The sequence below is a fragment of the Ursus maritimus genome, unplaced genomic scaffold, assembly GCF_017311325.1.
Source record: "Ursus maritimus isolate PB19 unplaced genomic scaffold, ASM1731132v1 scaffold_16, whole genome shotgun sequence".
Lineage (NCBI taxonomy): Eukaryota > Metazoa > Chordata > Mammalia > Carnivora > Ursidae > Ursus > Ursus maritimus.
In genome coordinates this window covers 306,583-419,757 of record NW_024424008.1, presented here as the reverse complement: position 1 = coordinate 419,757, position 113,175 = coordinate 306,583, and the positions used below count along the sequence as shown (strand labels likewise).

Sequence of the window (113,175 nt, the reverse complement as noted above, 5' to 3'; positions counted from 1 at the left end):
CATCCTCATGTTTTGTTTTTGCTGGAGATTTTCTCATATGTTCACATTGAATCAAAGGCCTTTATATGTACTTTGACAACCTCCCCCCAAAAAAGAATACATGGGTCTCAGGGAATGCTGTGCCTTCTGTTCTCACAACTGTGGATTCTGCAGGATTAGAGGTAATGATTCCCAAAGGTGATGTAGTCTTTGTTACAACAATTGCATGGAATTCAACTTCTCTGCCCACTAGTTCTAGTTCATACTATCCCCACAGGTCTTTAACCTCAGAGCACTCTCCAAATACACTGCACACAAATGCTTACCTTAGTGAGAACCCAACTGTGATACCATCACTAGCAAAGACAAGTACAAGTGACCTAAGAGTAAAAATAATTTGCATACATATCACAATAGAAGGCTATATTCTTTAATATAAAAAGCACTCCCACAACGTAATAAAATTTTGACTGGTCCCTAAAAATAAAATAAAATGCTCATGAGCAAGAAAAGAAGACTAACATCATTTCTTTTATAATGTACAAATTCCATTTATCAGCAGTAGCAAAACTGAATATGAAAACCCAAGTATAGGCACAAACATAAGGACCTTGGAAAACAAAATGTGACACTCCTCCAGAAAAGCCACATACAAACTCTCTGCAAGGGCAGGTGACAGAGGAACCAATTCTGCTTTATGCAATGGGTGAGGCCTCTTGGGCAGGTCTCCTAGGGCATTAAACTTAAATGGCTAATTCATATGCAGAATGGCAATTCAGCTGAGCACTGCTTGAATTAATTCATTTAAAGACTTGTGGGCCTTTTATTCCTTCTGGAGATTTTCCTGAGTTCTTATCCCCAGAGCCCTTTGTTATGCTAAAAGGGCATCCAGGTAGAAGACTAGAATCAGACTGTCCTGAACAACCTTGTGCCTAACAACTAGGATTGGGGTGGCTTCACCCTGCATTCATTTCCTTTTTAACCTTAAAGTGTAAATGCCATGGCCAACACCTTGGTAAGTACCTGAAAACCTGCATGATCTTATCAGTCAATAACATTAAGATGCCTACCTTTTCCCCTGGCAAGCTAGCACACCTTTCCTGCTGAACACCTGCTTCAGTTTCAGGATATGCTCAGCACCTGAAGCTGTCTGGATGACACCATTCCGACTACATTAAACATCACTCTACCTTTAACTTAAAGAACATGATAAACAACCTTATTTAACAACTTCCATATAAATAGTAAACTTTATTTAAACTCCATCCTTTAAGGACATTCTGTGTCTGCTACTTAAACTGCATTTTTTACGTTTTTGCAAAGTACAGAATTGGGTTGGGTAGGCCCTTCTGAGATGGAAACAACATACTGGAAGTGTTTCTGTACAGTGTTTTACTTTACTGTAGACTCTCAAAAAATGGCACACTTTATATATAATCTCATTGAATTCTTTTTTTTAAATAAAGATTTTATTTATTCATTTAGTTGACAGAGAGAGAGAGAACACAAGCAGGGGAGCGGGAGAGGGAGAAGTTGGCTCCCCCCTAAGCAGGGAGCCCAATGCGGGGCTCGATCCCAGGACCCTGGGGTCAAGACCCGAGCCAAAGGTAGTTGTTTAACCAACTCAGCCACCCAGGTGCCCTGGTATAGCATTTTTCCAAAGAGAGATATGTATCTATATAGATTAGATAGATAGATAGATAGATAGATAGATAGATAGATAGATGATATAGATAGATATATTAGTTTTGGAGAAGTAGAGGTTGATAGTGAAGAATAAATAATGTGCTCATTGAAAATGTTATTACTCCTTTTTTCTTGATTTATCAATAAACAAATTGTTTTATTATATTAAGAGAACTATATGTCAAAAAACAATGCCAAGTTATCTACAACCTATGAAGTTTGGGAGAAATATAATATCATTTATTATATAAGCCAAAACTTCGTAGGCATTTCTCTAATTGTCTCCTAAACATCTCATTTTTGAGGGGAATAAATGTCACTAAAATGTTTACAGACGACCCAGAGATGGAAGTGGTTTGGGCGGAGGAAAATATATATAAGAATTTGGAGGTGGGGTTTAGTCTAGAAAATCCCTTCAGAAGGCAAGGAAAGTTTAAGAAGCAACAACAACCTAGAAAGAACTGAGGGTGGATAACAGTAATTGGAGTTTGAGATTGTAGTATAGACAAATCACAGAAAAGAAACAATTAAGGAAAAAAGGGAACATGAGTTTTTAGGAATTGTACATCATGACAACAGAATTGTTGTGACAAAGTGGTTGAAGGTGTATGTAAAGATAAGAATGGAACTACTAAGAAATGGCCTAAATAGTTCAGATCTGAGAGTTATTATCAAATTCCTCATGACAAAGATTGATGAAGAAACCTGCAATTAGTTTTAGTGTATTATAGACTAAAATAGTACATTAACTCATTCTTTTCCCAAAAGCACATGATCAAACAATTCTCAAAAAAATCAACTATTCCTGAACATAAGCTCTAACAGGTTACATTTTAAAATTGTATCTAAGTTTTGATGGAGAATTTTATTCAACATGGTGTGGTAAGCTGAATCAGGTATGTTAATTTGTACTCTATGCCAAACATTTAGTAATAATAAATAATTTTTAAAGATAATGAAAAGACATTGACATGCTCCTTAGATAGACAAATAGAAAATACATGATAGATTAGATAGATAGATAGATAGATAGATAGATAGATAGATAGATGATAGATAGATGATAGATAGATAGATTATGATAGATGATAGATAGATGATTAGATAGATAGATAGATAGATAGATAGATAGATAGATAGATATGAGATACCATGTAAAAACATATAATGGTGTGTTGAAGTTGAATCCACAGACCCATGTGGCTGCTGGTCTAGAGGCATATTGGTGATTGGCAGCTCAGCACCTGCCTGGGACTCAGCATGTTAGTGCTCCATATTTGACAAGGGACCAATATGTTACCCTGCTTGGTACATGAAGCTGTTAATCCATGTGGAGAGTGGAAATAGGTGTTGTCACAGCCCAAGTCTACTCCCCATAACAAGCCAGGTCTTGAGATAGTTGGTGGGTGGGGGGAATGGGAAGGGCAAAACTGTACTCAGCTCTCATTTGAAACAATATCCTTTTACCATCATAAAAAGACTTAGTACAGTTGACAAATGAGGAAGGAAGGAAGAGTCAACTGCTACATCTAATCATGGGGCATAAACAAAATAAATCATCAAACAGACAAGGAAATTTTCACTCAAGGTGAAATTACAAGTAAAATTCTAAAACATATATGCAGACTAACACTGACAAAGAAACTCTACAATCCCCCTGATGAAAAAAGAAAAACTAAACAATTTAAAAGAAGTTTTGAAGCAGGCATGCTTAAGATCCTCAAAACCTGAAGACAGCATAATAACAATAAAATCAATGAAAAATTGTGGGGGGATAGGTAGATATAAATTGAAAATAAAAATATAAATTGGAAAAGAAAAATAGAGTCATGAACTAAAACTCAATAGTTGGAATACATTTCAGACCAGCTACAAATGAAAACAGAATTAGTGAATAAGAAAGTAGTGCTGACCGGTGATGGGTAGTAAGGAGGGCACATATTGCATGGTGCACTGGGTGTTATACACAACTAATGAATCATCGAGCCTTACATCGAAAACCGGGGATGTACTGTATGGTGACTAACATAATATAATAAAAAATCATTATAAAAAAAAAAAAAGAAAGTAGTGCTGAAGAATGCACCAAAATGCAACAAAAACCAATGAAGTGTTGGAATATATGAAGCAATCTGACTAGGAAGTTAGACTGAGAAGTTTCAACATGCTCCAGCTAGATATATTGTTAGTAGGCAATGTTGAAAGTTATAATAGCAGAAGACATTCAAAATTGAAAAAAAAATAAAGACTTTTCAGTTTGAAAATACTAAGTTACGAGCAAAATAAGTGAATTGTAAATCTCCACCTGTGTATTGCATGTTGCACTGCAGAACATCAGTGATAATGCGAACAGCCTAAAGACTAGAAGAGGAGAAGAAAATCTTAAGTGAAAAGTATGAAAGACCATGTGCCAGCAAGAAACAGATGCACATGAGGAAGTCAAGTGAGCAGTGTCTAGTGAAGGATTTCATTACAGAAGTGCATACATGGTTAAGGGGACAACAGAAGGGAGGATACAAAAAGAGAACGGCCAGCATAGACAGGTTTATAATGGGCTTCTACAATAAAAATCTGCAGTATTCCTATACATGACCAGTAATCATTACGAAAAATAGAAAAATTAGAGAGAATAAATGATCCTTTAAATAATGGCAAAAATTGCATAAGGATTCTAAAAAATTTTTACAAAACATGTATAATCTCTGTAGAGAAAATAACCAAATGTGTTGGAGAGACATAGAAGATTTGAAGAAAGGAAAAAACCCATGTCTACATTAGAAGACATTATGTAAAAATATATTACTTTGTCTCTGAATTTTATGTAAATTAATTGAAATTTTAAGAGTATGTAAGTTATAATATTTACATTAAAAAGTGAAAGCATCAAATTCTCAAATTGGAAAAGAGACACCTGTATAATTATCCTAGTTGACCAATCAGTCCTTGTATAGAACTTATACCTATTATAACTTGTATCTGTTGTAAGATTCAATTTTGATAGAAATCTATTTTCCTTTTCTCTCAGTTATTGTTTTCAGTTGGATATTGATGACTCCTCTTCCTATCTTTCTCCATTTGGGTTTATATCTAAGAATTCTGTGCATATCACGTGAATTCACAAGATCTCTATGATTGCAATTGGATAGAGTCAGGCATCTGCCAGTCTATTTGCAGCATTGCAGGAAGCCTCTCCCAAGCTTCTCATCTTGTTTCCCTCATTTACCCAGCATGTCTACCTTCAACACATCTGAAAATGAAATCTCTATCTTCTTCTTGACTGGGATCCCAGGGATGGAGCATGCCAACATTTGGGACTCCATCCCTATTTGCCTCATGTACCTTGTTGCCATCCTGGGGAACTGTACCATTCTGTTTTTCATAAAATCGGAACCATCTCTGCATGAACCCATGTACTATTTTCTCTCCATGTTGGCTCTCTCTGACCTAGGACTGTCCCTTTCTTCTCTCCCTACTATGATAAGGATATTCTTGTTCAATGCTCCAGGAATTTCCCCTGATGCCTGCTTTGTCCAAGAGTTTTTCATTCATGGCTTCTCAGCTATGGAATCATCAGTTCTTCTCATCATGTCTTTGGATCGTTTTATTGCCATCTGCCACCCTCTGAGATACACCTCCATCCTGACCAGTGCCAGAGTCATCAACATCAGGCTTGCTTTTTCTCTGAAAAATGTTTTGTTGATCCTCCCTTTCCCTTTCACTCTAAAACATCTAAGATACTGTAAGAAGAGCCTCCTTTCCCATTCCTACTGCCTCCATCAGGATGTCATGAAGCTGGCCTGCTCTGACAACAAGGTCAATGTCATCTATGGCTTATTTGTGGCTGTCACAGGCATCCTAGACTTAACATTTATTTTCATGTCCTACATGATGATATTGAAAGCGGTTTTGAGTATAGCATCACAGAAGCAAAGGCTCAAGGTCCTCAACACCTGCGTTTCCCACATCTGCGCTGTGCTCATTTTCTATGTCCCCATTATCTCCCTAGCTGTTATCTACCGGTTTGCCAAACACAGCCCCGCACTCATTAGGATCCTCATGGCTGATGGTTTCCTCTTGGTACCTCCACTGATGAACCCCATTGTATACTGCGTGAAAAGCCAACAGATAAGAAATAGGATTTTAGGGAAGCTGGGTCAGAAACACAACTGACAGGGATGCTTAACCGCACTGCAAACCCGATCAGAACATGACACAGAACAAGCAGAACAACTCAGTAAGGACTCACACCACATATTAACTGCTTTACAATATCATCTTTCAACACATTATTTAAGACTGAAGAATCAGCCTTGCAAATATGTTGGTTTAGGATTTCGGATTAGGGCTCAGACATAAACATAAAATGTATTCTAAGGTTCCGTTTTCACCCAGCTTGCTTTAACTAGCCTTAAGAGCACAGTATATGCTTGCCATTATCGTACTTAAAGTAATATTCTATACATTCATTTGAGAATTAACAGTATACATTTATATGGGTAGTGATCAGAAGTGACAGAGGATTGTCTCTGCATTTAAAATAGTCTTCTTAGTCCTCTTCAACTTATAGTTTCCACTTTTATGAAATATGCTTATGTGCTCGGGAACTAAAATTGTAATGGGCAGGGATACGTGCATACATGAAACCAATAAAACGACAAATATACACACATGCAGAGTTTACGAAAATATAAGAATTTAAGTCATTCACTCATTTCATTTATTTCAGTATTTCCTTCCTGAGCATTAAAATATCACTGTCTACGTTATGCAAAATAGAAAGTTTCCTGTCTTCTAGGTTTCTATGGGAGTTCTACCTAATCCCAGAACTCATTATACTGTATAAGATTTGCCTCTCTCCCATGGAAGAATGTAAACCCTGATTAGACTAATTTTCAAAAAAGGTAAAACTACAGCTCTCGCAAAGACATAAAATGAACATCCACTAGAGATCTAATGTAATTCATCTTTTTTGTAGACTCGACATCCAGCATGGAGCCCAAAGTGGGGCTTGAACTCACAACCCTGAGATCAAGACCTGAACTGAGATCAAGGGTCAGATGCTCAACCAACTGAGCCACCCAGGTGGCCCAAATTTAACTCACTTTTAATGAAAGAACCAGGCAAATGATACAACCAGTTCAAAGGAGACCCCATAGAAAGGATACATTTATGGATAGGAATATTAGTATTAATTTGCAAATGAATTTTACAAACAGCCTCTTCCACTTCGTGGGACACATGCCTATTGACTTTCTACCAGACAGAATTTATTTGCAGGTCTACCTACACGAGATACTTTGCTGCTATTAGTATCTACAACTTAGAGTTGGAAAAGAGCTCAAAGGCATTGAAAACACCAAGTTCACATGCTCAGAATCAGATAACCCATAACAATGTGTTCTCAGCAATGCAGTTTTCCACCGAAGCACCTGCTCCTCTGTAATCTGCCCCATTTTAAACACATTCTAAGTTCAAAGGAAGATTTTTTTTCCTGATCACAAAATAAGGCTTTCCTTTGATTTTACCTCGTTATTTACACAGATGCAGAAAGAATGGTAATATACCAAATGGGCATTCTTAAGTTTTCAGTGCTGGAGATTTCTATACAGAATCAGAGTAGATGTTCAAAAGCTGCTATCACATGCTGTATCCAGGATAGGGAGTTACAACCAAGAAATTGTCTCTGTCAAACTACTCCTTCACGTATCTATACATTTGGGCAATATTTTCTTTTCTCACACTCCCCAAAACATCCCAGGATCCTAGTCTGCCATGGAAGTGACCTCCTTTAACAGCTTTAAGAGCTACGCCTTTGAGTCAAGTAACAGGCTACTTTACTTGAGAGAGCTTTGTCAGCACAGAGTTTATACAATTGGAGCTCCCTAAAAGTCACTAGTCATACTTGATTAAATGAGCAACATTTCCAAGTATGACATTGTAGGAAAGGACTTGGTTGCATAACCAATTCTTCAAATTATATCTTAAGTAAAAAGAGGACAGGTTCTTATTGCACCCAGGCAAGTACACATTGTCATGAAAAGAAACACACTTGGGGCACCCGGGTGGCTCAATCAGTTGAGCATCTGCCTTCAGCTCAGGTCATGATCCCAGGATCCTGGGATCAAGCCCCACGTCAGGCTCTCCACTCAGCGGGGAGTCTGCTTCTCCCTCTCCTTCTGCCTGTCGCTCCCCTTGCTTGTGCTCTCTCTCTCTCTCTCTCTCTCTCTGTCAAATGAATCAATAAAATATTTTTTTAAAAAAGAAACACACTCAAGTTTCTGAACTCTGAGGAGTCAATGACAATTGGCTATAACCTCAAAATGTTTCATTTCATTTAACAAAAGCAGAATCCACTGGATTATTATTGGTGAAAAAAGCTTAAGAAAAGGAAAAAAAATCCTCCTTATATATTCAGAAAATAGAACATAAGATGACATCAACAATATTCCAAACAAACATAATAGGATGTTACCCATCAGTTCATTCAGTCCTGTGCAATTAATTCTTGTTCTCCTGGATCTTAGGTTAACAGTCTCATAAAGCTATCATCTATTGACTGAAAAGAGTCCTGGAAATCACCACTCAACCCACTGGAATAGTCTGAAATTTACCCGAGTCTATTCTTTGCAGTTTGAAGTACTTGGTGCAGGACTTTCCCACAAGCTCTGGTTGGGTCTTTTTCTACTGAGGACAAAATTCTGGTCTGTTGCTAATTGCAGAGCTTTCATGAATCTATCAAATAAAAACGGTCATTGCTTTAAGATACTTAAGCTAATGTAAAAGTGTTACATTAATCTTAAAATGGCCATTGTGAATTTTACTTACACCATTCAAATATAAAAAGTCTAAAGAGAGCTCATAATACATATAATACAACTGATAAGTAAATTCAGTTGTTTCCATTACAAGCAAAACAAGATAATAAAACTATTACCAAAAAAAAGTTTTAAAAATGTCTCTAAGGATGATGATATATCCTATACATAAGTACAGTGAATGTTACATCTGTTGTATACAAATCAGTAAGCATGATTTTTACAGTGAAAACAATACTGATATAGAACATATTAATCATGGAAAATAATTTACATAACATACCAAGAACACACCAACACTATACCATGAATATCAAGGAAAGAGATTCAGTGAATCTGGGGTAGGCCTAGAAATCTCTACGTTTATAAAATTCCACAGCAAAGCCTGAGTGCAGTTGAAAACTACCATCTTTCCGCCGCCCTCAGTTTGTCGAGGAAAAGGAAGTGGGTGGGGGAATGGGGAACTCTGCAATGGGCACTGAGGAGGGCACATGATGTGATGAGCACTGGGTGTAATACACAACTAATGAATCATTGAACATTATATCAAAAACTAATGAGGTACTCCACGTTGGCTAATTGAATTTAAATAAAAATAAATAAATAAATGAATGAATGAATGAATAAATAAATAAATAAATAAATAAATAAATAAAACGCATTTCCATGTTCTTAAAAAAAAAACTTCCATCTTTGCAAATGCTGGATGAAAATTAAATTTTCAAAACCTTGTCAATTTGCAGAAGGAAACACGTATCAGTTTATGGCAGTAAAGTTCACTGGAGGAGACACACACACAAAGGCATAGGTATCATACACCATGAAACTGTTCTGATTATTCACATAATTCTCTTGATCTTTGAAGACAGGAGCATATTCTGCCAGAGGAAGCATGGGAGGCTTAAGGGGTGTTTTGCTCAAAGGATTAATTCTCATTTTCAGGGGTTGGATGACTCTCCAGGGCTCCAGTCCCCTTTGAGGTTTCACCTACAGGGAGTTTCTTTTTCTCTGGGTCCAGCCTGCTGAGTTAGAACCCTGGACATTTTCTGGGCCAACAGAAAAGCAGCAGGGAGGCAGGACTAGACTCTGCAGGTCAGGATAGACTGTTGTGCCTACAGAGCAGTGAAATTCTGGTGACTGCATGCCACCTCCATTTCCTCTTTACTCTGACATGTGAGTCCAACGACTTACCAACTTACTGGTAAGCTTTCTGATGTTCTTAGCTACCACTTGCCTTTGCACCAGCTCAAGCAAAAAATTCACGTAGTATCTGCCTGGCTGTAGTTGCTGAGTGGTTAGGATGGATGCCATTACCCTAACTCTCTAAAAAGTCCAACAATTCCATAAATGCATGGTAGAAGTCCAGAGTCCTGCTAAATTATAGCAGTCACCCAAGTGCTAGGCCAGAGTCAGGGACCAAGCAGAGAGAGAAATTCAAAGCCAGGTGCTTGAACCTGGCTGGCCCTAGGGTGGCATGTTTGCTGAATGGTGGAGTTATTGTTGTGCAGATATAAGAGACCTCTGAGTGTGCAGAGGGCATCCATGGGAGGCAGTACAGACTACATGGAGTTACTTTCTCCATAGTCTGTCCTATGTCCACACCCTTCTTCCTGTAGTTGCTGAGTGGTTAGGATGGATGCCATTACCCTAACTCTCTAAAAAGTCCAACAATTCCATAAATTCATGGTAGAAGTCCAGAGTCCTGCTAAATTATAGCAGTCACCCAAGTGCTAGGCCAGAGTCAGGGACCATGGTATCTTGCTGTCTTCGACTTGCATTTTCCCAATGATGAATGATGTGGAAGATCATTTACATCTGCATTATTGAATTATAAAGATTTTCCCTAAATTCTGGATGCGTGTCCAAATATAGGATTTGCTAATATATTCTCTTATTCTGTGGGTTGCTCTGTGGACTTTCTTGATGGTGTACTTTGAATCACAAACTTTAAAAAAAGGTTAAGTCCAATTAATGTATATTTAATGTATTTTTTGTGTCATTTTACTGTTACAGCTCTTGTATAGAAGTCTTTTATTGTGAAATAATTTGCATATAGTGTGAGGTAAGGATCTAAATTCATTCTTTTGCATGTCAATATGCAATTGTCTTACCATCATGTTTCAAAACAATACAATTTCTTAAAGGTTAAATATTAAATAATTGCACATGTATCTGTAGTGTGATGTTTCGATCTGAACCTATGTTAATGCGTATAATTTCCAAGTTCATAGAGTGTCACTATCCTAACAAAATATGTATAAGAAATAGAGGCTGATAAATTTTCTGTTTCCTTCTTATGTGCTGAGTCTAGGGAAAACATCTAGAATATTTATATCCATCTACTGATGAATATATGAGGAATAGGTATATTTTCATGTTCCTGTATCCTACTTACATGTATTATGATATTATTCCTGTCCACACCTTACAAAATGTTTTATTTTAATCCGAAGAATTTTTGCAGAATAGGTGGAATCACAAGATTCCATTGACCCAAACAACTAGACAAATGGCTACACAAATACACATTTAAGGAAACTAGTTTTTGCCATTGCAGGAAGGCTCTTCTGAGACCCACATCCTCATCTCCCTTTCCTGCAATGTCAGTCTTTAACACCTCGGAGGTGGCAATCTCTACCTTCTTCCTCGTTGGGATCCCAGGCATGGAGCATGCTCACATTTGGGTCTCCATCCCCATTTGCTTCGTGTACCTCCTTGCCATCTTGGGGAACTGCACCATCCTCTTTTTCATAAAAACAGAGACCTCTCTGCATGAGCCTATGTATTATTTCCTCTCCATGCTGGCCTTTTCTGACCTGGGACTGTCCATCTCCTCCCTTCCAACCATGCTGAGAATCTTCTTGTTCAATGCCACTGGAATTTCTCCCGATGCCTGCTTTGCCCAAGAGTTCTTCATTCATGGATTCTCAGCTATGGAGGCATCAGTACTTTTAATCATGTCCATCGATCGCTTGATAGCCATCTACAGTCCTCTCAGATATACCTCCATCCTGACCAGTGCCAGAGTCATTAAAGTTGGCCTCGTATTTGCTGCATTATGTATTATGTTGGTTCTCCCTTTCCCCTTTATTCTAAAGAGACTGAAATTCTGTAGGAAAAGCCTTCTATCCCACTCCTACTGCCTCCACCAGGATGTCATGAAGCTGGCCTGTTCTGACAACAAGGTCAATGTCATCTATGGACTATTTGTGGCTCTTACATCTTTATTGTACTTGGTGTGCATTTCTGTGTCTTACATGTTGATCTTGAAGATTGTTCTGGGCATTGCCTCACACAAGGGCCGCCTCAAGGTTCTCAACACTTGCATCTCCCACATCTGTGCTGTGTTCATCTTCTATGTGCCCATTGTCACCTTGGCCGCCCTTCACCGCTTTGCCAAAAATGCTTCCCCAGTTATTAGGGTCATCATAGCTGATACCTTCCTTCTGGTTCCCCCTCTAATGAATCCCATTGTGTACTCTGTGAAGAGTCAGCAGATTAGAAATCGGATCCAGGCAAAACTATGTGAGAAACAAGGTTGAGGAGCAATTTCTGCCACGATGAAAGCTCAACTCAGCAATTTCTGAACAGCTATAGAAACCTGAAGATGGTAATGACAGAATAGAGACTGAGCACAAAGAGACACATTGCCTGTACTCAGTGGGCCCATCAAATGTCTAGTTATGGATTTAATTAAGCAACAACATAATCTAGATTAGATGTTTTAGGAGTCAGGATTGGGGTTCTTGTCTTCTTATAGCTAAGTGTCCCATCTCCTTTCTGATTCTTATCTCTCTGTGCACCCAGGTATCTTTCAATCTTAGCCATAGTAGTGCAGTCCTAATTAGATTTAAAAGATTTTTAAAATATCATTCTAAACAAAAATAGAAAAGAGTAAAATAACATGTTCATAGCTTTTTTAAAAAAATATTTTTTATTTATTTATTTGACAGAGAGAGAGACAGCCAGCGAGAGAGGGAACACAAGCAGGGGGAGTGGGAAAGGAAGAAGCAGGCTCATAGCGGAGGAGCCTGATGTGGGGCTCGATCCCACAACACTGGGATCACGCCCTGAGAAGGAGGCAGACGCTTAACCACTGTGCCACCCAGGAGCCCCATGTTCATAGCTTTTATTATGTTAGGCATGATCAGCGGTGACTAAAAGGTGCTGATTTAAGCACACATACTCACCTACACAGACTCAGCATCTCCTGAACATGTAGCGTGTATATGTGTGTGTGTCTGTTACCAGCAATTCCTATAAATTATTATTACAAATTCCTCTGTCTTATAGTAGTGTGAGATGTGTTTGGAGATAAAAGGTTCACATACATAAAATGATTTAAATTAAATGCAAAAAAATAGATACACAAATATTTCACTCATTTATATTTTTAATTGTTTGCAATAGACTCCATAAATTAGCTCCTTTAAATGTATTTTAGGTTAGCTATTTTTCATCCAAATCTGTATAACATTCTCTACTGACTACTGCTATGATGTTAAGTAATAGTATTTTTTTTCTTATCTTTATCCTTAATCAACACGCAAGTGATTTAAAAAGCAGTTCACTTCTGTCTTTTTCAGTACCCAGCAAAGTACCTGGAATATCCTCGTTATTTATTGTGCCTTTATTAAAAATTTCATGATTATGAACAGATTTTCTATTTGACAAACCCCTGGTGTGGGATCTAGATGATTCATCTGTCCCAGATTGTTCTTGTACAAATATATATGGTAGAAAAATGTGCCCACATTTCCAAGGAGAAGAGGGAGATGGTTTTTAGCCTTAGAATCACTTTAATAAGAGATGTGTGATAAATCATTAAAATGCAAACGTAGATATTTTTTATGTCTATCAGTGTTCTTATTTGGAAGTGTGCTTTCACCATTTTCGTTGTTTAAGATAATAAAACGGTTCTAAGCACTTATGAAGGATATGCATGCTTGCTCTAGAAGTTCTAGTTCCAACCACATCATTGCAAATAACAAGATTTCATTCTTTGTGATGGCTGGGTAATATTCCATTGTGCACATATGCCACAACTTCTAACAGACACATGAAAATATGCTCAACATCACTCAGCATCAGGGAAATACAAATCAAAACTACAATGAGATATTACCTCATGCTAGTCAGAATGCCTAAAATTAACAACTCAGGAAACAATAGATTTTGGTGAGAATGGGGAGGAAGGGGAATCCTCTTACACTGTTGGTGGGAATGAAAACTGGCACATCTATTCTGGAAAACAATATGGAGGTTCCTCAAAATGTTGAAAATAGAGCTACCTTACAACCCAGCAATTGCACTACTCGGTATTTACCCAAAGGATACAAATAGAGTGATTTGAAGGGGCACGTGCTCCCCAATGTTTATAGCAGCAATGTCCACAATAGCCATACTATGGAAAAAGCCCAGATGTCCACAGATGAATGGAAAAAGATGTGGTATATATATGCAATCTGTTTTTCATAACCTTTGTAAGTATATAAAAATATTCCATGATTTTAATCAGCTTTGAAGATATGAATAAAATGTATGATAGTAAAGCCAAAGAATCAATTAAACTATGTCTGGGGAACCAAACTAATGTAGAGCTCACTTATTCTACAAATTAATTAACTGGGGCAGAAAAGAAGATAAAAGCAAAGTAAATAGCACTTGGAAATCATCTTAAAAATGGAGTAATGTGGGTATCACAATCCTAGATTTTAAGATATACTACAAAGCTGTAGTAATCAAAACAGTATGGTACTGGCACAAAAACAGACACATAGGTTAATGGAATGGAATAAAGAGCCCAGAAAGAAACCCATGCTTTTACAGTCAATTAATACCATAACGGAGGCAAGAATATACGATGAGAAAAAGATAGTCTCTTCAACAAATGGATGCTGGGAAAACCAAACAGTGACATGCAAAAGAATGAAATTGGGCCACTTTCTTACACCAGACACAAAAATAAACTCAAAATGCATTAAGGACCTAAATATGAGATGTGAAATCAAAAAATTCCTACAAGAAAACTTAGGTTGTAACTTCTTTGATATCAGCTATAGAATCATTTTTCTAGATATGTCTTCTAGCAAGGGAAACAAAAGCAAAATTAAAATATTAGATCCTACTCCAAAATAAAAAGAGTTTGCACAGTGAAAGAAAATATCAATAAAATAAAAAGAAAATGTACTGAATAGGAAAAGATATTTGCAAATGATACACATTATAAGGGTTTAATAGACAAAATCTATAAAGAACTTATACACCACAACACCTAAAAAACAAATAACCCAATTAAAAATGGCCAGAAGACCCGAAGAGACATTTTTCCAAAGAAGGCATACAAATTGTCAAGAGACATGTGAAAAGATGCTCAACATTACTAATCATCAGGGAAATGCAAATCAAAACCACCATCAGACAGCACCTTACATCCACCAGAATAGCCAAAATCAAAAAGACAAGTAAGGACAAGTGTTGACGAGGATGTAGAGAAAAAGGAACCCTCAGGCACTGTTAGTGGGAATGCAAATTGATGCAGCCACTGTGGAAAACAGTACAAAAGTTCCTCAAAAAATTAAAAATACATTTACTGTATGACCCAGTAATTCCACTGCTGGATATTTACCCAAAGTAAACAAAACACCAATGTGAAAAGATATATGTAACCCTATGTTGATTGCAGCATCATTTACAATAGCCAAGATAGGGAAGCAACCCAAGTGTCCATCAAAAGATGAAAGGTAAGCCAGATGTAGTGTGTACATAGATTTGCAACAAGGTACAATGCTAAGGGAAATAAATCAGAGAAAGAAATGCCATATGATTCCACTATAAGTGAAATTTAGGAAACAAAACAAATGAACAAATATTAAAAAAGAGATAAAAAAAAAAAAAACAACAACAACCACCCAGATTCTTAAACACACAGAACAAACTGGTCATTACTAGAGGGGAGGTGGGTAGGGGGATGGGTAAAATAAAGGGTATTAAGAATACATTTATCTTGATGAGCACTTTTTTTAGAATTTAATTGTAAAAAAGGGAGTAATCTCAGGTGTATATGGGATCTCAACAGGTCTACGGGATCTCACTAAAAGTTCCCTACTGAATATAAACATAATTCTAATACCAATACCATTACTCCACACTCGACTCCAAAAATCAAAAAGTTTACTTTAGTGAAAGACACACTCCATTACAAGTGACAGCAAACCAAATGATATTATCTTAAAACATTCTTAGATAAGTTATTATAATGGCCTACGGATATGGGGTGAAATCTGTAGGACTCTGGGAGCTACAGCATACTTCAGTACAGGAAAGAGGTCATGTACACCACCATCTCTCACTTATGGACAGAATAGATTCATCCTGGCTGCAATCTCCCCAGGGTTCAACACCCGTTGGGATATAGAGACAAGCCTTTGTATATAAGGAGGCACCTTTGGTGACAGACTAGTCATTGACTTCTAGGATCCTTCAGCTACTGTCAGAAGTACTCTCCAGAATGTCCACTCTCTGGTGAGTGCTCAGATATCCTCCTCTCTTTTGCTTTCATTCTCTTTTTTTGAAACCAACCACATACTTCATATAGAGAAGGAAAAAGCTTCCAAAGTCCACATCTCTAGGAAAATTTTTCCTTTCAGAGACTTGTAAATGGACTATTTACCTTTTCGGGAATCAATCTTCAACGGAATTCGGTTTCTCTTAAATTGTGATACTATTTCATTATTATTAGTCTCTTGTCAACACCGCACAAGGGGTCACAAATTCCAGGCCAGGAAAACAGGAGACATTATCTGTCAGTAATTTGTGTGTACGCGATGAATCACTCAATTTTGCTGAACCTAGTATTACACTATATGTTAACTAACTAGAATTTAAATAAAAACTTGACACATTTTTTAAAAGGGGGGAATTGATGACTGCTTACTAAAACTTTACAGAAAAAAATGAATTCAGACCTGTATCTGAATGCAAAATAAAGGTCCAGATTCTCTATAGGGAAAATATGGCCAGCAGTAATTTTTCCAAGCTAGGATAACTGAAGATTCAAGTTCAAAGTGACATGTATTTTTCAGTATATGGTAGCCACATAAATTCTTTGTCCTGTCAAAAGAAGCTCTTCAAAAACTATTTTTTGGTGATTTTCCAGATATTCATATTTTACTAACGTAGCATCTCTCTCTCTCATTGTAGAGCCCTCTAAATGTGTCATGTCCATTATCAACATATCATATGTTGAAATCACCACCTTCTTCTTGGTTGGGATGCCAGGGCTGGAATATGCACACATCTGGATCTCCATCCCCATCGGCAGCATGTATCTTTCTGCTATTCTGGGAAACTGCACCATCCTTTTTGTCATCAAGACAGAGCCCTCTTTACATGAGCCCATGTACTACTTCCTTTCCATGTTGGCCATGTCTGACATGGGCTTGTCCTTCTCTTCTCTACCCACCATGGGGAGGATCTTCTTATTCGATGCCCCTGAAATTTCTGCCAATGCCTGCTTTGCCCAGGAATTCTTCATCCATGGATGCACAGCAGCGGAATCCTCAGTGCTCCTGATCATGTCATTTGACCGCTTCCTAGCCATCCACAGCCCTCTGAGATACAGCTCCATTCTGACTCCTGTCAGAGTTGCCAAAATAGGGATAGTATTATTCCTTAAGAGTATCCTCCTAGTGCTGCCCTTCCCCTTCACTCTGAGAAGTTTGAAATATTGTAATAAAAGCCAGTTATCCCATTCCTACTGTCTCCACCAGGATGTCATGAAGTTGGCCTGCTCTGACAACCGAATTGATGTCATCTATGGCTTTTTTGGAGCGCTCTGCCTGATGGTAGACTTTATGCTCATTGCTGTGTCTTACATCCTGATCCTCAAGATTGTGCTGGGAATTGCATCCCAAAAGGAGCAGCTCAAGGCCCTCAATACTTGTGTTTCACACATCTGTGCAGTGATCATCTTCTATCTGCCCATCATCAACCTGGCCATTGTCCATCGCTTTGCCCAACATGTCTCACCTCTCTTCAATGTTCTCATGGCAAATGTTCTTTTACTTGTGCCTCCAATGATGAATCCCATTGTGTACTGTGTGAAAACCAGGCAAATTAGAGTGAGAGTTCTGGCAAAATTATGTCAGAAGCAAATATAATAGTCATATATTGTAGAAAACATATCTTGGGAATGTCTTGGGTAAGAGTTTAAAGGTGAGTTGAGAAAACCTAGTATTTGCCGCAAATAATTATCAATACATTTTTTCTTGTTTTGATCATCAGATTTATTTTATTCAAACTGGATACTGAACAAGGACATAAAACAAGAAACAGGTCTCCATCCCAGTTAAAAAAAAATGAAAATAGATGTTTTATGATGTCATCTCTGATAAAAGCAATAAATTCCAATCAAGATAGTGAGATGGTAGCTCATCTTCCTACCAGAAATGTATTTCTGAATCCCATATTCAATCTATCTATACTAAATTCTTTTGATTCTAGACCCAAATTATATCATAATTCATCTCCTCATTATCTCCTTTTTAGTCCCCCTAGTGTGTCACCAGCATTTCTTTAGTGAATCATTGCAATAACCTCCATAGTTTCCAAATGTCTCCTTTCGCTGCTTTCTAACTGATTTTCTATGTAAGATGAAAGTTCTCTTTTTAAAAGAAAAATTGAATGATATGCTGTCTCTTTTAAAATACATACTCTAACTTTTCTGGGATTGGAATTAAAACTGTGAATACATACTAAAAATCTACACATGTCCTTGGCCCTCTCTATCTCTCCAATATTATCAGATAAACTACAGCTACAGTGGCTTTCTGAAATTTTGTTGAATTTACAAATATTTGGGGGTTTTTTTTTAGCTTTTCACATCTGACCCTTATTCTTAGATGCTCTTGTCCTCAATTTCATTTAATTCTTTATTCACTTTTTAAAAGTTTCAACATAATTTCATAATAGATTACCCGAGCTCTCAGTTCAAAGTATGACACTCCTTTTAAAAAACCTTTCTATTGCTTGTTTTTTCTTTATTCTTCATGATACTTATGATTTGCAATTATAGATACAGCTTATGGGTTTTTTATTTCTACTTTCTAAATAGAGTGTGCTATTAATGGGGGGGGGGAAGACTGTGTTTATTTTCTTTATGTCTTTGTCCCTAGTATCTAGGATAATTCTGGCACAGAATAGATTTCCAATAAATAACCATAAACGAATGTGTAAATTAGGTCATGTGTTATAAAGCAATTGTTTGTTGAAGAGCTCAAAAATACTCCATTCAGATGAGATATAACTCTCTTAAATTGTTTATTTCAAAAGTAGACATAGCACAGATGCTCACAGATTTTGAAAGTAGGAAAAAATATTATGGGATTAGGGAGGAATTTTTTGTCTTAGTTTTGATGGGTGACTAATAGTCCAAATTCTCCTCCTAATGTGATTTAAAAACCTTGTGGATCATATAAAAAGTTTCTTACATTTTCTTATGCCCACTCTTTCACCCAAGTCCTCTCTACCAACCACACCAGTTCTATTCTGCACTTTTATCCTCAGGTAAATAAAGAGACAACTTCCAGCAGTGACAAACACTTAAGAATAATAATCAGCCTGTAACGGGATAGCATCTCACAATTAATGAAAAACTTTCAGACATAAGCACTGCATTTGAAATACTAATATATGCAAAATACACTTCTAGTCATTTTCAGGCACACATTCTATTTTGATTCTCACAATACCTAATTTTATAAATCATCCTTCCTATTTTTTCCATTGAAGAGATTGAGGCTCTGAGAGATTGTCTTACGGAATTCCACACACACAGGAAACCAAACACTGGGAGTCACACCTTATCATTTACACCCCAGGATGGCTACATTTTAGCTTTCACATTCAGTTTTGCATTGTTTCCACAACTCTATCATCAGATCAGGGAACTAAGTGCTTCTGTGTCTGAGGTGCATAACTTTCCATAACCTCACAATGTAGCCACGGGCACTGAGGGCTATAGCACAGCAAAGCACATGTTGATATACTTTATTAATTGTAAGAAATGGTAGTTCGTATTTTCCCAGTGTGAAGATAGGCAGGACAAAGTGAAGGCTTCGACAGTGTCTGTTAATGAGAGGAGGGGTAATAAAATGGATTTGAAGGTTATTAAATTCTCGTGGTTTACTGTACAGGCATGTAACACTTAGCACAATTTATGTTTCAGATTGTTTCTGACCTCCTTAATAAAATAAGACAGAAGCAAGATGAAGCTACAAAAATGCCAGTAGCGATGGGGGACTTTATGATCACCCTGATTATTTCCACATGTTCCTAGAGGAATAAAAGCCTAACTCTGGGCCTCCTAAAACAATGGTTCTCAACTGGGAACAATTTGGCCACCAAAAGACGTTTAGCAATATCTGGAAACATTTTTGGTTGTTGCAGCCTGGGAGGTGAGGTGTGTTTTCAACATTTACTGGGTAAAGATTAGGGATGCTGCCAACCTATTCGACAGGATGCACCCCACAATGTACACGGTACAGTGGCTACCAAAGATAACTATCCAGCCCAGATACCACAGTGTCAAAGCTTACAAACCCTGGTCTAAGTGTAACTGTCAAATAAGAAATGGTTGCCCCCATGGTTCCCCAGATGGCCCTGAGCTAGACTACACAGCACTCGGGCATAATCTGCTGTCAGGGAAGTCCTGCAGACAGACACCCAGTGGGAGACTGAGAAAACTTCTGGACAAGCAAAAGAACCCACTTTGAAGATGCTAAAAACACTCTTCCTTTACAAGAAGAAACAGCAAAGACATACAGAATGCATATAAACCCTACCAGGGGACAATAGTTTAAAGATTTTTTTAAAATCATGGTACTGCATTTTTTGTTGTTTTTATTTTATCTGTCTATTGGATATTGGCCAATTATGAGAGATTTGGGAAAAACATTGCAAGGGTTGGTATACTGTATAAAATTAAAAGGACAAAAAGGGCCATTATTTCCTGATGGATTATGCCTGAGAATCAGACAGAAAGAATATGCCTTTGTGATCCTGGAGGTATCTGAGCACATTAATGTAATTTTCAAAATAGATGACTATTTGCCTGTGTGGCCTAAACATCTTAGTGTTATTAGGGCCCTTTCTTTAGCATATTTTCCTCAAAGATGACCTTATAAATTAAAACCTCAAGGAAGTTGGAAGTCTACTCCTTTCTAGACTTCAATTCTGATGTGCAGAAGTGAGAGCCCAGGGGCGCCTGGGTGGCGCAGTCGTTAAGCGTCTGCCTTTGGCTCAGGGCGTGATCCTGGAGTCCTGGGATGGAGCCCCACATCAGGCTCCCCTTCTGGGAGCCTGCTTCTCCCTCTCCCACTCCCCCTGCCTGTGTTCCCTCTCTCGCTGGCTGTCTCTCTCTCTGTCAAATAAATAAATAAAATCTTTAAAAAAAAAAAAAAAAGAAGTGAGAGCCCAGTTGCATCAAATCAAAGACACCATTGATTGTAAACTGCATTCCAATTTCAGAGATCTTAAAATGTGAAGAATGTGCATCTTAGAATACGTAAGATATAGTATTATTTATAATCAGAAGTTGTTCCTGGTCATTTTATTTGAGGACATTTTCAGAATTATGCAGTTTCCATAAATCTTAAATTCATCAATGGCAAGAGACTCAGAAATAAATGCCTCCATGTCTCGTACATGTTTAGAAAATAATTTCTTTGCAGTGTTCTCTTTCTCTTTCTCCCTGTCTCACAGGCACTCTGTTTCTATTTCTGCATGACCATTCACCAACCAGTTGTTTTTTTTCCCCTGAGATTCTTCAATTTCAATTAAAGATGTTCTACATTTCCCTTTTGCCATCTCAAGCTGTTTGATAAGTTATTGATCAAAGAAACGGTCCAAGATTCTCATTATGACTGCATACTGGAGTGCTCAGTGAAGACACACGTTTAATTATGTGCCATTATTTTATTCAAAAGCCATTTGTTAAATACCTACTTTGTTTCAGTGACTTTACTACATGCTTATGAAAAAATGATTAATGTGATGAGAAAATATTCTATAATACATTTCAATTCATTAAATATAATCAACCTAGTGAATTTAATTGTAGTATAAGCACTGTCAGTTGGTTTTCTTTTTTTCAATGAGACTCACTTAAGTTTGGTTGCCAAGGCAACCACTTCAAAGAGACAGTCCACTTTAAAGATAAATGCATTGACAGCAGCTGAACTAAATAAATGCCAAGCTACCCCTCCACCCCAGCCCTCTCAGCTACCCATCAGGCTTCTTTGTTTTAGAGATCTTGATTGATTTCCGTAAGTGACCATTTGGGCCACTTGTTTTTTCTCTACCTGCAATGTGCATTCTGGCTCTTATGTTTTAAATTCACAAATAAAGAGTGAGCACATAAAACCCTGAGCCCCAACAAGAGCAGAACCCCAGTCCTGTGCCATGTGCTGGCAAATGAACCAAGAGCAAAGTTGGTAAATAGCTGTTGAATCTCAATATGACCTCCAAGCTCTTATCATGCTCAGTTTTCTCTATCGGAGCCTGCACTAGGAGCTCAGGCCTAGATCCACGTCCCCTGAGTCAACCCCTTCGAAGATTTTCCATGACGTATGTGGTATTATTCTCCAAACAGCTCTTGCTTATAGCCAACCCCAAGGACTCTCTTGGCTTCATAAGATAGTTTACAAAGCACAAAGAAGAGTCTATAAATTCTTCCCTGATTCTAATTTCTTCCTTTCCATTGACTTTGGGGTGGAGTGTTACAGTGCTTTAAAAAAAAAAAAAATCACAAAGGAGGTAAGATATAAATCTACTCCCATCCCGTTTCATTTTTTCCCTCTCTTCCCCTATGATCCTCTGCCTTGTTTCTCAAATTCCACATATCAGCAGATCATAACCAAAGAGGGAGATAAACCGTAAGAGACTCTTAATTTCAGGAAACAAACTGAGGGTTGCCGGAGTGGAGGAGGGTGGGAAGGATGGGTGGCTGGGTGATGGACATTGGGGAGGGTATGTGGTATGGTGAGTGCTGTGAATTGTGTAAGACTGATGAATAACAGACCTGTACTCCTGAAACAGATAATACATTGTATGTTAATTAAAAAAAAACAGGGGCGCCTGGGTGGCACAGTCCTTAAGCGTCTGCCTTCGGCTCGGGGCGTGATTCCGGCGTTACGGGATCGAGCCCCACATCAGGCTCCTCCGCTAGGAGCCTGCTTCTTCCTCTCCCACTCCCCCTGCTTGTGTTCCCTCTCTCGCTGGCTGTCTCTCTCTGTCACATAAATAAATAAATAAATCTTTAAAAAAAAAAAAACTAAAATTGGGGTGCCTGGGTGACTCAGTTGGTTAAGCAACCGCCTTCGGGTCAGGTCATGGTCCTGAGGTCCTGGGCTTGAGTCCACTCATGCTCTCACTGTCTCTCTGTCTCTCAAATAAATAAATATTTTTTAAAAAGATATAAATCTACTCTTTCAGAATATTTGACATCATTTGCATTCCATTTTCTAACTCTTTGGATCCTGAAAAGATGGGCTGGATGTTAAAACAAAAGCAAATCAGGGGGTGCCTGTGTAGCTCAGTCAGTTAAGTTTCTGACTCTTGGTTTCAGCTCAGGTCATGATCTCAGGATCGTGAGATCGAGCCCCAATTTGGGCTCTGCACTCAGCATAGAGTCTGCTTGGGATAACTCTCCCTCCCGCTCTCCTCCTCCCCCTGCTCTCTCTTTCTTTCTCCCTCAAATAAGTACATACATACATACATAATACATACGTACATACATAAAATCTTTTTTAAAAAAAGCAAATCAGAAGATTTGCTCATGGAAATTGAGAATCTTTCAGAATTACCAAAGAGAGATAGAATATACATGCCGATGGGAGTCTGTCCAGGGAAATTACAGAAATCCCCACTCTGAATGAGATGTGTGAGAAGGGTCTATATCTCAAATATTGCATGATTCTTTTTCTTTATGTCCCAGTGGCAGAGAGATACAAGACCTTGGACAAATTATTATACCTCTCTAAGATTTTTTAAATCTGTAAAACAGAGAAAATTATAGCATAACAACATAAATGAGAAAATCTACTTAAATTGTTTAGGATGGTGTTATATTACTATATAAAAGTTTCAAAATAATAAATATATGATAAAATAATTACATTTATGGATGCTCGTTATATACACTTAAATTAAATCTCAATAATACCTAGTTCTAAAAAAATATTCTTCAAGACAATGGTGAGACCAATGCCGGAATACAAATAGTCAGTCTGTCAGTCTATTGTCATACGATAATTTTGGCCAGATCTAGGAGTCAGAAAAGCAAGTAAGTTCTACGGCTCACACGAGTTTCAGAAAATGGGCAAACTCTAAGATGGTGGATATTGTCTACTTACTCGCAGCCTTGGCCTTTCTCTTGTGTCCTAAACACTCATCCTTAATAAGATACAGGTCCCCAAGGAAACCAGGTCCTTGGACAATACTATAGGTTTGCACCCATTTGGAGGTTGGGAAGAAGAGCAAAATCCAGGAAAAAAGCAGCCAGTATGATACTGAAACACTAAGAGCTTAAACTTTCTTAAAAACCAAGGTTCTCCCATATTCTCAACATTCTTGGAAAACTCTAAGAGTCAACTCTGACAGGTAATTAAAAATGAGGGAGGTTATGTGGAGAGTCAATAATGACTGATCATTAAGAAAATGGGGGGCGAAACCTGATAAAGTTAATGACTTTGGAAAAGACAAACACTCCTTTGGACAAACAGCCAAGGAATTGTGTTTTCTTATGTTAACAAGCCCAAATATTTGTTGGTCATAGGCACCAAATGAGGAATCTGAAGGAAAACAAAAGATCAAAATTCACATATACCTTGTTTCACAAATAAATGAAGTTTAGTCTAAAAAGAGACAGCTAATGGAAAAAAGCATTACTGTCTTCAACTTTGGGGAATTACATTCAATTAAAGAAACAATTATGAAGCTGCAACTGTGTTTCACTAGTAAAAATGCTAGGCACTGGAAATGCAGTAGTGAACAATGTACCCATGACTCCCTACCCTTATATTCTAGCAGTAGGAGAAGACAGATATCAATTAGGAACTAATGGAGGAAATAATAAAGAAGTTATTTTGTGTAAATGGAATTAGATTCTGTACCTACAGAGGAAAAAAAAATGAATTACACACAACACTTTGTGATACAATGAAAAATATGGGACAGATTCCAAACTGGTTGGGGAAAAAACCAGTAAGTGTAAATTAGGCCCGTTGTTGGCAAATTAGAATCACACTCACTCTGCTAATTATTTTAATAATTGTGTTTACTGAGAATCTATGAAGTACCAGCTATTCCATTCAGGTTCCCTCCAATTGTTAAAATCAATTCTGGAAGAACTCTTGATATACATGTTGGTAGTTAAAATGGATTGATGAACTATTTTAAGGTATTAAACTGGTATTTGGAGTACAAGTTTCTGAATTATGACCCAAACCACATGTGTGGTGAGTGGAATATACAGGGAATGGCCAATAGTAATTAAGAAACCCATAGCTTATGACTGAAGGCCAAGGTGGATCTTTATTCTCCCTAAACTGAAACCAAATTACGCTAGCAGATGACTCTAAAACATGCCTGATAGTAGCAGGATCTGAGTAAAAAGAAGAGGGAAGAGGTTCCTTTTTTAGAATATAGGGAAATAATTTTTCTGGGAGATTAATTTTTCCTAGGTTGCCTGGTCACATGGTTAGAAAGTATCAGACATTAGGTTGGAATCAGCTTTATCTTTTAACTGAATCTGAATCAAAACACCCTCTCTCTTGCAATACTGCACACCAAGCCTAGCTAGATCTTTCTCATCTAGTTTCAGAAAATGAAATCTAGAACTAGAAGCATCCTAACATCTTGAAGTTAACCCTTGCCCACTTACAGGATTGAAGTTTCTCAGCCTCCCATGGCCTCCGTCCTCAGCTAAGCATCTTGAGAACTCTTCAGGGAATTCTCAGTCTCAGCGGAGGTCCAGAGGGAGAAGCTGCTGGGCTCTTCAAAAAGACCCTGTATTTTAAGCAGAGAGTATTCTTGTAGCTGTGTTAGCACTCATACTGAGTTCTGACTGGTCTCCCCCCCGCTGTTGGTATGCTCCTGTGTATATTGCAAGAAGAATCCGCAGATGGTCACCAACACAGATGCTGATAATCTTGAACACCTTTGTGTGAAATTATATGAGGAATAAGTCAGGGGAAGTCAGAGTGTCACTGAAATCGCTGCTCAACCCACCTCTCCTCTTTTCTGCCATAGACATTAGGATGGCATCCCTGTAACTTCCAATACATTGGAGTTGAAGGGAGGATCAAGGATGTATGATATATTCTGGAGGAACCAGCCAACACTTCTCTGATCTGTTAAACTGGAGGTGAGTGCCTTGGAGAAGAAAATGTAGTCACTGCACTAAAAATTATGGTTTAATCCCTACTGCATCTCATTTCTTTTTTTTCCCAACCATTCACTTATGCATTTACTCAGCAGACTTTATTAGGTTCCAAAGCTGTACCAGGGTTGCAAGTCCCTAGTCACTCATACAGCAGTTCCATCTCTCCAGTGGTAGTTATGGCTCCATTGATCTTTTTTTTCCCACTCCCGTATCTGGCACACTTGCCTCCTACCCACCCCCAAAATATAATATGCAAGTAATATATTTGGAAGGCAGGGTAATAGCAGGGTGAGAGATACGATGGCGGCAGCTTCTCACTGAGCAGCAGAATGATCCTTCCCTGTTGGAGATACAGGAGGGAAACACATCACCTCTGAACGTTTCTTCCCTTTCACGAACTCTGAAATGGCTCAAAGTAAGATGGATGGAAACGAGCTTCACTGTGAGTCTGCTGGCTGAAAAGCTACACATACATTTAAACTCTTGCTTGCATTTCCACTTAAATGATGGAAAATTTCCCCTTCTTTCTCATCATTCCCTTTAAAAAATCCTGTTGCCACTTTCTGTCTCGATATTGGAGCGAGAGTGCATTGTCGCCTGTGCGGCCCACAGCCTTTTCTGCAAATGCTGCGATAGGCCCTTTTCCTTCACAGCTCATCTCCTTCCCATCTCCCCCTCTCTCCTTCATCTCTTTCCCTTTTCTAACTCTGGAATCACAAAATAAACGGGGTTTTATTATTATATTAATTATTGCATAGTATTTTATTATTACCTGTTTTGACTAACACATGAACGGCAAAAGCTGGGTACAGAGTTTTCTTCTGTCTTTATCCTCCCTCTTGCAATGTCCCTTTACTTTACTGAGAAAAAAAGAAGCCTTTTTGAAAGAGTACCTTGAACTCCCCATCTCTCCTCCTTAAAATATCCTGGTATCTTCACTCATCCGCTAAGATTTTCTCTTAGAAGAAAACTACAAACAATATACACTCTTTACTTATTCCTCCCCACCCACTGATAATTTCAGCCCTGATAATCTTTCTCCAATCTATCAAAATATTCTCTAAACAATTGACGATGCCCTCACCATCATAAGTGCAATGCCTTTTTAGAAACCCTCATCCTACTTTCTCTCTTTTTTATAGTCATAGCGGTGACGTGACTTTAGGGATATAATGCACTACTATTTTCGTTCTGTTTCCCTGATTCTCCATCCTCTGTCTCGTTTAGCTATTTTAAGCTTTTTATGCATGTGATAAACAGTACACCAGTCACACCATATTAATATACATAGAACCCATTATAGTATGGCTTGCAATAAATGTAATCGAATAAAAGTTCCGAAGGCAGAAGTTAAATAGAGCTCAGTTCAGGTATTATAAACACAGACCCATACCTGTGTGTCATAATGATCCAAACCCCACATGCATAGCTTACTCCGAGAGCCTTAAGATTTAGTTTCCTCATTATAAGCTAAGGATGAGAGGCTTTTCCTAATCATTTTAGGTTTCTCTTTGTTATTTCTGTTTCAGATCTGATGCATACGTCCTCCGCATCCTCATCTCTACAGCTAACCCAGCTTAACTGCCCTGATGTTGGAAACTCACATCTCTTCTGATATCTCTCAGAACTCAGCCCCAATGTACTCTTTCCTAGAATTAGTTGTTTTCTGAAGATCCTGATTCTTCTCAGACATTTCTCCGTTCCAGACTTCAGATTTGTACAACACAATTTGCATCCTTAGTCACCAAAGGTTTTTGTGTAGATTCAAGAAAGGCATCACTCTGGTCACAAGTTACAAGTTCAAGGAGTTCAACATTTACTCAGTGCATCCTCTGCATTCCGCTGTAGGCTAGGCATTGTGGAATAAAGCACGATCCCCAGTCAAATTAAAAATACATTTGAAGGCATATGATATGCACTTGATCCTAGTACACAATTATGCAAAATGGTGTATAGTACTAATTCCTCATATATATGAGACAGATTCTGAATTCTTTAGGGATTAAATTGGATTTTTCTCAGGGAGAAGAATATGAAAAAGGTGCCATCTGAGGTGACTTCGTTAAACCACTGAGGGTCTGACACTGGCAGACATACCACCGTAAGGCTAAATCATATGACATCCATAGACTACAGAAATCCCCTGTAAAAGTCCACATCCTAGACCCTCCAGAAAAGGCTAATACATCAAGTCCCCCAATCCCTTCTCATTTCATCTGCAGACTCTTTCTCTCTTGCTGGTCCCAGGACACTTAGGTGAGTGAGAATTCAGTTCTATCACTCTCCAGGAATCCCATTCTCTATTGGAGGTTGGTGAACCCAAGACTGTAAAGCTATGACAATCTCTTATAATGGCAGCCTCCAAAAAGCCACTTTCTTTCTAACGGGCTTCCAAGGTCTGGAAGATCTCCATGGCTGGATCTCTATTCCCTTCTGCTTCATTTACTTGACAGTTATTGCAGGAAACCTTACCATCCTCCATGTCATCCGTACGGATGTGACCCTCCATGAACCCATGTACTATTTCTTGGCCATGCTGGCCCTGACAGACTTGGGCCTTTGTCTATCTACCCTGCCCACTGTGTTGGGCATCTTCTGGTTTGATGCCAGAGAGATTGGCATAACCGCCTGTTTCACTCAGCTCTTCTTCATCCATACCTTGTCTCTGGTAGAGTCTTCAGTTCTATTGTCCATGTCCATTGACCGCTATGTGGCCATATGCAACCCACTGCGTTACTCCACAGTCTTGACACCCACACGTATTGTCAAGATGGGGCTGAGCTCAATGCTTAGAAGTGCCCTGCTCATCTTGCCCCTGCCATTCCTCCTTAAACGCTTCCAGTACTGCCACTCCCATGTGCTGGCCCATGCCTATTGTCTGCACCTAGAGATCATGAAGCTGGCCTGCTCTAGCATCATTGTCAATCACATATATGGGCTCTTTGTCGTGGCCTGCACTGTTGGCATGGATTCACTGCTCATCTTCCTCTCCTATGCCCTCATCCTCCGCACTGTGCTAAGCATTGCCTCCCGCCAGGAGCGACTTCGAGCCCTCAACACCTGCGTCTCCCACATCTGTGCTGTGTTACTCTTCTACATTCCCATGATTGGTTTGTCTCTTGTGCACCGCTTCGGTGAACATCTGCCCCGTATTGTACACCTCCTAATGTCTTATGTGTATCTACTGGTACCACCTCTCATGAACCCCATTGTCTATAGTATCAAGACCAGGCAAATCCGCATCCGCATTGCTAAGAAGTTTGAATTTGTAAAATCCCTTAGGGGTTTTCGGTAGGATGGGGTTAAGATGAAGGGAGGGAGCTCGGGGCATAAAGCCTATTGATATTTTTAGTTTCCAGTGAATCAATAGCAGATTATCTCCTCAAACAGCTTCTAGAAACTTTCTGGTGATTCCAGCTGGTGCCTCAGCTCTCTCCAGAAAGTCAACAGTAACCCCCATAGGCAGCTTCTTGGAAAATTTCATCAGTCTTCCAGCAAGTGGTTCTGCACCAACCAGCCTGAACCTAATTGTGGATCCGCTTTGGCCCAGAAACCCAGTGAACTCTCTGTCATTCAATGAGCTTCACTCACATTCTCTCCATCAACATCCAAACACTAGCGTTGGGGAGGATTCTTCCTCTGAAAACTTCTTTCTTCCTTGGAGACTCTCGCTCAGCCCTAGAGTATCCTTTACAGTTCTTTCTTCCTCACTCTTAGTCGATTCCCTGTTACTGTAATCTCTTGTTAATAAATAAATGAAACTTTTCTGTTAAAATTACTGTGTGGTTTATTTCTTCTGATTGGACCCTAACTAACACGCCACTCAAAGTAAGTTCTTTGTTCTATCAGCTCTACTCCACATTGTAATCTAGTACTTAAAAGGAACCAGTTAGCACCTAGGAACTGCGACTTGCCAAATGAATCCTATTTCTTGTGAAACTCATACTCTCTGGGTCTCAGATTCATCTCTTCTATGCCTCAGCGAGTTGAAGTTGAAGATTTCTTCCAGAATCTTCCAGAGTCTTTGCACCACCCTTGGACTCATATCTATTGAAGAGTTCTTACAAAACTAAGTATCAGAAGGCAGCATGAAAGCAACTTAAACCTAAAGGTGATTTTTAAAAAAGTAATAACATCTTGTGTTGACGCCTGGATGGATATTCAAGGTTCTGTCAGAGGACATACAAGCATTGGGGATTTGGGAGCATTCTTTAATATGTATACATTTTAACTTTCAAAATAAATAGGACATCTTGTATTTCCTCCCCACCTCCACCTTTCTTACTGATTAGGTGGGAAATAACAATAAAAAATAATGGTTACAATTGTGGCAATAGCACCTAACAATTATTGAGCATCTACTATATACTACAGAATGTCTCAAAGTGCTTACATGCAATACCCAATTTGACTGTCCTTTGGAAATTAAAATGGCAGAGTAAAAATTTTAAAATAAGATTTTTGTCAGTTAAAAAAAATACTACAAGAAGGCATTCTACAGGTAGCAGCTAGATGACTTCTGTATCCTGATTATTTAATTACTGACCATCAAAATTATGAATTTTCCTTTTATAGAACTATAACCTATGATCTAGATCAAGAATTGGCATGTTTATTTCTGAAGAATGGTCTCCCAGACACTTAAGACCTCAGGAGGAGTTAAAACGGTATGCCTTATAAAAACGTCAGGAATGTTAATTTAAAGGCATGCTTATAAGACCCATTTTAAATGGTCATGATGTTTACTTACTTACTACAACACCGAATATCATTTGGTCAAAATTTTAATTTCTCAAACTATTTTTATTCAGTGCTCTCTTACCCTTTAAGATAGTCAATTTCCTCTTAATTCTCATATAATCCTTTTAGATAGGAACTTCAATGAGATAAGGTAGCCAATATCATATCTAATAAATAGAAAACTCAAAAACCACATTCAGGTCTGTCAGATCTCAAAACCTAAACTTTTGGCACTGTGCTGTTGAGAGTTTCTGGACTCTAGTTTTCCCACATATGCTAACATTTCAGATGAATGGAAATCTATTTTGACTCTGTAGAGATAAAGAAAAAAAGGATGTGAAATCGCATGGCATGTTCCTGGGAACTATACAGTGTGGGCATTCTGTAAAGAATGATGGGCAACAACTTTACCCACACGACTAGGGTGCACAGGAGAAATCTTGCTTATTTTCTTTCTAAAACATCTGTCTTCTTCATATACATCTGCCAACTAATTACATGGAAAAACCGTAATGACAACAATTTAAAAACCATACTGAAATTAAAAACAAAACAAAAACAAAAACAAAAAACAAGATGAACTTTTGCAGCAGCTTGTCTAAGTCCAGTCCAATAATATTCTCTTTAGGTCCTTTTAGTGTCTCCTAGCTGGTCTCTCCTGCAGGCAGCATCTCTAAGTACAAGGTGTTCCCTTATATACTGCCTCTACCTTGTTTCTTTTCCCTGCTCTTTTCTGGGCTAGGAGATATGAGCTCCCTTTTTTGGGGGTGAGGGACGATCTCTCCCCACATCATATCTCATTTTTCCCTCAAAGAAGCTGAATAGCTAAGATTTAAAGAAAGCAGGAAATCTTCCCTGTAATATGATCAAACTCTATACTCCTTCTACTCAAAGCTGTTCAAAGATTAATTCAGTCTCTCCCTCTTTCTCTCTCTCTCCATAACACCTGAGACTCAAACCTATATTCTTCCAAAACATATCTAACACTACTTCTCTTTTCCCAGTGCTTGGACTCAGAGGCTGTAAATAAACTTTGCTCGTGTGTATTTATGGAGGGGGGAGAAGTTATTTCTGTTATAAAATATTTGTTAAATAGATAAGAAACTGGGTGATAGGATGCATGGGTAACCAGATCTTATGGGCTGAATTGTGCCCCCCTAATTCATATGTTGAAAACCTAACCCCCATACCTCAGAATGTAACTGTATTTAGAGGTATGGTATTTAGGAGACAATTAAGTTAAAATCAATCCTTTAGGGTTGGCCCTAAGCTAATATGACTCATGTCTTTATAAGAAGAACAAGAGACATCAGAGATGTCATGCATAGAAGAAAGGTCATGTGAGAACACAGGGAGAAGATGGCCATCTGCACGCCACGGAGAGAGGCCTCAGAAGAAACCAAACCTGTTAACACCTTGATCTTGGACTTTGCTGGCCTCAAGAACTGTGAAAAAATAAATTTCTATTGTTAAAGCCACCCACTCTGTGGTATTTTGTTGTGGTGGTCCTAGTAAACTAACAAGAGGTAACTGTTATTTTGAAATGAATTCCAGGTTAAAGGGGAAGATGCATTTTTAATTATAGAGGGAATAAGAAGTTCTGGAATCAGAATTGAAAGCAAATCATAAAGACAAGGGTATTTGAAAATTCTTAGACTTTTGCGGTTGTCACTAATGTTAGTTTCTGATTCTGCACTATAGGGCTAAGGCCCAGAAACCTGCATTTTAACAAGCGTTACAGGTGATTCTGATCCTGATTATCTGGGGACTCTGATTTGAGAAATACTGGTTCATAACACTCAAATGTGTCTACAATGTGCTTGACCAAAAATTAATGAAATGTGGCACAAGAGGAAGCCCAGAACTTTCTAAGGGGACCAATCAGGTCAATTAATTGGTCTTACATTTGGTGTGGGGATCTGGACATTTCTTAATATTTACACTTTTATATTCCTAAATTAGATTCAATAAGCTGAATACTAAGTAGGTGAGTAATGAAAACACTGAAATGGCCCTCCATTCCTCTCTCTAAAATGTCTTGCCCATCAGCTTTCAAAGTCTAAAAAATGGACGATTAACTCCTCATATCCCTGTATTGACTTGGTCTGACTCCTTTCCTCCCCTTTAGTGATGGGAGAAGCACTGAGTTAAAAAGCCCCTTTTAATGTTACATAACGTTATATATACCCACAATACACACCGTCACAGCTGATGTGCATAGCTATACAGTTATGATACATCATATATAAAACACTATCAACAACACCCGCTCTGCTTCCCTGAAGTTATGGAGTTGTTCAAAATTTCACGAGATTTTAAAAAGCTACCATGTGTAACATCTTCTGGGCTTCTTTCCCTTATCCCTGGGGTATAAGATAATGAGGTTCAGCTAGTCCTAGTAGAGAATTCATTAAAGATTCTTGAGAGAGTCTCAATGGGGGCCTCAGACAATTTCATAAAAATCAGGGAGTTCAAAATCCACCCTCCAGTCTCTCCATACGCCCAAGAGCCTCTAGTTTAAGCCTTCCTTCTCCCCTGTTCCAAGACCCGGAGGCTCTGGACCTAGCTTTGGTAGGTGAGACAGGTGTCTGGTGCTGAGTTATGGAGCCAAGAGGAGGTCCCAGAAAGCTCAGCCTGAGATCTGGAGAGGGAGAGGATAGAAGGGTCTTTGGGCACAAGAAAGGCTATAGAGGGTGCCTGTGGACGTTGGTGACCACTGCAGTCAGATCTCACTGATCAAACCCAAGTCTGGTTTTAGCACTAGCTTAGCTAAGAGACAACAGCTTTCTCACACTCATTCATTTCCTTGATTTCCTGCCCAGAGAGTTGCCTCATGTGTCACAATGTAGGAGTATTACTGAGACCCAGGGAGACAGACAAATTAGGCAGACAAAACTGAGATGCAGGAATGAGGTGTGCTCTAGGTTGGTCTCTACCCCTTAGCATTAGACACAAGGTTAGCAGAATTAGGAGTCACTTCCAAGAAGCAGAGACAGAGGGGTAGGAAGTAGAATGATCTTCTGAAAGAAAAGCTTGTTTGTGACATGAAAGGACATTTTCTTGTGTGACCGCAGAGTCTGACTGATAGAATTAGAGGCAGCCATTGAGCTTGCCCAAACACCTCTAGGAAGTATTCTCCAAGAACAACTGCGAGCAGGCCATTTGTTAAATTTCCAACTCCCCTCTACCCTAGACAACTAACTGCTTTTTGAACTGCTCAGGAGCAACAAAATCCTCACCAAATCTGATAATGGCTACTCTGAAGGTCTTTAAATAAGCAGCTGTTAGAATAGTTACCTCACTAAGATCTCCCCAGCCAACAGGCTAAAGGTGATCTTTCCTAGGCAGATACCTTCTGCTTCACTATTCTGGATTTTCATTCTGGATTTTCATTCTGGATTTTCTTTTATGTCCAGTCCCTTCTTTCAAATTATTCTAACTCTCTCTCTCTTTGATTCCTATTCTGCCCTATGTCTTTTAAAATGTGAAGCACAAACTCTGATTCCGGAGAGAGTCCATCTTGAGCCAAAAGAAGGTGGGGGCACAAAGACTTTTGATATTTCTATCATTTGTCATTCAATCTTCACCTATTTCAGGCTGTCTCAGCTTAAAAAGCTGCCTAGATGTATTAGCTCAAATGCTTCCAAATTTTCAGAATGCTCCTTGGAGCTCCAGAGTTTGAATTCCAGCTCTGTCAACGATTGACGGTATGACTTTATGCACATTACCAAATTCTGTAAGCCTCTCTCCTCTTTTGCAAATCAAGGTAATAATATTAACTTGCAAGGATTTTTTAAGATCTAAATATTATTTCTTTTGCAATGCGCCTAGTACAAAGTCTGGCAAATAGTAGATGTTCATCGGGTGTTATAAATAAACTTTTGTATTATTAAATAATGTATATTCTTTCTTCACTACCCTACTTCGTTTTCATGTCAAAAAATTTTCTGCCTTAAGTTTTGTGACTTATACTGTTAACCGTCATCCAGCTTGCCTGTCCACTTATACTGTTAACCGTCATCCAGCTTGCCTGTCCCTTATACTGTTAACCGTCATCCAGCTTGCCTGTCCATTATACTGTTAACCGTCATCCAGCTTGCCTGTCCCTGACAGGTAAGTTTATCACAGGTCTTCTGAATTCACTTTGACGAATGATGTGGTGACCACTGACCATGGCCGAAGCAAAAGCTGAGGAACAACACACACGACCCAATCTGACCTTCAAGTGGACAGTGAGTTAATGACACTGGCTACTAATTTCACTAGTATTTGGAGTGAGGAAGAAAATGTCTACATATATATTTGTGTGTATGTCTCTAGTAAGTTTATTTATTAACTTAGCTAAAGAGCCAGCACTTTTTTGGAGGTCTGTTAAGCCCTTGACTTTAATGCTCGCTGCTTCTAGTTGAAAGTGAATTGTCATCTATGCAGGAAGAAAGTGTAATGGTTGTTGAGATCCTGGAATCTAGAGAAAAATCGGATCTTGGTGCAAATCCCATTTTGGCCATTTATTATATCTTTGATCTTAGGAATATTAATTTTCTCTAATCCTCTGTTTCTTCATCTGTAATATGGTACTATTGATAGAACTTTATTTACAAGATTTTTTTAAAGTGATAAAATATATACCAAGATAGTAACAGCTAACTAAATAAATTTAACTTTTATTCATGCATTAAAACATTAAAAAAAATGCTGAGTGCCTACTGTGTACCCAGGCACATTTTAAACACTGTCTTTACAGAAGCAAACAAAGCAAAGCCCTTGCCCTTTTTGAGCTCACATTCTAGTGGAATTATGAATTGGGAATCAGCAGAGCACTGCTTTGAAAGTCAGGAGGCTTAAATTGGCGTAAGACCTCTTCCCAGTGACTGTACTCTCCTGAGCCTTCATTTCCTAATCTAGAGAGGAATACATCCTACAAGCATTATTGCCTTCTATTCTGTGGACTCTCATGGACTCTGCCTTGCAATTGAGGGTGTAGCCATGGTTGATGGTTCAGTCTTTCCTCCCACCTAGGTTCATAGCAGTTAAATTCTAGATCTCTAGGGAATGCAGGTTACTGACAAGAGAATCAGAGCTTTGATATGGTACTTTAGCAGTCAAGAATAACTTTACAGACAGCCATTCATTCACTCTCTAGTTCTTACTGGAATTATGTGAACTGAGTAGCACATATGAGCTGTCTGGATCAAGCTAGGCTTCCATAACTGGAGGATGAGATGAGAAGGTGAGTGAAGGACTCATCTGTTTCTAAGGTTAGCAATTGTATGTGGCTGATTAAGTTAAGCAAAAGTAGAAAAGGAAGGAAGGAAGGAAGGAAGGAAGGAAGGAAGGAAGGAAGGAAGGAAGAGGGAGGGAGGAAGGAAGGAAGGATGGAAGGAAGAAAGAAAGAAAGAAAGAAAGAAAGAAAGAAAGAAAGAAAGAAAGGGAGGGAGGAAAGAGGGAAGGAAGGCAGGAAGGAAGGAAAGGAGGAAGGAAAGAAAGGAGGAGGAGAGAAGGGAGAGAGGGGAGGGAGGGAGCAAGGATGGAAGGAAAGAGATAAAGGAATAGCAAAGGAAGTAAAGTAAGAGAAGGGAAAGGAAAAGATGTTGAAAGAAAGGTTGGAACATTAATGAGAGTCCTGGCAGAAAAGAGACAGGTGAGGAGTGTTTACTTAAAGATCTCCTCAAAAGTGGTAGGCAAAGTTAGGTATAACCAACAAGAATAGTTAAGATTCTCAGACCTCTTAGCTTGAAGGAGAGAGAAAGAAAAAAAAATTTCTAAAACAATGTTCAGAGGGAATAAGGGGCTAGAAGGAAATGACCTCTAGAAGAGCTGTATGGTTCTAGGTCTAGTTGATTCTAATTTGTTGTTTGGCTTGGTTTTTAATTTCTTCCCAGGTACAATCCGTAGCTTTTTCTGAATTCATTTCAAGAATTTGGAGGAAATCCAATTTTCCTCTTCCCTCCACACACAATGACTTTGGGATCCCTGGAAAGGAGCAGCAACATTTCTTCCACCTTTCTGCTGAGTGGCGTTCCTGGGCTGGAGCACATGCACGTCTGGATCTCCATCCCATTGTGCTTTATATATCTGGTTTCCATCCTGGGCAACTGTACAATCCTTTTTATCATTAAAACAGAGCCCTCACTCCATGAGCCTATGTACCTCTTCTTGTCCATGCTGGCTGTGACTGACCTGGGTCTGTCTCTTTGCACCCTCCCTACAGTGCTAGGCATCTTTTGGATTGGGGCACGAGATATTGGTCATGATGCCTGTTTTGCCCAGCTCTTTTTCATTCACTGCTTGTCCTTCCTGGAGTCTTCTGTGCTACTGTCCATGGCCTTTGACCGTTTTGTGGCCATTTGTCGCCCCTTGCACTATGCTTCCATTCTCACCAACACGGTCATTGGCAGGATTGGCCTGGCTTCCCTAGGCCGCAGTGTAGCACTCATTTTCCCATTGCCTTTTATGCTCAAAAGATTCCCCTATTGTGGCTCCCCAGTTCTCTCACATTCCTATTGTCTCCACCAGGAAGTGATGAAATTGGCCTGTGCAGACATCAAAGCCAACAGCATCTATGGCATGTTTGTCATTGTTTCAACAGTGGGTATAGACTCACTGCTCATTCTCTTCTCCTATGCCTTGATCCTACGTACTGTGCTGTCCATTGCATCCAGGGATGAGAGATTCAAAGCTCTTAACACCTGTGTTTCCCACATATGTGCTGTGCTCCTCTTCTACACTCCCATGATTGGCTTGTCTGTCATCCACCGCTTTGGGAAGCAGGCACCTCATCTGGTCCAGGTGATCATGGGCTTTGTGTACCTCTTATTTCCTCCCCTATTGAACCCCATTGTCTACAGCGTGAAGACCAAACAGATCCGAGATCGTGTAACCCATGCGTTTTGTTGCTAGCTGGGTTTAGTCTTAGAGGCACTAATTCCTTAAGTCTACCTTACTCCTCTCTCCTTTATAACATCCAATGTGCATGAAATGGAGGAGACTATTATTTATTTACTCAACAAATACATAAAGGAATGATCAAGAAGTCACAGCTCTTGCAGAATTATCTCTGCTCTGATGGGGGAAAACACAATGCAATATGACATGGCAGATTGCATTTTCCAAAAACAGCCACAGAGGTATTTCTAATCCTACATTCTCCTCCAGAAACTTGCCACTTCACCATCAAGAGATGCAGTCAAATTTTTTCTCTCCTTGTGACTGTGTAGGACTTTGTAACTGCCTCAATAAATTGAATGTTTTGTAAGTGACCTTGTAAGACTGCTGAGGTTAGGTCATAAAAGGTGATATGTTTTTCATCGATATACGCCTCCCCCCACTCTTTCTATCTCCCTCCTTTTCTACCTCTATTTCTATATCCATCTATATCTCTGTCTTACTCAATGCTTGCTTTTTGAACACAGCCACCATACCGCGAGGAAGCTGAGACCACATGGAGAAGCCACATGTAGATGTCCCAGCCAATAGACCAAGCTAAGGTCTCAGCCTTAGTTGGATCATTATCAACTACTAGTGAGTGAACAAATCTTCATATTATTCCAACCCCCATTTTTCCTGCCTTTCCAGGTGGTACCAAATAAAATAATCAATCCTACTCTGAACTTAACCCAAGCTGCAGATTTGCAAGTTCAATTAATGTTTGTTCACTTGTTTGTTTGTTTTTTAAGACACTAAATTTGGGAATGGTTTATTTATACAGTCATATGTTAATTGTGTTGCTCAAAGTAAAAAGAAGTTGAGATAGGAGCAAAAAGAGAAATATCTTCTTCCAGTTGGGGGAACAGAGCGTCAGGAAAGATTTCCTTGGGTTAACACGCCAGCTGTAAGGAACACATTGGAGTTTAGCAGTCAGACTGGAAAATTATGGTCTTATCTGAAGGAATAGAATGCGCAAACCTGAGTCAGAAGTGAGAGAGAGAATAATGCATCTAAAGAAATATCTGAAGTTGTCTTTGTTGTCATTGTACCCTAGCATGTCAGGAAAAAGTAGAGAACAGGGGGGTGGAGGAAGGGGAGGTGGTAAGTAGAAAGAGGTTGAGGCATTGACTATATCAAAAAGGTCATAAACCAATGAACCAAAAAGAGATAATCCCTATACCCTCTTATCTGTCCATTACAATTTTGCCACCACTTTACCCAAGAAAAAAAAAATCTTTGAAGACCTAAATGTGAGACCTGAAACCATAAAAATCCTAGAAGAGAGCACAGGCAATAATTCCTCTGACATCAGCCACAGCAACATTTTTCTAGATATATCTCCTGAGGCAAGGGAAATAAGAGCAAAGATAAACTATTGGGACTACATCAAAATTAAAAGCTTCTGCACAGAGAATGAAACAATCAACAAATTTAAAAGGCAACCTACTGAATGGGAGACAATATTTGCAAATGACGTATCTGATAAAGGGTTAATATCCAAATTATATAAAGAACTGATACAAATCAACACTCAAAAACCAAATAATCCAGTTAAGAAATGGGCAGAAGACATGAACAGACACTTCTCCAAAGAAGACATACAGATGGCCAGCAGACACATGAAAAGATGCTCAACATCACTCATTGTCAGGGAAATACAAATCAAAACTACAATGAGATATCACCTCACACTTGTCAGAATGGCTAAAATAAAAAATACAAGAAACGACAAGTGTTGGCAAGGATGTAGAGAAATAGGAACCCTCTTACAATATTGGTGGGAATGCAAGCTGGTGCAGCCACTGTGGAAAACAGTATAGAGGTTTCCCAAAAAGTTAAAAATAAAACTATTCTATAATCCAGTAATTGCACTACTGGGTATTTACCCTCAAAATACAAAAGCACTAATACAAAGTATAGAAACAACCTAAGTGTCGATCAATAGATGAATGGATTAAAGAAGATTTGAGACATATATATCATATTTATAATGGAATATTATTCAGCCATGAAAAAGAATGAAATCTTGCTCTTTGCAACAACACGAACCGAGCTAGAGAGTATAACGCTAAGTGAAATAAGACAAAGAAAGACAAATTCCATATGATTTTATTCATATGCATAATTTAAAAACAAAACAAACAAAACAAAGCAAAGGGGAGAAAAAAGAAGAGTGACAAATCAAGAAACAGACTCTTAACTATAGAGAACAAACTCATGGTTACCAGAGGTGAGATGGGTAGGGGAATGGGTGAAATAGGTGAAGGGGACTACAGAGTACATTTATTGTGATGTGCACTGAATAATGTATAGAATTGTTGAATCACTATATAATACACCTGAAACTAATATAACACTGTATGTTAACTATACTGGAATTAAAATAAAAATTTAATAAAAATTATCTTTTGAGGGGCGCCTGGGTGGCACAGTGGTCAAGCGTCTGCCTTCGGCTCAGGGCGTGATCCTGGCGTTATGGGATCGAGCCCCACATCAGGCTCCTCTGCTATGAGCCTGCTTCTTCCTCTCCCACTCCCCCTGCTTGTGTTCCCTCTCTCTCTATCTCTGTTGAAAAAATCTTTTTAAAAAATTACCTTTTGAGTAATATATGTCAATATAGTATTTGTAATTTTGTCTTGGAGATATCTGTGAGGAAAGCAAGTCCGGATAAAATGCTGCTAAGTAGGGTTCTGAACATCTAGCGGAAAGACTGAGGATGTCACGTTCCTGCACCGCGCAGGATCAAGAAAGGGAGTGGCAAAGGACCAAAAATAAAACCTCTACTACAAGGTTTATGTGGAGTCAGTTCTCATTTGAAGTTGGACTTAATCTGAGGCCGTCTAGCACACCTGACATTTAACTCTTGACAGGTGATGCCTTCCCCAACCAGTGCCTCGTTCTGTTTGACATAAGAAAGCTGTTTCTGCAATGATGGGGTATATGTGAACCTTGGTTGTTACATGTGGAAGATTCAAGGGTACTTATAAAAAACAAATAGGATAAAATAGAATATGTGTGTGAGTGTCATGGGTGGTTTGTGTTGGGTCTCTGTGTATACACAAAACTTCAGGAAAACCATAAAGCCACATGCCTCTATTTCTGTTGGTACCACTTTAAGTCTAATTGTCTCTTCTAACTGTTCTCCCACCTTCCAGTCTTTTCAGCTTTATTGAGGTATACTTGACAAATAAAACTTGTATATATTTAAGGTGTACAATGTGATGTTTTGATATATGAGTTGTGAAATGATTATACAATCAAGCAAATTAATATATTCATCATATTCCATAGTCCATAATTTTTTTGTGTGTGATAAGAACACTTCAGATCGACTCTCTTGGGGCACCTGGGTGGCTCAGTCAGGGAACATCCACCTCTTGGTTTCAGCTCAGGTCACGTTCTCAGGGTTGTGGGATCCAGCCCCACGTTGGGCTGTGTTCAACGTGGAGTCTGCTGGAGATTCTCTCTCTCCCTCTCCCTCTGCCCCTACCCCTCCTTGTGTGCACTCTCTCTTTCTGTCTTTAAATAAATAAATAAAATCTTTAAAAAAAATATCAACTATCTTGGCAAATGTTAAGCATACAATACCGTATTATTAACTACAGTCACCATGCCATATATTAGATCTCCAGGAAGGAAGGATTGAAGATTACTTCCTGGTCTGAGTTTTGAAGAATTAAGTGTACAAGAGTTCTACTTAGTGAAATAAAGAATACTTGATAAGGAGCAGGCTTAAAGGGAGGAATTACTTAATTGCATTTTGAAGGTACTGAGCACCAGAGAGTGTAGCGGTGGTTAAGAACTCAAGCTCAGGAATAAATCAGCCTGAGATGAATCCAGATTACATCACTTACTAGCTGTGTATCCAGGAAAGTTTTTTTCACCCCTATAAGCTCCAACTTTCTCATCTGCCAAATAGGGATAGATAATAATACCTCCTAATGGGTTAATAGGGGAATAAGTGTACTAAGCTACCATATATTATGTAAAGCATTTGATACAATATGTGGTACTTAGTAAATGATCAATAATTGTGGAGTATTATTATTATCATTATTCTCATTAAAAAGTAGACTCAATTAGGCATTTGGATCTGTGGCTCCGGAACCTGGACGAGAAGGCCGTGGGGGGGAGATAGATTCATGACCTGGAGTCATATCTTAAACCTATAATAAGGCCAGACGACTCTCTCATTTACCTCTTTCAAAGAAAATTTGGCACTGGAGTCATAAACTCACATCCCTGTGAAGGCCACCTAATAAGGTAAATGAGTGAAGAAAAATTGTGGAAGAACAATGGCAAGTAGTAGGGTATGATCTCTGGCAAACTGTCTTAGGGACATGACTACTCAGCTCCGGAATGCTGGGCTGATAGAACTAGATGTGCTGATTTTTAAAAAGAAAATAAAAATCAGGTCTCCTGCCCATTTTAAAATCAGATTTTTCTGGGGGTTTTCTTGATGCTAAGTTGTAGAAATTCTTTATATATTTTGGATATTAATCCCTTTTCAGACACATCATTTGTAAGTATCTTCTCCCGTTCAGTAGGTTGCCTTTTGGTTTATCGATGGTCTCCTTTGCTGTGCAAAAGCTTTTTATTTTGATGTAGTCCCAAGAGTTTATTTTTGCTTTTGTTTCCCTTACCTGAGAAGACATCTAGAAAAATGTTTCTACAGCTGATGTCAAAGAAATTCCTGTCTATGTTTTCTTCTAGGAGTTTTATGGTTTCAGGTCTCACATTTAGGTAATAATCCATTTTGAGTTTATCTTCGGGTATGGTGTAAGAAGGTGGTCCAGTTTCATTCTTCTGCACGTAGCTGTCCAGTTTTCCCAGCACCATTTATTGAAGAGACTGTTTTTTCCCCATTGGATATTCTTGCCTCCTTTGTCACAGATTAATTGACCATAAATCACTATGTAGTACACCTGAAACTAATGTGATGTTGTGGGTCAACTATTCTTAAAAAAAGATAGAGAATTAGAAATAATCGAGTATATTATTGAATATGAAGAGCACAAAGCCAAAATGTTGCTTTGGAAGAATACTTGATAAAACAGGAAAATAAATTCTTTACAATGTAACATAAAGAAGATCCAGTTTCTTCTGTAAAATTTCATGATTTTTAAAGGTTGAGAACTCGTTCAATTTTTAAATAATTCACAGTTATATGGAGGAAATAAAGCCTTATTCTGCAAGCTTTGTCCTGTGGACCACCACTTTGCACATCTGGCCTATCAGTATCCCCTAAACAGCCAATGTCTTTCATTTGTTCTTTTTCATTTATATCCTGGAAGACGACATAGCGTAACACTTTAGAACAAAGGCAAGTGGCCTCAAAGAGACCTGAGCCCAGTCCTCTGGCCTGCAATTTTAGTAATCGCTCAATTTCTCTAAGCCATGCATTTTGGACAAGAGTACTATCTACTTCAGGTATTTACCACAAAGATTGAATGAGATATTGTGCCTAATATATTTGGTACAGTATGGAACAAATAATACATCATCAATTAAGTGTATGTAATATATTTGCCTCTCACATATATGACCTAATCTCTCCAGAGCACTAAATTAATCCATCTGAGATCTTATTCCCTCCCACCAATCTGACCACACATGAAAGAGGGTGAAATCCTAACACCTTCTTTCTCTTGTTGTTCATGGCTTCAATTCTTCCAGCTACCACACCCCTACAGTGCCTTCGCCTTTGGAAGGCCTAGAAGAGAGGCTTAGGTCTGACGTGTTCTTTAACCCAGGAAAAGTAATCCTCCTTTCTTCCAATTTCTCCCTTCTTTTATCCCATTGGATTTTTTTTCCCCGAAGTTTTGGGGGCTTGTAATATCTACTTTAATAAGTTGAAGTTAAGAATTAAAAGAAATGACTGTATGGAAATATTCTGAACTTCATTTATAACCATTTCAGTTATCATTTGTTGTGTGGCCTTAAGAAAGGCATTGCATTTTTCTGGGCTCTGTTTCTTTATCTGCAAATCAGAAACTTGCAGTCAATGAATTCCATGGCCCTTTCCATTTGTAAGTCTTTGTTCTCTGGCTGTTGTCTGTTTATCCTGTCCTGAGTTTTCATGGTACCCACAGCAAAGAGGTCCAGCTGTTTTCAGCCTCTTGACCCAGAGGTAAGGCAGAAAAAGACACAGCAACCAGGTCATGGCTGGGGTAGTGGGGGTTCTTTAGGGCCATGGACTTTGTTCTTTACCCCAGTTGTAGTAAGAAAGAACAGGAGTGTTTTAAGTGAGTGTATGACGTAAGTTGTTTTACTAAAGGTCACTCTGGCTGCAAAGTGGAGAGCAAATTGGAGGGTGAGGTTGAAGGAAGGGCCCAAATTAGGAGCTGGTTAAAAAGTTCTTGCATGAAAGGATGGTGATGTGGATGAGGATTATGGCAGAAGAGATAGATCAGGAAAGATTGATAGATGGTTGGGAGCAAAACTTCTATGGGACTTCATGTCAGTTTGAATATGGAAAATAAAGTGAGAGAGTGGACACGGGTGTAAAAAATAGACTTGAGTTGAGAGAAATAATAGGGGAGGCAGTTGTTGGCCTTTAACATAGCAGACAGTAAAGTTCTGGTAGACATTATAGGCTTTCCTTCAGGCTTGGCATGATTGTAGGACGGGAGCTGCCTGTGGAAATGATCATATGCTCTAATCTGTGGTGATTAACACGGTATAATTTCAGGCCTCTGTCCACAGAGATGCTCAGGATGTTTTTAAAGAATTTATTTCCTTGTTTTAAAGAGACAGAGAGAGAGAGGACACGTACGTGGGAAGGGGCAGAGCGAGAGGGGAGAGAAACTTTAGCAGACTTATTGCTGAGTTCAGAGCCTAATGCAGGGTTTGATCTCAGGACCCTGAGATCATGACCTGAGCTGAAACCAAGAGTGGGACGCTTAAACAACTGCGCTACCCAGGGGCCCCAAAATGCTCAGGGTTTTAAGCTTAGGAAATGAGCAGCGATTTTATTCAATGATGGTCACTCGAATTCACAAACTTACCAACAAATATTGAGTGCTTCTTTGTCCAAGTAGGTTTTAAGCAATAGGGATACAAAAATAAGTAAGACATACAGACATTTGTAGATCACAGGATTTACACTTTGGCAAAAGCAAACAACCTTTAAGTAATTACGAGTTAATGCTTGTTGAAATTACGTTGTAGAAATCAGTACACTGAGAGGGAACAAAATTCAAATATGAACTTATAATACTTGGAGCAGAAGGGTGTCAGCCAAGTATTAATAGAGGAAATATATTCCTACTGAATTGTTAAATGGGAGGAATTTTAAAGAGTTGAAGAAATGCATTTTTCTTAGCAGAATAATATTCCCTCTAAAGATTTCAATGTCTTAATCCCTGAAATTTATTAAAAGATTATCATATCTGGCAAAAAACACTCTGTAGATGTATTTAAGTTTAGACACCTTGAGATAGGGAGAGTATCCTGGGTTGTCCAGGTGGGCACAATCTGATTACATGAATCCTCAAAAGCAGAGAACCTTTCCTAAGTTATGGTCAGGGGGAGATGAGACAATGGAAGAAGGGCACAGGAGATGTTATATTGCTGGCTTTGTGTAGGGAGGAAGGGAGTCTTGAATCAAAAAATGCAGGTGGTCTCAGAAGCTGGAAAAACTCCAGAAAGAAATGCAGGCTAGCCAACACCTTGACCTCAGCCCAGTAAAAGTCATGTCAGACCTCTAACCTATAGAATTGTAAGAAAATAAATTTGTGTTGTTTCAAGCCATTAGTTTTATGATAATCTGTTTTACACAGCAATAAAAAACTAATACAGCATTCCTGACATATAACACACCAAAGGATTAGGTATAAGTAACAATGTAATATATTTATATTACCCCATTGAAGTGTAAGGCAGAGTATTAACAGATAACGTAGTAGATAAAAGTAGGTATTGAATAATGGAAAGCCTTTGTGCAAATATGGAGCCTTACCATGATCTTGTAATGTACTGGACATCTATTGAAGGATTTTAAGTGTGGTGACATTTACATTTTAAAAAGATCCTTCAAATAGTTCATCTCAACGTACAGTATGATAGGGTAATCCAAGGGGGAATTTTAAATCTGAACTAAAACAGCTGCAGGGGGAATCAGTGAGTGAAAAAAAAAATTGAGATAGCTTAATAAGGGAAGATCTTCACAGTTTGATGACTGAACCTTGTTTAAAATATATATATATTTACTTCCATGTCTACAACTAAGTATTATTGTCTTGCAAAGGAGGGCAATGCTATCTTTCTCATTGTGGCAGATAAACAGTTACGCCAGCCTCCTCTTTCAACATGTCTGTCTTCGAATATTCAGTCACACGTGTACGTACACTCATTGTTTAGTGGAATTTCCAAATTTCTTATAAATTATGCTTATTGTATAACAACAACAAAGACAACAACATAAAGCAACCTAAATGATTCTATTCCGTCTCTGCCCATTCCCAGAATCACTTCGTAGTGGGATTGTTGCTGCAGCCTGTCAATCCCCTCGTCATCTCTCTCAATATCAATCCATCTTGCTCATGCTTTCAGACATGCCATTCATAACATTTGAGTTATCACGTTAGCTGTTTGCTGTAGAGATTACATTGTCTCCCAAGTACCTCCTGCATTTAGACTTCTCCAAGCTTTTCTAGGTACTCCAAAATCTGGTTCACTCACACTATTCAAAATTATCCCTCACTATTTGCCAAATTATGCTCTTTATTCCAGCCAGACTAACATCCTTCATGGCTACTATGTACCTCGTCAGTTCATTTCTTCTTGATAGCATAGTGAGTGTACATTGTAAATATATAAATTTAATAAATGCTGCTTGAATAATAATCTCAATCTGTCCAATCGTATCCATTATTTAAGGGATGACTCAAACCCAACTGCTCCATTATATAGGGTTTTGTTTCAACTACTCAAAATATGAATTAATCCCCTGTGAATCGTATCATTTATCACCTGATTATTTCATCTTTCCTGTTCAATAATGTATTCCTGACTTTACTGTAAATTCTTTTCACTCTCCCACAGTCTTCCACTAGAAAGTAACCACTGTGGCACTGAAATAGGTGTCAATTCATACTTACCAGTTCATAATTTATTACTTCTATATTCAAATTTTTATCTCCTACATATGTTTAACAAGTTTCCCAAGACCTTTTCTCGGATTTGTCGAGTTTTTACACAATACACAATGGGGTTCATTAGGGGTGGCAATAACAAGAATATATCTGCAACAAGGATTACCACTAGAGGGCTTTTGTGCTTGGCAAAGCGGTGCATGGCAGCCAGGGTGATGATGGGTACATAGAAAATGAGCACAGCACAGATGTGGGAGACACAGGTATTGAGGGCCCTGAGCCTCTCTGCCAGAGATGCAATGCTGAGTACTGTTTTCAAGATCAGCATATATGACAGAAAAATTAATGCCAAGTCCAGCATGGTACAGAGAGCAACAAAGAAGCCATAGATAACATTGATCTTGTTGTCAGAGCAGGCCAGCTTCATGGTATCCTGATGTAGACAGTATGAGTGAGAAAGGAGATTCTTCTGACAATATTTTAATCTCCTTAGAGTGAAAGGGAATGGAAGCACTAAAAGAATGCTCCTGATGGCTAAAATCAACCCCATTTTAGCAACTCTGCTGCTAGTGAGGAGAGAACTGTATCTCAGGGGATTATGAATGGCAAGAAAGCGATCCAAAGACATAACTAGAAGCACTGAGGATTCCATGACAGTGAACCCATGGATGAAGAATTCTTGAGCAAAGCAGGCATTGGGTGAAATTCCCATGGAATTGAACAAGAAGATTCTCAGCATGGTAGGAAGGGAGGAGAAGGACAGGCCCGGGTCAGAGATGGCCAACAGGGCAAGGAGATAATACATGGGCTCATGAAGCGAGGGCTCTGTCTTAATGATAAAGAGAATGGTGCTGTTGCCCGTGATGGCAACCAGGTACATGAGGCAAATGGGAATGGAGATCCAGATGTGGGCATGTTCCAGTCCTGGGATTCCAATGAGAAGAAAAAGCTGGACCTCAGAATTATTGAAAGCAGACATGAGTGGGAATAGGACCTTTTTAGCCAGATCTGAAATCACATAAATAAAAAGCAGTCACACTTTAGGATGAAATTCAGTGTTGTGGAGATAAGCAGCTCTTTTATATGCTATGCTCAGAAGCATATTTGGCATAATAGAAATAAAATGCAATTTTCAACATTAATCAAAAGTCCTTTAATATGTTTATGTTCTCCCACATGGGAATTTCACTTATAACAATTTATCCTATGGTGGTGATTTTCCAACACTTTTAGCCAAATATGAAAGCATCCTATCATAACAGAGCTGCTTTGCTTGAGTCAGTGATAGGCATTCAGAATCCTTCTCACTGTTTTCCAATGATCTTTAGTAGTCCTCTCATTGGCTTTATAACAAGATCCTGACTTCATGCAAAAACGTTTAAAAATAATAGTCTAAGAAAATAATCAAAGATCCCTGAAAATACCTACACTATGCTAAATAGGAAATGCTAGAAAATAAATGTATAGACTAATATGAGATGAAATAGTTCCTAGCTCAAGCATCTATGTACCACACTTCAGGTTATCATGTTATCATTCCAAGGGAAAGTACTGAAGCCATAAAATAGCATCAGGTGCGTGTTCATCATCTCTTTCCTGATCACATTATCTTCTATTTTATATTCATGACTGAATTAGTTAAAGAAATTCTAAATGAAAAACATCCAATCATTCAGTTTCTCCTTGTAAAGTAAAAATTTTAAATCCACGTGTATATTAAACTAAAGCCTCATTTGATTGTTAGGGTCTCTATTAAACAGTTCACAAATTATATTTTCCAAGGAAAAATATATAATGTTTCAACTTACTATGAATTTGTTGAGCTTCAGGATATCACGATGTTGAATGACCAGCATAAACTGCTGGAGAAATACACATGTCTAGGATAACCATCATAAATCCCATCTATGTTTAGTAAGCCTAATGAATATATACATAAGCAAATGAAAATTATTAAATTAATAATTTCAATTGCAAAAAAATGGCAGACTTAAAAATGAAAGGAGAGCCAATAGGAGGTTAGAGTTTACATACAACGCCAACCTCACTTCACCATTTTTCGTAAGTTCAAATGGCAATAGAAGAAAAATTAGTCTTCAGTGGAAAATACAGGGGACCCTGGAAATTATTGGGTTCCTCTAAATTGAAGTCTGATTGTGGATTGATATTATATTTTGTAATTCTCTAGAGGATAACTACAGAAAACATAATACATAACAAGCAGCCCTCTACCAACATATTTACTATTTTCTGGGCACTATCGATGCAGGTCTTTTTTGTCAGCTTGTAAACTGAGCTGCAAATGCTAGACTGGGAGCTCCTAAACAGTTTGACATGTCTTATTTATCTCCCACCACGGCAGTAAGCCTCATGCCAAGCCCAAAGGATGTATATTTTGAGGATGGTAGTAGATTTTCAAATACCATGAAAATCATTCTGTATCCAATCTGTCAGACTGACCAGTTAGCAAATTTTGTTCTGATCTTCTTCTTCAGGAGTCATAAGAGAAGTCCTCATTTCAAAAACACTTAATCTTTATTCCCTTTTCTTTTCCTCTTTGGCTGAGGAGTAGTGACTTAGGTCTTTCATGGAATACTTCTGTTGTACACCCTTCACCACAACAGTTTCTACGCTATTTCATAACGTACTGTTTTCATGTATCCCTCCTCAACCCAACCCCGCTACCACCATGTACACTGACTCCTAAATATTGAAAGGCACAGCAGAGATTTTATTTATTTTCATGTATCTGTCATCAACATAGTTTCTAGAACATAAAAGGCTCTCGGCCAAAGCACAAAAACTAAATGTGAGTGGAAAAAATGTAAGACATGTAAAATCATTTCTTTTCTTTTTTAAAAGATTTTATTTATTTATTTGAGAGAGAGAGAGAGAGGGTGATCGTGAGAGAGAGAACAAGCAGTGGAGAGAGGGAGAAACAGGCTCCCCGTTGAGCAGAGAGCCTGATGTGGGGCTCAATCCCAGGACTCTGGGATCGTGACAGGAGCCAAAGGCAGACACTTAATCAACGTTGCCACCCAGGCGCCCCTAGAATCATTTCTTAATGCCCTCTCCTTTTCATCTCTACTAGTAACTAAGGGATATTTATGCTTGCTCTGCTCACCTATAATCTTAATGGTAAACTCGTTCTTACTCAGAGTATGCTTTTGGACATGGAGTATGAACTTCAGGAGAAATGGGTCATGAAAGTAGATGAGATCACCCAAGAAAAATGTATAAAATACAAATTTTAAATCTCAGAGTCCTGAGGAGAAGCAAGATTGTTGGGAACATCTTGTCCAAGAATATCCAGAGATCTGGGAGAAAAAACTAGCAGAGTGGGACACAGTGGCTATCAAAGGAAGACGGTATTTCAAGGATCATAGTCATTATGTCAAACATTGCTTAGACCTCTTAGCATTTCCATTTTTAAGGTACAAAAGAAGCCCTCAGATCAGATGCAATAGCACCCAGGTGTGAATCTCAGCTTGGCAACTTACCATCTGTGTGAATCTGGGGTAGCTGCTTAGGCCTCTAAGCAGATATATACACTCTTCTGTTAAATATGATAAACACAATAGCTATCTAAAACAGTTATTATGTAACTATTAAAACTCTGTGTACAAAATCGTCTGATATAGTCTTTAACATACGAAGATAATCAATAAATACCAACTACTAATAATTATTTCACCAAAATTTCCTAATCAATCATTCCACACATCAAGTTCTAGACTGACTGAAGAGGATTTTTTTCTATCTTTTTTTTTTTAAAGATTTTATTTATTTATTTGACAGAGATAGATAGCCAGTGAGAGAGGGAACACAAGCAGGGGGGAGTGGGGGAGGAAGAAGCAGGCTTCCAGCAGAGGAGCCTGATGTGGGGCTCGATCCCAGAACGCCGGGATCACGCCCTGAGCCGAAGGCAGACGCTTAACGACTGAGCCATCCAGGCGCCCCGATTTTTTTCTATCTTAATTGACAATACGGTTCACTTTTATCCGTGATATTACCAAGTAAATGGGACCTTCTTAATACCAGCATAAATAAAATCCTTTCTAAATTTCAGGCAGGTACTCCCATCCACATTTCATTTACATACATACAACACACACACACACACACACACACACACACACACACACAAACCACTTCCTTTTCCTTTCCATAATCATTTCTTCAAATACAAACTGTTTAACAAAGCCCTAGCTTTAGGTTTACAAGTGGATTTTTCATTAATTGCACTTACCAAAACTAGATGCTCAATATGTCCCTGAAAGATAAAAGCAAGAACTTTCAACTTTGACTTCCGCTTTATCTAGATGTACCTACTTTTACTTCCCCCTGGGATATGGGCCTTTGGGAGGAATAGAGAAACAGCCTGCTCTCTGGGATCCCCAGTGAACTTACAGGACAAGGGGTGGGCCTAGTACCTTAACTCTTGGATACCCAAGAGCTCCAACAGGAGCTAGAGAGAAATTATGAGGCAAAACAATTGAGGAACTACTCAAGTGAGAGTTAAATGCTAGAAATCACACTGATAGAGGAAGCTTGAAGTGTAGCATTCATAGCAGTTGGGCAATACAGTTAAAAGAACAAGTTATTTGTAATCAAAATACTTTAGTTGACCACACCACTTTGCTTTCCTCACTTCAGTTTAATCATCCAGAAAATGGAGACAACACGCAAGTATCAAATATTTATGAAAGCACTTTACCAGGTAGAAAATCACTTACCGGTTATTCCAGTTCTTTCTTTGATCCATTTTTGGCAATTGTCATTAGATAAGCCTTGAAATAGGCATTTCTGTCATGCTTGTTAGATTTCCAACCAGGTATCCCCAAATTACATGCCTCCTACATTATATCTTGCCTACAGTAGAACTATTTTAAAGCTATCTCTTGTATTTTATTCATAACTTTCTAATTTTTTGAAAGTCCTACAGTGGTTTAATTCCTAAATTGATTAATAGTTACTCAAGGGGGGCGCCTGGGTGGCACAGCGGTTAAGCGTCTGCCTTCAGCTCAGGGCGTGATCCCGGCGTTATGGGATCGAGCCCCACATCAGGCTCCTCCGCTATGAGCCTGCTTCTTCCTCTCCCACTCCCCTGCTTGTGTTCCCTCTCTTGCTGGCTGTCTCTATCTCTGTCGAATAAAATAAAATAAAATCTTTTTAAAAAAATAGTTACTCAAGGCTATGAAGCAATATGAAAATTTGATAATTTAAGCATAAAGAAAATATATATATAATAATTAGCATACATGTATCTGAGAACAAAGATATAGAAAGTTAAGAGTAGCCCCACTTACATAACTTCCAGTGACTTGGGAATTTTGTTTCTCATTCCTGTGGTTTAGGCTCTGTTGGGCTGGAGGTCCTCATTCCCAGAGTGTGGGATATAGCAAGGGTACAATTAAAATTTAAACTATAGTTCCTGCCTACTAACTTTGATCTTCTCAAGCTCAAAGACCAGCAGACACAAAAAAGACGTCGTTAACCTGGCAGGGTAATTAATCCCTCATCAGGAAAAATTAAGGATGCTGCCAAACAGTGGGAGGGAAGAAAATGTTCAGTACCCAGATGGTTGGCTAGTTATCTCTTCATACTCTCCGGACAAATTTTGATGATGAATGAACAAGTGCAGCAGCCATACCCTGAGAAGAGCATGGTACCCAGAGGTCCATACCTTTTGGGAATAAGGATCTGGGTCACTCCACCATGAAATACACCTTGACAATAAAGGTACTAGCTGAGGGTAAGGGGAATATAGAAGGGGTGTTAGAGGTAGAAAATGATAAGATGAGTTGAGGCTTCAAGAGTACTGCAGGGAGTGGTGTCTGTTGTAGTTCATTCTCTAACCTTCTATATTATGTTCCTTCAGGCAAAGAAACCAACCCAAACACTGGAGGGGTATTCCAGACTGGGTGAATTTACTAGATGAAGCAGTTGGATATGAGTGGTGCTAGGGCAGACTCTAATAAATGCAGACAGCACTATTGCAGAACTGAGACACTCCCTCCCCAGCATCCAGGAGTATTCGCTGCTGTTGGAATATAACGGAGTCCTTCTGGAATTTTTCCGATCCAAATGAAGCTGCCTCACCCAAATTCCTGGCTGGTGGAGGAGATTTCATTCAGTGACTGGTTGATGCAGAAGCACATAAATCTTGCCTCTTTGCCTCAATTTGTGATCACTCTGAAGGGCTATTCCGTTTCAGAGTTTTCTGTAAGACCGACAAAGCCACCCGCTGCAACTGCCTTGAATTTTATTTTATTTTATTTAAATACAATTATCAAATTATCCTTCTAACCAATCAAGATTCTTCCATACTCCTATAGGCATTTTTACTGAAAGTCTACACACACACACACACACACACACACACACACACACACACACAGAGAGAGAGAGAGACAGAGAGAGAGAAAGAACAAAAAAGATATTCTTCATGCTAATCTTCATCTAAGAGTCTATTCTTGAATAAAACCTACCTTAAATAGAGTCAAACCAATAACTTCTGTAACAGATGGATTTTGGAGTTTCTTTTTTATGGAGAAGGTAAGTAAATGTATTTTATATGTTAAAGAATATCCATGGACATTTTTGAGACAGATAAATAATGTTAACAGAAGTCTATTTTCTCTTGTTAAAATGTCTATATTAACCAAAGCAATCTACACATTTAATGGAATCTCTATCAAAATACCACCAGCATTTTTCACAGAGCCAGAACAAACAATCCTAAAATTTGTATGGAACCACAAAAGACCCTGAATAGCCAAAGCAACCTTGAAAAAGAAAAGCTGGTGGTATCACAATGCCTGACGTCAAGCTACATTACAAAGCTGTAGTGGTCAAGACAGTATGGTACTGACACAAAAATAGACACATAGATCAGTAGAACAGAATAGAAAATTCAGAAACGGACCCTCAACCATATGGTCAGCTAATCTTTGACAAATCAGGAAAGAATATCCAATGGAAAAATGACAGGTTCTTCAACAAATGGTGTTGGGAAAACTGGACAATTACATGCAGAAGAATGAAACTGGATCACTTTCTTACACCATACACAAAAATAAATTCAAAATGGATGAAGACCTAAAAGTGAGACCCTACGGGCGCCTGGGTGGCGCAGTCCTTAAGCGTCTGCCTTCGGCTCAGGACGTGATCCCAGCATTCTGGGATCAAGCCCCACATCAGGCTCCTCTGCTGAGAGCCTGCTTCTTCCTCTCCCACTCCCCTTGCTTGTGTTCCCTCTCTCGCTGGCTGTCTCTCTCTGTCAAATAAATAAATAAATAAATAAATAAATAAATAAATAAATAAATAAAATCTAAAAAAAAAAAAAAAGTGAGACCCTAATGCATCAAAATCCTAGAGGAGAACACAGGCAGCAACCATTTTGACATTGGCCATAGCAACTTCTTACTAGATCTGTCTCCTGAGGCAAAGGAAATAAAAAATAAATAAATAAACTATTGGAACTTCATCAAAATAAAAAACTTCTGCACAGTGAAGGAAACAATCAACAAAACTAAAAGGCAAGCTACAGAATGGGAGAAGATATTCACAAATGACATATCTAATAAAGGATTAGTATCCAAGTAAACTCAACACCCCCAAAACAAATAATCCACTTTAAAAAATGGGCAGAAGACATGAATACACATGGGTTAAATATGGGTAATGCGATTAAGGAGTACATTTGTTGTAATGAGCACCAGGTGTTGTATGTAAGCATTGAATTACTAAATTGTATACCTGAAACCAATATTACACTGTATGTTCACTAACTGAAATTTAAATATTTAAAAAACATCTATTTTCTCCTTATTTTGAATAATATAATTCAGAGATTTATTTGTCCCTAATTAGAATGTGGAATAATTTTAAATACATTAATTTATGTAAAAAATGAGAATGTCCTGGACAGAATAAAAGTCATTATTTTCTATAGGGCAGTAAAAAGTAGTAGGGGTAAGAAAGTCTTAATAAACTGAAACCCAGACACATCACAGTCAAATACTGAAAAAAAAAAGAGAGATATATTAAAAGCAGAGAAGAAAGGATAATATGAAGAGAGAAACAATGGTAAAGAATGCTAAGATGGAAAGACAATAGAATTACATTTTGAAAGTACTGAAAGAAAAATTTGTCAACCTAGAATTCAACATTTGTCAAAATTATCTTTCAAAAAGAAAGCAATATATATATATTTACAGATAAACAAAACCTTAGAAAATTCATAGCCATGAGACCTGCACGCAATAAATGCTAAAGAAAGTTTTCTAAGCTAAAGTAAAATAAAATTAGGTGGAAACTCAGATAAACAGGAAAGAATGAAGAATGCTCAAAAGAATGAACATGTAAGTAAACATAAAATATTTTTTATCTATTCTCAATTTCTGTACCTTATAGTTTACTTTTTAAAGTAAAAGAACTACAGTGTACTGAGGGATTTGTAACATAGGTAGAAATATGTACTTGGCAATAACTGCATACAATTTTAAAATGAGATAAATGTAAGTATACTTTAAAAGTTTTCCTAAATAAATAAAATCTTTAAAACAAAACAGGGGGTTGAAGCCTGTGTGGCTCAGTTGGTTAACTGTCTGCCTTTGGCTCATGGGATCCAACCCCATGTCCAGCTCCCTGCTCAGTGGGGAGTCTGCTTTTCCCTCCTCTGCTCATGCTCACTCTCTCTTTCTTTCTCTATCTCAAATAAATAAATAAAATCTTAAAAAAAAAGTTTCTTGCATTACCTATGGGGAAGTATAATATTAATTTGATGTGGACTCTAGAAATTAAAAGTTTGCATACCATAATCCAAGGAGTGTCTACAAAAAACAAAACCCAAAAAGTGTAGCCAAAACCCAACTGAGGAAATAAAATAGAATACTGAGACATATGTGAATTGGTTTGATTTAAAGATTTTTAAAAAGTGTAAAGCTATATAACAGAGAAGAGAAAACAGATGGGACAATGAGGAAACAAATAAAACATGATAGACATAAAACTAAATGTATTAATAATTACATTAAATATAATGAGTTAAGACCACAATTACAAAATAGCACTAGTCACACTGGATTAAAAAACATGCCAATTATAAAAGTTGGGTATGAAATACAAAGACACAGATAAGTTGAGAGTAAAAAGATAGAAAAGATGTATCATGCCTATCAATATATATATGGTGAATGTGGCCATATTTATCAGAGCGTATGGAATTTAAAGCAAAACATAGCACCAAGAAAAAAGGAGACGTTGTTTCAATGATAAAAGGGTCAATTCATAAAGTCATAAAGTCATAACAACTTGAATGTTTATACATCTAATAGGAAAGCCTCAAAATACACAAAGAAAAAGTAACAACTAAAAAGAGAAATTCATAATCAGATTTGGAGATTTTAGTGCATCCTTGATTGTTACTTGGTCGCATGTATAGGTAAAAATCAGAAATTTGTGTCTTTCTATATGTAAATTACATTTCAATAATAAAGACAGGAAAAAAACACTTTCACTGATGATAAAAAAAAGTAGAAAAAACAAAGAAATGGTAAACCAAAAATAATATATCAATTAACTTGGAATTAAATGATTTCTTGGAGCCAACTGCTTTCCCTCACCTCTGGCGCAGGCTCTCCTTGATATGTGCAGGTCTCCAAAATCTGTGGGACACCCCAGTCTGACCTTTTCACGGTCTTGTGGGAACCAATGGGTTAAAACTACGGTCCTGAACCAAGCCCTCTTTCAGGGATTTCTAGGAAATTTCTCAGGGAAATCATTTGTGTACAGAGGGTAGCAGAGCTGGAGGAATCGGTGTCCCATGAGTGCAAAACTCAGAACACTGCTCAGAGTCTGTGATCTCTAGATAAAGGTCTTAGTCAACAAATGTGGTACACTGAGGCTGAGAAGCCTGTAGCCGAAAGTCATTTCTGTTTCACTATGTGGTCAAATGGTAAATGCAGTGGGGCCCTCACATAATTGTGCCTTATAATATGGCTTTGTATCCTGAAGTGTATCTGAAACGTGAGTGCCTGAAGAATGGGTACTGTGCATAAGGTGACTGTGAATGAGGAGCACTGAATGGAAGCTGATATAAGGAGCGCTAAGAGGTGGGGAAAAAAATAAAGTAAAATAAAAAAGATTGCAAAAGCAGGAGGGAAGGGAGGCAGCTTTTCTCAGAGCAATGTTTGCCTGACAAGAGAAGAATTTAACTTAAATTTGGAGAAGAAGCTATAAAAATTAAAATCTAGCCATCCACTGGCACTGTTCACTTTGCCCATCCATGGTTCATCTTAGAAAGCATCCAGTTGTTCATGCGGTTAGACAAATGCTAGACAGAGTGAGAGAGGGACTGGGAAATAGGAAAACCAGTCTGATGAAAGCATAAAATTTATCTGGCTAGATAAAAACAGAGAGGGAGACAAACCCTAAGGGACTCAACTATAGAGAACAAACTGAGGGTTGCTGGAGGGGAGGTGGGTAGGGGATGGGCTAAATGGGTGATGGGTATTAAGGAGGGCACTTGTGATGAGCACTGGGTGTCATATGTAAGTGATGAATCACTAAATTCTACTCCTGAAACTAATACTACACTACATGTTAACTAACTTGAATTTAAATTAAAAAAAAATTATCTGCCTAAGCAAAAAATGGGAAGGCAGATATCCCAAGTTGAATCAAGCCATGGGTAACAGGGTCTCAGCCGCTAGACTGGACTCACAGGGAGGGCTTTAGTCTTGGAAGAAAGGGAAGCTAAGATGACATTATGGTCTCAAGTTATTGGAAGAACTTTGGAACAGGGACCAGAGGACAACCTTGTTAAATTAAACGAGTCACAGGAGATTGGGAAAAAAGTAATATAAGGAGGAGTAGAAGGTAGTGCTTGGCTTCTGGCAGGAGAATAAGACACACTTAGGTCTGAATTCCAGTTTCATCCCTTACTAGCTGTTTCTGTCTTTCCTAATTCATAAAACAGTGATGGTAAGAGCACCTGCGTCATAGGGTTGCTCTGAGAATTAAATAAAATAATGGACATGAAGAGTTTAAGGCACCATTCGTCTAAGAGGAAGCATTCCTGAATTTTAACTCATATTAGTAATAACATTTAGGACTCTCTCTCGAGGAAGTCAATTTTCTGAAGAAATATTTCAGTAATGTCTCTACATAAAGCACTTGAGAAACAAATGCATTGGGCCCTTTTTGGTGATAACTACTGTTGCAGGATTTCTCTGCCTTGAGTGCCGACGGTTCTTGGTCACGCCGGTTAGAAGAATAAAGAGGTAGACCACACGAAGAGTGGTGGGCAGCAAAGCAAAGCTTACTGAGCAATCGTACAAAACTCCCAAAGCGGGAGGGGACCTGGGAGGGTTGCCCTTGGAGTTTCTAAGTGTAGGGGGTTTTATGAGCTCTTTTGCAGAACTATCTTAAGCAATCAGGATGTGCTGAGGCCTGCCAATCAGAGCTTTGGTTCACGTATCTGTCTCCCTATTAGGTTAATGTCTATGTGCTGATGGCCTTTTTTGGGTGGCATCTGGAGGCTTCTCTTAACTGCCCCTTGCCCATGATATTGACAAGTGCTTTGTGGTTAATTGCCTTATTTTAAGACATTTTGCAGAAATCATTTCTGCGAAGGCTGCAGAGCAGAATGCTAGTGTGGTCCTGTGTAAGCTGTAATGTAGGATGTTAGTGCTGTTTTATTTTAGCCGTCCTGACTCCATATTTCCTTGTTGGGGACCCTGGCCCTGAGTACCTAACTGTCCAACTAACTCCTAACTCTATTGCTGGTAGGTTTGTTTTGTTCCAGACTGATCAGGGCTTTGCCAGTAACTGTATCTTATCTTCAAAGTAATTCTGCTATTTTGCCATCTCCTGTTCATCAGTTGGGCGATGAGGCTTCACAGGTATTTATTTCCAAGTTCACATAAAAAGCTGAGCAAATATTTTGAAAGCAGAAATATCTACATGTAAAAATTATCTAAGACAATGTTTAACACATAGTAATAGTTCCCAATGCTTTCTTTTTTCCCCTGTTTTTAAAATATCTGCACTTCTTTTTCCCCCCTCAGCTTAAGAACCATCTCTCATCTTCCTCACCCCTTGATCTGGCTAAACAGGTACTGATTACATGCTTTCTGCCTTTGCTGTCTCACAGTTGGTTCTATTTGCTGGGTTTTGCTATCGACAATTTCTACTGGCCTTTTATTTCTCATCTGATGCAATTTTGTCAGAAACGAAATTGAAATGACTTATGTTGATGAAAAATAGCTGCGGAGGTAACACTATCGGGCATTGGAACTGGGATGCGATAAAGTTCAAGGCTTCACCCTTTCTTGCCATTCATATTACTTATTACCAACACTAATTTTTTGTCTTCCATCGGAATGCAATTTCCTTGTGATGTATTCAGTTTTTAAACTTATTAAGATGAGATAGGACGCATAGTATAAATGAAAAAGTTTGAATTCAAATGACATTGGTTCAAACTCTAAGCAGAAAGAGTTATGGGTCCCCAGAGAAAGAAAGGCAAGATGCTGCTTTCATGACACTAGAGATGTCTTTTTAGGACCCCAGCCATCTTCATGATCTACACACTACTTGCCCAAGTACACGTCTCTCGCAGAACTTCCTGCGTTGTCAGAATTACAAAGAAATGCAAAAACCTCAGTAGTTAAGGACTTTCAGGGAACAAAGGGAATAACACAAAAACCTACAGTCTCTATGAGGCCAGGAAATAGCCTAACCATATCAGAGAGGATCAATCAGTGATAAAATTCCTTGGGCTATTTCAAAACAGAGCAAGACCCTGCCTTCCTTACCCAAGATAAGGAGCCCAGTCAGTTCATACCAGCTCTCAGAGCCTGCGGGTAGTCCCGCCCCTCATTTGACAGTTACCTCTGCTTCATTATAATGTCAAAGTCTCTGCCCTAAAAGGAGCACAAGCTTTGTTAACATAAGACAAGATGCTTGTGTGGGCCTGTTTTCTAAGTACTCCTGCACCACCTTATGCCTGCCTTTACAAGCAATGACAAAGCTCCCCTTTCTGAATATTCATCCGAAACCCTAGATAAAAGGAACCCACTCACCTCTGCTGGGGACTCACTGCTTTGGAAGTTATTCCCCACGATCTCATTTGCTGCAAATAGTTTCCTTTGTGTGACACTCCCCGTGGGGTGTCTCCGTCTGTAACTCACCAAGGAGCAAACTCACTGAGTTAAGGTTACAAAACCTCACGTCTGTTCATAAAAATACACATTTTTTCCCAAGAAATTAGTCTCTCTATGCTCCTGTCTTCAAATTTGTCAATCAGGAATAATAATACCATATGAGGATTAAATGAAATAACAAGTATAAAATATCCAGCACAATTCGATAAACCCTTCCTGTTTCCTTTTTTTCTCTTTCAATCACTCTATTGTTCTTCCTTTCTTCTCTAGACCTTAGAACATGGGGATAAAATGAAGTGTTTTATCTATCTGTCTTTCTATGAAGTGACTTATTTATGTACTTATTAATTACCTAATGACATACACAAAGATTAATAAATTATCTTGATAAGTGTATTTTTAAGTATTTTATTTATTGCCCTTAAGTTGAATTATTTTAATATTTTGTAAAGAATACACTTTTAAACTAATGCTAATCCCAAGATCTTCTGATAAAATGTTTTTTCAAAATATAAAAAAGACTTTACCTTAATAAATCCACTGATTTTGTCTTTAGAAGGTTATTTTTTTTCATTTATCTCACAAATATTTATTGAGGATTTGCTGTATGCCAGAGATAAACAAAGTGAAGTTAATATTTTAATTGGATTTAAGCAAGGAAATAGAACATGACCTAAGCAGCTGGGTATTCAGGGAAAGACTTTCTGAGGACGTGACTTCTGAGAAAGCTGTTAGTGCTGAGGAAAGGGCAAGTATAGTAGTGAGATGGCAAGCCTGCTGGAATGTTTGAGGATATTTAACAGAAAAATACGTAGGGGCATAAATGCTTTGTGAGTGAAAGGAATTAGTCACTGCAATATTGTGATTCATAATAAATGTATTTGGTCTTCATGCTTGTTTTTGGCACTGATTTCCCTTGGAATTTGCTGTGCGATGAGAGAGATAAAGTTGTCTTTTCTCATGTTAACGTGGTAACTTTTGGACCTCACCTAAAGTTGGGGACTGGTTTCAACCAGGTGACAAGAAGGTTGGCACTCTCAGTCTCATCCCCTGACCTCAGGGGAGGAGAGAGGAAGATGAACTAATTGAAAAGCTTGTGTTTCTGATTCTTAATAGGCAAGAGTGCTCTGGACAAAGCCCAAGCTTCTGAATTAAACCCTCCCTTCTCTAGGCAAAGGGGTAGAAACCAATATGCTCTATGTATCTTGCAACGCCATTGTCCCTGATTAAATTAATTCCATAAAGAAAGAGAAAACTCTCAAAGGTCCAGAGTGAGCTCAGTTGTCTATAAAAACAAACTATAGTTGTAGAACATCTATTTACCTTATGGTGTCAGGAAAAAAAAAAAAAAAAGATCCAGAGAATACCAGTCTCCCTCATCACCAACATGCTATGTCTCTCACCTTGCCACCCACCATGACTGGCCTATAGTCCAGTTGGCAGTGTCGCTTTGTGCTTATGAGAGTGTATGCTGGCCTGTAAAGCAAGTCTAAGAATCTCTCTCTCCTCCCATGCTCATGGATGCAGAGCACTGATATGGATTACTCATTTTAAAGAGCATTCTATCTGCTTCCATTCAAGAAAATGGGATTTTTCACTATACTATAGGAGAGGGTTAACAGTCAAGCACACAGGACCTATTTTCTATCCGTTCTTTGTACTTCTTCCTGTGGAAAGCTTGTGAGTAAGGTCGGCTTTCGAAGCTTGAGTCCTGGCCTGAAAAACATTTGGAGGAAAAGACTACAGAAATTGGAGAAACCACTTAGTATCTGCTCTCTTAAAATCGACTTCCGGCAGTTTCCAGTTTTGTTTTGTTTTGTTTTGTTTTGTTTTGTTTTTAATTCTGGTCTCACTCTGGACCAAGCAAAAATTGTTATCTTATGGTTCAGCCTAACTGTATAAAATTTTTCATTGGATTGGCGGTGGGGAGGGGCAAATACTAATAGAAAAGGGGTAATTTATTTGCAGGTCACTGCTCTTTATGTGGGTGTTTTTTCTGAGGACTTTATGGAGAAATGTGATTGGTCAAGATAGTTCCTATATTTCTGGTTGTCCTTACCAATTAACATTATCTGACTCTATTATCAATAGCTTGTTCAGAAGGAAACACTTCATTCTTTTATCTCTTGATATGAGTCTTCCAAAATTTCATTTTACGTCTCAGAGGAAAGTGCTGAAAGGAGGGAAATGTGCATAATAGACTTACGTTTGAAAGTGTCATTTCAGATCTGGGAATAAATACTTTACAGCTGATTCATCATGCACACTCTCAATTCCTCTAAAATTGAGATCACCACCTTCTTCCTGATTGGAATCCCAGGACTGGAACATGTTCATGTTTGGATCTCTGTCCCCATCTGCCTCATGTACCTGGTGGCCATCCTTGGCAATTTCACTATCCTCTTTGTGATCAGGACAGAGCCCTCACTCCACGCCCCCATGTACTATTTCCTCTCCATGCTGGCCGTCTCTGACCTGGGCCTCTCCCTCTCATCCCTCCCTACTATGCTGAGGATCTTTGTTTTCAATGCTACAGGAATTTCCCCAAATGCCTGCTTTGCTCAAGAATTCTTTATCCATGGATTTACAGATATGGAATCCTCAGTGCTCCTGGTCATGTCTTTTGACCGGTTTTTGGCCATACGCAACCCTCTGAGATATAGCTCTATCCTCACCAATGCCAGAGTTGCCAAAATGGGCCTGGTGTTTCTCATTAAAAGCATGCTCTTAGTGCTCCCATTTCCTTTCACTCTCCAAAAACTGACATATTGTAGGAAAAGCCTACTTTCTCACTCTTACTGTCTGCACCAGGACGTCATGAAGCTGGCCTGCTCTGACAACACGGTCAACTTTTTCTATGGTTTCTTCGTTGCCCTCTGTATGATGTCAGACAGTGTGTTCATTGCTGTGTCCTACATATTCATCCTGAAGACCGTGATGGGCATTGGATCCCATAAGGAGCGGCTCAAGGCCCTCAACACCTGTGTCTCCCACATCTGTGCTGTGCTCATCTTCTATGTGCCCATCATTGCTCTGGCCTCCATGCACTGTTTTGGCAAGCACAAGTCCCCAGTGGCCATGATCCTCATTGCTGACATTTTCTTGCTAGTACCACCTCTGATGAACCCTATTGTATACTGTGTGAAGACACGGCAAATTCGTGAGAAGGTTTGGGGAAAATTAGGTCTAAAATGAAGGTACGGGGAAAAGTAAGGCAAGGTGAGCCAAGATCAGAGAATAAAATAATATATTTCTAAGCAAAATATTATGGACATTTATTCTTATCTTCCTTAATCATTCCTGTAATCACTACAACATATGGGCTGGGCACTGAGGTCTGTGAGCCTAGGACTGACATGGGCATTGACAGATAAGTATGGAATAGTTTTGCAATACTATTTTTTAAAGATTTTTATTGACTGATTGATTGATTGATTGATTGATTTGACAGAGAGAGAGGGAGAAGTTTGGCAATACTATTAAAATCATGCATCAATACACTGATTTAGAATTTTAGTTACACTATTTATTACAGCACAAGGATAAATACACATGGGAGTAGAGCTTGTGCCCGCTTATAGAAAAGGAATACGAAAGGAACTGAAAGTGAAAGGACGTTACCCCAATCCAATTATGGATTTTCTTTCAGGCAGCCTTCAGACATATACTTGTTGAGGGGTCTTCAGTCTATTTAATGCAAATCCTTGATTTCCCATTTAAGGAAAGAAGCGTATTGTCAAGTGCAAATTGGTTAAAAATTTCCTCTTTGCTCTTTCCTTAGTAACCAAATAGGGACAACCAGTGATTCTCTTTTATGTTAGAGCTTTCATAGCCTTGAAATATGGCAATAAGCCCTCTCATAACATTCTTTAAGACAGACCAGATTTTTCCTCCATATTACACAGGGTTCCAAGAAATTATAGTTACTAAAAGGAGAACAGAGGGACTCTTCTGCTATTGGTAGGAGATACGAAAGCTAGTAATTCAGTAATTTTTAAAACACTGATTTGCTTTACTACTTTAAAATAATGGCTCTCATGTTTGTTTAAGCACTTGGTATTTTGAACTATGATATATTCAATAACACTAAACAAGCTAGAAATAATTTCAAACTAGCAGAAAATATGACCATATGTTGAACAATATAAAATGATATTCATACATATATGGTTCCATTTTTTAAAAATAGTTGACTAAAGTAGATTGGCTATCTCAATATACTCTGTAAAATTCATTTGTTTCCAGCTTATCTTTTATTTGTGAGTACTTCAGAGCAAAGGTATAAAATATGAAATTTAGAATAAGTCAACAAAAACCCTTACAAAGTTCGTACTGTGCATTGGGAAAAAACTATTGGTAATCAATTTCAATGTTTTATTGCCTCAGTTGAACTCACAAATAATTAGTATTATTTGTTCCAAAGAACCATTTTGAAGAAGTTGTTCTCTGATGAATAAATATTCATGTACATTTTATGTCCCCGGGTGAGTTTAACTGAGTTCTTATTGTTCAATAGCTGACCCTACCTAGATGCCCATAGTTTAGTCAAGACAAACTTTTGGACTTCCTCCCAGGTTATTTCCAATTATGTTATTAGTTCACCTGTCTTTCTTTCTTACTTACATTTTGTTTGCTTAAAGAAACTGGCTACATCAAATTTGTTGGCACATCTCCAGACTTGTACACTGTATATACATGACATCTGGACAGTAGTCTGACCCATTTCCCAACTTGTTTGGAAAAAAGGCACACGTACAAAAACAAGCCTTTGACAACTCAGAATATGATAAAAAATTACAAGCACACAGAGCATCTAAAATGATTTAAAAAAAAAAAAAACCTATTTCCCAAATCAGTAAGGAGTAACTATAAATTTTAAGTCAAAGAAGCTGCCCTGAAAAATGGTTCGTGTCCTGTTTAGCTACAAGAGAAAGCAAACAGGTTGTCATGAGAGAAACAAGGAATAATATTTATCCTCCATTCTTTAGTATTTGCCCTCCACCCAGAAATTCAGATCTTCACAGGACAGAAACTGCTCAAGTCATAAGGTATCAATAGATGTTTTCCTGGATCATAAGAGTGAATAGACTACAATCTGTTTTCCTCAATTATAATAGAGGTTTAATGCATTTCCAGTTTGGCTTCCAGCAACATTTCATTGAGAATGTACCAAAATAATTCTAAAAACAGGTTTTCAAGTGTCAACTGGGAATAAAAGAAAAAAATAAATAGCAACTGTAATAAAGTTTCATCAGATAGCAACATTTATTAAACACCTATAAAACTGTATTTAGCTTGCTCAACAAATCAAGGGGAAGAACAAAGAAGGAGAATAAACACACTGCAATATGCTCTAAATGATATGAAAATAATATATAATCAAATAATATCAGAACCTTATTGGAAATAGATTATTCAAATAATAGTGGCAGAAAAAATGACAACCTATTTTAGAAACCATGTTTGCATGTGATCTTTTATTACACACAAAAATAAACTAAGATAAATTAAGAATTAAGTACAAAGATAAGTTTTTTCAAGTTTCTGTTTAAATTCCAGTTAATTAACATACAGTATAATCCAAAGTTCACCAGGTACCAGATATTGGTCTATCTACTTCCTTGTATAAACTCAATTAACTTTGGCAAGAACGTGGGAAGGTAGATTTTATTACTTCCTCCCTGCTTCATGGATTAAGAAGCTACAGCTCTGAGAAGTTAAACAATTTTTCCAAAAACCCAGAACTATAAAGTGTTAGGATCTTGAATCTAAACCCAGATAGTACATTTCTAGAGCCTACAACCTCATGTACTACACCAGACTAACTGTTATTTTGCTTCTTTCTAGATTTAATAATTCACATTCTAGGAATCTAAGAACATAATCAGAGGTGTGACCAAATATTTACTTATAATGTATATCAAGGATTATTGTCTATGATAAAAATACTGTAAACTACTGAAATATTAAGTAATAAATATAACATAAACCATGATATACAAATAGTACTAAATATTGTTCACCTATGCAACACAGCATTGACAACTAAGTGGCATTTGCTAAGCATTGTATTAGATGTTAAGGATTAACTGAAACTTAAATTTAGACTTGCTATCAAGCTTACAGTCTGGTGGTGGGGAGATCAAGTAAATAAATAATTAAATTCACTGAGCGAAGTATGGTGAGTTTAAGACACATATAAGAAAGCAAACAAAAGACTGGTAACTTGCCCATTTTAGCGGAGAATCAAAGGAGAGAGCTTCCTAGGGGAAGTAAAGTCTAATATAAAAATCTGATATATTATTAATAGAAAATGGTAAATAATATCAAGCAAATAAGTAAGATTTACATTTGAGTATACACTACTATCCCAGTTTATAAATATATGTGTGTGCAGGGGCGCCTGGCTGGCTCAGTCAGTTGAGAATTCAACTCTTGATTTTGGCTCAGGTCATGATCTCAGGGTCCTGGGATCAAGCCCTGAGTTAGACTCCATGCTCAACAGGAAATCTACTTGAGGATTCCCCCTCCTCCTCCCTCTACCCCTGCCCCCTGCACACACTCTCTCTCAAATAAAAAAAAAAATAAATCTTAAGAAAAAAAGTATGTGGGGGGCGCCTGGGTGGCTCAGTCATTAAGCTTCTGCCTTCAGCCCAGGGCATGATCCCGGGGTCCTGGAATCGAGCCCCACATCAGGCTCCCTGCTTGCTGGGAGCCTGCTTCTTCCTCTCCCACTCCCCCTGCCTGTGTTCCCTTTCTTGCTGGCTGTCCCTCTCTCTGTTAAATAAATAAATAAATAAAATCTTTAAAAAAAAAGAAAAAGAAAAAGAAAAAAGTATGTGTGTGCAAATATGTAGGCTACTAGAAAAAGATTCAGTTATATATCATAAAATCTCTCATTATTAGGATTATGAATGATTTCTGTTATCTTTTTAATCACAAAATTTTAATTATATATAGTATATATAGGTTTGTATAATTATACATTTATAAGCAGACATTTATAATCAGAGATGACATTTATAATCAGGACAACCTCCAAATATATTAAATGCATTCCTTGAAATAACAACAAAACACAAATTCATGTCCTATTAACAATTGCTATGGGGATGAAGAACACTGATGAAAGTGTTTTTGGTATTGAGCAGGCGAGTTGCCTTTTGAGCCAGATATGAAAAGCACATTTGGAATGATAAACGATGAACACACACGCAGCAGACTGCCTTAAATATTGACCATCAGAAAGCTGGAGGAATGCTTGCACATTTCTACAACTGTTTAACTAAAACTCTTGGAATTCAGAATTTGCTATACTCTAAAAAGGCCCTAAACCCTGGAGGCATTACCCTGTATTCAAGCACAGCTGTATTTCTGAAGTGAAATGTGCAGATATTCATTCAATGTGTAATAAGTAATGACTATAAACACATTCGTATCAGTTTATGTTAGCTTTTACTGCCAATGAGTTTTGGCCCCAAACAGGAATTTTTTTTTTAAAAGTGTTTTCCCAGATGTTTTTAAATTCATGAATTGTAAATGGAGTTGGGATCTACAAAGAAAAACTTTTAGAAAGTCTTCCAAAGAAGCAATTAAAGAGCCATTGGTAAGAACTGATGAAGAAAAGTCTGGATGGTTAGGGTAGGGTGTGGTCCGGCATGTCTCCTCTGCCCAGGTTGATCAGAGACTGGTATCTCTTGGTTTGGGCAAAGCAGAGTCACAATATTGTCAGTGCTTGAGCTGAACAATAGGCCAAGGCAAATACACCAGAGTTTGGAAGTGGTATTTCCTGTCTGCCAGGAGTAGGAAATTGATAGGGGGAGAGGAGACAGGTGGCTTAGATCTCCTGTGCTCAGGAGAGGAGACAGGTGCTTGGTTTCCTGTGCTGAGACATGAATTATCCTGAGTGGGACAAAGTTTCATAACTCTACGTAAAAGAAAACAGGAGAATTCCCCCAAAGCCCATCAACTCTCTAGTGAGGTTACTTCTTGACAAAACAAATATTGCTAAGAAAGGTAATCCAAAGATTTCCTACTAAGAAGCATCAAAGTCACTGTGCAATTCTACAATGACAAGTAAACCACGGAAGGTCAAGAAGCCCAACAGCTAGGTAAAAAATTAACTACCCAAGAAACAAGGGTAAAACAAGAGAAAAAAGGCACCGTCCTCAGGCAGAGACAACATGGAAGAAGGGCTATGGAAACAGAATCAGAACTGTAATTAGAATATCTAGACAACGGGAAAAATCCACGAAAGTCAATATATGACTTTAGATATTGGACTCACTGGAGGTATAACAAGTAGCAATTAGTTCTGTAACCGCTTCTATTTTTACAAAGGAGAAAGAGGAGTCAAGAAAAGATAGAGGTTCAGGGAGTGCATCTGGAGGGAGATGGGGCTCCCTAGAGGTGACTCTAGGAACTGAAACCAGTGTGCAAGAATTCCCTAGAGTTTTAAATTACAAATTGCAATGTGAATGTCCTTGCAAACAGGTAACTCTTTCATTTACCAGGTCAAGGAAACATCTGTGATGCCCCTTGGGAAATTTGACCACAGAAATAAATGATTTTTGGTCATCTGAATGCAGACATAAAATTATAGTCATTTATTTTTGGTCTAAGAATTATCATTTTTAAGCAGATAATTAAAACGTTCAACTAGAATAAAATTATCTTATTGTGTTTTTAGTGTGCACAGGAGTTCCTTGTAATTGTTTTAAATGTTTGCGGGGCAAGCACAATTAATTTGGTTTTGAACTGTAGTGTTGTGTTTTTGTTGTTTTGTTTTAACTCTTCAGTAAGTTTAGGGGAAGAGTATTCTCCTCTTTCAGCTCCAATGGTTTAGTTGAAACTGCCTTAGTGACCAAAATGTCTGAGGATGGCACAGACCCAAATCCATTTCCTGCTTAAACACAATTTATCTCCCCTTCAATCCCACCGTCCTCTACGACCTCTCACACTGGGGCCCCCTGAGCCCTTAAATTGGAGCAGCCGGAGCATAGCCCGGCGGATCGTCTTGGTCTTCAAGCTGTAAATGATAGGGTTCAGTACAGGAGGTAAGAGCAAGTAAACATTGGCCAGGATGCTACAGACCACTCTTGGGGTGGAGCTGAGAAGGCGGTGTGTAAAGGACAGGCTGATCATTGGCACATAGAAAACAGTGACAGCACAGATGTGACAGACGCAAGTGCTCAGAGCTTTTTGCTGCTTCTTAGGGGCCACGATGCTCAAGACGGTTCGGAGAATCAGAATGTAGGAGAAAAGAATGAACAGTAAGTCAGTGCCAGTCAGGTAGAGCTGAAGAAACATACCCAAAAAATTGCTGATCCAGGGGTTGGAATATGTGTATTTGATCATATCAGGATGGTAGCAAAATGGGTGGGAAAGCTCTTTGCCTGAATGGAAAGATACATTCTTCAAGGCTAGAACCATGGGAAAGATGAAAATAACTTGCCGCAGGCAGATGACCAGTCCAATCACCAAGATTATCATGTCTGTGAAGACAATGGCATACTTCAGTGGGTTACAGATAGCCATAAAGCGGTCAAAGGCCATGGCTACCAGCACTGAGGACTCCAGGAAGGAGAAGCCATGCACAAAGAACATTTGAATGAGGCAAGCTTTCAAGCTAATCTCCCGGGCATGAAACCAGAGAACCCCAAGTACAGTGGGAAGGGTTGAGATGGTCAGACATAGATCAACAGTTGACAGCATGGAGAGGAAATAGTACATGGGCTTGTGGAGACTCCTCTCAACGATGATGACAAACAGAATCATGCTGTTTCCCAAGAGAGCAATGATGTAGAGACAGCAGACAGGGATGGAGATCCAGACGTGAGCAATTTCCAACCCAGGAAATGCAGTGAGTAGGAAGTTTGGCGAAGATGATGTGGTGTTATTGAAAATTACCATGGTGGATTGAGAACACATCCTGAAATGAGAGACATAAGGACAGTGTTTATCATACTGATCCTTTTTTCAAGCTCTAACTCTTTTTTAAACTCTTCCCAAATTACACAGTGGTTTCTCTATATTCAAAGCCCCCAGTCCAGTTATGGTACCTAGCGCATAACTCCACAGTATCTTGAATTTTTCTTGTCAGAACCTGGCCCCATTTTTCTTCCTCTACCCTCTCCCAACTATAACCATCAATCTCTTTAGGCTCATCCCCACCCTACTGCCCAGACTAGTCCTGCGGCTTGAAGTAGGAAATGCATATAGGCTTATGTCATACACATGCAGACACACCAACAAAACAACAACAACCACAATTACAACTGACGGGTCTTTGCATTAAGTCTCCAAGCTGTATAAATTGCTTAAGAAACAATGGACAAGCACACGAGAGCCACTGGGCATGCGTGATAGCATACTCCATAATGTCCTTGCTAGAAGCAGGTCTGGGATATTGTATCCAGAGGTATTCTTGTACCTCTATCATCAACCACACCCTCCTAGTAGACTCTATTAGAAGTCTCCTTTTGGTATCAGAGTTTCTTTGCTCCTTTTCCTATGGTGGAATAGTCCCTATAATTTCTCCCTTCCCCATTCCACATGTGTATGGGACTTGAATTTATCTTGTTTTCTAATTCTGTTTCTCTGTGTACTTTTCCAGGTCTCCTGAAATAACTAGGTCTACATCTTCTTTTCTTCATCTTACATCTTGGGATACTTGTTTCTACTCCTTTCCATGGATATTTAGCATGTGACTTTGGACCAACTCACTGTGAGTAGACTGCTCTAATGAATTCTGTGAAAAATTCCAAACAGTATTCGAGAATACATGATTTCAGGCATCTTAATCTAGGCAAAGTAGGTAAGCCTAGACAAAACTCCCACATGAAATTCATGGGAAGCACTCAGCAATATGTGATGAATGACTTTTTAAAAAGCACGGGTGGGATGGAAGTAGGGACTAATAACTAAAAGGGAATCACTCCAGGACATGGAAGGCTGAGGTGACATCACATATTGGAACATCAAGTAGTTCACTGAGTGAGAAAGTACATAGAATGGCAGCTGCATAGAAAAGAGAGAGATTGTTATAAAGGAGGCAGAGTCTGGAATCTGTATTTAAGATGACCATTGCAATTCTATTTAGGACTTGTTCACTGAGTGCCGGTGTCATCATCGCTGATTTTAAAATCTGTATGTATGGCATTTAATCATCAATGAAGAGCTAGCAAGGAATGATATACTCAGCCCATGTGTTGTGTGGATATGGCCAGCCATAAGTATTCTTATTTTTCAGTGTGTGGGTTTTCTATCTTGTATAGGAGTGGATGCAAGGAATTTGCTAGTACTAGGCCCTGTAAGTTGCTATATAAACATAAATATAAGGGATTGTTGGTTATTTTCTCCCCCTCTTCGAGGCTACTGAAGATGGTGACAGAAAGGACCACTTGTTACTCCAAAGGGGGAAAAAAAAGACTAGTTGCTTTTTCTGCTATAATATTTAATATTATTATATTATACATGGTTGGAAAAAAACACTAAGAATCAGGAAAACTAATGCCAAATGAAATATGTATTACAAACATTCTGAGTTATGTCAGCCATTTAGACTCTAAATGATTATTTTAATGTCAGTTACTCCTGATGGCCAGGGAAACAGAAGTGAATAAAGAACAGTATCTGCATTCAAAACTCCCTCAACTCTGTGGAATAAAGAGTGTGAGAAGCCAATGCAAAATATGAATGAAGGGCTATTACCACATGGGGACATAAGGGGAGACTAGCCAGACAGGAAAACAGAAGGCTGTTGAGATTTCTGTTTCATTCTTCTTCTCCTCAACCTGATGAACACAGATATTAAGAGTGAATCTCTAATCAACAACCATTATGTCATCACTGGTAAACTCATATGAGGGTACTTCAAGGTTGAGAGTGCTGACCCCTTCCTGATCCTGCCAGAAATATCGTAAGTGTGACCCATGGCAAGGGTGGTTAGAGACCTGGACTCAAGTCCTAGGCTCCTTTCAGTCTTCTCATCACTTCAGAAGACTTATAAGCATGCCTTCCGTCCTTAGGTTGGTTGATTTGAAATATTTAAGAATTGCTAATAATGTATTTGCAAACATTAATGTGAAGTAAATTGAATTTAATGTTGAATGTTTTCAATCATTCACCTAATAAAGCCACTGTTCAATTTTTTTCTAAAAAAGAGTGAATCTCCTCTGTGATAACCATCCAAGAATCTCTCTGCAACACCAAATCACTCAACCTATCGACTCTCCTTCAATAGGACTTTACATATAAATTTTTTTAATATAGCACTCAAATTCTATTGCTTGATCACATTTCTTTCTCCCTCTAGAATGCTGGCTCTCTGGTAATATAAAACATATGTGTTCATCTTTGTATTTTCTCTAGAGATAAGCTTAGTGATTGGTACATGATAAAAACTCAAATAATCTAATTTACATTAGATGTATTGATGGGTGGATAAATGAATGACAGATGATAGAGATATGGATAAAGAATAGGTGAGAGAAATATATATTGAGCCTGGAAGTTTTGAGGGAAGGAGGAACCCGAGGGAAATCATTTCCCCTAGCCACCAGGGAGACTAAGGAGAGTAATAGCCTCTCCCTGATTGGAAGAAGAAGGGTAGGTTAAGAAGAAAGGAGATGAATTAAGATCCTCTGTATACGTCAGCATTTACCAGCCATCTTATATATAATTTCATATAATCTCAGGAAAAATGGATATAGATGTTTTTCTCCTATTTTAAAGAAAGGAAATTGGCCTAGCAAGATAAAACAATAGATCAAAGGTAAAACAGATACAGATTCAAAATTCAAAACCAGATCTATTAACTCTAAGGTCTATTATTTTTCATTAAACCATAAACCATTTAGAGAAGCTGAGCTTATGAGAGAAGTTGAATAGTTGGACAATGTGATTTCTGTCTTTTAAAATATAAGAATTGTTTATACTCTGTTGTATATATATATACATATATGTATATATGATTTAGAGGAGCAATAGAGATGAGAAATCAGTAAAAGAGAAAACAATGTCCTCATGGCTTATTTAAAGAAGAATATTTGGGGCATCCATGTGTGTTTAGAAATGTATGTGAACATTTATATGTTTATATTGTGTGTATCTCTATGTGCTGGTGTATGTAGAGAGGAGTTTTGGAATGGAAGAGTAATCTAGAGATAAGGTGACCACAAAGCAGGTACCCAGTTATCTTCTGTTCTTTGAATTGTATCTCATAAAGGACAAAAAGATGATACTGGATGATGTGAGGGGGTAGAAGGAGAGGAGACAGTGGCTCATTTTGCTGCTGGAGAACGTATTTCCTATGGAATGTAGATATGTGGACAGGAGAAGGAGAAGAGGGCTTTCTCTCTGGTTCAGTGAGCTAATATACTCTAGAACCAGTTGTAGGATAAAGTTCAGTGCCTCAGTTCATCAAGGTTTTTTCTGCACTGTCCACTAACCAGAAGAACAGGCTAGTGCTTTCTATTTTCATTTCTCCATATGACTGGCCAGAAGGTAATGTCTACCAATTCATATACAAAAGCCTAGATTAAATGACTTGGATAAGATCCACCCAACTCAATAATTTAGTGATCCACAGGTCAATATCTCTGCTTTCAGGCATCAATAATGGTAAAAATCAATCCATGTTATTTACCAATCCCAAACCTTCTGGTCATTTCTCAACACTGAAATCTATTCTCTTCACAATATGGAACCTGCCCGGACAGCTCCAGCCTACGTTAACCAGAAATTTCGCCTCTGCTTCGCTTCATCACTTCATGCTTGGACCTTTCGCTTGATTCTTAATATTGAGGCATGGCTGACATTAGTTAGTCATTTATATAAGCAGATGTAATCTTCTTTATCTGCCTGGAAGGTGAGTTCCTCAAAAGTTTGGGCATTCTTGTTTTTCTTCTCTCAATGCTAGCTACTTAAGTAGGATCTGGAATAATAGGAAGCTTCAATTAGTAAGATTTGCTGACCGCCGAACAATCTTGTCCACAGGAAGAGAATTCTGAGTCTTATCTCCTTTTCTCTTTATCCTTCTGTTTCCTTCTGTCCTCTGTCTCCCTATCTCAGTTTTATCCAGGCTCTATCACACCCCTCCATTTCTTCACCCGAGCTGACATGTAGCTCCCATCATTCATTGCTCCTTCCCTCTTTCTCCTAGCATTTCTCACTCCTTAATTCCTTTACTTCCCATCCCTTTCCATTTACACATGCTTCTTACCTGTTCACATCAGCAGAAAACACCACCAACTTCTCTTCAGTCCCATCACTGAGCAAGGACTAAATCTGCTCCCAAGAGTGGGGGCTTTATAGAAAAATTAGTGGAGTCACCAGGCAACAGGGAGCTATCTTTATTAGTGAGTGTACTGTGTGGAGCAAGAATTATGGGACCCATAAGAACATGTTCCTTTATAACAGCTCAGACGCATCTCCCTGACAGCTTCAAACCCTGCTCCCAGGCCCAGGCAAACTCCATATATCAGGAGCTGTAAACACAGTCCTGGCCCTGGGGGCTGACAGTAATGGGTATCTTCCAAAACTGCCTGCTTAGGTCCGATAACTACAACCATTCCTCTTCACCCTGCCTTAGGCTACAGACTCTCAGCCAGGGAGGCTCCCTGAATGTCAGAGTAGGATCAGAAGAGTGCACATAAGTCCTCCAATATATACTATTCCTAACAGGTCTCATTGTGCCCTGGCCAGTCCCATGTCTCTCCTCTTACTCAGGAGCCCCTCCTAAGAAGTCAACCTATTCCATGAGTCACATTTGCAGCCCACCTACCCTTCTAAGCATAATTAAACTAGCACTTGATGAAGTCATGATACATGCTAAAAATTGCACTATACCCTTTAAATGCATTGCTGTATTTATTCATTATCAAGTTTACAGGTTAAGTGTTATTCTCCATTGTTTCATAGATGAGAAAATTGAAACTCAGAGATTTTGAATAACTTTACCCATCTAAAAGTTAGCAAGTTACAGAGCTGGCATTCAAGTCCATGTCTATCCTACTCTAAAGTTCTTACTCTGTGCTATATTGCCTCCTACGGTCAACTGCTTCCACTATATTTTCAGAAAATACGGTTGTAATACATGGTCCTCAATCTATCCATTCTACAGATTGCTGGCTTCCCAACTGCATGCCCACATTTGGTTTAAGCCTCATTTTGAACAGAATCTACCTCTCCATAGTAGGCCGTGAATTAATAATTCCCACCATATATAATAATCCCTGACTTTTTAATTCTCCTTGAAACATTTTCCGGTCCATACTCTTATATCTTTATTGGGCACACTGAGGAAGATATCTATTCCAACGAGTATCTGAAGAGATTAAGTAGCTCCATAAAGTTATACAGTAAGTAATGTTCCTATTTACATGTAAATACCATCCCTTTCTACTGGTTCCCAGCAGCAAAAATGAATGACTCTGGAAATCTCAAATGAGACTTACTAATATTAAATGAAACAAAGACATTTGGAAGCATGAAATCAATCTTGATCAAGTACAGTTTTCACTCATTTGTTATTCAAAAAATATATATATTGAGTGTCCATCATATGTTCTGAACTACATTAAGTACTTGGGAAACACCGAAATAAAGTTAAAAGGGTCCCTGTTCTTAAAAAGTATATAGACTAGCAGGGAAGATATACTATTAGTAAGTTATGGTACAGCATGAGAAACTGGAACATAAGTACAAAAGGCATGTCAGAAAAGCTTTTTGGACAAAAATGAAGTTGAAATTGAAATCTAACATATATGCAGGGGATCCTATTCTTCCAGCTTATTGAGTGCACCTTGCTCTCATACTTTACCCGCCACTTTCTTTTTAAACTTTTTCTCTCTTGCTTCCAGGCTATTGAACATACACGCCTTATTTTTATAAAAAATACTCAAAGAACATATAAATAAACACAAAATGTAAAAGAACAGAAATGTCCTATGTTCAGCGTTGAATCCCAGAGTGACTATAATGGAGCAAAAACAACCTGGGGATTTTTCTTGAAAAAATTGTTAATGACATACAATCAAACAGTGCTCAGCAATAAAAAGGAATAAACTAGCAATACACACCACAACATGCATGAACCTCACCTGTATCGCGCTAAGAAATACACACCACAACATGCATGAACCTCACCTGTATCCCGCTAAGAAATACACACCACAACACGCATGAACCTCACCTGTATTGCGCTAAGCAATACACACCACAACATGCATGAACCTCACCTGTATTGCGCTAAGAAATACACACCACAACATGAATGAACCTCACCTGTATCATGCTAAGAAATACACACCACAACATGCATGAACCTCACCTGTATCACGCTAAGAAATACACACCACAACATGCATGAACCTCACCTGTATCGCGCTAAGAAGCCAGACATGGGAGACTACACAGTGCAGGGTCCACGACACTCAAAAAAGAGAATTGCAGGCGTGGAGAACAAATGAGTGCTTGTCAGGGATTGGGGATGGATACAAAGGGGTAACATGAGGGAATTTTGAACAGTGATATAGTTTTTCTATATCTTGATGTCACTGGTGGTTACCTGACTCTATGCATTTGTCAAAAGTTGATTAGAACCGTATACTAAAAAGACTGAATTTTATTGTATATAAACGCTGATAAGCTGTGGGGTGCCTAGCTGGCTCAGTTGCAAGAGCGTGTGACTCTCGATCTTGGGGTCATGACTTTAAGCCCCACAAGCATGTAGAGATAACTTAAAGAAATAAAACAAAAAAATGTTGATAAGCTGTTATATACCATTTTAAGAAGAATTCATATCTATCAAGCCACCTAAGATTGATTATTGCTTTCATCAAAATCATTATGCAAAGGTATATTATAACCCATTAGATTTATACTATTCAATATAGTAGCTTTTAGCTACATGTGACTATTTACATTTATATTTCAATTAATTAAAATAAAGTAAAACTTAAATATTCAGTTCCTTGTCTGTACTATCAAAGTTTAAAGTGTTCAATAGTATGTGTAGCTAGTGGTTATTGCATTAAACAACAGAGATTTAGAACATTTCCATCACTTCAGGAAATTCTATTGGACAATGCTACATTTGATACTCTTCCATCACTTGATTGCATCTGCACAGAACACATAGATGCCATTAAGGGCCAATCCTGTCCCCACAGAACACTCGGACAATCCGCTGCCGGATCTGCTTGGTCCTAACACTGTATACAACAGGATTGAGCACAGGTGGGAGTAGCAGGTAGACATTGGCCATAAGAGTGTGTACTATTGGTGACAAGTGCTTCCCAAAGCGGTGAATCAGAGTCATGCCAATGAGAGGCACATAGAAGAGCAATACTGCACAGACATGAGAGAAGCAGGTGTTGAGAGCCTTGAGTCTCTGTTCTCGGGAAGCAATGCCCAGTACTGCCTGAAGGATTAGAAAGTAAGAAATCAAAAGGATCAAGGCATCCAGTACAATGATGAAGATCACAGCCAGCAGGCCATAGATGCTATTGACACGGGTGTCAGCGCAGGCAAGCCTCATGGCATCCTGATGGAGGCAGTATGCATGGGAAAGGATATTGGAGTGGCAGAAAGGTAGCCTTTTGATGAGAAAAGGTACAGGGAGCACTGCACCCACACTTCGTAGCAGGACTATTGCTCCAATCTTGCCGATGACTCCATGAGTGAGAATGGTAGCATAGTGCAAAGGGAAGCGAATAGCCACAAAACGATCAAAGGCCATGGCAACCAGAACACCTGATTCCACTCCCCCAAAGGTATGGATAAAGAACATCTGAGTGATGCAGGCATCAAGGGTGATTGAGCGCCAGTTGAACCAGTGAACACTAATCATGGTGGGCATGGAAGAAAGTGAAAGGCTGAGGTCAGTGGCAGCTAGCATAGCCAGAAAATAATACATAGGTTCATGGAGACTTCGCTCAACCTTGATGACAACAAGGATGATGACATTACCTAAGAACGTGGTACTGTAAAGAAGGCAGAGGGGCAAGGCCATCCATAAGTCTTTCTCCCAGTCAAGGTGAAGGTCTGGTGGCTATCAGTAGTTTGGTTGAATGGTAACATAGTGGAATGAAGGTCTGACCGGGCAAAAAGAGAAGAATTCATTAAGTCAAACAGCTTCAGTTAGAATCAGTGGCTATAAGTATTGAGATAGTAGCCATAAGAAGGAGTGACTTAAATATTATTCTAATACATTTATATTCACAACCTGATAGAGAAACTGATTGTCCTACCCCATGAGGGCAATAAATCAGTGACCATCACATGCAAAAATACACTTAGGAGGAAGAAAAATGAAACACTTCAATCAACGCCTGCACCCAGTGGGGAGATTCATCCAGAAACAACAAGGAGTTAGCTGATTTGCTTCCCTGCTAAGGAAGAATTTTATATTGTACATTTATGTGGGTAATGAACACTGATGCCAATAACCAGAAAGGACGTGTAAGCGAGCAAAAATGTGACATAAAGGTTGTTCTTAAACACAGATATGCAGATGTGTGTATGTGTCTGTATCTTGACTGTGATCTTAAATTGTGGTGATTTAGACATTATGCTCGTTGGGACTCAATTTTTCCGCCTGCATGATGTGGGACAGAGGAAGAAAGATACTCTTCTAGAACTGTAAAGCTCTAACCTTCTGCATTCCTGGGAGTGTGTGGGTACTAAAAGGACCTGAGCTTGCAGCAGGTGATGGAGGGAGAAGTTACTCTGGCTGCCAAAAAAAACTTTAGAAGGACCCATTATGGCAGGCAGAATAAAGTCCTCCAAGGATGTTCACATCCTAATTCTTGAAAACTATGAATATGTTAGCTTACACAGCAAAAGAGATTTTGCAGATGTGATTAAAGCTAAGGATTTCAAAAGGAGAAGATTATCCTGGATTACCAAGGTAGGCCAAATCTAATCATGAGTCCTTAAAATTGAAGAAATTTCCCCAGCTGCGGAGAACCAGAGAGATAGCAGCATGAGAAAGACAGCATGACCTCTGAAGATGAAGGAAGGGGACTGAGAGCCAAGAAATGTTCATCTGCTGATCTATAAATTTTGTAATGTCTGGTTAACTGTGAAAACTGTCTCTCAAGATATTTATAAGCCATGGAATCTATTAATACGTTGCTAAGTTTATCTACCTACCCATATATTTGTTTTATATATATATATATTTATTTATTTATTTAAGATTTATTTATTTATTTATTTATTTATTTATTTATTTAAGATTTTATTTATTTATTTGACAGAGAGAGAGAGAGAGATCACAAGTAGGCAGAGCGGCAGGCAGAGGCAGAGGGAGAAGCAGGCTCCCCGCTGAGCAGGAAGCCCGATGTGGGGCTCGGTCCCAGGACGCTAAGACCATGACCTGAGCCGAAGGCAGCTGCTTAACGGACTGAGCCACCCAGGCGCCCTATTAGTTATATATTTTGATCAAATTCTGTACTACCTAAATCTCTCCATCCCTCAGCCAGTTTAGCCCAACACTGAAAACTGGTGGCTTGCAGGTAGTGGCTGTTGCAATGCACAAGGTGGGAACTTCTAGGGATCTGTGCTCGGTGATCCTGCATTTAATTATGAATGCTTACTGTAAAGGATTTATTGGAAGCAGGTCCTAGATAAGCCGAAGATGAAAGAATGATATGCTAGTAGCAGTCAGGAGTAGTGAATATCAGGTAAGAGGAAGAAAAGAATAAGGATAATTGATTCCGAGGGACTAGAACCCCAAAGCAACACCACACTGACCATCTGAGGAGCTCAATCCCAACGACCAGCAGAGAGGAGGATTACAAACTAGGCTCTTCTATTTATTAATTTTTTAGAGAGAGAGCAAGGGAAGGAACAGAGGGAGAGAGAGAATCTTACACCCAGAGTGGAGCCCCACATGAGGCTTGATCTCACAACCCTGAGATCATGACCTGAGCCAAAAATCAAGAGTCAGAGCCTTACTCAATTGAACTACCCAGGCACCCCCAAACTAACCTCTTGATTCCGTAAGATCTAAAGAACTCACGAAGGGTTTTTCATGTTTAATTAATTTTTTGATTAATGGCTTCATATTTGTCAAATGCCTACTAAGTACTAGGCATGCTATGGTAATCAGAGGACCAAAGGAGCAACTTCTTTCCTTATCAAAGAACACATGAAAAACAAGAGCAGAACCAGGAGTGGAATGTGCGCCTGGGGTTAAGTGAAGACATACTTTACAGGCAGGTCAGTATGTCCAGCTTGTGTCCCCAGCTGGACTCAGCCTAACTCTGTCTCTGTCAATGCCAGTGACAGACCATGGACAGAATCAAACCTGAAGTTTCCTCACAGCAAAAGGGCAGGAGCTTCTGTGGCTTATGGAGCATATGTGGCGATGGAGGTGGAGGAGAACATAGGTAACAAGAGTCTTTCTCTTCTTTCACTGTGGAACTACAGTTCAATGCTCTTTTCCACCCAGGCAGCCAAGTGGAAGAGCTGTTCTCCGGAGGACAGGACTGAGCATAATATAGTCTTTCTTAAAGTGTCTGAGCTGCAGCCTGAAGCACAGTTCTGGCCCCTTGGATTTGTCCTCTGTAGGAGCCATGGACTAGTCTTTCACTTGGGGAAGGAATATATTTGCTATTTGCCTAGAGCCTGGACTGAGGGAAGGGCACAAATTTGCAGGCTCTTGTTTCTCTAATTAGCCTTTGGTAGAAAGAATAACATACTCATTATTGAATTCTTTGTATGTACAGTTCAAATTGTTATTTCTATTGTAATGAAAAACATGAAGGAAATGGAAAAATAATTCTGCTGAAAAAATTCTTGCTGCAACTGAGGATTCTAGGCTCTTTATAGATATATAGAAATCATGAGCAATCACTTTATACCATGATGTAGAGAAACAATGCAAAGGATAATGGGCGGGCAGTTTCAATTATTTTAGTACTTTAATAATAAAAAACTAATATTTAATTAAATGCTTATTTATGCTCCAGCCTCTATTTTTAGCTCTTTACATATACTATCTCTTTTAATGACTAAAAAACTTTATGAGAACAGAACTGTTGTCAGTATGCATGAGTAAAACAAGAGTCAGAGAAGTTAATTAACTTGACTCAAATCCAAAAAATGAAACTTAAATCCAGGTGCTCGGAACATTATGCGATGAAGTTCTATTTAGTCCTATAGGAGATGATAAGCTTTTTGCCACAGGGACAACTTCTGCCACCAAATTCAAAGTCCAGACCAAAGAGTACACTGGGCTTAACAGACCTGATCTCCTCCACTCAACCTCTCTGTCCTGACCTCTAAAGATTTCTCTATGAATTGTCCGTAACCACAGTCCCCTCCATTCTGTGAAAGCATCCTCAGAGAAAGCACTACCCAGGCCTCAGTTTGTTCCCCAACTCACCCAAAGCCTAGTCTAGGAGATGAGAGTCATTTCTGATGCTGGCCACCATAGCAGAACAGCCAGAGATTTAAAACCTGCAGCACTCTAATCCAGAATGCCCTCTGACGTGTTCCTCTACAGACAGAACATCAGTCTTCCTGGAGATATCCTGAGGGCCAACAGCTATATAATCTCAGGCTTCTGGGCATTTGGGCCTTCTCTGTCTTGATCTCAGAGGACCAAATTTTCCCTAATGCAAACCTGTGATGGCAACCATCCAAATACAGACTGCCTCAGTCCCGTGTCAATGGCACCTCACTAGCTATACCAGAACGCAAATATACTTTAGTGCCTAGTCTTTACAATTCTCTCTAAAAGAGAGGAAGAGAGAGACAGAGACAGAGACAGGGGAGAGAGAGAGGAAGGAAGGAACGAAGGAAAGCAAGCAAGCAAGCAAAAAAGCCAGCAAGCAAGAAAGAAAAAAATGTAAAAGAAAAGTTCATTCATGTTTCCTTGTAGTTACTACTGTCTCATTCCTTCCTCAGCTTCATAGTAAAGCCTTTCAGCGTTTTGGTCTGTAGTCCTGTTTCCATGCACTTCCCATTCTCTCCTCAATTCACTTTCGTGAGAGGTCTTTACTTCACCACTGAAAGCATCTTTGCAGGTGTCTCCAATGGCCTGCTTATTGCTAAACCCAGAAAACATTCCTCTCACCTTTCTCTCCTTTTCAGCAGGATTCGAAACAGTGGAAAGTTGCCTCCATGTTGAGTTACTTTCATTTCTGATTTTTTTGTGTGTGACATCATGTTTTCCTCCTGCTTTAATTTCCCCTCTTCAATATCCTTTGATGGTTAATCTTCCTCCTACATCACTAAACGTTAGTGTGTCTCTTATTTGGTCTTTTACCCTGTACTTTAATCCCACTCTCACTGAGTGATGTTATTAAATTCTACTGATTTAATATCTCTATATGTCAATTACCCCCAAAAGCATATGTGCAGGCCTGAATTCTGTCTTTATCTCTAGACAATTCCTACTTGATAATTCCATGTGGATATCAAATAGGAAACTTAAAATTAGCATAGTGAAATACTGTAAAACAAAAACAAAACTTCTTCCTCTTTGCTTCTAGGTAATTTCAATAAATAACACTAACCATACCACAATCCACCCAGTTGCCCAAGTCAAAATTCCAGATCTTTTCTTACCCTCTTCCTTATATTTAATCCGCTACCAAGACCTATTGAGTCCAAACCAAAATATAGTTCACATACGTCAAATTCCCTTCATCTTCGTTTCTACCATACCAGCAAAGTTACCATGACCTCTTGTAGAATAGAGAAATAGTCTCCTAACGATTTTTTAAAAATTTTCTCTCTTGTCTTGCTTTGTTACAGTATAATTTACAAATCATAGAATTGTTCCATTTTAAGTGTACAAATTGAAGAGTTTTAGTAAATTTATACAATTGTGAAACTATTACCCAAAAACAGTCTTAAAACTTCCATTACATAAAATGATTCCTTGATGGTGGTTGGAGGTCAGCCCTGGGCCTGTCTCCAGCTCCAAGAAACCACAGATATGCTCCCTGTTTTTATAGTTTGCCTTTACTAGAAATTTCATATAAATGAAATCATAAAATATGTTGTCTTTTGTGTCTGGCTTCTCCCACTTAATATAATGTTTTGAGTTTTATCCATGCTGCTAAATATATTCATGGCTTGTTCCTTTTCCTTCCTGAGTAGTATGTCATTGTATGGGTAAAACATATTTATTTACTCATTTGGTAGTTGAAATACATTTGGGTTGTTTACCACTTTTGACTATTATGAATAATGTTGCTGCAAACATTAGCATATAGTCTTTGTATGGACATGTTTGGGCGGATATCTAGAAAAGGAATCACTGGGTAGTATGATAGGTGCTTCTCTAATTTGGAAGAAAATGTCCAACTGCTTGCGGCTGAACCATTTTATACTCACAACAGCAATGTATAAGAATTCTAGTTTAATGTGACTATTGATTTGGTTAGATTTTATCTGTCATGTTGATATTTGTTTTTTATATGTTTCAGTCTTTTTTGGTTCGTTCTTTTCTCCTTTATTGTCTTCTATCATGTTAAAGATTTTTATTGTACCATTTTAATGGTTGACTGCTTTTTTTTTTTTCCAAAACTTTGACTATGCTGTTCGACTGCTTTCCAGTCTCCATTATTTTCCTGATAAAAAGTCAGGAATTATTTCAAGTTTTTTTAGCCTATAACTTGATTAGTCATTTTCTTCTGCCATTATCAGTCTAGGGCTTTTGGCAGTTTGATTATGATGTTTCTATGTGTTAGTATCTTTGTATTTATTCTAATTAAGGTTTCTTGAGCCTCTTAGACATGTGGACTTTTTGTTGTTGTTAAATACATAAAGTTTTTAACATTGTATCTTCAAATATTGATTCTGTTACTTTGCTTTCTTCTTCTGGACCTACCAATATACAAATGTTGGTATGTCGATGTCCCCCACAAATATGAGACTGGTCATTTTTCTTCAATATTTTTCTCTATATTATTTGAACTTGAGACTTCTCTATTTGTCTTCAAGTTCACAGACTCCTTCTTCCACTTCCTCAAATCTGCTGAGTCCATGTATTGATCTTTTAAAATTTCAGTTTATTATAATTTTTTAAATTCTTTTGTTTCTTTCCTGTAATTTCCTTTCCTCTATGGAGTTTCCTTATTCATTCAATCATTTACCATTGTATTTTCTTTAATTACTTGAACATAATTTTCTTTAATTCTTTGAATGCATTTATAATAGATTCTTTGAATTATTTGTCTGCTAAAATCAACACGTGGGTCCTTTAGAAATCAGATTCTATTGTTTGCTGTTTTTCTTGATTATGGTTCAAGCTTTCCTATTTCTTTGAAAGTCTCAGAGGTTTTTTTTTGAAAGCTAAATGTCTTAAATATTATAGCACAGCCACCCTAGGTTTTAATTGTTTTTCAAAGGGCTGCTGTGTTTTTGTTATTCTTTTCTTTTCTTTTTGTTAATTTTTAGTAACTTGTCTGAATTTAAACTGTGACACCCACATTCCCACAAGAAATCTCTCTTGCTAAGTGCAGCCACTGATGTGTCTTCTCAGATTATTTTTATTTCATTTTTCAGCCTGCCTTTTTATGAGTTGCCCATGTGTCTGTACATCTTGGTGACATGCCAACACACCTCAAGCCAGAAACACTTTGCTGATTGATCTGCATGATATTTGGGGAGCATACTTATTCAATTGGTTTCCAAACACCCAATTACTTTTACTTTCTAGCAGGTTTTCTTGGGTTTCACCAACATGTTTGTAGTTTCTTACAAAGCCAGCGTTGCATACAAAGCTATTTCACCCTTCCATGGCTGCAATTTCCAGGTTCTCCCGGTTAAATGACTCTCTGGAGCCCTAACTGCAAACTGAAACTGCCAGCATTGTGTTTATTTCCTACTAAGTTTGCCTCTTTTAGCTAACAGGCTCAGTTGTCTTTTCCCTCCACCTCAAGTTGAGGCCGCACTCTGGCAGCACGGCTGTTGGTGTTTTAGCTGAATCCGACCTGATAAAAACTACTTACAAAAAAAAAAAAAAAAAGTCAATGGTGAGAGAATGGTGTCCTTACCTGAAGCTATGGCGGAAACACCTTTTTCTGATGGAAAACATGACATTATGTTTGATGTTCATATAAATAATCAAGTAGAGGGTAAAAACTTTACGGTAAGGAAGAGAGGTAAGAAAAGGAAAGAAAGAAAAAAAGAAAGAGGAAGAAAGAAAGAAAGAAAGAAAGAAAGAAAGAAAGAAAGAAAGAAAGAAAGAAAAAGAAAGAAAAAAAAGAAAGAAAGAAAAAAACTTGCCGCAGTGATGTTCCCGAGTAGACACGGGAGAAGAATAGTGCAAAATTGGAAGAATCGGCTTTAGAAAAGAGCATGACTATTTCATCTAGCTTATATAAGGTAACTGAGAAGTCAGCATATATCTGACTCTCTTAGGTGAGTAAATGTAACTTAGGGCACTGGATATTGTTTTCTGATTGTTTCAGTTTTCTTAATGAAGTAGGAAGTGAAGTCAGCAACAAAGAATAAGGATCTGGGTAAGACGTAAGGGAGTGGGAGAAGAGTCATTAAGCATGATCGAAAGCACAGAAGGAGTTACGTGAGCTATTTGGTATGAGTCGACGGGGTTGTATGATTTCTTCTAGCACCCTGGGCTCTATAAGTTCAGATGGGGAGATGAGGGAATAGGCGAACTTAACCAGAAGAAGTCATTTATAATAGATGACAAGGAAATGTTGAATGAATAGGAGGTTTCATGACTTTCTCTAGATCAAACAACTGAAAATTAAACTTGGTTTTAAGCAAGGTATATCAGACTTCACAGACTCTATTTTCTGCTGAACTTTGCCATTTTGTATCTGGAAAGTTAGATCCTTGATAAAATAAAGTTCCAGATAATTAGGAAACTCTGATTGTTAGGATGATCTGGGAGTCTTCCTGGAAGAGGTTAGGCTACAAGCAACATCAGTTTCTATAGCTATGAATGAGGCAAATCATAATGTCCTCAGAGGAGTCAAGCCACCAGTTAAAAGACTCAGAAAGTTCGCAACAAGCACTTTGTGTGTGTATATTACTGTTTATAAAAGTACTTCAAAGAGATTGGGGATAATTACCACTCTCACAAACTTGAAAATCCTTAAGGGCAAAGACTTGGTCTTTTAACTCCTTACCCTTAGTGGCTTGGGATGCTTAAAGATAGTTTAAAAAGAGTAAAAACTCATCTATAGAAATTATACATACACACACATCTCACATGTCGGATCATGTAAAACTATAAATATACAGATAATCATAGATTTCTAAACATAGTCCAAACTAATGTAAAAATACAGAGAAACACTTATTAGAAAGCACTAGCTCTTAATGTTTATTGAATAGGTGGTTTCCTATAGGTTGTAAAACACACTGGGAAAGAAATTGGTTTACAAATTAAAACTACATAAACTTCTACAATACATTCTCTAATGTGCCTGGAATAAAAGCATCATTGTGAGAATTATTCATATCTGGCTTTAGTTTTCTGCTGTTATAATGTAAATATGCCTATGAAGGAAGATAAATGAGATCAAAGGGGCATGAAGAGGTGGTGGATAGGGTCTGTGGATAATTTAAGGACTCACCACACAAAAGCACACATTGATGGAATAACTAGCTGTTTATGTAATTTTGAGAATTACCTCAATGATGAAAAAGCATCATTACAGAAAATTCATTAAAACAAATGAAAGAAATTATATTTAATAGATTTAAATAACAGCCCAGGAAATCAAAGAATGCAACAAATTCAGAGAATTTTGTTCTCTAGGTTTCTGATGGAGGCCAGGCAAGCCTTCTCTCCATCCCAAAACAACAGTAGACCCCAGCCCTATTTCAGGGTAAATCACAACACTATGCCATCATTGAGACTGAGACTGGTTTTGGAGTCAGAAGACCTGGACCAACATCTGGCTGAAATCCTAGAATTTATTTAGTGGTTCAACATGAGACAAACCTTTTTACATATTTATATTTATTTACATATTTAATATATTTATTACATATGTACAAGTATTATATATATACATAAATAATATGTGTGCATGTGTGTGTAAGAGACAAGTAGATCCTTCTTCAAACTTGGCTGACAGAGTGCAAATAAAATGAAGAAAAATTTGAGGTTTGTTGGCAAAAGAAAAGACAGTTTGACAGATGAAGGAAGAGTTTGGACTCCTTAGGGAAATCATGATGGAATAGCCCGGAGGCTAACAACACCCCTCAGGGATGTTTTCAGAGGAGTTGTGAAATTGTTATAGGGTTGTGATGGTTCCAGACACCACCAGAGGTTTGAGAAGTCTTCATAAGTGCTCTGTTTGCTAACCTCAGGAAAGGAAAGAAGCCAAATTAATTCTGAACTGGAGTACAGAGGTTGATACAGGTAATAAATTAATCTTCAAATATTTTTACATGACCCGGTGATGGGTATTAAGGAGGGCACGTATTACATGGAGCACTGGGTGTTATATGCAAATAATGAATCATGGAACTTTACATCAAAAACTAAGGATGTACTGTATGATGACGTTAACATAACGTAATAAAATTTAAAAAACTAAAAAACAATCAAATCTTCCCTGTAAAAAAAAAAATAAAATAAAATATTTTTACATGCCTTCTACATAGCAAGTGCTGTGTGGAATTATTTATGTACATTATTTCATTAGATCATCATAGAAATTCTGGTGAAGGAAGTGATAAGAGCAGATGACAAGAGTCTAGGTAAGAAAAGTTGGAAAAAAATAAGTGTACATGTTGTTATTAGGGACAGAAGAAGACATATACTGTAGGGGAGAAACTAGTGCATGGAAAGAACGAAAGGGAGATCGGATGGAAGTATATGAATTGGGAACTAGAAAAAGGGTGCAGAACATTTAAGGAGAATGAAAAAGAGAAAGAAGAATAAAGATAGGAATGAGGAAAAAAGGAGATGAGGTAAAACACATTTGGATAAAGAAAAACAGTCAAAAGCACTAGAGACAAGAATCTGGGAGAACAAGAATCACTATTTCCATAGAACAGCCGTGCTCCCACAGGCTCTGGAGACTTGAAGAATATCAAAGGTTTTTCAAGTCTTTACAAGAAAAACATCCAGTAGGAATGAGCAAACTGGTTCTTCCAAGTGAAAGCCATCAGAATTGCTTGAGATGAGGGATGGGCAGACCCAAACACGTGAAGGACTCTCACTTAACATGGGAAGAATTAAAGAAGCCCCTTCCTCAAGGAGCAGCTAAAGGGTGAGATAGACAAGAAGTGTTTTGTTTAGATCTGAGCATTGTAATTTATTGTGAGAGGGGCCTGGAGTTTGTTCGCAACACGTAACACAACCTTCGTTAAGTGGACTATGCGATCTCTCAAGGATTCCTCTATGTGTAAGAGACCAGAATCTGCAAAATAACTTCACAGTGCTGTCTCGCAAACAGCAATTCAACTCACAGCAGCACAGGAGGCAGAAGGAGCAGAGAAGCCTACCTGGTCACGTGCATATGGCAAGTTCTTGAGATTTTTCTTTCTCCTTTCCCATAACAGGCACCTAGGAGAGAACAAAGACAGCATATCTTTCAAAGGCTCTTCATTTAAGTTGTTCTTTTATCTGTGCCAATTTAGACAAAGAGATATTTCCCTTGGTTAATGATTCCCAAACCCACAGGCAAAAGATCAGGGAGGAGTTTGAGGATTTGTAAGACTTCTGAAAAAAAGAATGACATTCAATCATCCATATTAATTTATTTATTATTTCATTCCTACATTTAACACATTAACACAATAACACATATTATTTTATTCCTTCATTTAAGCAAATACTAATATATGCTTAATATGTGGTCTATTAAGTGATGAACATATAAATATTCCTTTCTTTTGGGGAGTTTAACTTCTAGCAGGCAAGAGAGACATTAAATAAATACTCATGCAATATTTAACTAATAATTCTCACTTAGGAGAAGGAAAAGCCCAGAATGTGAAAACAAGATATAATTTAAGGAAACTTAAACCACTCTGAGCATTTGGAAAAGGCTTACTTGGGAAGGATAGATAGGCTTTGACAGGCAAAGAGGAACTGTATGAGAGGTGGAGAAATGTGTAAGGAACAGGGGAGAACAAATGTGGAAATCCTATATCAGAACGTATCTCAGTGGAATCCAGGAACTTAAACACTGCAACTTTGGCTGGACTGAAGAGACCAAAGGGGAGAGAAATTACGTGAGTTGGTGCAGGACACTAGATAGGAGTAGGGGCTGAATAGTGCTGTATCTTGAGGGCTAAGATAAAGAAATGAGACTCTGTTTTAGGTAAATAGAAGCCCTTAAAGGAGATTTTGCTTGTGATGAATAAATCATATTCCAAATCTAAAAAGTTTATTCAGGCTTCAGAATGAAGAATTACTGGCATGGGCACTACTAGATGGAGGGTGATCAGTGAGGAAGCCTGGGAGAAATGGGTTTTACTCTTTATTGACTGTATAAAAGACAGAGAGGGGATATTTAATTCATATGTTTTGGAGGCAAGTGTGAAATTGGTTAAATGTTGGTTTGATGAAGGAAGAGCTTTTAAGGATGGCCCCAAGTTTCTGGTACGTTGGGTGATTCTCAAAATAAAATCCTATAAGTGGTTACTCTCGTATCCTATGTGTGGTTGTTTCTGGGCCACCTTTATTACCTGTTCCTTGCTACTTTAAAATGAGATTATGGAAAATTATAAATGGTTAAAATGTGTGTAGATTAAATATTAATTTGAACAGTTTTATCACAAATGTGTTTATTTACAAATATAGGCCATTATGAATACAGTGACATAGATGCATAGGCATGTGGAAAAATGCACACACACATATATGTGTGCATATGAGACTGTATGTGCACACACACACGCACACACAGATTTGTATGAATATGGGTTTGGGATGGCAGTGGAATTGTGTGCAGGCATTTGTGTGGAGTGGTGGTGTGAGCTTAGTGTTTTTTTTTTATTGTTTAGCAAACTGCTCTACACTATTAAGCCCTTGGGTGCCGTTGCTGCATCTCATGTGATTGTCTAGGAAGCAAAAGGACGGAGTGATACCAAAAACCTCCTAGACGCTGTTTTTAACATAACTGCCCCCTTCGCTGTTCCTCTTCTGTATTCATAAAACCATTTACCTATCTTCTATGAAAATATATTTTCAACTTAGGAGCTGCAAGCTAAGTGGGAGAGTCCAGTCTCCCCCAACAGTGACAACATGGCAATGAACTCAAATGCATCACAACCCAACCACCACAGTTTCATTTTGACAGGTATCCCTGGGATGCCAGATAAAAATGCATGGATGGCCTTTCCCCTGGGATTTCTCTACACACTAACTCTCGTGGGAAATGGTACCATCTTAGGTGTCATCAAGGTAGATGAAAGTCTCCATGAGCCTATGTACTACTTCCTCTCCATCTTGGCTGTCACTGATGTTAGTCTCTCCATGTCCACCTTGCCCTCCATGCTCAGCATCTTCTGGTTTAATGTCTCTGAGATTCCCTTTGATGCATGCATTACACAGATGTTTTTCATCCATGGATTTGGAGTGGTAGAATCAGGAGTACTAGTGTCCATGGCCTTCGACAGATTTGTGGCCATCCGAGACCCATTACGCTACGCTTCCATCCTCACCCATGGCATCATTGGAAAGATTGGAATAGCAGTCCTCACCCGGGCAGTCTGTGTGGTCTTCCCTGTGCCTTTCCTCATAAAGCGGCTACCCTTTTGCCATTCCAATGTCTTGTCTCATTCATACTGTCTCCACCAAGATGCAATGCGGCTAGCCTGTGCCAGCACCCGCATCAACAGTCTCTATGGCCTCATCATAGTCATCTTCACGTTGGGGCTGGATGCCCTCATCATTCTCTTTTCTTATGTGCTCATCCTGAAGACCGTGCTGGGCATTGCTTCCAGAGATGAAAGGCTCAAAGCCCTCAACACCTGCCTCTCTCACATCTGTGCTGTGCTCCTCTTCTATGTTCCTCTCATTGGTGTCACCATGATTCACAGATTTGGAAAGCATTTATCACCAGTAGTGCACACACTCATGGCCAATATCTATCTGTTACTGCCCCCTGTACTCAATCCCATTGTCTATAGTGTGAAGACCAAGCAGATATGGAGGAGGATCACATACATGTTCCAGAGGAGAATGAACAGGGCCTAGGGAAATCGAGTCAAGTGAAAGATGCAGCAGTTTCAGCAGTTCCAAAGCAGCCAGGTTATGCACAGCTAGTAAAATGCAAGGGTGGGCAAGGCTTGTGGGTGACGATACAACACTGGTCATTCTTGTTCTGTATAAACTCCATTTTGAAATACATGCATTTTGATATCTGGCGTCACATACAAAATCTAATTTAATTAAACCATAATTTTTCTTCTTTGAAACTAGAGATGAACATCAGTAATGATATAAATTATTACCTGCTTATCTAGATAACACTTATGAGTACTTATATAACATGAAGTAACATTCTTTCTTTAATCATCAGTTAAATAATAATTATATAAAGCAGAATTCTAGAAGCCCAGTACCACTACTGAAGGGTTGGGTCTCTGAGATATTGTTTTGTTTTGTTTTTTTTCTTTAAAATAGAGCAAAGAAAACTGTTATAGAATCAAATAGCATTTATGTTTTGGTATTTATTGAGTGAAGAGTACCAATGATAAAATTAAAACAGACACATCTATGGTTAATTTGCCCCTTTTCTTTTAAGGGGTAGCACTTCTTTACAGATTTATAATAGTCCTAGTTTTCTGCAACATGCTTAGTAGAATAATGGGTGTTCTGCTTTTACTCTTTTGACCCAGTATGAGTAAAGTCTATTTTACAGTGTACTAGAGGATCCAACAAAATTTGACCAAGTAAAATTATTCCTGGGCATTTTATGAGGACAAGTGAAAACTTGCAGCACTGGGAAGAAGTTTAAGAAAGCAATGAGGGTGGTGGGTAGGGAGATGGGGTAATTGGGTAATGGGCATTAAGGAGGGCACTTGATGTAATAAGCACTGGGTGTTTCACACGACTAGTAAATATCTAAATACTTACCCCTGAAACTAATAATATACTATATGTTAACTAAATTGGATTTAAATAACAATTTTAAAAAAGAAAGCGGTGAACACATGTGTGAGGATGAGTATGTCAAATGCAATGTGCCTTTGCATTGATGCTAATACCTGTTTTAAGTATTTTATTAATTGTTACACAGCGAAGTTGCTAGGAGGATTACTTGTTCATTCAGTAAATATGCATTTAATCCTAATGAAATGCCAATCATGATGCTAGACCTAGAAATACAGAGAAATATGTTCCAATTTACTGCTTAATCCTTGGCATATTTCTCTGCAAAGAAATATGTATACAAGTCAAGTAGGTATTACATTACAATATCACATTTATTAATACTAATGAATAATGCTATGTCTTTATATACCTTTTTAAAAAAGATTTTATTTATTGAGAGAGAGAGAGAGCAAGCAGGGGGAGGAGGCATAGGGGGAGAGAGAGAGAGAGAGAGAAAGAATCCCAAGCAGACTCCATGCTGAGCAAGGAGCCCCACACAGGGCTTTATCTCATGACCCTGAGATCATGACCTGAGCCAAAATCAAGAGTTGGACACTCAACTGACTGAGCCACCCAGGTGCCCTTGCAGCAATCTTTGAGAGTAGGTGTCAGCAACATTTTACATATGGGAAAATAAGATTTAGACTAGTTACGTAACTTGCTCAAGTTAAACAGTTTCTAAGTGTCAGAACTAGATTCAAATTTAGATCTGTTTATTCTAAAGCCTGTGAATTGAGACTTCATCCATGTCTCAGGGTTTCCTAGGCTTGTAAGCAAATTCCATGAGGAGGGAATGAAGCAGTGATTCTAAAACAGCTGCATGAGAGATGAACTAGTAATCAATATTGCCAAAACCTTATGGAAGAAGTTCAACTTGCCAAGATGAAAGTAAATGGGAATTACTTGAAAATGGTTGGTTGGTACAGAACGCAAATAGCAGCCAAGGCCCCAATATCAATGCTATCTAAATGGAAAAATGAATCCCAAAAAGGACACTTTATAATCAATTGGCCTACAAGGAGAAAAAAAATATATAACTTTGAATCAGAATTGCTTGAGATGAGGGATGGGCAGACCCAAACACGTGAAGGACTCTCACTTAACATGGGAAGAATTAAAGAAGCCCCTTCCTCAAGGAGCAGCTAAAGGGTGAGATAGACAAGAAGTGTTTTGTTTAGATCTGAGCATTGTAATTTATTGTGAGAGGGGCCTGGAGTTTGTTCGCAACACGTAACACAACCTTCGTTAAGTGGACTATGCGATCTCTCAAGGATTCCTCTATGTGTAAGAGACCAGAATCTGCAAAATAACTTCACAGTGCTGTCTCGCAAACAGCAATTCAACTCACAGCAGCACAGGAGGCAGAAGGAGCAGAGAAGCCTACCTGGTCACGTGCATATGGCAAGTTCTTGAGATTTTTCTTTCTCCTTTCCCATAACAGGCACCTAGGAGAGAACAAAGACAGCATATCTTTCAAAGGCTCTTCATTTAAGTTGTTCTTTTATCTGTGCCAATTTAGACAAAGAGATATTTCCCTTGGTTAATGATTCCCAAACCCACAGGCAAAAGATCAGGGAGGAGTTTGAGGATTTGTAAGACTTCTGAAAAAAAGAATGACATTCAATCATCCATATTAATTTATTTATTATTTCATTCCTACATTTAACACATTAACACAATAACACATATTATTTTATTCCTTCATTTAAGCAAATACTAATATATGCTTAATATGTGGTCTATTAAGTGATGAACATATAAATATTCCTTTCTTTTGGGGAGTTTAACTTCTAGCAGGCAAGAGAGACATTAAATAAATACTCATGCAATATTTAACTAATAATTCTCACTTAGGAGAAGGAAAAGCCCAGAATGTGAAAACAAGATATAATTTAAGGAAACTTAAACCACTCTGAGCATTTGGAAAAGGCTTACTTGGGAAGGATAGATAGGCTTTGACAGGCAAAGAGGAACTGTATGAGAGGTGGAGAAATGTGTAAGGAACAGGGGAGAACAAATGTGGAAATCCTATATCAGAACGTATCTCAGTGGAATCCAGGAACTTAAACACTGCAACTTTGGCTGGACTGAAGAGACCAAAGGGGAGAGAAATTACGTGAGTTGGTGCAGGACACTAGATAGGAGTAGGGGCTGAATAGTGCTGTATCTTGAGGGCTAAGATAAAGAAATGAGACTCTGTTTTAGGTAAATAGAAGCCCTTAAAGGAGATTTTGCTTGTGATGAATAAATCATATTCCAAATCTAAAAAGTTTATTCAGGCTTCAGAATGAAGAATTACTGGCATGGGCACTACTAGATGGAGGGTGATCAGTGAGGAAGCCTGGGAGAAATGGGTTTTACTCTTTATTGACTGTATAAAAGACAGAGAGGGGATATTTAATTCATATGTTTTGGAGGCAAGTGTGAAATTGGTTAAATGTTGGTTTGATGAAGGAAGAGCTTTTAAGGATGGCCCCAAGTTTCTGGTACGTTGGGTGATTCTCAAAATAAAATCCTATAAGTGGTTACTCTCGTATCCTATGTGTGGTTGTTTCTGGGCCACCTTTATTACCTGTTCCTTGCTACTTTAAAATGAGATTATGGAAAATTATAAATGGTTAAAATGTGTGTAGATTAAATATTAATTTGAACAGTTTTATCACGAATGTGTTTATTTACAAATATAGGCCATTATGAATACAGTGACATAGATGCATAGGCATGTGGAAAAATGCACACACACATATATGTGTGCATATGAGACTGTATGTGCACACACACACGCACACACAGATTTGTATGAATATGGGTTTGGGATGGCAGTGGAATTGTGTGCAGGCATTTGTGTGGAGTGGTGGTGTGAGCTTAGTGTTTTTTTTTTATTGTTTAGCAAACTGCTCTACACTATTAAGCCCTTGGGTGCCGTTGCTGCATCTCATGTGATTGTCTAGGAAGCAAAAGGACGGAGTGATACCAAAAACCTCCTAGACGCTGTTTTTAACATAACTGCCCCCTTCGCTGTTCCTCTTCTGTATTCATAAAACCATTTACCTATCTTCTATGAAAATATATTTTCAACTTAGGAGCTGCAAGCTAAGTGGGAGAGTCCAGTCTCCCCCAACAGTGACAACATGGCAATGAACTCAAATGCATCACAACCCAACCACCACAGTTTCATTTTGACAGGTATCCCTGGGATGCCAGATAAAAATGCATGGATGGCCTTTCCCCTGGGATTTCTCTACACACTAACTCTCGTGGGAAATGGTACCATCTTAGGTGTCATCAAGGTAGATGAAAGTCTCCATGAGCCTATGTACTACTTCCTCTCCATCTTGGCTGTCACTGATGTTAGTCTCTCCATGTCCACCTTGCCCTCCATGCTCAGCATCTTCTGGTTTAATGTCTCTGAGATTCCCTTTGATGCATGCATTACACAGATGTTTTTCATCCATGGATTTGGAGTGGTAGAATCAGGAGTACTAGTGTCCATGGCCTTCGACAGATTTGTGGCCATCCGAGACCCATTACGCTACGCTTCCATCCTCACCCATGGCATCATTGGAAAGATTGGAATAGCAGTCCTCACCCGGGCAGTCTGTGTGGTCTTCCCTGTGCCTTTCCTCATAAAGCGGCTACCCTTTTGCCATTCCAATGTCTTGTCTCATTCATACTGTCTCCACCAAGATGCAATGCGGCTAGCCTGTGCCAGCACCCGCATCAACAGTCTCTATGGCCTCATCATAGTCATCTTCACGTTGGGGCTGGATGCCCTCATCATTCTCTTTTCTTATGTGCTCATCCTGAAGACCGTGCTGGGCATTGCTTCCAGAGATGAAAGGCTCAAAGCCCTCAACACCTGCCTCTCTCACATCTGTGCTGTGCTCCTCTTCTATGTTCCTCTCATTGGTGTCACCATGATTCACAGATTTGGAAAGCATTTATCACCAGTAGTGCACACACTCATGGCCAATATCTATCTGTTACTGCCCCCTGTACTCAATCCCATTGTCTATAGTGTGAAGACCAAGCAGATATGGAGGAGGATCACATACATGTTCCAGAGGAGAATGAACAGGGCCTAGGGAAATCGAGTCAAGTGAAAGATGCAGCAGTTTCAGCAGTTCCAAAGCAGCCAGGTTATGCACAGCTAGTAAAATGCAAGGGTGGGCAAGGCTTGTGGGTGACGATACAACACTGGTCATTCTTGTTCTGTATAAACTCCATTTTGAAATACATGCATTTTGATATCTGGCGTCACATACAAAATCTAATTTAATTAAACCATAATTTTTCTTCTTTGAAACTAGAGATGAACATCAGTAATGATATAAATTATTACCTGCTTATCTAGATAACACTTATGAGTACTTATATAACATGAAGTAACATTCTTTCTTTAATCATCAGTTAAATAATAATTATATAAAGCAGAATTCTAGAAGCCCAGTACCACTACTGAAGGGTTGGGTCTCTGAGATATTGTTTTGTTTTGTTTTTTTTCTTTAAAATAGAGCAAAGAAAACTGTTATAGAATCAAATAGCATTTATGTTTTGGTATTTATTGAGTGAAGAGTACCAATGATAAAATTAAAACAGACACATCTATGGTTAATTTGCCCCTTTTCTTTTAAGGGGTAGCACTTCTTTACAGATTTATAATAGTCCTAGTTTTCTGCAACATGCTTAGTAGAATAATGGGTGTTCTGCTTTTACTCTTTTGACCCAGTATGAGTAAAGTCTATTTTACAGTGTACTAGAGGATCCAACAAAATTTGACCAAGTAAAATTATTCCTGGGCATTTTATGAGGACAAGTGAAAACTTGCAGCACTGGGAAGAAGTTTAAGAAAGCAATGAGGGTGGTGGGTAGGGAGATGGGGTAATTGGGTAATGGGCATTAAGGAGGGCACTTGATGTAATAAGCACTGGGTGTTTCACACGACTAGTAAATATCTAAATACTTACCCCTGAAACTAATAATATACTATATGTTAACTAAATTGGATTTAAATAACAATTTTAAAAAAGAAAGCGGTGAACACATGTGTGAGGATGAGTATGTCAAATGCAATGTGCCTTTGCATTGATGCTAATACCTGTTTTAAGTATTTTATTAATTGTTACACAGCGAAGTTGCTAGGAGGATTACTTGTTCATTCAGTAAATATGCATTTAATCCTAATGAAATGCCAATCATGATGCTAGACCTAGAAATACAGAGAAATATGTTCCAATTTACTGCTTAATCCTTGGCATATTTCTCTGCAAAGAAATATGTATACAAGTCAAGTAGGTATTACATTACAATATCACATTTATTAATACTAATGAATAATGCTATGTCTTTATATACCTTTTTAAAAAAGATTTTATTTATTGAGAGAGAGAGAGAGCAAGCAGGGGGAGGAGGCATAGGGGGAGAGAGAGAGAGAGAGAGAAAGAATCCCAAGCAGACTCCATGCTGAGCAAGGAGCCCCACACAGGGCTTTATCTCATGACCCTGAGATCATGACCTGAGCCAAAATCAAGAGTTGGACACTCAACTGACTGAGCCACCCAGGTGCCCTTGCAGCAATCTTTGAGAGTAGGTGTCAGCAACATTTTACATATGGGAAAATAAGATTTAGACTAGTTACGTAACTTGCTCAAGTTAAACAGTTTCTAAGTGTCAGAACTAGATTCAAATTTAGATCTGTTTATTCTAAAGCCTGTGAATTGAGACTTCATCCATGTCTCAGGGTTTCCTAGGCTTGTAAGCAAATTCCATGAGGAGGGAATGAAGCAGTGATTCTAAAACAGCTGCATGAGAGATGAACTAGTAATCAATATTGCCAAAACCTTATGGAAGAAGTTCAACTTGCCAAGATGAAAGTAAATGGGAATTACTTGAAAATGGTTGGTTGGTACAGAACGCAAATAGCAGCCAAGGCCCCAATATCAATGCTATCTAAATGGAAAAATGAATCCCAAAAAGGACACTTTATAATCAATTGGCCTACAAGGAGAAAAAAAATATATAACTTTGACCTGTATTTAAATTTTTCTCAGTCTCCAAAAATGTTTATTTTTCTCAATGTGTTACCATATACAATTATTGAATAAATAAATATAAAATATAAATATATTAGGGAGTGTCTCTTTGTTTTTTGTTTTGTTTTTTGTTTTTTTTTTTCCTTATACAGATACACAACCCAAAACTTGAAAACTACCACTCTAGACTAAGGATAAAAGACAACCACCATGAGAGGCTTTACAATGTTCACAAACTGTGATTACAGAGGCAATTAGCTCAAAGTGCCCTTTGAATAGCATTAGTCTTTGATTCTCTGGTGGGGCCATGAAGTGGCAAAATCAAAAGTCTAAATTCTTTACCAGCAATCGACACACATACTCCACATCTTCACTGTGCAATCCCTCCTCTGGCTCCTACAGTCTGGCTTTTGTGTCCATTAAAATATGAAAGGTATGTTTTCCATGGTTCAGATCTCTTTCTAACTAACTAATCAAGTATTTTCCCCCTCAATCCTCCCTCAGTTTAAATTATTTGGGCAAATTACAAATATTTACAGTCCCCTGCTTTTTAATCCCTTTGCTGATTTCACAACATCTCACCATATCTCCTACTTCTACCTCCTGCTTCCTCACCTGCCTTCACTTCTTCTTCTCCCGCAGGATGTGGGTATTTCTCAGTTTCCCCCATGTCACTCTGCTACCTCAGTAAATCTCTTCTGCCAAGATACCATTCACACTAACGGCTTTAAAATACAACCCAATGGATCTCTCTCTCCCTCTTCCTTCCCTCATGATCTAATTGTTCAATCTCAATTGTCTTTGCATAATCTCTATGTGGAGTCCATTTTTTAAGGTGTGTTTATTGATTTGAGAGAGAATGAGAGCATGGAAGGGGAGGAGCAGAGGGAGAAAGAGAATCTCGAGCAGAACGTGGAGCCAGATGTGGGGCTCCATCTCACAACTCTGAGATTATGACCTGAGCTGAAATCAAGAGTCGAACGCTTAACCAACTGAGCCACCCAGGTGTCCCCACTCCTGTGGAGTTTTTTATACACCTCAGTTATCACACAATCTTTAACTCTTGCTCTTTCCAACAGTAATCACTTTCTAGTTCTTTCTTTAAATGTATAAACATACTCCATTTATACAACATTCAAAAAATACTGACACATATTCAGAAAGTCAATCCTTGATTCTTTGATTTGCATGTGTCATTGAAACCCATGGTAATCAGTCTGGTTTGGTCCTCTTGCCAAAGTAAGATACAGTTTTTTGGTCAGAATTATGGAGAGAACCTTTCTAAGGAGGAAGAAAACAGCACAGGAGACAATAAGTCAAACTATATGTTTAACTACCTCTTAAAATAAGCTGTCTTAGAAAAATTTAATTTGAAAATTTAATTTGATTAAGCTTACTACTTGTAAATGAAGGGTCTATCAGATGGAGTATGCCTGTTCAGAACCATTTTGGGGAGAACAGATTTATATACCCCAGATATGGGAATGTTTGCATGAAAACCTAGGCTGCTAGGTTCATATCCTGGTTTATTTCATAGAGCTGTCAACTTGTCATAGCCACAAACTGCCACGTGTTCATCAGTCATCATCTGTTAATATTTAGGGCACAGTTCAAATCTACCTTCAGACATGAACAATTAAACGGAAACAACATGCTATAAATTTGAAAATCAAATGAAATTCAAATTAATCTGTAACTACTGACCATACATACAAAACAATAAGATTTATATCCTCAAAAACAAACAAAGAAACGAAAAACACGTTGTACATGGACATGTTGACAGAAACACAGAGACTTAAGTTTCTCTGGCATGCAAACATTTCTCTGGCATGAAAACATTCTGAACACATTTGTTATTTTCAGTGTGGGAACAAAACTTTTCTTCCTCATATACCTACACTTGAGGACAGCTATGCTTGGCTGGAAAGGAGGAAGTAAACAGGAAGCTAGGTTTAATGAGAGGACCATGTGAAGAGAGAGAAAGGGAAAATAGACTGTTACCAGCTGCCATGAGAAGAAAACTGTGGAAACAGAGAAAAATTCTCAAAGAAATTTCATGAGTATCAGTATGATTTTGCTCTGCAAAACCCCTTCATCACTCTCTTAAAAAAATCTACAATAAACACCTATGTTACTTCCCAAGAATGCAAGTTAGAGATGTAGTTCACAGTAGTAACAGTGGGGAAACTGGGCCAAGGATGTCCCTGATATGTAATGGTAATAGAACATAATCTTTCATCCAGATATTTTCTCTTTAAGATTTCCTTTTTTTGGGGGCGCCTGGGTGGCACAGCGGTTAAGCACCTGCCTTCAGCTCAGGGCGTGATCCCGGCGTTATGGGATCGAGCCCCACATCAGGCTCCTCCGCTATGAGCCTGCTTCTTCCTCTCCCGCTCCCCCTGCTTGTGTTCCCTCTCTCGCTGGCTGTCTCTATCTCTGTCAAATAAATAAATAAAATCTTTAAAAAAAAAAAAAGATTTCCTTTTTTTTTCATTTTAAAAACATTAGCATTTCAAAACAAGGTTAAAATAAAATAGATAAACAATTCCTCTTTATCTGTTACCTTAGCCTCCTTTATCCTGAAGCTTCTTTTTTATTTTTTTTAAGATTTTATTTATTTATCTGACAGAGAGAGAGACAGCTAGTGAGAGAGGGAACACAAGCAGGGGGTGTGGGAGAGGAAGAAGCAGGCTCCCAGCAGAGCAGGGACCCCGATGCGGGGCTCTATCTCAGGACCCTGGGATCATGACCTGAGCCAAAGGCAGATGCTTAATGACTGAGCCACCCAGGTGCCCCCTATCCTGAAGCTTCTCTTAACATCTCCACTTTCAGTATGAACTATATCACATCTCAGACACTCTGCACTCAAAACAGTACTGAACAGGTTTGTTAGTCCATATATATTTGTTGACAGATTAGCTTTTGATTTTTATTAGCCGGCATCAGGTTTCCACCTGCCTCCCGCCCCAGCACCACCACACAGAACACTAACCACACTCTGACTAACATATCTGAAGACTTCAATCTGGGGGAATATATATATTTGGGGGGAGGCTTATTGTCTATCGGCCTTTGTTAGGAGTCCTCTCTTCCTTAAAACTTTCTCCTCTTTTTGGTACCGAAATGTCCCTAATCCATGTTCTCTTCTTACCTTCATTCCTCCTACCTAGTTCTTCTTTCTATTTTTAATCCCATAAATATCAATATATTTAGGGTTCTTTTACTTCTATCTCTGTTCTCATCCACTTACACTGGTTAAACGGTCATCTATATTCCATTGACTCTCAAATCATTATACCCAGTCTAGACTCCTCTCTTGAGCTTCAAGTCAGTGAGTTCAACTATTCATCGAACCTCTCATGAAATTCTCAGATTTAGTCTATCCAACACGGAACTCAACATCCTCCACAGAACAAATATGTGCATGAGCAAGTCTTTAGACGATCGCAGCCCTCAGAGGTCAGGCCACAGTCAGCCTTTGAACTGCCCAACGTGAAGCCTCATGGAGCAGACATGAGCTATTTCTATCAAGCTCTATCCAAATTGTAGATTAGTAAGCAAAATAAATGAGTGCTGTTATTTTAAGCCACGAGTTTTGAGGTGATCTGTTATGCAATAATGGATAATTGCAACAGATGTAGGGTATGCTGTAATAGACACTATAATGTGTGGCATTGGCTCTGGGGGAGGCAGCGCAGGTAAGATGGGAGGGCGTCAATGAGATCCTTAGGAAAGGCTTAAGGGTCTGGAGATGAGCGTTGGTGAAAGACTGAGGGAATTTTAGGACATTGTTAACAGAAGTCTAAAGGACCTCAAGGAGGCTGGCAGCAAGAGTTTAAAGGAAAATGTTCATAAAATTTGGAGAAAACGAGACCCTTGTCCTTGTTATGTTATGATGGAAAATTAGGCGGCACTCTCACCTATGAAAATGTGGAAAATAGGAAATGCATCTAAAGGAATCAATGATTTGGATGAGAAGATGCACAGCAGATTGTTGAAGATGTTTTCTGGCTTCCTGCTGCCTAAAAAAAAAAAAAAGAACTTCTTTGTTTTTAAGAAAATTTAGAGGAAATATAAATGAACCAGAATGTATTAGATTTGACAGCCCAACTATTTCACTCCCTCCCTCCAGTTATTAAATGTTTCTCAAATTAAAAAAAAATAGCTTCCAGGCAAAGATCAACTCTGGGATGGGATTACAAGAACTTTTAGCTAAATGTTAGAGTACGAGGGTGTCTGATAGAATTTTTTAAGACTGATAAAACCCCCCTCTATGGATTTTAAGGTTATGCTTTACAAATGTCCTCTGTTAAATAATAAGACCTCTAGGGATTTTAAAGACATTGTCCCAAAGCAGTTTCACCAGGAGCTTAAGGCAGAGAAAAACAGCTCAAAAAGCATTGAGACTATGGCTTCTAGCTAATCAAGAGGATTATAAAGTTATTCAAAACAAACACATTAAGTTATTAAAGGGTTTTTTTCAGCTTAGGGAGAAGGGGCCAAAGACATAAAATTTTTAAAAGAGGCCTTTGAAACATCAAATGTCTCTGGGCAAGAAGTAGGCACAAGCAACTATTTTTGTGAAAAGGGAAGGTGACTTCGGGGGTAGAAAAAGGGAAGAGCCCAAATCCCTGAAGAATTCCTCTTAAGGAAGTAGCCTCACGTTTCCTGCTGTATTCAGAATCGCTGTGGACTAATGACTACTGTGTTCCTGCTGTTTTGCCCTGCTTGAATGAAAGTGTCTATAGCAAATGTTCTATGATCCCAGCATTGTACTGATCATGTGTGAAGCAGGTAATGTGCTTATCAAATACACAGGTGCTCACATTAAGAATCACACTTGACAAATTATGTCTAAGGAAGCACACCTGAGGAAACTCACCATCCCTGAACCTAATTTAGATGAGCTCCTTGGCCTAGAGCCTAAGTCTGATGCTGAAATTGTATGAAACCATTTTGCGGTCTTCAGAAGGGGTGAATGTATTTCACATGTGGGAAAATGTATACCATTTTTGACCAGAGGGCAGATTGTACCAATGTAAAACATAGCCCCTCGATTTTCAGACATGCTACCCATTGAAAGGTGGAGTCCATGTATGCTTCCCTTAAATCTGAATTCTGTACCTCCTTGATTCATAGAAGATGGCAGAAGTGCAGAAGTGATTTCATGCCAGTTTCTAGGCCATGACCTTACGAAACTGGCAGCTTCTAAGTTCTGTCTCTAGCATGTTTGCTCTTAGAATTGAGCTACCATGCATCTCATGGTAGCAAAACTCATTAGATTGAAAACTACATGGGTATTTTGTATTATGTCAATCAATAATGTTATCTTTACTGTTACTGTGCAAGAAGAAAAGAAATGATGCAAATTTATTGTCATTTTCATATATAGGTCTTCCCTCAGTTTCTAAAATTGTAATTGTTAATAAAGATAGTAAGGATTACATCTAGTTTCAAATTTTAAACAGCTAGGTTTTATTCTAAGCTACTCATTCTCAAAATTAATTAGACTGCTGCATATTCCCCCAAGCTTAGTAATAAAGTTCACACTTTCTCAGGGTTACTCGCATTCTGGGCAAAAAATAACTCTGACACTTATGAGGGTGGGTACAGGTATATGTAACTTCACCTAGGTTTTAGAAGAAAAAGTATGCCCCCTTTCCTTAGCACAACCGTCACACCATGTGAATGAGCTTGAGTTGTGTTTATATGATACTGTGTGTAATTATGCAAATATAGAGTGTGAATGAAGTTATGTAGATCTAAGAATACCTATCTTCATGAGGTTTCAAGTGTTAAAATTATATTGGTTTTTATCAGTTGTACAAATGAATGTGTCAATATTTGAGTGATAAGGTATGTGTGCATATGTGTTCAGAGATGTGTGAATCTATTTCCATTGCTGTATAGAGGTGTGAATGTGTGTGTTTCTGTGTGGGCACGCATCTATTTGTATAAGTTTATGTGGAAGTACCTGCATGAATGAAAGTGGATACACATCCTTATTCATATCTCTATGTGTGCACTTTTCAAATGCCCACCAATGTATGGCATTTGTCTATGAAAATATGGACACAGAAGTGCAGTGACACCATGTCCCAAAGCCTGTTGCAATACACTTTGGAACCATTTACTACTATGGATTGCCTGTATTTCTTTCTACCTCTGCATAATGATTACTTAAGAGCTATTTTCTAAAGTAATGTATCTTTTCAATAGGACAGTAGATAGTGTTTTTTGAAAAGTATAGAGTGCTTGCCACGAGGGGTGACTGCACAGTGTCTAAGCATGAGTTCAAACAGAATCAGGAGATAAACTTGGAAGTGTGCCTCTCAGTACACAAAGTCCTGCCTTTATTTCTTCATCTTCAACATTGGCCCCTACACTAATCTCCTATTGCTGCTGTAGCCAATTACCACAAACTTAATGGCTTAAAACAATACAAATTCATTCTCTTACCATTCTGGAAGCCAGAAATCTAAATTGAGTTTCAGCAGGCTAAAATCAAGGTGTCAACAGGGCTGTGTTTCCGGAGGTTCTAGGGAAACTTCATTTCTTCTCATTCCTTGATTTATAACCACTTCAAAGCTAATGACAACAAGTCAAGTCACCTCACATCACATCACTCTTGCACTGATGCTCTGCCTTCCTCTTCCACATTTAAAGGGCTCTTGTGATTACACTGGGCCCACCAATGTAATCTAGGGTAATCGCCACGTCTCAAAGTCATTTTATTAGCAACCTCAATCCCATCTGTAACCTTAATTTTCCCTTGCCATGTAACATAACATTCACATTATTCTATATACCACAGTCCCTGACTTTAAGAGACAAATGTGTACATCAGGAAGCTGGGGATGAAGCCAGGTTGAAAGACTTCATTATGTTGGAACTACTCCTTAAAGTTTTCCAACATTGCAAAGAGCAAAACTTGGGTTACTGAACATTGTAAGAGTCAGAGTCTATCAAGATTCTTGAGATGGGTATACAGAAACAAATTGGAATTACATTATGGCCCAATGAATGTGGCCTCCAGACTCTGATTATAGGATCTTGTCGTGGCACTAAAAGGATTAAGGTCATGTATCACCAAAGCGTGCTGACTGGGATGCCTGGGTGGCTCAGTTGGGTGAGCTTCCACCTTCAGCCCAGGTTATGATCCCAGGGTCCTGGGAACAAGTCCCACATCTGGCTCCTTCCTCAGTGGGGAGTCTGCTTCTCCCTCTCCCTGCTGCTACCCCCTGCTTGTGCACTCTCTCGCTCTGAAAAATAAATTAATAAAATCTTAAAAAAAAAAAAGAAAGAAAAGTATGCTGACCTTGGGCCATCCTTAACTGAGAAAGTGGATAGCATGTCTTACCTTCCAGGTTACCTTATTGACATCTAGAAAGCATTCCTGTTCTTACTTCCCTTATCTCCACCATTAGACTATCTTTTTTTTTCTTTTTTTTTTTGAAGTCTTGGACTTTGGGGGTTTCCTTTTTATTATGCCACCCTGTGCCTAATTCAAGCATGTAGCATAGATATTTTTAAATTAACTATGAAAAAATTAAGATGCGTCTTATTTTTTCTACTAAATCAGTATTTCTCAAATTGTATGTGGTAAGTTAATTTTGAGTTTTTTTTTTTTTAAATTCAGTTCATCCCAGCTTATCCTCTCCCTGCCCCTCCACCTGGACCTGCACTTACTTCCCTCGTCACACCAGAAGCCACGATCACTCCCTATTGCTCCAGGTATACCCTGTTTGCCTTCCTGGGAAATCCCACATTCTACCCACTCAGACCAGGAAAAAAAAAAATTGCACCCATACAATTTTATTGTATTATATACAAAATTTTGTGCTTTGGTGGCACTGCAAAGTCAAATTGTTATACAAATTTTCAAACTTTCTCCCTTTCTGTACTTGTCTCATCATAGATAGGTAACAGACAGTGCATAACATTTTCCTTCAAAGGGATGCTGTGTTTACCAAATAAAATAACACGTAAAAGGCCCTGGCACTGTGTCTTTTGCTTAGTGGGCCGTCTATAAATACAAGTTCTCTTATCCCTTATCTTTGATTTTCTTAGACACTCCTTATAATTGCACAGAACCTCATGTTTACAAATAGCTGTACTCATATGATTAAACTTAATTTCATAACAACATTGGATGCCCAAGTAAGAGAACACCCAGTGTCACACATGGAAAAGCTAAACTTTACCCTTAATCTTTTGATCCCAACTTAGGCAACATAGTTAGCCCCTGCTCAATGGTACACATTTATATTCTTAATCCTAAAATTTGATTATTTTTTCTGATTCATGTTTTAATAATGTATTATCCCCAGGTGTTCTCTTATTCATTTAATGAATGTAGTTCATTTCTCCCCTTTAAAGCGAATGGAGGTCATTCCTAATTCTTGAGTGAGAATGTTAAATTAATTTGGTGAGCTTTAATTTAAAAGGCATTGAACTCATGGCCTTTTTGTGTTCAGAGGAGTTATTTAAAAATTGAATTAGTAATATTCCCTGCCTTCAGCTATTATATGCCAACCGTAAATGCAGGGCTATAGGACAGAACATTGAACAGTTCCTATAAATGTCACTCTTTTATACTAAGCAAAGAACAATTTAGTGCAGGAAAAGGAAAGTATGTTCTGAGAGAAGGGAAATCTTTGTCCAATTCAAATCACACAGAAAACATGAGAAATATAAACTTTTATTTCTCATAGTCATAATTGAACCTTTACAGAATAGATTCCTCCTCTCTCAAACTGGCAGACCCTAACCTTCTGCAGTAATCTTGGTTTGAACAAATATTTGGATGATCTTCTTTCGAATCTCCTTGGTCTTCACAGTATAGACTATGGGGTTCAGCACAGGGGGTACAAGAAGGTAGGCATTAGCCATGAGGGCATGAGTCAATGGTGAAAGGTGCCTTCCAAAGCGATGAATGACAGACACCCCAATGAGTGGAACATAGAAGATGAGTACAGCACAGATGTGTGAAACACAGGTGTTGAGTGCCTTCAGCCGGCCCTCCCCTTAGGCAATGGCCATTACTGTTCGGAGTATGAACACATAGGAGAGGAGGATGGAGAGGGAGTCAGAACCCTTTGTGAAGATGACAGCAATAAGGCCATAGAGACTGTTGACCCGGGTGCTGGCGCAGGCAAGGCGCATGACGTCTTGGTGGAGGCAGAAGGAGTGGGAGAGGATGTTGGAGCGGTAGAAGGGAAGTCTTTTGATGAGGAAAGGCACAGGGACACCCACACAGACTGCCCTTGTCAAGATGACTGCTCCTGTTCTCCAGACCACACCATTGGTTAGGATGGTGCCATACCTGAGCGGGTTCCAGATGGCTACCACCCGATCAAAGGCCATGGCCACCAGCACGCCAGATTCAATGGCGGAGAAGGTGTGAATGAAGTACATCTGAACAAGGCAGGCATCAAAGGCAATGGACTTAAAGTTAAACCAGAATATGCCTAGCATAGAGGGCAAAGTACAAAGGGCAAGCCCCATGTCTGCCAACGCCAGCATGCACAGAAAATAGTACATGGGGATATGCAGGGATGATTCAGACTTGATGGTAGAGATGATGACACCATTGCCAAAGAGGGCAATGACATATACAGCACCCAGTGGGAATGCCATCCAGTAATACTTTTGTTCAAGCCCTGGAATTCCAGTTAAGACAAAGTAAGGGTGTTGGAAGTAAGAGTGGTTATTATCTGCCATGAAGCCGGTGTGACACAGGCATGAGGAGGGTGCTTGTGGGATCCTGATGGGTGACTTCCTAAAAATACAGTGACAGGGATTAATGATATATTAGAATCTGACTTCCCTGGGAGTGAAACAATTTTATTTTCACATGGGTGGGGAGAGTGTAAGAGAGGACCAAATCCTTGAAATTTCTACTCATGGTATATCCTGTTGAGGAAGCTTCTACTGGCCCAGGAGAAAAAGACTCATCCAACTACAAATAAGTCATATTCATTCATCTCATTCATTCATTCATTCATTCATCTCATATTCATTCATCTCATTCATTCATTCATTCATTCATCTCATATTCATTCATCTCATTCATTCATTCATTCATTCATCTCATATTCATTCATCTCATTCATTCATTCATTCATTCATCTCATATTCATTCATCTCATTCATTCATTCATTCATTCATCTCATATTCATTCATCTCATTCATTCATTCATTCATTCATCTCATATTCATTCATCTCATTCATTCATTCATTCATTCATCTCATATTCATTCATCTCATTCATTCATTCATTCATTCATCTCATATTCATTCATCTCATTCATTCATTCATTCATTCATCTCATATTCATTCATCTCATTCATTCATTCATTCATTCATCTCATATTCATTCATCTCATTCATTCATTCATTCATTCATCTCATATTCATTCATCTCATTCATTCATTCATTCATTCATCTCATATTCATTCATCTCATTCATTCATTCATTCATTCATCTCATATTCATTCATCTCATTCATTCATTCATTGCATCTCATAATTTTTGAATAATTTGCCCTCTGCTCTTCAATTCTTGAATATTTTACCTCCAGGCTGTGTATCTCTGGTTGAACCATGCTCATGACGAATCAAAAATCACATTGTAATTGTTTTTGACATCTCCCGGCATTATTCACAATAGCTAAAATATGGAAGCAACCTAAGTATCAGTGGATTCATGGATAAGCAAAATGGGACTGGAGGAGATTATGCTAAGTGAAATAAGTCAAGCAGAGAAAGACAATTATCATATGGTTTCACTCATTTGTGGAACATAAGGAATAGCAGGGAGATCCGGTAGGAGAAGGAAGGGAAAAATGAAGGGGGGGTAAACAGAGGGGGAAATGAACCACGAGAGACTATGGACTCCGGGGAACAAACTGAAGGTTTTAGTGGGGAGAGGGATGGGGGGATGGGCTAGATCCGTGATGGGTATTAAGGAGGGCACAAATTGCATGGAGCACTGGGTGTTATATGCAAACAATGAGTTATGGAACACTACATCAAAAACTAATAATGTACTGTATGGTCACTAACATATCATAAAAAAAAAAAAAAGAATAGTTACCATCTTAAAATTTAGGAGGGTGGGAGTCATGGTGGCCATTTTCACTTAATATGCCTGACCTGCACACTAAGCCTGAAAGTTGAGCACAATTTTTAATGTGACAGGTGAACTTATTCTGACAGCTACTATATATTCTGAATTTCAAATAAATATAACACAATAAAATTTATTTAACATAAAAAAAGAAAAACAGAGATCCAAAGAGCAGCAGAAGTAAAAGTTGACTTATTTCACATTTTATTAATAAAAAAAAAAAAAAACCCTGAAGCCTAGATAAAACAACTTACCCTGAGTCAAATACCTATTAGTAGCAAAGTGGGTAAGAGAGAGGGAATGGCACAGCCTTGCTGAGCAATTTTACAGTTAAGTTTGGGGAAGTTTGAGGGCTCAACTAGAGAAGACCAAGTCAAAATTAGATCTCTTGATCAAGATGCTTACTCCCTAATATGGGTCCTTAGATTTTGTTCTTTATCTATATTGCCCAGGAGGTAGAAAAGAGGAGGAATTCAAGTCTATCTCCTGAAGATTAGGCTTTTAGATCCCAAGTTCCCCCTTTGAAGGTTTAATCTAGCCCTGACCCTCCACTGTTCATACTGCCACATTTATGGAAAAACAGACCAAGTGTTCTGTATCTGCCCCAGGCTACCAGAAGCCAATGGCCTTGTTATAGATTCTAAATTGTAGGAGGAAATGAACAATAAAATAAAACTACAAAATTCTCTCTTGTGTGAGTAGCAGCAAACAAACAAACAAACAAACAAAAAACATACTTCCACCTGCCTAGGGAAACTTCCAAGTTTCTAGGCAATCTAAGATATTTGTAGATGATAGAACAAGATTAGGATTGGCCTTTAAAAGAGAAGCTTACTCTTCATTATACCAGGATGAATGATAGGTACAGAGAATTCTATCAGAGAAACAGGAAGACAGAAAAACCCTCCTGATGTACAGATTAATTATAACCACACCTCACCTGATAGTAGAACCACAAACTCCCTTATCAAGTGAGAAATTCCCAAACTGCAATCATTTAGAGTTCTGAATGAAAGTAATTTTAAAAGTCCAATGTCTAACCAATAGAGAAACAGTTATTCAGTATTCTAGAGGTGACACGTATCTTCTACCTGCATTAGTTCCATTGACTGGGAGTTCCCTACATTTTAAGGCAATTCATTTATCACAGAGTATCAGCTATCTATCCACCTCTTAGAAAAAGGTAACCTATTCACCATGAGGTTAAAGAAGTCATCTTCACATCTTTCCCCTAAAGGTGTGAATGAGAAAGAGAGTAAGAACATAGCATGTACAGTGCTTGGGTTGGAGAAAAAAGGACAAAGGAAAGATAAAGGGACAGGAAAGAAGCAGTTGGGAGACAATTAGAAGCTTCAAAGATGATATCTTAAAATATTCTGTTGATAAGCCAATTTTATCCTTTGATTTTGCTCTAAAACTTACCTGGTTGCTGAGAGTATCCCTAACGGGAAGAGGATCTTGAACAGCCTAAAACTTGCCTGACAAAACCATTGCCACTACCCACATGAGGACTTTTATTTCTTGAACTGCTCCAAAAGTCCTCCTCCTACCATACCAAGGAGAGTTTCATGGATCAATGAGCAGGATTATTCCCTGGAGCTTCTGAGATTGAGGAGGTCTCCCCAGGGCTGGAAAATCACCTCCTAGATATTCATGTCTGGGATATGAGAGAGTATTGAGGAGGCTGGTGGAAAAAAGGTGCTTGTTTGTGTGTATGTGTGTGGAGGGTGTTAGTTTCAGAGGCTGCTTATTGCTCAATCATGGTCTCCCAGGGCCATCTTAGCCACCTCACTCTTTCCATGCCCTTAAATGAATGATAGTTGCCTTTATTTTTCTCAAACACAGCAAAACTAACAAACAAAAATATCCCAAGGAAAAGTGACTCCAAGATTTTCCCATTCTATTTTCCCATGAAATCTACAGTTGAAATGACTCCCCTAGTGAATGAATTTTTCCTGATGTTTTATCTGCATCTTTCAGTTTTCAATATCAACCTTGTTAGTCTAGCCATGTGCTGTGCAAAAGGAAAGCAAGAGACCCTACAGGGAGTCATCAATCATACCTATCAGTCAAGAGACAATTAATGGGGCATAATATCCAGTTATCACCTTCAGATAATGCTACTATTCTTATCTGCCCTCTGAATATTAATAACATCAGCAGCAGCATTAATAACAAAAACATGGGATATTAATTCTGAGCACCATTAGTTATATGATTTATCACATTTGCTTTACACTTTCATCATCATAATCCTCATAAATCTTGACAGCTTTAAAACTCTTGTGAAGTTGCTATGGCAAGTATTATCATCCTCAAACTTCCAAAAAGAAAGGAGGATCACACCGTGAATTAGTCTAGATTGTTGATGTAACTACAATATTTTTTATTGTAGAAATGACTTATGATAGAAATAATAGAGTGGGGGTTCCTCACTGTTCAGTATGGTCCAGACTTCCTGAATCCTGAAGGTCAACATGACTAGATAAGGAAGAAACGCTCATATAGAATGAGTCTCCCAGACTAAGCTCTCTTAATCAATTACCATTTATCTACATGATAGTCCTACAGTAATTGAACATTAATACAGATTACTCTTCAATATCATAGACTTTCAAAGTGTTCAGTTCCTAAATCAAATAAAATTCATCTCTACATCATATGATCATTCTTTTAATACTGTTTGGGGTAATTAAGCTGTGGAATTGCTCCACTTGCAATAACTTAACCCCTATATTCCACTGCTCATTACAAAGGTGACATCGTGCCGCTCAGTCACACTCTTACTCATATTTTTTATCTCTATTGACAAATAGGGGTTTTGAGTAATTGAATCACTATAATTTTATTCCAATCTCTCAGCCAAAATGTTTTGTTGTTTGCTGGTTTTTGGTTGGTTGTTTTGCTTTGGTTGCGCTGGGTTTTTTACTTATATGGGTGATCATTTGTATCTCACACTGATTCTGATTTTTTTTTAAGATTTTACTTCATTTTGAGAGAGAGAGAGAGAGAGAGCGAGCATGAGCAGGGAGGGGCAGAGGGAGAGAGAGAATCCCAACCAGGCTCCACTCTCAGTGTGGAGCCCTACACAGGGCTCAATCTCATGACCTTGAGATTATGACCTGAGCCAAAATCAAGTCAGACACTTAACCAACTGAGCCACCCAGGCACCCCTGGATTCTGATTTCTTTTCTCTTTCTGTCTATATGTCAGCACAAATATAAAACTAAACAATTACTATCTCTCTTTTTAAATTTCAAACTCTTCAAAGCTGAAAATAGATGAAGGACACTAACTATGCAATAGGTCAGACTGTATGGTCCTATAGATTTAGAGAAACTATCTTCTATTAATTATTTTAATTTTCTTTAATTGGATACTAATACCATTCCTATCAAAAGCAATTTCAAATATTCACATTTCCAACCCCCTCCCACTTAATCTTTCTCCTGTAACATTTTATAGCAAAACCCTTCCCCTATTCATTCAAAAGAATTGTCATGATTTGCTCCAATCTTTTTCAGTACCTTACCCTCTCTTAGCAACTTCTTGAAATATATCCACACCTATCCTTTCTTTCCCAGAGGTCAAGTAAATTGCCTCTTTCCAGGTTTAATATTAACCCTACCTCAGTCCTAGAGTCTTTGACTCCATTTCCTACTTTACCTCTTGGTTTTCTCATTCAACTGTACATATAAGCAGATTCCTCCCAGATCTATATCTCTGGTCCTTGTGTCGAGTTTCAGACAGTTATATGTATCTGTCTGGTGGCCATCATCTTTACCTATGCATCACTCATATTCATCAAAATCAACAAATCCATAACATTACAAAGCAACTTTATGCTTTCTCCCCCATACTTTAACTGGCTATTTCTTTACTTTTTTTTTTTTTTAAGGATTTTATTTATTTACTTGACACAGAGAAAGAGAGAGCACAAGCAGGGGGAGCAGGAGAGGGAGAAGCAGTTTCCCCACCGAGCAGAGAGCCTGATGTAGGGCTCGATCCCAGGACCCTGGGATCATGACCTGAGCCAAAGGCAGACGCTCAACCAGCTGAGCCACACAGGCGCCCCTATTTCTTTACTTT

At 38.4% G+C, this 113,175-nt stretch overlaps 12 protein-coding genes across 12 annotated transcripts; 8 read left to right on the top strand and 4 right to left on the bottom strand.

The window, feature by feature from the left end:
* Nucleotides 1–4,879: 4,879 nt before the first annotated feature.
* LOC103681171 (olfactory receptor 51A7-like) lies at nt 4,880–5,853 on the top strand. Its single transcript, XM_008710703.1, has one exon. The coding sequence runs from the start codon at nt 4,894–4,896 to the stop codon at nt 5,833–5,835; it is 942 nt and encodes a 313-aa protein (XP_008708925.1). The 5' UTR covers nt 4,880–4,893; the 3' UTR covers nt 5,836–5,853.
* Nucleotides 5,854–11,080: 5,227 nt separating this feature from the next.
* On the top strand, nt 11,081–12,022 carry LOC103681216 (olfactory receptor 51A7-like). The gene has a single exon (XM_008710748.1). The coding sequence runs from the start codon at nt 11,081–11,083 to the stop codon at nt 12,020–12,022; it is 942 nt and encodes a 313-aa protein (XP_008708970.1).
* A 4,656-nt stretch (nt 12,023–16,678) lies between these two features.
* Nucleotides 16,679–17,714, top strand: LOC103681170 (olfactory receptor 51A4). The gene has a single exon (XM_008710702.2). The coding sequence runs from the start codon at nt 16,700–16,702 to the stop codon at nt 17,639–17,641; it is 942 nt and encodes a 313-aa protein (XP_008708924.2). The 5' UTR covers nt 16,679–16,699; the 3' UTR covers nt 17,642–17,714.
* Nucleotides 17,715–28,258: 10,544 nt separating this feature from the next.
* Nucleotides 28,259–29,234, top strand: LOC103681169 (olfactory receptor 51G1). Its single transcript, XM_008710701.1, has 2 exons — nt 28,259–29,168; nt 29,206–29,234. The coding sequence occupies exons 1-2, from the start codon at nt 28,259–28,261 to the stop codon at nt 29,232–29,234; spliced, it is 939 nt and encodes a 312-aa protein (XP_008708923.1).
* Nucleotides 29,235–36,621: 7,387 nt separating this feature from the next.
* On the top strand, nt 36,622–37,563 carry LOC103681168 (olfactory receptor 51G2). The gene has a single exon (XM_008710700.1). It carries the CDS (start codon nt 36,622–36,624, stop codon nt 37,561–37,563), a length of 942 nt encoding a protein of 313 aa, XP_008708922.1.
* A 9,162-nt stretch (nt 37,564–46,725) lies between these two features.
* Nucleotides 46,726–47,664, bottom strand: LOC103681215 (olfactory receptor 51A7). The gene has a single exon (XM_008710747.1). The coding sequence runs from the start codon at nt 47,662–47,664 to the stop codon at nt 46,726–46,728; it is 939 nt and encodes a 312-aa protein (XP_008708969.1).
* A 14,390-nt stretch (nt 47,665–62,054) lies between these two features.
* Nucleotides 62,055–63,052, top strand: LOC103681167 (olfactory receptor 51A7-like). The gene has a single exon (XM_008710699.1). It carries the CDS (start codon nt 62,117–62,119, stop codon nt 63,050–63,052), a length of 936 nt encoding a protein of 311 aa, XP_008708921.1. The 5' UTR covers nt 62,055–62,116.
* Nucleotides 63,053–68,785: 5,733 nt separating this feature from the next.
* Nucleotides 68,786–69,787, bottom strand: LOC103681166 (olfactory receptor 51T1). The gene has a single exon (XM_008710697.1). It carries the CDS (start codon nt 69,785–69,787, stop codon nt 68,786–68,788), a length of 1,002 nt encoding a protein of 333 aa, XP_008708919.1.
* Nucleotides 69,788–77,006: 7,219 nt separating this feature from the next.
* LOC103681214 (olfactory receptor 51H1-like) lies at nt 77,007–77,941 on the bottom strand. Its single transcript, XM_008710746.2, is given in 2 exon segments — nt 77,007–77,887; nt 77,890–77,941. Coding segments are annotated over 2 exon segments (933 nt in total).
* Nucleotides 77,942–90,062: 12,121 nt separating this feature from the next.
* Nucleotides 90,063–91,016, top strand: LOC103681213 (olfactory receptor 51H1-like). Its single transcript, XM_008710745.2, has one exon. The coding sequence runs from the start codon at nt 90,063–90,065 to the stop codon at nt 91,014–91,016; it is 954 nt and encodes a 317-aa protein (XP_008708967.2).
* A 4,031-nt stretch (nt 91,017–95,047) lies between these two features.
* Nucleotides 95,048–96,001, top strand: LOC103681212 (olfactory receptor 51H1-like). Its single transcript, XM_008710743.2, has one exon. It carries the CDS (start codon nt 95,048–95,050, stop codon nt 95,999–96,001), a length of 954 nt encoding a protein of 317 aa, XP_008708965.2.
* A 10,716-nt stretch (nt 96,002–106,717) lies between these two features.
* Nucleotides 106,718–107,674, bottom strand: LOC103681165 (olfactory receptor 51H1-like). The gene is given in 1 exon segment (XM_008710696.2): nt 106,718–107,674. A coding segment is annotated over 1 exon segment (957 nt).
* Between the last annotated feature and the right edge of the window lie 5,501 nt (nt 107,675–113,175).

Bases quoted from the DNA above. Each gene is read 5' to 3' on its own strand.
- LOC103681171 (XM_008710703.1), top strand. From the start codon at position 4,894: ATGTCTACCTTCAACACATCTGAAAATGAAATCTCTATCTTCTTCTTG.
- LOC103681216 (XM_008710748.1), top strand. From the start codon at position 11,081: ATGTCAGTCTTTAACACCTCGGAGGTGGCAATCTCTACCTTCTTCCTC.
- LOC103681170 (XM_008710702.2), top strand. From the start codon at position 16,700: ATGTCCATTATCAACATATCATATGTTGAAATCACCACCTTCTTCTTG.
- LOC103681169 (XM_008710701.1), top strand. From the start codon at position 28,259: ATGACAATCTCTTATAATGGCAGCCTCCAAAAAGCCACTTTCTTTCTA. The intron at 29,169-29,205 runs GCATTGCTAAGA...AAAATCCCTTAG, and splicing joins GACCAGGCAAATCCGCATCC to GGGTTTTCGGTAGGATGGGG.
- LOC103681168 (XM_008710700.1), top strand. From the start codon at position 36,622: ATGACTTTGGGATCCCTGGAAAGGAGCAGCAACATTTCTTCCACCTTT.
- LOC103681215 (XM_008710747.1), bottom strand. From the start codon at position 47,664: ATGTCTGCTTTCAATAATTCTGAGGTCCAGCTTTTTCTTCTCATTGGA.
- LOC103681167 (XM_008710699.1), top strand. From the start codon at position 62,117: ATGCACACTCTCAATTCCTCTAAAATTGAGATCACCACCTTCTTCCTG.
- LOC103681166 (XM_008710697.1), bottom strand. From the start codon at position 69,787: ATGTGTTCTCAATCCACCATGGTAATTTTCAATAACACCACATCATCT.
- LOC103681213 (XM_008710745.2), top strand. From the start codon at position 90,063: ATGGCAATGAACTCAAATGCATCACAACCCAACCACCACAGTTTCATT.
- LOC103681212 (XM_008710743.2), top strand. From the start codon at position 95,048: ATGGCAATGAACTCAAATGCATCACAACCCAACCACCACAGTTTCATT.